General features: G+C 31.9%; 4 protein-coding genes and 1 long non-coding RNA gene across 5 annotated transcripts; 3 read left to right on the plus strand and 2 right to left on the minus strand.

The window, feature by feature from the left end:
• Positions 1 to 7,207: 7,207 nt before the first annotated feature.
• Positions 7,208 to 12,153, minus strand: LOC143047279 (uncharacterized). The gene is made up of 3 exons (XR_012969480.1): positions 11,737 to 12,153; positions 9,091 to 9,303; positions 7,208 to 7,344 (listed from the first exon to the last, which is right to left on the minus strand). It is a non-coding gene; the product is annotated as an uncharacterized LOC143047279 (long non-coding RNA).
• Positions 12,154 to 20,144: 7,991 nt separating this feature from the next.
• Positions 20,145 to 23,086, plus strand: LOC143047280 (uncharacterized). The gene has a single exon (XM_076220319.1). The coding sequence runs from the start codon at positions 20,151 to 20,153 to the stop codon at positions 22,092 to 22,094; it is 1,944 nt and encodes a 647-aa protein (XP_076076434.1). The 5' UTR covers positions 20,145 to 20,150; the 3' UTR covers positions 22,095 to 23,086.
• A 10,137-nt stretch (positions 23,087 to 33,223) lies between these two features.
• LOC143047281 (E3 ubiquitin-protein ligase TRIM45-like) lies at positions 33,224 to 35,534 on the plus strand. Its single transcript, XM_076220320.1, has one exon. The coding sequence runs from the start codon at positions 33,232 to 33,234 to the stop codon at positions 35,167 to 35,169; it is 1,938 nt and encodes a 645-aa protein (XP_076076435.1). The 5' UTR covers positions 33,224 to 33,231; the 3' UTR covers positions 35,170 to 35,534.
• A 25,538-nt stretch (positions 35,535 to 61,072) lies between these two features.
• Positions 61,073 to 86,071, minus strand: LOC143047282 (uncharacterized). Its single transcript, XM_076220321.1, has 7 exons — positions 85,979 to 86,071; positions 67,525 to 67,805; positions 66,650 to 66,803; positions 65,232 to 65,355; positions 63,955 to 64,200; positions 62,214 to 62,994; positions 61,073 to 61,414 (listed from the first exon to the last, which is right to left on the minus strand). The coding sequence occupies exons 2-7, from the start codon at positions 67,790 to 67,792 to the stop codon at positions 61,218 to 61,220; spliced, it is 1,770 nt and encodes a 589-aa protein (XP_076076436.1). The 5' UTR covers positions 67,793 to 67,805; positions 85,979 to 86,071; the 3' UTR covers positions 61,073 to 61,217.
• Positions 86,072 to 86,272: 201 nt separating this feature from the next.
• Positions 86,273 to 104,601, plus strand: LOC143047283 (pre-mRNA-processing factor 17-like). Its single transcript, XM_076220322.1, has 14 exons — positions 86,273 to 86,527; positions 92,272 to 92,358; positions 92,968 to 93,097; positions 93,415 to 93,498; positions 94,068 to 94,210; positions 94,500 to 94,596; positions 95,329 to 95,543; positions 96,499 to 96,646; positions 97,353 to 97,468; positions 98,090 to 98,223; positions 99,701 to 99,777; positions 100,563 to 100,663; positions 102,921 to 102,964; positions 104,135 to 104,601. The coding sequence occupies exons 1-14, from the start codon at positions 86,369 to 86,371 to the stop codon at positions 104,310 to 104,312; spliced, it is 1,713 nt and encodes a 570-aa protein (XP_076076437.1). The 5' UTR covers positions 86,273 to 86,368; the 3' UTR covers positions 104,313 to 104,601.
• The last annotated feature ends 26,159 nt before the right edge of the window (positions 104,602 to 130,760 follow it).

Genomic DNA, 130,760 nt, shown 5'->3' on the forward strand with positions numbered 1-130,760 from the left:
TTAACTGATTTTGATATGGAATGAGTGATTAGGTCAAGTGCAAAAAGGTGATATTTACAGTTTTCGGAACATCTCTTGACTTGTCAATAGGGGTATGGATGTGTATTGGCTAAATTTGTAAAAGTGATTGCTTCAATCTTTCTGAATTTTGAATATATATTTGGACTAGGACAATACATTACACACACAAAAAATTGGACAAAAGTGCATGGTGCAATTTTTTTAATGATGCAAAAGGTTATAAAGAACTGATAGAGGAATTAATTGTGGTCTGTGGCCTAAGAGGTGCATTTCAGCAAATTTAGAATTTTTACTTTGGCATCTTTTCTGAATGATCTATTGGTATTGATTTGTCAAACTATATGAGAAGAAATGATTTTCACTTTCATTTGATAGAAATTTTGTGAAAAAGTCACTTTTCAGGTTAAATGCCTAAAATGTAGCTTTTTCACTTTTTTCACTATTTTTTCAAAAACAGCATGCTTAATTTCTCTCTGACAGTTTTTTTCTGATATCTATTTGTGTTTGTGGTATTTATTTCAGTTGTTTAACTTATTTGTGAACTCTGAACACAAAAAAAAGTAGATAAAAACATAAAAAGAGTGCAAAATGTGCTGTTTTAATAGTCTAAGTCTAACGGTCAGTATACGCAGCAGGTGAAATGTGAAGTTCTATGCACTTAAAAGTTGTATTCCAAAACAGATTGCACTGAACCTACATCAAAAACACTTATTACTGGTTGCTTAACCATTTCTGTTTCACAGACTACCTTTACTTTCTTCTGTTGGATAGCTAGTGGTTTAAATATTGGCATTTTGAGGCTGACATTTCATTCAGTTTTTAAACAGTAAAGTTAATAAACTTTGCATCAGACCATACTGTCTGCATATATAGTTGAAAGTGACAGTCTTGTTACATACAGGCTCCATGTTTTATCATATCTGAGCACAGATTTTAGCAAAAAGAAGTATATCTCCATCTCCCATATCATTTATATGCTTTTAAATATGCAAATGTTGGGAACGGCCTAAACTGGCAATCTGTTTTTTTAAGCATAACATTGCTAAAGACCATTTTATCCACATGCGTTATGCTATTTGAAACTTATATTTCCATCAAAAGTACATTTATAACCTGTTAAAGTTTGTTTGATAACTTAACAACTTCAGAAAATTGTGGTAAGTGAAAAATATTACATTTGATATAAGGCCTCACCCTAATTGAAAACCTCTATTTTTTGGCACAGGCTCATATAAAATTAACTTCTGGCCATTTTGCATAAGTCTGATACATGAAATATGCTTTCTGTTGCTTTAAATAGATGTTAACTTATACATAGAGACATTAAAAAGTGTTAGTTTTGGTATCTTTTGGTGTTTAGAAGCTCAAATTTGATAGTTTTAATTGTTCTAATTCAACGCCACAATTCAGCACCCAAAATTCAGATATAAAAAATGCCACATTTTTTTTATTTGGTATCATATGGCTTTGAAACTTTGTAACCTGTTTTATAATATACTAAGCTTAAATCATGCCAAGTTTTATTAGAATTGGTCAAGTTTTAGGCCCCTAATAGGCCCAAGACCACAATTAATGACCCCGCTTTTCGTTGTCCACGAATATAGTTCCTTTTAATTAGAGTGTATTTTTCCTTAATTTTCTTTCTTTCCTTTCCTCACTCATTCCTTAAATCTTTTTGGGTGGAAATGAAAGAAGAGAGGTCAAATAAATTTTTGGAGGTTGTATTTTAACTGATTTTGATATGGAATGAGTGATTAGGTCAAGTGCAAAAAGGTGATATTTACAGTTTTCGGAACATCTCTTGACTTGTCAATAGGGGTATGGATGTGTATTGGCTAAATTTGTAAAAGTGATTGCTTCAATCTTTCTGAATTTTGAATATATATTTGGACTAGGACAATACATTACACACACAAAAAATTGGACAAAAGTGCATGGTGCAATTTTTTTAATGATGCAAAAGGTTATAAAGAACTGATAGAGGAATTAATTGTGGTCTGTGGCCATCTAATGTCTATCATCAAAATGAGCTGGCGAAATTGCCTATAAACGTCTCACAAATGTTTTTCTCAATTTTGGATAGATATCATTGTCTTGCATGCTGAAAATGAATTTCTGGGAGTTTCAAAACTTATAAACAACAATTTCCCAGCTTCAATTCACATCACTAAGGAGTATGCACCTTTGATGTGCCTTATATCCCTTAATCCTTAATTAAGTAAGCCCTAAAATCCCTACCCTTTTACTTTCTTAGTTAGTATCTTGAACTATATCTTTAATTTTAGAACAAAAATATTATAAGTTAGTAAATAGCTGTAAAAATGACAAAAAATATCAGTGATTACTGGTAATCACTGAAACAACTAGTAAATACATGTAATTACTTAATTGGCTAGTAATTACAGGTATTTACTGAAATGTTTAGTAATTACGTGTAATTCCTAATTTCACCTATTTACTGTAACATATACACATCACATTATCTTTATTACACAGTAAATTCTGAAAAGTTTGGTTACATACATACATACAATAATTCGAATAATTTATCATTTGCATAATTATCATAGCAAAGGTTTATTTCCTTTACAAAATAATTTAAAGATTTCTTCTTGTTCAAGTACGTGCTAAAATGAATTGCATGCATATCTAAAATACGAAAAAAGTTTTTTTTGAAATTTATTTTGTGCATATATTCTGCTTTTTAATTAATATTTTTACATAATTCATTTTGAATTATAACAACACAATATTTTAAAATAAGTTATAATCTCCAAACATTCTTGAGTGTACTGTATAGTTGTTACATGTTTGAAAATGTTTTTCAAAACTTCATGCAGGTATTTATTGAGGGGACGAATTTCATATATTTACACGTCTATGAAGAATCAATACTTACAACAAATGTCTTTGAAAACTTTTCTTTTAATTTCCAACCTAAAATACTCCCTGAATACTAATACATTGTATGATAACGTGACTCAAACACCTTCAACATTTTCAAATTTCAAATCTGTATCTTCCAGGATGTTACCAATGGGCATGCTCATTCGTTTTATGTAATTCTTGCAATGCTCTTGCAAACATATAGAATTGCCAAAGATTCCTGCAATCTAGCTGCGAACATCCCTTAAATTCTAGAGTTTCCTGCAATCTTACTGCAAACATAAAAGTTTCTGCAAACTTGCCGCAAGCTTGCAACAAAAAGCTGCAATGTTTGCAGGAGGTTCGCAGCTAGCTGCAAACTTCTGCAAACATTATTCAAAGGGTTCCTGCAAGCTTTTTGTTTGCAGCAGACCTGCAGCAAGTATGCTGCAGACCTGCTGCAAACATTTCAGTTCTGTAAGGGTATTAGGATCAGGATGGGTACGCTAACATGCTAGAGAATAACCTACCAATACTTCGAAGAAAATTTGCCCACAAGTTAAGTATAGAGACAACTAGGCCAAAATAATACAAAATAGAGAATAATGGGGTGCTAAAATATAGTGAATAGACTTTTATCAAATGGAAGAAGAAAAAAGAAGAGACAAATAGATTTAAAAATTCAAGAATGCAGAATTGAATGACCCCCATCCAGACCCTCTACTATAAACCATATCAACAGAGAGATTATGCATTGTAATGCTACTGTCAATGTATCCTACTTTTTATTGAGCAATAGCACACAGTTCAACTGCTTTGGTCGAATAGGATGTTTGGACTCTTTCCCTGAGTAAAATTACTTTTCCATATCTACTTTCTTTCAGGACGTCCACAGTTCAATTTCAGGATGTCCTTAAAAATTTAAGAATGAGCACAATTATTTCAGGATCTCCACAATTCGAAACCAGGATATCCTTAAATACAATAATTTTGTCTAAATCCGCGCTTCATTCATAATCGAGTACAAATGTAATACTTATAGCGAACTGATAATTTCAAAGCTTAGGGGTGGGACAGCCGTATATTGACCTTAAGTTTATGTTAGAAGTTTTAAAACCTTTTTCATTGGTAGCCAAAAATAACACTTCAAGAGAGAAACTTAACAAGAGGCTCCTAGGAGCCTGGGCTGATATGCATAAAACCGCTTCAGTTAAGATATCCAATCGTAGTACTTGAATGTTAGATCAGTCCGTTCACAGTACTTATTTATTGTAGGACATGTAGAAAAATCCGTCCGTTCGGAGCAAATCTTAACTTAAGAAGCTTTATGCATACGGGCCCTGAATCTCTGTTGGGTGTACTTTTCTGAAAAGCAAAAACAAACTAGGCCTTTCATACGAACCAAAGTTCTAACAATTTTGTAATAACTTCTACAGAGCATTTCTGCATTGGCTGTTTTGGTCTGTTTTGGTCTATTCTTAAATACTAGTAGACTGAAATCAAAACGTAATTTTATTGTGTTTCAATGTAAACGTTTGACCTGAAATTATGACCTTTGAAACAGCACTCAGTCTTGTTACAAATGTTCACGGGAACATCCCTGTGTCCAATTGGCCGTTTCAGAATCTAAAGAATCATGGGTAATTTCATTGTTCGTACCCCAAAATGAAAATAACGTCACGTCATTGTTTGAATTTACATTGTTTATGACATTTTTAACAAATCACGACGTTTTGGTGTACTTTTGAAAATACTACCTAGGATGCATTAGATTCTGAAACGGTTTAATTGGTTCTTGCTAAGAAGAGCCCTGGGAAACTGAATTAAAAGACGCTATTGTTGGCCCTTCGAAGCCATATTTAACTATTCACCATAACCAAAGTAACCACACTTGGTAAAACATTCTTAAGACCATATCTGCATAAAGTTAATCTCTTGCCAATAGTATCTGAGGAACAGACCTAACCGAAGAAAATTATGCGTTAACCAATGAATAATAAAAATTATATGTTAACCAATGAACCATGAAAATTATTTGTTAACCAATGAACCATGAGGTCATGGACAGATGGACCCTCGGACAGATGAATATGTACACCATACAATCATGCAATTCAAAAAAATATAGTTAACCTTCTGCTTATAATATCTGAGAAACTAACTCAACCATGAAAACTTAACAATGACCAGACAGACATGTTCATTTTACAATCCTTCCATTTATTAAAAATTGTTGACATATTGACCATAGTATCTTAGAAAAAGACCTAACTAGAATAACTGAACATTGACCAATGAACCATGCAAATGATACAAAGTTTAATACATATGTTTAATGTGTTGTTGCCTCTGCAGCCAGATCAGCATCCCTGTCTTGCATTCTGTGACTTTGGTAACAGGTGAGACAAAACTCCTAATTCATGAACAACTACTTAAGGAGTCATTGAATGGTTTTTCTACACATTTATCAATTTTTTTTAGATAATAGGCAAACATTTTTAAAATAGTCAAAAGTAATAGTAAAGGGCAATAACTCATGTAAGTATTCAATCAATGGATTTGATATAACAAAATGTATTAAGATTTTGTTTACATCATGTATTGATGATAACTTTCGTTTTTAGTTCTACACAATAGTTTTCGAGATACATGTAATGGACACAAGCATTAAAATTAGTCAAAATTTGTGATTTAATGGCAATAACTCCTGGAATATGAAAATTTTGGTGTGACAGCACGTAGGTCATGAGATTTTGACCATTTTTACCCAATATCAAATTCTTTCTCTATCTATTATGATTTTAAAGATGTTAGACAATTAATGCATTTTACTCCTATGTACTGTTTTAGCCATGACAGCATTGTGGGATGATTGGCAGAAAAAAACAGACATGTTTTTATGTTAGTTATTACCCAAGTAACAATACTTGGTAAGTCCCTTCTAGGGAATCTATACGCTAAGTTTGATTTCATTATGTTCATTGGATATCACAATCAAATTAAATGTAAAAAAAATTAAAGAAAGGCTGGATAATGGGCGACATACATCAACTGATGACGAAAGCTAACTACTTGGCCACTGGAGCTATACACTGTACATGTATGTATGTGTTTTTGTTTTTATTTGTTTTCCCTTACCAAAAAAGAATAATTGTGTACTTACTATTTGCAATAAAATAAGTATTTGTGATCCATTACACTTAAGGGAGCTACCATTTGATTTTTATTGGGGGGCTAGGATGAAATATTTTGTCCTGCATTTTTTTTTTAGCTGTAATCTCTGTCCTGCCTTTTTATTTTTCAGTCTGTTCGGTCCTGCCTTTTTTTTTTAGTTTATCCTGACTTTTTTTTTACCTAAATTGTCGTCTTTACTTTTTTTGCAAGTGTCTCAAATTACTCAATTTCAATAACATTAATTGTATGTTCATTTATCTAATTCAATTGGAGATAATGCCAAGCTTTACAGCTAGACTAAAATTGAACACTATCACCCCTCTGCATCAATCATTAATGTGCACATATATGCACAAATATGCGATGAACAGTTAATGCTATTTGTCATCAGAATGCAACGACTGGTACAGACTGGATGATTAATAACTTCACAGTTTTGTTACTTTTTACTTAAATCTAGATAATGTGCCTTTTTAAGTTGTAGCTTATTGTATAAAGTGCCCTTGATTTGAAAAAAAAGTATCATTCTGTGTTGAAACTGTATCTTCACAGAGCATTGATGTAAAATTGCAATTAATGATATTGATATTTTGTTCGACTTCTATTGATGATGCATACATAATACATTTATATTTCAGGGTGTAAGAGTTTGGAAATGCACCTCAAATTCTTTTTTAACTGGTGGATAAAACCATTTTGTCATTCGCAATGTTGCTTCAATGTCCTCCAATTTGTCCGTTGTCATTTTTGAGAGGAAGCCACAACTTCCAGACAAAATCTCAGTGTCCTCTTTTCTAAGCTGTGGTTGCATCGATAAATAATTAATAGTCATCCAAAGTTGAAGTACAGATGAAAGGTTTAATTTTGCAGGATTTTTTCTTATTGTGTCATCTTCCCATAATGGAATAGGTGGTCCTTTATTACACAAAAGAATATCGTTCTTAGAATCGTACAAATAAATATCAAATTGCCTTGCATTGGCAGCAATAATTGGAACCATCGATGCTGACTGAGTCTGTTCAAGTTTTAATGTTGGTTTTGATACTTTTTGATACATAGAAAATGTTATTGCCATAGATATTATCCTTTGTACAGTACTTTCTCCACGAAGAGATGATGTATCTCTGTTCCCTATAAATGTTTTAAGATTTGATTCAAGATTGGAGCCTTCCACCATAAATTCATTGTCCTCGCTACTTGCATCTTCTGGTACTACAATACCACAGACTCCTCCATAGGGAAGCATCATTATATCTGGACATCCATACCATAGAGACTCACTTCCTGAAAGTAAAATAAATTATTCTTCCTAAAGGATCTTGTCTGGTGAAATTTAAAACAAAATTGAATTTAAAATTGATAAGTTGAATCAGAAGAGCATTAGTTAAAAAAGAAAATAAGCTAACATTATTGATAGATCAGAACTCCCTTTTGAGGTATTTAGTTTTTGAAAAACGGCAGGACTCAGACTTTGAACTAATATTTAACATTGATATTACAATGTAATTGGGTCTAACTTCTAGGCCATTAAGTCTCCAGTGGAGAGGTTTTCCCATTGGAAAATATACCTCATCTTATTTTTATTAACTGTTAAATGCTATTTGACAGGAGTCTAAATTCCAAGGCAGTAACATAAGTATGTGCAGACATAGGATTTTTTTTTAAAGGGGGGAGGCCCTAATGGCAAAATAACATCATGAGGGGCACATTTAAATATGTGACTCTATAAGAGACTCCAGGTCCCAACACACTTCCAAATAGAAATATAGTTAAAAAATTTCAGCAAAAAATTGAACATTTGTTTTTTCATTACAAATTTTATTAATTACACTATTTGTTATTACTTTATGATAAGGTACAAAAATCAACCCAAAAAGTAGATTTGGTTTGGCCCCAGATGACTTTTAAAATGTGTATATCATTGAAAAAGCTCCAAATTATCTCCCTTTGGTGCAAAAATGCAATTTTTTGGCATTAATTTTTTTTTAACACATCGGTGACCTATATATTTTATTAATGTTTTCAAATAAGCTGTACATAAACTAAATAATTGTAAAATTTAAGCGATTACTGTAATTAGGTTATTTTTTTATTTCGATATTACCTCTCTTTCTCCTATTAGTTCAACAGAAAAAAAGGACATTAACAAAAATGTGTGCTTCTTTTGGAGACAGATTATGATCTTAAACGATTGGTGACCCCATTTTTTCATTTCATTTTCATTTTTCTATTAGGTATATGATAAAGTTCATTTATCAAAATATATAGCTAAATCCTATATTAAAAACAAAAATTGATTTATACCGGTGAGCCCCCTTAACATGTTTAAAGTCATATGAACCTTCAAATTAAAAAAATGTTTTTTATAACTAAATGGCTTGTTTTTATTATAAAACTTATGTACATATTCTAGTTTCTCAACACATTTAATAATTTGTTCAAATTTAGGAGATATTTTTTTTTTTAATTGTTTGCTTTCAGTAAACAATTTGCCGAAATATTTTCTGTATACAGTGAACTTAGCATGACCTTTCTTGTAAAAATCCAATGATCGCAAAACACATGGATCTGTCATTGAAATAAACTTTTACTTTATTGTACATGTTATAGTTATCAAAAGTACCAGGATTATAATTTTATACGCCAGACGCGCGTTTCGTCTACATAACACTCATCAGTGACGCTCAGATCAAAATAGTTCAAAAAGCCAAATAAATACAAAGTTGAAGAGCATTGAGGACCCAAAATTATACACTTGCTCAAAATCGATAATGCTTCTTTGTTGATTGTTCACATAAGGTGACAATCAGTAAACTATGACTCCAAAACACAACAATTAATTAGCTGCCATATTTCACATCGTAACAGACCGAGAGAAATATTTTTTTGACGATTGTAAGATATGCATTTGTAAAAGATGATAAAATCCTGCACAGATGACTAAGTTTATGATATATACATGCATTGGTTCAAGAATTGGATAAACATTATTTTTTACCAGTCACTACTTTAAGAAAATAAACAAATTACCTATTCCAATATTATCGTAAATGATTTCCTCTCCACAGTTCCTGGAACAAGGACAAGTTACAAGATCCAATTTGCAAGGTTTTTTATTGGTCACAAAATGATTTCTTCCAAAGTTTGCTGTCAATCTTGAGAACAAGTGATTTGCCATAATAACACTAATATGACCTTCATTCTGTAATCGTAAAACAGCTTGAAGACAGCTTTCATGATAATCTGAAATAGAAATAATTTGGTTATTTCCTACATACAAGTTTTAGTTTATTCTGTCTGTAATATTTTTTCTGTCTATGAAGACATTACATCAAGAATGTGTTGTAACCTGAAGAACCTGCATAGCATGTTATTTTAAAGTGTGTACTCTTTTTTATGTTATTTCAAATAGACAGAAAAATCTAAATTCCATTTTAAACTGGAGAAAACAATGAAAAAACATTGATGGGTCACATGACAAAATTATGTCTATGAGCTGATTAACATAACAACGTCAGCCAATCAGAAGAAGCATTACTTCAAAAACTAAATTATTAGACAATGTAAAGGATTATAATCATGATGACATTCTGCAGTGTTTTTATTTTTTTACTGGTAAAGTATATTATTTTGGAGGTAAGTATTATTCCCAAACGATAGTCATGATAGTTAAAAAAATTCTTCTTTTCTTCTTTTTTGGATATTTTCTGAACTACATTGGTCAATTGGGTGTTTGTTTTTTGTCTGTCATTAATAGCTTTTAACATGTTGAAATATAGGTAAATGGCCCAGCACTCAAGGAAAACAGGCATCATAGACTATTTTTTACTTGTAAATCCCATCTGAAGTCCATCTTTTGAAAAGCTCTAAAGAGCCTGTGTTGCTCACCTTGGTCTATGTGAATATTAAACAAAGGAAGCAGATGGATTCATGACAAAATTGTGGTTTGGTGATGGTGATGTGTTTGTACATCTTACTTCACTGAACATTCTTGCTGCTTACAATTATCTCTATCTATAATGAACTTGGCCCAGTAGTTTCAGAGGAAAATGTTAGTAAAAATTTACAAATTTTATGAAAATTGTTGAAAATTGACTATAAAGGACAATAACTCCTTAGGGGGTCAATTGACCATTTCGGTCAGGTGGACTTATTTGTAAATCTTACTTTTCTGAACATTATTTCTGTTTACATTTTATCTTTATCTATAAAAATATTCAAGATAATAACCAAAAACAGTAAAATTTCCTCATTGTTCCTTAAAATTACCAATTCAGGGGCAGCAACCCAACAAAGGGTTGTCCGATTCATCTGAAAATTTCAGGGCAGACAGATCTTGACCTGATAAACAATTTTATCCCTGTCATATTTGCTCTAAATGCTTTGGTTTTTGAGTTATAAGCCAAAAACTGCATTTTACCCCTATGTTCTATTTTTAGCCGTGGCGGCCATCTTGGTTAGATGGCCGGGTCACCGGACACATTTTTTTAAACAAGATACCCTAATGATGATTGTGGCCCAGTTTGGATTAATTTGGCCCATTAGTTTCAGAGAAGAAGATTTTTGTAAAAGTTAAAGATGCTGGCCGATGGACGACGATGGACGCCGTACGCAAAGTGATGGGAAAAGCTCATTTGGCCCTTCGGGCCAGGTGAGCTCAAAATTATAAACATACAGCAGTTATAACTCGCATAATGTTTATGAAACTTATAATTTCAACTTACAATACAAATAGAATTGTAATATTATCATGACTGTTTTAAGCATTTTTAATTATGCATGATATGCAGCTTCTTAAATCCTTTATCTTCTTGATCTTTATTTTAATGTTATGTATTTTGATTCAGTATGTTTGTGTTGTTATAAATATATATGATATGTAAACCAAATCAATTTTATCATGATCATGATGATTATTTTTAATGAATTATCAGACTAAACAGATATATATGGTTTGGCCAGTGGTCCTGGCTCACAGGTATCATGTTGGATGTACAATCTTTGTTTATGAACTTACCTGCTTTCTACATGTATGTATCATTTTTAAGTTATAAAAGTACATTTATAATATATACTATTATTTAGAAGTCACCAATATGTGCTATTTTCAAAATTTTCAGTGTTATTTGGTCATTACAAGAGTAATTCAGATACACAGTGTAATAACATGGTTATTTGGTCAAAGGAGGTACCGCTGGCTGACTGCTCAGTGGCGGATCCAGAGGGGGGGTTCCAGGGGTCCGCACCCCCCTTTATTTTGGCCGATCAATGCATTTGAATCGGGACATATGTTTGCACCCCCCCCTGCACCCCCCCTTTGCCCTGGGCTAGCACCCCCCCTTTCGAAAATTCCTGCATCCGCCACTGCTGCTTAATTGACAGTAGAGCTAGGCAGAATACAAGACAAGTATTTGTGTATTCAATGTTAGAATGATGCATTGTGGATAGCACTATTTCTTGTCATATCACGCATATAGTAGGAAATATGTATATTGCCATAAATATTGAAAATAATTTTTTCATTCATAAAAAAGAAAATTTCAGAAAAACATCAGAACATAGCAATTAAAATTCAAACATTATCAATTAGCATTGTGAATCACTAGTACTGGCTGTATTGATAGACGGTTTTGGCCTGGTTGAATGAAAGTACAAGGTGGTACATTTTGTACTAACCTTTTTTATATAAAAACCCAGAAACAAGTGTTTCGGTTGCATAAGAGAGCATAAAATTTGAGGATGAATCAATGGGACTTTTATCAATTTTCTTTTGTAAAGCATCAAATCCGCTATGAAACAATGATTTGAATGGAATAAGATATGGTTTCACACTTCCTGGACATGTGTCATTGTTTGTTATTGTTTGTGGATTTCGAAAATACTGAACATCCAAAGATGCATGTGAAAAATCCGTCCCTAACATGAAATCCTTCAGTCGAAGAGGCATAAACCAAACATCTCTGTATCCATCCAAAGAATTCTTCATAATTTTCCATATTTGTTTATCTTGACATCTCGAATATTTTCTATGATATCCTAAAAAGACTTGACGAGGTAGAAAACTTCTCATTCTTCAAAAGATATGTTTTGTGAGAGGGAAAGAAACGAGTATGTTATTCTTCTTATTTGTGTAAAGTATTTCCACCGAATCGAACTGGTGCACCTCCAATATCTATATGATATCGGACCGGTTCGCCCTTATTACAGGTTCACCCTGGGTCCATACGCCCTGAGTTCGTTCGACTATAGAGCCAATTTGCCCTGGATTAGTTCTGTCTACTCTTATTACAAAATATTAATATTACGGGTATAAAAGTTTAACAAACTTATATTCAGATTTTTATATGGCATAAGTGAGGGTCTGAATGGGGGGGTCTGTTATTCTGTAAACATTTAATTTTCACCCCTTTTTTCTCTAATCTTAAAAAAATAAGTCTATTCTTTAAAAGTGATTTTTTACGCATTATTCTCTAATTTTTTCCCCAATTTTCTTTAATCTTTAAAAAAAAGTAAAAAAACATTCTTTTAAATAAATGAGAACGGTGATTTCCAAACAACAGCAAGGCTTTCATTTGTTTCTCAACAATGACGTGTTGATGTGTATTGTTCTGCATGATTAAAGTGCTTGTTCCTTGAAGTAACAAGTCAAAATTCTCATCAGTTCTTTCCAGTGATTCTGACTACATATAAGAAGATGTGGTGTAATTGCCAATGAGACAACTCTTCAAAGAGACCAAATGACACATAAATTAACAACTATAGGTCACTTTACGGCATTTAGCAATGAATAAAAGCCAACCGCATAGTCAGCTATAAACAGGGCCGGATTCAGGTTTTTTGAAAAAAAAATTTGGGCCCCTTTTTAGGACTAAAAACATTAAATAAGTGAAATATGCACTTTTTAAACGGTTCCTGGCGTGGGGCATGCATATTTTGTAGTTGCTGGTAAGGTGTAAGAGTTGGACATTTTAGATGCTGTATCTCCCTTTGGATCCAAGAGCTATGTACTGATACATTTAATGTGTGATTTGTCAGTAAAACATAGGCATGGAAAATCCTGCACGTTTGTTGTAAGTTAAGTTAGAATAACCTCACAGAGTTCTTGTTGTTAACAAGATATACGCTGGGCTATTCAATTGAATTTGAAATACGACCGACACGAGTTAAGAAAGACAAACAAGCAATTTTTATCCAAATGTTTGGTTGATATGTTTCACCCAACAACATTAAGGGAAATAAAGGGTTCCAAATCAATCTAATGGCTAAGAATGAGTCTGAAATGACAACGAATTTATAAATGCCGGCCGTCAAATGAAGACATAAAGGCCACACCCAGCAGGCAGGTTGCAGTCTGGTCTTGAAAAAAGTATTCCATATATCAGTTCGGCGAAACAGACATTCCGGTCAGACACGAAAACCCCTGCCACAAAAAAATATGCCCGCTTTTATTCATCATGTTCATTTAATGCTAAATAATTCTGTTGGGAATTTTCGTTTCTAATAGCAAAAAAGTGGACAAGATTTTTGTTTTGCGTCTAGAATTTTTGTTTAAGGCAAAAATCAGAGTTAATTTTTTTTTCTCTCAAATATCCAAGACTGTCTCCTCAAATCAAATGGTTCGTACTTACGACTTTAAATCTATATAGAGCTTATGCTGACTGGGGATCATTATTCAGCTATATTATTTCAAAATAGGCTGGGGCGTTTGGGGTTAAACATGTTTCCGTAGTTAGATACTATTGCTGTGGAACTTTTTTTTCATGAGAGTGTAATAGTCTATAGAGCATTACTTTCTGTTTGGTGGAATAGTGAAATAGAAGTCAATATGTTCTTGCTAAATCCTGTGTCGCTTTGAAGGTGTCACGATTGTCATCCTCAGCCTACGCAATGTATTACTGTAATTTGAATTTCAAAATGACTGAGAGATGTTTTATTCGCCCTCTACGCCCCCCTCTGGATCCGCCACTGAATTAAAAGTCCGAGTTGAAGTATCGGAAACCAGTTCACATTGACTGAATCCTATAGTCTGTTATCACGAAACCAAAAAAGGTTTACCAAGTTTGTTTTCACTTTAATCATATTTTTACAATGCTAATTTTGATAATTTTCTTTAAATTTTAAGAAGGGAAAATTCTGTTAACAGTTTATTTTTAGCGTTTTCTTTTATTAATCATTCAATATTCATTATATTTTTAGACCACGCATTTCTCTAATCTTTATTTTTTTTGCCCGTTATTCTCTAATCTTCATTTTTTAAGGGCATTATTCTCTAATCATTTAACCCCATCCAAACCCTCATAAGTTCTAGAAATTCACGAAAATTTACATGGAAAGATTTTCAAGTTGAGGGCTTGTTTTGGAGTTCATAATAATAAATCTTACTGATTTTTGTAATAATCTTTACTTTAATGAAATGATAAAATATAACACAGACTGGCTTGCATATGAATTTAAAGCCTCTCTAGGTGACTATTTTAAGCATGACAAGAAAATTTCTCCGTTGAAATTTTGCAAACAACCCCGTTAAGGTAATTACATTGGTGTTTGGTATATGGCCGTATTCTAAGCGACACGTACATGCAGGTCATAAAGTAATTGTTTTTTGTTGTAGTTGTAGACCTAGCCTGGGATCCGGCCCAATCTAGCTGCGCGTCGTAAGGGCCAGGTGGGGAACAAATACCCAGTTGACTTTGAATATAAAGTGAGGCTGAATAAGTATTTGCATAAATTTTGATGTTTGATGTAAACCAGCACAATTGGAATCCAATTGACACCTTGGACATGTGAAATCTTAAACTTTTAACTTTCTCACCAGGCGATTGCTGATAAGAATTAACCCTTTTCTCCTTACTAATTATCATCATACTACTAATTAGATATGATAACACTATACATCAATTCATAAAGAAAAATAATTACAGTCTAATTTTTACTAATTGATGTTACACAAGAATTGATTGGATACAGATGTAAAACAAACATTGAGGACAAAATTAGTATTAACCAATCATTGACAGGCAGTACATTGATACACGCCTGGCTATACTGACAAGATTAGCCAGGACCCCAGGCTATTGTAGACCATATTATTTGTTCAAAAGAATTTGTTTACATAACACAACTTCATTTGGCAACTTTTGCCGTATGATATTGTATCCATTGCCATAAGAAGAGTATCTACATTCTGGGTAAAATATTATATAATGAGTGTTCTTATTGAAATTTATTTTATTTCACCTCAATAAAGTTTAAAAAAAAATTGAACACATAGGAACTTTCATATTACAATATTTACCAATATGTACAAGTGGTTACACTTTTTACTGCACTTAACACTAAACAAGCACATGATATACACGTACTTTTGTAATGACCTTTAAACATTAGCTATATTGTATTATGTCTAGTCATTCTAGTCATTTTTTTATAAGGTTTTATGCTCCGAAACGAATTTACTTCATGAAGAAGGAATAAAAATCATATGGTATTAGATCCCCGGAACTTATGTTATATACTACTGTGTTGCATGTGGAATCTACATTAAGTGAAACAAACAAACAGTCACAACACCATTCATCATCGCCGCTGAAAACTGCATTCAAATGTTGCTCTTTAGCTTTGTTTGGTGTTTGTGCTTTTTCAAATTGTTTATTTGCTCATCGGGGTATATTAACTCGAGTCCCTTCTTTATTCCGGCGTACCGTGATATTAAGAATAAAAGATAAAGAAATTCACGATTTGACTAGTCTATGTTTTTCCATATCCCAACTAAATCATTCACTGTAAAGGAAAATAAAATGAAGGGGAATAAAGGTTCTCATATAGAGTTCAGCAATTATATTACAACGAGACAAATAAAAGGACAATAGTTTAAGACTTGTATTTTACAAGAGTTATGTACAGTTTAAAAATAAAAGTTTTGCTATCACACATTTACATTTTAACTTTATATACATAAATAGTTAGTTCTTGGTTGTTTTTATTCTTTATTCTTTTTTAGTTTTATGTTGTTTCTTGTAAGGACTGATTTAGCACGTTTCATTGAAAGTGTGTTAGATAGTACGACAATTTTTTGTTAAGATTATTGTTGGAAACTTTAATTCATTAATTCACAAAGTTTTGAAATCTAGATTTCCTTGTAGAAAAGGATAAATTTTGAACTAATGAAAAGATGTATTCATTTCAAATACTTTTTTGTTTGATCTAAACATTATCGGGTTTTCTCTCTTCATTTGAAAGTCTATTTTTCAATCGGAAGTTGATTATCATGTCTCTAAATTCGTTATAAACTTTGAATGTCATTACGTGTAACTGTTTGAAGCATGTACCAAATTTCAAGGACGGTGTTGTTCGCTTTCATTACTTTTACAAGATCTCCTCATAAACAAGTCTAGATTCTACGGAAAATCTGGACATTTACTTGGTAAAAAATCATTTTCATGCAGGACCTAATACCTACAGTGGCGTAGCTAGGTCATTTTTACGTGTACGCCCAAACTTTGGTGAGGTGCCTGAAGGCCCAAGCGGATCCAGGCCAAATAACCTGTTCGTAGTAGATTAGCGGGGGTGACGCCTCCCGAAGTTTTAGAGTTATCGAGAATGACCCATACCATTCCTGTCATTCAAAACTCAAATCAATAACAACATTCTTTAGATTCAAAATTGTTTATTTTTTATGTTTAACTATTCATTTAACTCGAATAATTCAGCGCCCTCTATCCACTACTTTTCTCGAGGTTAATGGAGTGATCGAAGTGATCGTAATATTACGACTGGATTATTCGGGTTACTATTCATTCTGTTCTATTTAGAATGTAATGACGGTCATTGGCTTCGGAGAAAACGTCCATACCAGTTACTTTCAAATATGGTTAAAGCCTTGGGGAACTGTGGGATAAAGCACCCAATCAACAAAAACACATTTTCATGTGCAAATTGTTCAGGTGAAATATTAAAATTTGTAAAAGGTTCTCTATGGAACCCTGGTTCTCGTCTGGTATTTCTCCCCGCAAAAAGTATATTCATTTATCAGTCCATTACAGCATTTAAACAAAACAAATATTTTCATTATATATTTTTTCTTTGTCTGGAATATTGATTTCTGCACAAGTTTCATGACAAACTGGAGGTTTATAAATTGAACACCTAAGTTAACTCATTATAGATACCAGCTTTGAATTTTTGTACTTGCGCCAGACGCTCACATCGTCTATAAAGGACACATCAATGTCGCTCGAAACAAACGTGATCAAAATTCCTGATCGCTTGATTTAAATTGCATAAAGATAAGTCCGTCTGTCAGTATAACACTGACAAATGCATGAACGAAAATAGTTGGCTTCTGAAATTAACCATGAAAAAAAACTTCAGGAAAGTTTCATTAAATTCGACGAATTAATTAACATGTAACAAATTTTAACCTCAGACTGTAAATGCAAAAAGATATTCCTTTTATCCATAAATTACGGAAAAAACTCATCATAGATAATTTCGTAATTATACTTTGGATACTCTTTTGTCCATCAACAGTTTTTGTCCAGCTACCGTAAAATTTTACGAAGGTTTGACGATTAAAGTTATTGATATCTTAAAAAACTTTTACAAAATACTGAACCTGTACATAGTTATAATATTGGCACCGCCTGCCGACGAAATTTAGGATCGAAATGTCTCGCTTTCGCGACAGAAATGTCAATGGCTCGACAAAACAAGAGGCTCTCAAGAGCCTGAATCGCTCAGCTTAAATTTTTTGCTTAAATCTTCCATCAATAATTATTTTGGGTTTTCAATTTATATAAATGGTTCTTCGATTTTGTCATATCTTCTTCAAAAGCAAAAACAAGAGTGGACACACTCAAATGTCTCGTTTGTCTCGTGTTCATAATATAATTTATGATGAAAGTATAAAAAAGACCATTGTATACCCCAAGCATTACATTAAATTAACTGTACTTGAGATGAAGGCGAGATAAACCCTTTCAGACATAAATCATGTAAATGTAGTTCATACACTCATTCCATACAACAAATCGAGTTTACCTATTGCTAAAAGTATCTCAGAAATAACCTCATAAAAAATAGCTTTGACCAATGAACCATGAAAATTAGGTCAAGATCAACTTACACCTACTAAACAGACATACACACCTTACAATTATTCCCTACACCAAATATAGTTCTACTATCGCTATAGTATCTGATAAAACACAAGCCTTTAGTTTGTTTGGCTCAAATTGGTTTATAAGTTTCAGAGGAGAATATTTTAAAAGTTAAACAACATGATGAACTAATTGTGTAAAGTTGAGTTAAAAGGCCAATATTCTAAGGGGTCAAAAGCCAAATTGGTTATTATGCTTTGCTAATTGTTGAAGGCTGTACAGTAACCTATAGTTGTTAATTTCTGTGTCAGCTGATGGATCTTGACATAATAAACATTTTCACACCTGTCAAATTTGCTATAAAAGCTTTAGTTTTTGAGATATAAGCCCAAAACTGCATTTTACCCCTATGCTCTATTTTTAGCTATGGCAACCATATTTTTTGACAAAACAGAAAATAAAACACAAACTTTATTCTAGACACCTTAATGATAATTCAGCTTAAGTTTGGTGGAAATTGGTTCAGTAGTTTCAGAGGAGAAGATTCTTTAAAGTTAGAAAATATGATGAACAAATTGTGTAAAATTGTCATTAAAGGACAATAACTCCTTAAAGGGTCAATTGACAATTTTGGTCATATGAACTTATTTGTAGATCTTACTTTGCTGAACATTTTTGCTGTTTACAGAATCTCTTTATCTATAATAATATTCAAGATAATGACCAAAAACTGCAAAATTTCCTTAAAATTACCAATTAAGTGGTAGCAACCCAACAATGGGTTGTTTGATTCTTCTGAAAATTTCAGGGATGATAGATTTTGACCTATTGAACATTTTTACCCCCATGTCAGATTTGCTCTAAATGCTTTAGTTTTTGAGATATAAGCCAAAAACTGCATTTTACACCTATGTTATATTTTTAGCCATGGCAGCCATGTTTTTTTTTTTTGATGAAATGGGAATTAAAACACAAACTTTATTCTAGATACCCTAGGAATCAATCAGATGACGTTTGGTTCGAATTGGTTCAGTAGTTTCAGAGAAGAAGATCTTTGAAATAGTTTACGACGACGACGACGACGGACGGACGACGACGACGGACGACGACGGACGCCAAGTGATGGCAAAAGCTCACATTTCCCTTTAGGAAAGGTGACCTAAAAATGAAAACCACATATCGAATCTTAGCACATAATGAATTGCACAAAAAAGAAAAGGGAAGTAAGTATAGAATTCACGGTACATTTATACTTTGATCGAAAATGAACAAATATATCATATGATAGAATTTTTTGTCTCTTTTGACGCAATTACAAGCCATTGAAGGAAGACTTAGAAGGTTGATGTTCTTTTAATTTAATTTAGATGATTCATTTTTGGCCAAATTCAAGTGTACGCCCGGGCGTTCAAGTTTGACGTAAACGTAGCTACGCGCATGACCTACAGTAGATATGAACGACTTTTATTATCGACTCCTAGGAGTCGAGATTAAGAATTGAACGATGGACAGTTAGTGCGTGAAATTTTCTTGCTACCTGATTGGAAGATATAACGAGACGTGAATAATCAAAGTTTATTGATTGGTTAGGACAATCCAAACCTAGTAAATGTCCTTCAATCCCGTAGAGTATCGGATTTGTCCTCTCTATTTTAGCAATTAGATTTTGCCTGGTCATTAATCATGCATATTCATGATATTGGTACACAGGTAACTTTTATCTATAACTAGTCGAATCTTCTGGAGTTTCGTAAACAACAACGTTAAACGATATATACTACTACATAACGTGTGACCTCACGTGTGTGGTAAAATTTGTTGATTGATGCACGTGGCTATTCTAGTAAATGAATTAATCTACAAAGCGAGAGCACTTTCCATTTTCATCAGCTAAGAGTCGACTAGCCCTTTTTGAAAGGCTAACGCTTGTATCAGATAAAAATTGATATTTAGAATACAGGTAACCAGGAAGGAGAATGTCCAATTTTGAAAATGGCGACACCCACAAAGGACATGAATCATTTTGACGATTTACTAACGTGTACAATTTGTCTGGAAACTTTTAAAGTTCCGAAGTATTTACCATGTCTCCATACTTTCTGTGAATCGTGTATACAAACTTACATTGTATCATCTATGCAAAAGGAAGAGAAGTCAGAGGGATTCAAATGTCCGGTTTGTCGCACATTTATATCATACGACAAAAGACCAGATAAACCAGAAGCATGGGCTTCCTCGTTACCCATGAATCATTTTGTGATGTCAATGCTGGATAAGCGATCAATTCAAAGGTCTGAAAAATTGTGCAATTCGTGCCAATTTAATGATAAGACCAAAAAGGCGATATCTTGGTGTACGTCTTGTGAAGAGGCATTTTGTGAACAGTGCAATGAATGTCACAAATCTTTCAAAGTTACAGCAAAACACAAGCTTATTTCAATCAATGAAATTCAGGCAGGAAATTCCGATTTGAAAATATCTGAAGTCCTGAGTTGCGAAGAACATCCCGAGAAGATTGTGGAGGTTTATTGTGCGGACCATTCGAAGCCATGTTGTACCCTTTGTGCAACACTATCACATCGCAAATGTGAAAATGTGATCTCAATCGAAAATGCCGCGAAAGGTATAAAGCAATCAAACCTTACAACTACTTTGGTTAAAAAACTTGACGAAAGGAATAAGAAACTTAATGAGATAATTGAAAATCGGAAAGATAGCATGACTAAGTTTGAAAAAACCACTGAAAACATTATGCAAGAAGTGTCAACACTAAAAAGGATAGTAAATGACCATTTAGACAAATTAGAAGAGAAAATAAAGTTCGATCTGGCCTCTTCAAAGAAGCATGTGGTTATGAAATTTACAGATGAAGTCAATACTTTTTCGAGTTATAAAAGTACCTCGGCTAACTGGCAGTCCGCTCTTAATATGTCTGTAGAACACGGGTCCGACCAACAATGTTTAATGGAAGTCAACAAGATTTGTCCGAAAATGACTATACTGGAAAAGGAAATGGAAGAAGATATGAAAAAGATGAAGAACATAACTATTGATTTTGTTCCTTCTGATCTCATTGGGAAGTTTAAAACGAGCGCAGACTCGTTTGGTTGCCTAAATATAGTAGAAAAAGAGTTTCCAAGTGCGCTGTATATGGGGGGTTTTAGGGAAAAGGTTAATTTTCGAAGTGGTGGCATTAAAATTTTACAAAGGATTAATGCTGCTGATAAAAGTCAAACTAGTGCAATATTCATTGCCGATTACCTAGTTATAACTAACTGTCACAATAGTAGTGTTGTAAAATACAGACTCGATGGACATTTTGTGGACAGTTTGGCTGTAGAACGTTCTCCAACAGATATAACACAAGTTGATCAGACTCAAGTCGCTATTTCGATATATGGGAAGAACAAAATTTTGTTTGTTGACATTGCGGAAATGAAGTTAATACGAACATTAGATGTAGAAGGATTAGGCGTATATGGATTATGCTGTACCGAAGGAAACACATTTATTATATCTACTGGTTCGACACTGACATGGGTGAACTCATCAGGGAAGAATCTGAAACAGAAATCAATAGGTGGCCATTCGTTTTATGTTTCGAAATCCGACCTGAATGATTGTGTGTCTGGAGATGGGAACAGTTCCGTGTCACGTTTAGATTGGGACACAACGGTTACCATGTTTACCTATACAAATGCAAAGTTGAAAGGCCCTCGTGGAATTGGAATAGACTTTGACGGCAATATATACATTGCTGGATATTTGTCTAAGAACATTCACCAAATTACGAATGATGGAAAATTAATACGAGTAATTCCGATCGAAACATTTGGACTTCAATATCCATGGACAATACGTTTTGCTCCTAACAGTAATAAATTTGTAGTAACATGTGGGGGCTCAGGACAAGTTGTAATGTGCGAGATCGATTGAAGCAAGTTCAGTATTATTATATCTGTGGATAAAAATCTAATTAGTTAATAATTGATTGAATTACTTACCTGCTGCTTGCAACTTAAATTACACATTTTTTTGTGTAAATAAGCCCAAGTATATTTTGAATAACCCGTACTATATTTTTGATTTGATGAATACGCACAATCGAAACTTGTCTTTCATAATATGAAGAGAAAAAGAAAAGTGTTTGATATTTCTTGTGATATTCAATCGTAGGACAATTTTTTTCCTATCATCGTTTATTGACAGACAATCGTTTAATCGTATGTTCATACTGCTCGTAACTCCTTAGAATTGGAAGATTTCGGAATAAATATATAAAGCTATTAGAATAGTAATTATTTCTTTGTTTGCAAATATAATTTCATGTTGTCATGTTCTTTGTACTTAAAAAAACCTTATAGGTTTTAAAATGAATGTCAACATCTGTTTATTATCAAAACTCTTTTAGCACAACCGGTATGTATTTCAATGAGTTTATATTTGATTGATATATCTATATCATGTATATGAAGAGTAAAATGTAGATAAATGATTATTGATTCACATGTACGTGAGGAATGTTATGAAAGATAAATGTTGTCAAATTTAAGGTACTATTAAATCCATCACACAAACAACGTTCGAATTTACAACGGATTACAAAAATATCTAATACAATTTTACTATCTTATGTTTTCATTACTTGTTTTGTTCCAAATTATCTATAGTACCAATTCTAATGCACACAAAAATGTCTCTTTAGAGGCCAAAATATATGAACAACCGAACCTTAACAAACGTTGAAGATCTGTTCAAACAATAAAAGTGTCCTAAAGTGTAATGAAATCCACACAATACAACAGTGCGTTGCATGAGCATATTTCTTTAAATTCAAATCATTTTCAAAATCATCGTATAATCTGTAGCTGAAGTTGCATGACTCTTCATATATTTTTTCAAAAAATCATATATAATTTTGTTTTATAATAAATTCATAACATAGATCATTGTTTAGTTTTGCCATAAATATGAATTTAAAAGAAACGTGCGAAGAATACATGTACCAAAGGGACATTCAAATTCATGATACTTAGCTTTTTTTATTTGTGCTGCTCTCGTGTGATTACGTTTTATCAAAAATTATTGTGAAACTGCCTATTCTAGAGGTGGCATGAATTAGATGTGGATACTAAAAAGTTCTAAAGATCTGTTAGAGAACATACAATCTAACTTTGTAGCAAATTTACCTTACGATATCGGGATATGGGTATTTAGTCGGATCTTAACACGTACTTGTGATTTGTTTAAAACCGTTTTAACGAAGAAATGTCGAAATGTTCAGAACTTAATTAAATCTGTTTTGGGGTAAGATGGTGCAAGCATACGATTTTTATTGCGTCTTACACTTTGAGAAGCGAATAATCTTTAGCTACTTTATTTATATATTGTGTAAAAACGTTAATTATGAGCTATGAAAGTCAAGGGGCTCAAGCATTTTACTGATGAAGTTTTAAAAAAATGCAAAAAAATATTTTAACAGTGGGTTAGATTTCATTAGTCTTTACTATCTATAGATTAACAACTTTTGGTTATATTTATAATTTAGAATCATCATTGAAGGTGGAGCGCGATTGCACAGTTAATTAATCATATTGATGTGCCATTTGTATACAAGAGTGACATTCCGTTGTATTATGTGCCAATTCGAAAGAGTTATGCGAGTATTGTCTCCCTTTAACAGGTTCATTATTTTATAATTAAATTTAGGTTTCTGATATAAATTTGAATAGTTGCAAAATGTATCAATTCAATATATTTCAGTTTTTGTTATTGGTATATCAAAAACATTGATGTACGAATATAATTTCATAAATTTGAAACGTTTAAAATGATTACATACCAATATAAAGAACCGTCCATCATTTTTGAAAAAGACTATGATTGAAATTCGTATTATTTATCTTCCCTTCATGATAGATTGATTGGGAAATGAACCAGAGTTATCTAAATGTAATCACAGAGAGGGACTAGCAAGCAATTTTTAATTGTAGCTTATTTAACGTTAAAACAACTTTCCACTATAAACAAATGTTACTTTATACAAATATAAGGACCTTGTTAGCTAAATCTACAAATTTTATTAGATATCATGAATTTTTATTACAATAGATTAATATGCTAATCTAAGACTCTTTCATCGTGCAATAGTATTAAAACATTTGATGTTTCTACACTTTACACAAGTATTCCCCATTCCAAACTAAAAAACAAATTAAAAGAGTTGGTATTACTTATAATTAGGGAGGGATAAATCCTACTTTGTAAAGGATCACTCTGATTCAAATAAAACATTCTCTGAAACTTACTTTCGCAAGATGCTTGATTTGTTCATTCACAACAAATTTGTTACGTTTGGAGGACGTGTTTTTCAACAGACTGTCGGCATTCCAATGGGAACCAATTGTGCCCCTCTCCTTGCCGACTTGTTTCTTTGTTATTATGAGGAAGACTTCATACAGGAACCTCTTAGGACAGATGAGAAGTCAGCAATATCCTTTAACTTTACTTTCCGCTATAAAGATAATGTTCTCTCACTAAATAATGCAAAATTTGGTGACTATGATGAACGCATCTATCCCATCGAACTAGAAATAAAGGATACAAGAGATACAGTTAAGTCTACATCATATTTGGAATTACATCTATAAATTTACAATGAGGGTCGGTTGAAAACAACACTTTACGACAAAAGAGATGATTTCAGATTCCCAATTGTAGCAACATTCCAGCAGCGCCTGCATACGGAGTATATCTTTCCAAATTGATACGATATTACCGGGCTTGTATTTCCTATCATGATGTCTTTGATAGAGGGTTGCTGCTTACAAGGAAGCTATGAAAACAAAGGTTTTAAATGGTGAAGTTGAAATCATCCCTTCGTAAATTTTACGGACGCCATCACAAGTTGGTTGACCGTTATGAGTTAACCGTTTCACAGATGATATCGGATATGTTCCTTACGTCGTAACTACAATCCCCTTCCCTTTCATGAATGTGACCTACCGAAGTAGACTATTTACTGGGTTTGTAATAACATGAGCAACACGACGGGGGCCATGGGCACATGTGGAGCAGGATCTGCTTACCCGTCCAGAGCACCTGAGATCACCCCCAGTTTTGGTGGGGTTCGTGTTACTTAGTCTTAAGTTTTCTATGTTGTTTCTTGTATACTATTATTTGTCTGTTTGTCTTTTCTTTTTTTAGCCATGGTGTTGTCAGCTTATTTTCGATCAATGAGTTAGCTTGTCCCTTTGGTATCTTTCGCCTCTCTTTTACTGTTGTTAAATTGGTTTCAAAGTGAATAGTGAAAACATCATCAGTGAGTTGAAGACGCAAATATTGCTTCCGATAAACGCTCATTTTCTAATAGTTTGTCTAGGAAATTTTGAAAATGCCTTACACGACAAGTAACTTCGCCTTTACTGTTCACTGTTTGTAAAAGTATAAATTATTAAAAATACTAAGGTTTTTCTTATTCCAGGCATTGATTACCTTAGCTGCATTCTGCACAAGTTTTTTGAAATTTTGGATTCTCAATGCTCTTCAACTTATTCATGTTTGGCTTTCTAACTTTTTTTTTATCTCAGCCTCACTGATGAGTCTTATGTAGACGAAACGCGCGTCTGCTGTATCAAATTATAAGCCTGGTACCGTTGATAACTATTTACACCACTGGGTCGATGACACTGCTGGTGGACGTTTCATCCCCGAGGGTATCACCAGCCAAGTAGTCAGCACTTCGGTGTTGACATGAATATCAGTTATATGGTCATTTTAATAAATTTACTCTTTGCAAAAGTATAAATTATTCGAAATACTAAGGATTTTCTTATCCTAGGCATAGATTACCTTAGCCGTATTTGGCACAATTTTTTTATGAATTTTGGGTCCTCAATGCTCTTCAACTTTATACATGTTTGGCTTTCTACAATTTTTAATCTGAGCGTCACTGGTGAGTCTTATGTGGACGAAACGCGCGTCTGGCGTAACAAATTGTAAGCCAGGTACCCTTGACAACTATTTCTTCGCTTTACATTTTTTAAAGACCCCTTTGAAGAAACATCGTGGCATCGCAAATAAGAATCAAGTCATTTCATCTGGAAAAAAATCCTTTTCACACAGCACACAATGTCTACAGTGGTTATAAACGGTTTGAACATGTTTTAAGTTATAAATGTTATCTATTACTAGATACGACAATGAAGGATAGAGTTCAGTATCTATAATGTCTACAGTGGTTATAAACGGTTTGAACATGTTTTAAGTGATAAATGTTATCTATTACTAGATACGACAATGAAGGATAGAGTTCAGTATCTATAATGGGGAAACCCACAATACATATATAGCTAATCTCGACGATTTATTGAAAATACAGTTTGTCTGGAAACTTTTAAGGTTTCGAAATACTGTAATTCGCATTATTTTCGTGAGTAGAAAAAATATCGCGAAATTATAAATCGTCGCAAATATGTAAAACTTGGATATTTCCTTACTTAACTACATCAAGTAAAGGAGTAGGTTCGATAAAATCCTAACACGGACCCTTTTTCTAGCTACTAGACAAACTTGAGGATGCCTGCTACGAATGATTCCAGTGGTAATCGTGTTATATACCAATGTGTAGAAAAATCAATTCAGCTTTAAACGACATAACAATTTTTAGTGTGGTAGACAACCAAGGAATCAAAATATAATGGAGGTTTACGATCGGGTGACATTTTTCAAAAATACGATTTCATTATCTTGTGTAATAGTAAGGTATATAAGAAAAAAATCAGAGACAAGTGTATGTGGTATAGTCGTTTAGAGGCGTACTTACAAAAATACTAGTAGAAGAGGACGAGTTTTCCGGTTCATCGGTTCTTTTAGGGGTCTTAAAGAAAAGATGAATTTTCGAAGTAGTGACATTAACATTTTTCAAAGAATTAATGCTGCTGATATGAGCCCAACCAGTTCATTATGAATGCTGATTGCCTTGTCATAACGAGCTAAAACAAAAGTAATGTTGCAAAAAACAGCCTCGCTGGCAACTTTTAAAAAGATTTAGCTGTCAAAAAGTTGATCAGACTCAAGTAACTATTGCAATTTATTGTAAAACAATATTTGATTTGTTGAAATTGCGAAAATGAAGATATTATGAACATTGGATTTATGGGGTAAACCAGTAACTATATGGATTCTTTAAACTCATCAGGGAAATAACTGAAACAAAACTTAACACATGGCGAATCGTGTGATGTTTCAAAAGCGGACCTGAAAGGTTATATATATGGAGATGGATATAATTCCGTATGACGTGTTGTACGGAACACAACTTTGTTAACTTATTCAAAGGCAGAGCTGTATTACCCTCGATGCATCAAAATAGACGACGAAGGCAAAATATGCATTGCTGGGTCTTGTTATATAAACATACATCAACCTACATGATGAGTTTATTTACAACCACTGGGTCGATGCCACTGCTGGTGGAGATTTATTTCCCCGAGGGTATCACCAGCCCAGTAGTCAGCACTTTTGTGTTGACTTGAGTTATCATTGATATGTTCATATTTATAAATTAACTGTTAACAAAATTTAGAATGTTTGAAATACTAAGACTTTTCTACCTCAGGAATAGATTACCTTAGCTGTATTTGGCAAAACTTTTAGGAATTTTTGGTCCTCAATGCTCTTCAACTTCGTACTTTTTTTATTCGAGCGTCACTGATGAGTCTTTTGAAGACAAAACGCGCGTCTGGCGTTAATATAAAATTTTAATCCTGGTATCTTGATGAGTTTATCTACAAATGTAGCAAAATAAATACGAAAAATTCCGATTGGAACATATGGACTTCAATCTCCATGGACAATACAATTTTACCACGATCACAACATGGTGGAGGTAGAAATAGTTTAAATCATTTTCTGCAAATTTGTCCGCGTAAACGCGCTCTTTTCAAGAATACTCAAGCCGCTGGGTTTATTTGTATAGTTTTGTTGTGTATGTGTTTTCTTAATATCACATATGGGCTCGTTACAAAAATAAAAGCCAATAAAAAATTTACGTAATATAATATCAAATCTTTAGAATTTATTTGATATGCTAATAGTAATTGGACTGTCAAATAGTCGTACTCCTGATAAGATTATAGTCACTTATTGGTGATAATTTTAACTTAATCTGTGACGATAGCTATAATATCTATATCTTTTTAAAAAGTTTGGAAAAAAATGATAGAGTGACCAGAATTAATGAATAATTAGTTTTCTAGGCCACACCAATTTGATTAATAGTTCTTTGGATTTTCCCGCTCCAGATTTGGAAAAATTGACTTTTCAATAAACGTTTTTATTGTGCATATATTGGTCTGAACGATTCAAACGCACGTGTGATAAATCGAGTTGTAAATAAAAGGTCAAAAATCGGGATGCAAATATGAAGTTGTGTCAGATCATTGCCGAGGACAAGTAGTTAATAAACAAACATTTATTTGAAATGCATTTCGTTTAACTTTTGAAGACCTGATCTAGGAGACAAACGAACATCTTTCGTTACATGACCATGATCACAACAGTACTTGTTAGAACCATTGTCATCCCCGATCATTGTTTCAACAGACATAGTCCGAGATTTCTCTGACGTCTAACGGCTGTTTTACCAGATAAGATGGAGCGCTGTTGTCCTACGACCCCAGCTTGTCTGGCAAAACAGCCGTTGGGAGTCAGAGTAATCTGGGACTACACCAGACATAGATAGAACTATCTGTCTTGGATGAAATTAATATTAAATTCATATGATTTTTTTTGTAATGAAAGATTTATCTTATTTTCATGAAACAGAACTCTTTTGTAAGGAAAATTGTAAGAGTTTCAACGTTCGAGACCAAAGTGGTTGTATTGGAGTTGGGATGCTAATGATAATTAGACATGATGATGTGTTATTGCTGCAACCACTTCTAGTTTGAAATGCATTGCAGGTTTCAAGGGCAAAAGAAAAAAGTAATTTATAATAATGCATGTGAATGTGGTTCAAGGTATTTTAAGGACATATTTTAATATATTGCGATCTACATGCAAATCAATATAACTATCTTACTCAGGATGTTGTTGAAATATTCACCTCACTCATTATATTAATCCTATTATGGATAAATAGTTCACGCAGTCAAAGCGTATTTGACGAAAATAATCAAAATTATTCTAAACCAAAGCAAACCAGAAAGTACAGACTGTAATAAAGGCACAAATACATCAACGTATATGCATGAGAACATGTTTCTCCTCCATTTTCTTTTAAATAACCCAGTTTTAACATGTACAGAATCGCACAATGTAAAAAACAATTATACCGCTCGCTCCACTTGTAGAGAACCCGCCTCAACAAAACTCATTTGCAAGAAATAAATATTCGCTCGCTCACCCCATATTTTATGGAGCTTTTGTCCGAGGAACTAAAAATCAAATTGGTGTGGCCCTAAATTAATCTAATTTTTACCTTGTTCATCTATTTGGAATATACAATAAACCATCAAGAAGGCAGATGCTTATTTACTGTTGCATGCCTGACCTATTTACAAAAAAATAATCAATGAAATAAATAATGAAAGTCAGTGATCAGTGATGATCGAGGGAATGTTAAAGAAAACTCTCGTCCTTTTTCTAAAAAAGTTCACCGGAAGGTACCAAGACCTTGTTGATAAATATTCCGTATCAACTTCACAAATAATACATGATCGTCTTGATGTATAGATTCTGCGTACTGACGTTGTTTATCATCTGAACTACGTGTTATGTTCTTTTATTTGTCTTTGTTCATTTATTGATATTACTTTTACTGTTTGGTCTGTTTTATGTGATATTTATTTGACGTGGCTCGTTATTTATACATCCCGTCAATGTGTTTGTATAATCTTTCATTTTTGCTGTTGTATTTTGTATATGCGACTTTTTGTTTTTCTTTGGTTCTTATAACGTGACGCGGTACTTTTAAAGATCTCGTCATTATGTTATTGTTCTTTTATATATATGTCATTATGTTATTGCTCTATTATAAATTTGATAATACTTTGAACGACAAACGACAAAATTATTTTACTCACGTAGTGGTATTAACCATATATGGATTCTTAAAAATTCTAAAGAACTTCTGAATAATTTTAAATCTCGGTCTGTTTCTGAAATTAATTCGAACATAACTTTTGATTTTTTAACCCTGCATACCACCATTTCCCATGTGAAATTATAATTGTTTTGAATATACATTGAACAACAAAATTTCTTCCTATATAACGTTTACATTTTCTGACGCCTAACACGCGAAACAATGAATGCGTTTTTTATTTTGATAGATGCTTTTTGTGCTTTTTTGTAAAATTTTGTTTGTTTTGAGATAGTGACACAGTGATGACTGTTGTAACCATATTTTGACCATTTTACCTATTATGTCTGTTTTGTTCACGCATCGTTGTAAATATAACGGAATTTGATGTGACTGTCATACAAGTGGAAGGTTTAGCGCTATAAAACCAGGTTCAATCCACCATTTTCTACATAAGAAAATGCCTGTACCAAGTCAGGAATGTAACCGTTGTTATCCATTTATTTGATGTGTTTGAGCTTTTTATTTTGACATTTGATTAAAACTTATATCTAGAAATTGACTATGAGGGTCGGTTGAAAACAAAACTTTACGACACAAGAGATGATTTCAGCTTCCTAATTGTGACTTTTTCATTTTAAAACCTAGAGATCCAAATAGTGAAGTTGGAATCACCAATTCGTAAATATTACGGACGCCATCACGAGTTAGCTGACCGTTATGGAATATTCGTTATACAGATGATATCGGATATTTTTCCGATGTCGTAACTCAATCCCCTTCCTTTTTCACGAATGTGACCTACCGAATTAGACTATTTACCGGCTTTGTGACAACATGAGCAACATGACGGGGGCCACATGTGGAGCAGGTTCTGCCTCCCCTTTCGGAGCACCTGAAATCATTCCTAGTTTTTGGTAGGGTCTGTGTTTTGTTTTGTACCTCTATTTGTGACATTTTTTTCACGCATCATTGTTAATATAATGAAAATTGCTGCAACTGTCGTACAAGTGAGAGGTTTAGCGCTATAAAACCAGGTTCAATCCACCGTTTTCTACATTTGAAAATACCTGTACCAAGTCAGGAATATGACAGTTGTTGTCCATTCGTTTGATGTGATTTATTGTTTGATTTTGCCATTTGTTTAGAGACTTTCTGTTTTGAATTTTCCTCGGAGTTCAGTATTTTAGTGATTTCACTTTTTGTTCAAATTGTTTGGAAGTTTACACGAAAGAAGTGAAGTGGTTTAACTTATGCACAAAAGGTTTAATATTTAATGAGAGTATAGAAAACAACAACAGAGATGTTCTCTTATAAAGGCAGTGGTAAACCGCTGTTTAAAAGTCATAAAGTCATAAATCGATTGAAAGAAAACAAATCCAGGTTACAAACTAAACCCGAGGGATACACATCAACTATAACAGGAAAACAACGGAACAACAGAAAACGCTGACGTGCAACAAAAACAAACGCCAACACACATAAAGACGGCTCTAATGTTGTCTACTGACATATTGAGCAGCACAAAGGGTGCCATATGTGGAGGAGCAAGATATGCATGGCCTTCCGGAGCACCAGAGATCACCCCCAGTTTTTGGCCGGGTTCGTGTTGCTTAGTCTTTAGTTTTCGATGTTGTGATTTGTGTACAATTCTTTATAGATACCAGAAGATGTGGTATGAGTGTCAGAGACAACTCTCCATCCAAGTAACAATTTATGAAAGTAAACCATTATAGGTCAAAGTACGTAAAAGCCTGTATCATTTAGCTTAAACCCGACTACAATGACCATGCATCACTGTATACCTGACGAATGCGACAAGAATTAACCATGTATTTCATCTAATTCTTATTTTTTTATAATCAATAGTCATGATAGTTGTGTTTTACTTTCTTTTAGGTCAAATGGGCAGATGTGTCAGATCAATGTCATTTCATACTAATCTTGTTTGTGATCTGTTAGATGCCATGATGTTTTGAACATAATAATAAGTTGAATGTTTTCAATAAACATGATCATATTCGTCCGTTCTATTTTAAATGTATACGAAACCTTAGGAGACACCATAATGCATTGTGCTAAATTTTATTCTTGCAAATTGCGCATATAATCTTTTGGTTGTATTTCATAATTATGTTTCGATTAATTGTTATATCAAAACGTCATTAAGTATCAAAACGAATTAATAAACCGCTGTTTGTTCAAAATCAAAATCAAACGTTTAAAACACAAGAAAATATACCTTATGATTAATAATTCTATGCACTGAACTGATATACCAGCATTTTTCATTCAAGAAGTGAAACATACAAAAAAATAAAATAAAAAATAGCTTTCCGAATTCTACATAACAACAGACGTGCATGATCGTATCTGAAGGTTTCAAACCGAAAGATCAGATGCAGGTGTACATAGTAATAAAAACAATCTAACAGAACTATATATTTTTATCCATCTCTTTCATCGCTTATAAGGCGCATATAATTCTAGGACAGTACTATAATTTCTGCCTGTTTGTCTACGTTTTTTGTTTTCTTTAACCATGATCAGATTTCTTAATTGATATTAAGGATCATTATAATGAGGTCAATTTCAGGATGATGAAAATTAATTAAAATTCATCAACAGGTAAATAACCTCGAATTCATGACTTTAATTGATTGTAACCATTTAATAAAAATAGATTTAAGATAACGAATTCCTGATAAATATGAACGAGTCCCTTAATTTGACATTGTAGTAAACATGGGTAAACAATTTTCGTTACCACTTATGCATTCTAGTTTAAACTGTAAATACTAATCCGAAAGCCTGAATTATGGCGTTTGCTATGTTTTTTGTATTTGAATTAAATTGAACGATCCTTTACGTAATCTTCGTTTGACAAGTTTTAACTACTATTTAATTTATTGACACAATCTATAACCTATTTATAACTGTAATAAAATAAAAATAGGTAACCAGGAAGGAGAAAGTCCAACGTTTAAAATGGCGACACCCAAAAAAGATATGGACTGTTTCGACGATTTATTAACGTGTACAATTTGTCTTGAAACTTTCAAAGTTCCGAAGTATTTGCCATGTCTCCATACTTTCTGTGAATCGTGTATTAAAACTTACATTGTGTCATCTACGAAAAAGGAAAATGAGGCCGAGGGATTCAATTGTCCGGTTTGTCGAACATTTGTATCGTACGACAAAAGACCAGATAAACCAGAAGCATGGGCTTCCTCGTTACCGATGAACCATTTTGTGATGTCGATGTTGGATAAGCGAGCAATTCAGAGGTCAGAAAAAGTGTGCAACTCGTGTCAGATAAACAATGATATGAAAATGGCTATTTCTTGGTGTACTATTTGTGAAGATGCATTTTGTGAACAGTGTGCTAAATGTCATAAATCGTTCAAAGTCTCAGCAAAGCACAAACTTATTTCGATCAATGAAATTCAGTCGGGAAATTCCAATTTGAAAATATCTGAAGTCCTGAGTTGCGAAGAACATCCAGAGAAGATAGTTGAGGTTTATTGTGAGGATCATTCGAGGCCATGCTGTACTTTATGTGCGACACTTTCTCATCGCAAATGTGAACATGTTATCTCTATTGTAAAAGCCGCGACAGGTATAAAACAGTCCGAACTCACCACAAGTCTGATAAAAACTCTTGACGAAAGGAATACGGAAATTAGTGAATTAGTAGAAAATCAAAAAGAAAATTTGGCTAAAGTTGAAACTACCACCGAAAAGCTGATTAAAGAAGTCTCAACACTGAAAATTGCAGTCATTGATCACTTAGACGTGTTAGAAGAGAAAATTAAGACCGAAATGGTCTCGTCAAAGAAGCATGTCGTCATGAACTTAACTGATGTCGTAAACACATTTTCGAGTTATAAAAGTACCTTGAATAATTGGAAGTCAGTCCTTGCTGGATCCATAGAACATGGATCTGACCAACAGTGTTTAATGGAAGTCAACAAGATTGGTCCAAAAATGACAATACTTGAAAATGAATTGAAAGCAGATATGGACAAAATTAAGAATTCGACTATTAATTTTGTCCCGTCTGAACATATTGCGAAATTCAAAACGAGCGTAGATTCATTCGGTTGCGTAAATATAGTAGAAGACAAGATTCATGGTACGCTGTTTGTTGGTGGACTTAGAAAAAAGGTTAATTTTCACAATGGTGAAATTAACATTTTGCATAAAATTAATGCTGCTGATAGTGGACAGATGAGTGCAATTTTCATAGCTGATTGCCTATTTATAACGAGCTATAGCAAAAGTAATGTTTCAAAATATAGCCTCGATGGAAAATTTCTGCAAGCTTTAGCTGTAGAAATGTATCCACAGGATATAACACAAGTTGACGGGACTCAAGTCGCTATTTCTATTTCTGGTAGAAACAAAATTTTGTTTGTTGACACTGTGGAGATGAAGTTATTACGAACATTGGATTTGTCAGGTATATCAGTATATGGATTATGCTGTGTGGAAGGGAGCACATTTGTTGTAACCTGTGGATCCACAATGACATGGGTTAACTCATCTGTGAAGAAATTGAAACAGAACACAACAGCTGGTAGTTCGTTTTACGTTTCGACATCGGATATGAAAGATTTTATATATGGAGATGGGGATAATTCCGTGTCACGTGTAGTAGGGGACACAACCAAGTTTACGTATACAAATGAACAGTTGTCCTCCCCGCGTGGAATTGGAATAGACTTTGATGGCAATATATACATTGCTGGGTATAGTTCTCAGAACATTCACCAAATTACAAACGATGGGAAATTAATACGAATAATTCCAGTTGCAACATTTGAACTTAATTCTGCATGGACAATACGTTTTGCTCCTAACAGTAATAAATTTGTCGTCACATGTGGTTTTTCGGGAAAAGTTGTACTATGCGAGATCGATTGAAGTAGTAGGAGTAAAATTATATCGTGTGGATAAAAATCTAATTAGTTAATAATTGATTAAATTACTTACCTGCTGCTTGCAACTTCATGTATGTATACACATTGTTTTTGGAAATAAGCATAAATATATTTGGTATAACCTCGTACTTTATTTTTTTTGATTTGATGAATACGCACAATCGAAAGTTGTCTTTCATAATATGAAGATTAGTTGAAAAAAAGTTTACACTATTTCTTGAAATATTCAATGTTAGGACGACCCCCCCCCCTAATCATCGTTTATTGACAAACTATCGCTTAATCGTATATTCATACTGCCTGTAACTTTTTAGAATTGAAAGATTTCGGAATAAATATGTAAAGCTATTATTATAGTCAAAAAATCTTTGTTTGCAATTATAGATTGATGTTGCCATTTTCTTTGTACTTAAACAAAAACCCATAGGTTTTAAAATGAAAGTCTACATGTGTTTATTATTTAGACTCTTTTAGCAAAACAGGTGTGTTTTTTTAGTGAGTTTCTATTTCATTAATTTATCTATATGAAGACTAAAATATAGATTATGTATTATTGATTCACCTGTACGTGAGGTATGCTATCAAAGATAAATGAAAGCAAATTTAAGTAACTTTTAAAACCATACCACAAACATCGTTCGAATTTACTACGGAATACAAAAATATCTAATACAGTTTAACTATGATCTTATATTTTCACTACTTGCTTTGTTCCAAATTATCTATAGTACTATTGCACACAAAAATATTTCTTCAGGGGCCAAAATATATACCGAAACTTAAACAAGCGTTGAAGAGAAAAAAAGTGACTTAAAGTGTAAAGAAATCAGCGCAATGAAAAAGAGCTTTGCATGAGCATAACTCAAATTATTTTCAAAATCATCGTATAATCTATAGCTGATGTTGTATGACTCTTCATATTTTTTTTCAAAAATGTATATATAGTTCGTTTTTATAATAAATTCAAAACATAGATCATGGTTTAGTTTTGTCATAAATATGAATTTAAAAGAAACGTGCAAAGGATGCCAAAGGGATATTCAAATTGTTTTTTCATAATATTCAGTTTTCAATTTGTGTTGCTCGCATGTGACTACATTTTGCTGTTGTTAAATTTCAATGTATAAAGTGAAGACATCATCAGTGATTTGAAGACTCAAATATTTATTGTCCGATATAAACACATATTATAATAATTTGTCTATGAAATTTCGAAAATGCCTCTCACAGCAGTTAACGTCGCATGACACTTTATTAAGATCCCGTTGAAGAACATCGTGGTATCGCAGAAAAGAATCTTGGCATTTCAACGAGAGACAAAAATCATCTTTACACAGCACACAATGTCTACAGTGGTTATAAACGGGTTCACCATGTGTAAATTGATTTTTTTAAATCTATTACTAGATACGACAATAAAGGATAGAGTTCAGTATCTTTAATGGGGAACCACACAATACATATATATAGTTAATATTGACGATTTATTAAAAAAACAATTTGTCTGGAAACTTTGAAAGTTTCGAAATACTGTAATTCGCATTAATTTCGCGAGTAGAAAAAAAATCGTCGCGAATATGTACTTGGATCTTTCCTTATTTTACTTATTCCTTACTAAAATACATCAGGTAAATTTGAAACTCTAGTTAAAATATCCGCGAAATTAGTTGGTTTACAGTTTTGCCATGTACCAATGCTTTTTGTGATTCTTGTATACAAACTTACATTGCAAAATCTATAGAAAAGTTCGAGGCATTCAAATGCCAAGTATTTCAAAACCTTTTTTTATATCCAATCGGATGTAGGATTAAGATATAATTTCGGATGACAAACTTGGGGAGGCCTGTACGAATGATTCCGATAAGAGATGTAGACCTGTTATACACCAATGTGAAGATAAAGCAATTTAAATTTACGACATAACCAGTTTTAGTGTGGTAGGCAACCAAGGAATTAAAATATAATTTTTCAAGTAATCAGTGTAATCATTAATCAGCCTCTGATTACATGTAATTCAATTTAATCAATTACTTTTCAAAATAGCCTGTAATACTTTTTGATTACATTCTGATTACAATGCTAATTGATTTGCATACATCAGTAAACTACAATTATATGTCTCTGGCCTTTGAATGATATTGTACATATATTAAAAATTTACAGATGTACATATATATTTGATAATAACTGTCATGACTGTTACATTCAATTAATACTTTTTCTTTATAAACCCTGAATTATATTCTTTTGTCAAAATTGTGATTTTTGTCAACTTTGAATTGACAGGTAGGAGATCAATTAAGGTTTATTTTTATTGCAGTTTCCAATTGAGCATAGCTGTAGGGCAATACATATGATAAAAGATAAACCAGACATGTGATCATTTATCTAATTAGCACAAACTAAAACTAAATTAAAAGTTGGACAAATATGTTGTTTAAAATAAACAAATTTTGGTATGGATTTGTTTACAATTTGATTAACAATTCTATTAAAATTTCACATAGTTTTTAACTGGTTACTTTATGTCATTCATATTTTAACTTCCATAAACTGCACATATAGCGTCTGGAAGAGATCAGAAGACAAATTACAGCAAATTTTTCATAAAACTTTATTCAATTGAAGTCAAAACAATTCAGAGATCAATGATGATAAAAGTGTGATGGGTCATAACCAGTGACACAATGTGCATGTATATATATACATTTAACTTTTGTGGTTTATTACATGGATGAAGTTTGAAGTTATCATTTTATAATAATTTTTAAAACAAATCTTTTTTTCAAAAATGCTATGAATGGTTTTACACTAGTAATGTTGGGGCCCTTTATAGCTTTTTGTTCCGTGTGAGCCAAGGCTCCGTGTTGAAAGCCGTACATTGACCTATAATGGTTTACTTTTATAAATTGTTATTTGGATGGAGAGTTGTCTCATTGGCACTCACACCACATCTTCATATATCTATATTAAACGTTTATTCATTTACATCATTCAAAATGGTTTTTTTTCTAATTCATTGTAATCAGATGTAATCATGATTACTTTGCCAATGTAATTATTAATTTAATCAGATACTTTCAGAAATGATGTAATCGTTAATTTAATTTAATCGTACAAATGACAAAGTAATTATAATTTAATCAATTACATTGAAAGTAATCAGACCCATCTCTGGTTATGTTTCAAAATCGAATCTGAAAGGTTATTATATGGAAATGGATATAAATCCGTATGACGTGTTTACTTATTCAAAGGCAGATCTGAACTACCCTCGATGCATCGGAATAGACGACTGCATCGGAATAGACGACGAAGTCAACATATTCATTGCTGGGTCTTGTGATAATAACATACACCAACCTACGAATGAAGCAAAATTAATACAAATAATTCCGATTGATACATTTGGACTTCAATCTCCATGGACAATACGATTTAACCACGATCTCAACATGGTGTAGGTAGAAATAGTTAAAATGATTTTCTACTAGTTTCTCCGTGTAAACACGTTATTTTCAAGAATTCCCCAACCACCGCGTTGATTTGTACATTTTGTTGTGTTTTTGTGTTCTTAATATCAAAAATGGCCTCTTTACCAAAAACATAGCCATCGAAAATTTAAGAAATACTAGAACACACCCGTGATATCGTGGGTCCGTGACTGAATTAAAGTATATAACTTTGCGCAAGCCTTATTTTAGTATTAGTATTGTCATCTGATAAAGTCATGCCGATTATAAGGTACACAGTTTTCTCTGTTTTCAATTCTTTCTGTTTGAACCCGTCGAACTGGAACTTATCAATTATTGGTAATATTAATTATTTGGAAAACAAAAGGTCCTGGAATGGAGTATTTTTTAATCAACAGCATTGTCCTATATAAGTTATAAATAAAGTTGAATTCTTTGATTCGCTGTTTTACGTCATGCCCGCTAACAAATGGAAAACTGTACACCTATACGCCTTATTTTTAGTTCAGATGTTTAGTATTCGTATTGTTATCTTAGAAAGTCTTACTGATTAAAATACTACAATTTAGTAGTGTCAATCCTGTGTATATAGCATATTAATCCTGAATACACCGTTTGGTGGTGCACCTGTCAGATGCGGAACGTACAGATAAGGTAATAGGTAACAGGTGAATATACTATTGGTATCGGTATCGGACTCGATCCGGAACTTCTTAATTATTGGCAATATTAATTACGTGGAAAACATAAGGGCCTGGAGTGGTGTAATTTTTAATCTACACCTTTGTACTATATTAGTTATATATAAAGTTGAATTCTTTGATTCATCGTTTTTACGTGATGACGGCTGACAAATTGGACCTCGTAATTTTAGTATTATAGATAATCTTAACTCTTTAGAATTTATTTGATATGATAATCATAACTGGACTGTCACATAGTCGTACTTTGGACATGATTATAGTCACTTATCAGTGATAATCAATTTTATATGTGGTGGGGACGGCGACAATAATATCTATATCTTTTTTAAAAGTTTGGGAAAAAAATGACAGTGTGACCAGAATTCATGAATAATTGGTTTTCTAAATTAATTTACTTTTTGCCTTCTTCTTTTTTGAATATACGGTAAACCAGCAAGCAGGCAGATGATTGTTTACTGTTGCATGCCTGACCTTTTTACAAAAATTAATCTATAAAATAAAGAAAGAAATTCGATGAAATATTGTTCAAATTGTTTGGTAGTGCACACGAAAGAAGTTAAATGGTTGGAAATAATGCACAAAAGGTTTATTTAAATGAGAGTATAAAGAATAGAAGCAGAGATTTTTTCTAATAAAGGCTACAGTAGTATACCGCTGGTTTAATGTCATAAAGTCATAATTCGATTGAATGAAAACAAATCCAGGTTACAATCTAAAACCGAGGCGAACTATAGAAGGAAAACCACCGAACAACAGAACACTGAAGTGCAACAAAAAAAAATGTCAACACACATAAAGATGGTCTCTGAAGTTGTCTACTGACGTATTGGTATTGGTAAATATCCAACATAAAAGCAAAGATTATAAAACTTCCCCTAATTTAATTTCACTCCCAGGGTAAAACACGAAAATGATTAAATAAAATAATTAGAAAACGTAGTATGAATGTTAATGAGACTCTCATATAGAGACCAAGTGACATAGATATTAACATCTTTAGGTCACCGTTTGACCTTCAAAATACATAGTGCATAGTCAGCGATAAAAGGCCCAGAAAAGACATGTAGATAACTATTCAAACGAAAAAATAACGGCTTGGTTAATGTTCAAAGAGATAAACATATATGATAAACGACAATACATGACAGCCACTGAATTACAAGCTTCTGAATTGGATCAGGCACATATATATCAAGACGGGGTTAAACATGTTTGGTGGTGCCATACCCTCCTCTAACCTTGACAAAAAAGGAAAAGAAAATACAAAAAATCAGATGAAAAAACCTTAACTCGTCAGATCAATTACATAAAAATCTAGCAAAAAACCCAAAGACTCAAAGTAAAGATTTGAGAGTACTTGCAGTTGATGACAGAAGGTTTAAGGCTAATTAATACTAATCAAAGAATTGTGTATCTAAGAATAAAAAATCAATAAGTTCCCATCCAACATCCAATATATAGTCAGTAAAAAACAGGACCTTGTGCATTACAAAAAAAAAACAAGTATCGACTGATTCTCAAATATTAAGTGACAACACCATGGCTAAAAAAGGGAAAGACTACGTGTATTAGAAAAACAAAACACTATACAAAACAAATAAACCACGAAATAGAAAACTAAAGACCAAGCTACAAAAACCCCATCAAATACTGGGGATTACCACATGTGGGCCGAAAGAGTAAATAGATCCATCTCCACATATGAATCCCGTCGTGTTGCACTTAAAAGTACAAACCTATGATGAGTATATTTCTCATTAGGGTAAAAGGACCCTGGATTGTAGTTTCGATAAATGAAACATGCATGTCTTCGTCTTTGAAACAGATATTCCAAAACAGTCAACCGACTCGTGATGGCATCAGTAAAATTTACGAAAAAATTATTTTAACTTCATGACTTGAAATGAGATATTAAACACAATAGTTAATTTTACAAATCAGAAAACTTGTCTGATATCTAGTCAGTTAGTTAGAATGCAGAAGAATCGTATCGATCAAACAATTCATGATGGTGGTTGTAAATCTTATGCAGTGTCGATCTCATTTAACAAGTGTAATTACACGTAAATTGCTGGTAAAAGTCTGATTCTGTTTTGATGATTACCATTTAAATGATTTTTATCCCCCTCCACCACCCACCACCATACGCAACGGGAGCTTAATTATTACCCTTGGCCGTTCGTCCGTCCGTTTCCGCAATCTAACTTGAGTTTTCCTCAAACATATTTTCTGAACATGATTCTTTGAGCCAAAGCTAGCAGACAGAGTTCGAATTAGGGCAGTGAGTCATTAATGATTCTAGATGTATGCCCCTTTTTAACATATTAAAAATTGCGAAGCTTGAGCGGGGCATTTTTCTTGTATTTTGATTTGTTTTTTATGTATATTTCCTTCTTTTTTTTTAAATTTTTGCTGATAAAATAATAATTGCAAGGTTTGAGATATCAAAAAAAGTTCTTTACATCTGTTAAAAGCGGGCGATTGATACCAGAGGGACATTCAAACTCGAAAATAAACTGAAAACGCCATGGTTTTTAAGGAAAAGATAAACATACAAATAATTTTACACAAAACACAACAAAGAAGACTAAAGTCTTAGCAACACAAACACTGTTCTATAACTTAGGGAGGGGGTATTCTGGTGCTCCGGAAGGTCAAGTAAATCCCGCTCCATATATGTTACCCTGTCGTGTTGCTCATGTGAGTACAAACTCGATAAAAAGTTTGATTCGGTTGTTCACATTCGTGAAAAGGGGTCGGGATTTTGAACATACCTGCTTTCATCGATTGTAACATCGCTCTAGTTTAACTACCATCCTTGTAGTAATTTGGTGGCTTTAAATGTTTTGTAATCTTGGGAAGTTTGTGTCGATGGAAAATCTTTGATTGTCAAAATATTTTTTTAGATTTTGACATCTTTCAATTCCAGAGGACATTAAATTCACCTCTAGATGTTTTGTGATTAAGGTCTGCTCTCTTGATAACATACTCCTGGAATCTCTTTTCTCTCATTTTCTCTCACAGTTAAAAGTTAATTCCACAATCTAATATTCAGCAAACAACCTTCGTAAATCCTATTTCAACTCTACATTGAAACGACCTATACAGCCATCAGACTAATGCTAATATGTGGAAAGCTGATCTCTTGCATTGTGTTAAAGCCTGTATCATCCAACTTAAACCAGACTAAAATTACCACGCATCACTGCATACCCGAAGAATGCAACAAGAATTAAGTATTTCACCTAATTTCCCGATTGTTTTTATAAACAACTGGAGTGTTTTACTTTCTTTTAGGCCAAATGGACAGATGTGTCAGTTCAATGTCATTTCATACTTGTATGTAGTCTGTTAGATGACATGATGTTTTGAAAATAATGATAAGTTGATTGTTTTCAATAAACATGAGCATACTTTTTTTTTTAAATATATACGAAACTTTGAAGACACCACAATTCATTGTGCTAAATGTTAGTCTTGCAAATTAGCTTCATTTTTTAATATTAAAATGTCATTGCGTATCGAAACGAAGATATAAACAGTCATTTGTTCAAAATCAAAATCAATAGTTTAAAACACAAGGAAATATGCCCTATGATTAATAATTAAATACACTTAACCATATACATGAAGCAGTATTTTTCATTCAAGAGGTAAAAAAATGTAAAAAATCAAAATGGCTTTCTGAATACTAAATAATGATGTGCATGATCGTATCTGAGGTTTCAAACCAAAAGATCAGATGTAAGTGTATGTAGTTATAAAATAAAATCAAACAGAACTTCATATTTATCCATCTCTTTCCTCGTTTAGAACACGCACATATAATTCTAGGACAGTACAATAATCTCTGCCTGTTTGACTACGTTTTTCGTTTTCCTTGACCATGATCAGGTTTCTAAATTGATATGCAGGCTCATTATAATGAGGTCAATATAAACATTTAATAAAAATAGATTTAAGATTAAGAATTCCGGATAAACATGAACAGGTCCCATAATTTTACATTGCAGTAAACATGGGTAAACAATTTTCGTTAACGCTTATGCATTCTAGTATAAACTGTAAATGCTAATTCGAAAGCCTGAACTATGGCGTTTGCTATGATATTTTTGTATTTGAATTTAATTTACGTAAGCTTCGATTGCCAATTTATAAATACTATTTATTAAAGTCCTTGACACAATCTATAACCTATTCATACCTGCAACTTATACAAAGGTAACCAGGGAGGAGTAAGTCCAAAGTTTTAAATTGGCGACATCTACGAATGATTTGGAACTATTTATTTGGGTCGATGCCACTGCTGGTGGACGTTTCGTCCCCGAGGGTATCACCAGCCCAGTAGTCAACACTTCGGTGTTGACATGAATATCAATAATGTGGTCATTTTTATAAATTTCCTGTTCACAAAACTATGAATTTTTCGAAAAACTAAGGATTTTCTTATCCCAGGCATAGATTACTTTAGCTGTATTTGGCACAACTTTTTGGAATTTTGGATCCCCAATGCTCTTCAACTTTTTACTTGTTTGGCTTTATACATATTTTGATTTGAGCGTCACTGATGAGTCTTATGTAGACGAAACGCGCGTCTGGCGTACTAAATTATAATCCTGGTAACTTTGATAACTATTTGAACATTTTGACGATTTATTAACGTGTACAATTTGTCTGGAAACTTTTAAAGTTCCGAAATACTTGCCATGTCTCCATACTTTCTGTGAATCGTGTATTAAAACGTACATTGTATCATCTATGAAAAAGGAAAATGAGTCCGAGGGATTCAAGTGTCCGGTTTGTCGAACATTTGTATCGTACGACAAAAGACCAGATAAACCAGAAGCATGGGCTTCCTCGTTACCCGTGAACCATTTTGTGATGTCGATGTTGGATAAGCGAGCTATTCAGAGGTCAGAAAAAATGTGCAATTCGTGTCAGATCAACAATGATATGAAAATGGCTATATCTTGGTGTACTATATACGAAGAGGCATTTTGTGAACAATGTGCTAAATGTCACAAATCTTTCAAAGTTTCAGCAAAACACAAACTTATTTCATTCAATGAAATTCAGTTGGGAAATTCCGACTTGAAAATATCTGAAGTCCTGAGTTGCGAAGAACACCCAGAGAAGATTGTGGAGGTTTACTGCGAGGACCATTTTAAGCCATGCTGTACCTTATGTGCCACACTCTCACATTGTAAATGTGAAAACGTTATCTCAATTGTAAAAGCCACAACAGGTATAAAACAGTCTGAACAAACCACATGTCTGATAAAAACTCTTAACGAAAGGAATACGGAAATTTGTGAAATAGTAGAAAATCAAAAAGAAAGTTTGGCAAGAGCTGAAAATAATACTGAAAAATAATAAAAGAAATGACAACACTGAAAAAGGGAATAATAGATCATTTAGACCAGTTAGAAGAGAAAATGAAGATCGAACTAGCTTCATCAAAAAAGCATGCCGTGTTGAAAATTACCCGATAACGTAAACACATTTACAAGTTTAAAAAGTACCATCACTAATTGGCATTCAGTCCTATCAAGGTCTGTAGAACATGGATCTGACCAACAGTGTTTAATGGAAGCCAACAAGATTGGTCTAAAAATAACTATACTGGAAAAGGAATTGAAAGAAGATATGAAAAAGATGGATAATTTGACAATTAATTTTGTCCCGTCTAAACTCATTGAGAAATTTCAAACGAGTGTTGAGTCGATTGGTTGCTTAACAATAGAATACGTGTCTCTATATACACAGCATGTTGTCGGTCGTAGAGAAAGGTTTAATTTTCGAAGTGGCGACATTAAAGTTTTGCATACCATTAATGCTGCTGAGAAAAATGACACAAGTGCAGTATTCATTGCTGGTTACTTGGTTATAACAAGCGTTCATAAAAGGAACGTTGCAAAATACAGTCTCGATGGACAATTTGTAGACAGTTTGACTGTAGAACAGTCCCCAAAGGATATAGCACAAGTTGACCAGACTCAAGTCGCTATTTCGATTTATAATGAAAAAAATAATTGTTTGTTGACATTGAAGAAATGAAGTTATTACGAGCATTGAATTTATCAGGTATTGCAGTATATGGATTATGCTGTGTAGAAGGAAACTCACTCATTATATCCGATGGATCCACACTGACATGGATACTAAGTTCAAAAGGGGAGCTAGTAAAACAGAATCCAACACGTGGCAATTCGTTTTATGTTTCAACATCGGATATGAAAGATTGTATATATGGAGATAGAAGTAACTCCGTATCGTGTGTTGTTGGGGACACTATCAAATTTACATATACCAGTCAGCACTTGTCCTATCCGCGAGGAATCGGAATAGACTTTGATGGCAATATATACATTGCTGGTTATAGTTCGAAAAACATTCACCAAATTACGGATAATGGAACATTATTAAGAATTATTCCTGTTGCAACTTTTGGAATTCAATCTCCATGGTCAATACGTTTTGCTCCTAACAGTAATACATTTGTTATTACATGTAGTTCGTCGGGACAAGTTGTACTGTGCGAAATCAACTGAAGGAAATTCAATATAACATGAACAGGAAATAATAACTATTTACCATAATGACCTTTAATCATACATAATTAAAAAGACTCGCCCCTCATTGCTTTCAGTGTTTTTGATTTTAAATAAATAAATAAACTTTATTTAGAGCCAGCATAGTATAAAAACAAGGACATAACATAAGCTCTGAGCTTTTAACCGAGATATTTGTTCGCTCATGAAAATGTTATGATGTCGTCCGAAGACATTTTGTTTCCAGACAATAAATTGAGCATAATTGCATGGATCTCTCTAAAATTGTACCACCAGTTTCAATACAGCAAAAGAAAACTTGGGATTGCTTTGGGGGTTATTGTTCAATCTATTAATATTTAATTAGAAATTAGGCGCCAAAATTTGACCTTACTATAACATGTCACAATTAACCGGTTTTTTACGGGCTAGTCCACAAGTTCCAAATAATCTTTTACCTTTCCCGAACACATTATGCCGACTCCAAGTCAATTATCTTTCTTTTTTTCACTACTCACTAATATTACAAACATATTTTCAAGTATTTGTTAATGAGTCATTTATAGTATCGTACAATAGACATATAAGTCAAATTATATTTCTGTGATTCCATAAATATCAATATAATAATTGTGTAATTCAAAATTATTTTCAATGAAAAAAAATTATTTTGCTTGAAAATCTTCATAATGGCTTCTCTAATTATCGAACTCTGATATGTTCTATAAGAATGTCCTTTTTGTCCAAGATATGTAAAGCTCATATATACTTAATGTGAAGTATCAAAAATCAAGCGTTTAGTATTTGACTTGCTGATAAAACAGTTTGCCATCCTACATCATAACAGACATGTACATCAACAAGAGATCCAAAAGAAACTTTATTAACGGTTCAGAAAACACGTTATTATGCAATGCAAAGAATACACCAACAGATTTCTATAGCAGAAAAAAGAAGTATTACTTCAAAAATAAAGTCGAAAGATACCAAAGGGTTAATCAATAACTCATAGAGTCGAGAGAAAATGGGAAAACGCCATGGCAAAATGCGAACAGCAATAATAATAATAATAAAAAAAGAATACAAATCACAACATAGAAAACTAGACTGAGTAACTCGAACCACACCTAAAACCGGCGTAGTTATCATGTGCTCCGGAAAGGTAAGCATATTCTGTTCCACTTGTGGTATCTGGGGTGTTGATATATGTTTCAAAATTTAATACAAACCGGTGATAGGTCGGATACGCTAGGTCACATAAGAGAAAAAAGGTATGGGATAAGGGTGACATTATGGACAAAACCGTTGTCATCTGTGAAACAGATATTCCATTACGGTCAACCAACATGTTTGATTGATTGGTGCTTACATTTTCATCGTTATTGGCAATTTCGTGTCGATTATTTTTTTATTGGTCAAGAAAGCCAGAGTGTCAACCAGCTCGTGATATCATCCCTTAAATGTTGGAAGGTGTGATTTCAACTTCACCACCTGGAACACTTAGTTGAATAGCAAATTTCCATAAGGGAAATTATGATAGGATATGTAAAAAATAAACAGTATAATCCTTGTGTGAAAATTGTGGATTAAACCTGGTTTTGTAGCTAGCATGACCTTTCACATATATGAAAGTCGCATATAATTCCACTATACTGACAACAATGTGTGAGCAAAACAAAAAAATAATACGTAAAAAAAGAAAATTGGGGTTCAGCAGTCAATATCGTGTCACACAATCCTAATCCTTATTAAAAATAATGAATTTTTTTTAGAAAATATGCTTTCATTGATTTATTTGACAAATAAGTGGAGATTGTGTCAATGGGACACAGATGATGCCCCCGCTTGCATACTATTTAAAGTCATAAAGGGACAAAACTGAAGAACATTAATTAAAGTGCTTGTAAGCATCGAAGGATAAAGATCGTTTTATCTTCCCAGTGAACATTGCAATGTATAAAGCATTGGTTGTAGTTGATTCAACTACAATTATAAACAAATGAAGATAACTCCAATTTTTAAAAATACTTAAAACAATTACATCATTGATATTTTTAGAACAAATATTAAATTCCTTTTTTCCACTTGTAAAGGGACATAACTCTGGAACGGTTGAAGTGACGCCACCAAAATTCAAACTTGATCTGTGTTTTGTGGTAATTAGCATTTTGTATAAGTTGTATAAGTTTCATAACATTTGGTTGAAGCAAACTAAAGTAAGAGAACGGAAACCAACTTTTTGGATGTACGTTCGTACAGACGGACAAGGGTAAAACTTAATGCCCCCCTCCCCTACGGCGGCGGCATTAAAAAGTTTGTCAACAACAACAAGAGTGCACACGCTGAAATGTCTCGCCTTCTTTTCTAATCATTGATATTATGTTGATAGTCCTAAATATAAAGCTTTGTTACAACTGTCACATAAACTTAACATTAACCAAAAACTAAACATTGACCAATGAACCATGAAAATGAGGTCATGGTCAGATGAACCATGCCTGGCAAACAATTCTTCTATACAACAAATATAGTTAATCTATTGCCTATATTTTAAGAAAAACAACCCAAAACACAAAAACTTAAAACTGATCAATGAACCATGAAAATAAGGTCAAGGTCAAATACAACCTGCAGAACTGACATATAGATCATAAAATATGTCCATACACCAAATATAGTTGACCTATTGCATATAGTATTGGAAAAAGATCAAAACTGAAAATCTTAACTTTGACCACAGAACCATGAAAATGAGGTCAAGGTCAGATGACACCTGCCAGCAAGACATGTACACCGTACAATCATTCCAAACACTTGCAAGTGAATAAATCGACCTCATCGAATCCATATTCATGTGAACTTCAATTTAGCCCCTTAGCTAGAGATGGATAACGCATGAAGTGTGCATGTAAAGTTATTGAAAGGAAAAGAATGTCAACATTGAAAATGAAGCAAAGGTAAATCAATTGATTGACTGATTCGATCCACAAAAAAATCATTCGCATATAGATAACCAGGTGCTTCGCAGGGTGCAGCTTTATACGATCGCAAAAGTCGAAGCCTAAACAGTTGGGGCAAGTATGGACGCAACATTCATGCTTGATACAGCTCTGAATTTGGATTGTGATTAAATAGTTGACACAACATAGGTTTCTGACACAGAATGAATGTGGTCTAAGAACTTAAACTTAAAAACTTTTAAATTGGACATTTACCTATTATGGTCCAATATCCAAAATCAATATACATGGTAAGATTCAGCATATCAAAAACCCCAAGAATTCAATGTACATGTATGTTAAAATCAAACTAAATTAAATTTTGAACCCTTTGGACCTTAATGTAGACCAATTTGAAAACAGGACCAAACATTAAGATTCTAAATACACGGTTAGATTCGGCATATCAAGGAGCCCCAATAATTCAATTTTTGATGAAATCAAACAAAGTTAAATTTAGGACCCTTTTGGCCCCTAATTCCTAAAATGTTTGGACCAAAACTCAAAAAATCAATCCAAACCTTCCTTTTGTGGTTAGTAACCTTGTGTTAAAATGATATAGATTTCTATTCACTCATAATAAAGCTAATGTGTGAAAACCAAGAAAAATGCTTATTTGGACCCATTTAGAGCCCCTTTTTCCTTTACAGTTCGGACCAAAACTCCAAAAAATTGTAAGGGTTCCGCGGAACCCAGTGTCTCGCCTACTTTTGCTGTTAATCACACATTCATCAAAAATGATGAAAAAAATCCATAAAATTATTCCTCTCTATACTATCTTTTGATTGTGAGAAGCTTCTGTCCAAGTTTGGTAAAAATCCAGGCTAGTTTAAGAATCTTAAAAATGTTTTAAATACTCTAACTGCAGACTGTATGTAATGTTAACTGGAAGAAAAACTAAGTCCATTTATAAGTAAAATACGGGAAAAATGGAATTTTATTTTTACAAAATTTACTTCTGGATACTATCTCCTGATCATAAACAAGCTTCTGGCCAAGTTTCTTACAATTCCAGGATAGTTTAAGAAAGTTATTAAAATTTAAAAACTTTAACCACAGAGTGAATGTAATGTTTCCTGGCAGAAAAAAACTAAGTTCATTTATAAGTAAAATACGGAAAAATGGAATTTTATTTTTACAAAATTTACTTCTGGATACTATCTCCTGATCATAAACAAGCTTCTGGCCAAGTTTTGTACATTTCCAGGATAGTTTAAGAAAGTTATTAAAATTTTAAAAACTTTAACCACAGAGTGAATGTAATGTTTCCTGGCAGAAAAAACTAAGTCCATTTATAAGTAAAATACGGAAAAAATGGAATTTTATTTTTACAAAATTTACTTCTGGATACTATCTTATGAACATAAACAAGCTTCTGTCCAAGTTTCGTACAATTCAAGGATAGTTTAAGAAAGTTATTAAAATTTCAAAAACTTAAACCACAGAGTGAATATTTGTGGACGCCGCCGACGACGCCGACGCCGACGGAATGTAGGATCGCTATGTCTCGCTTTTTCGACTAAAGTCGAAGGCTCGACAAAAATCAAACCTAACCTTCCTATTGTGGTCTTAACATTATGTTTAAATTTTATAGATTTCTATTTACTTATACTTCAGTTATTGTATAAAAACCAAGACAAATGCTTATTTGGGCCCTTTTTTGGCCCCCAATTCTTAAACTATTTGGACCACAACCCCCAAAATTCATCCCAATCTTCCTTTTGTGGTATTGAACCTTCTTTTAAAATTTATAGAGATCCATTCACTAAAACTAAATTTATTGTCCGTAAACTAAATGTGTCTTTGGAAGACGACGACGACATCATACCATTATACAACGCATTTTTTTTTTTGGTCGTATAAAAACGATGATTAACATAAATTTTTAATTTATAAAACGAAATTAAACAGATGTAGAACAAGAGTGGACACCCTGAAATGTCTCACCTCCTTTACTAATCATTGATATTATGTTGATAGTCCCAAATATAAAGCTTAATTTATTACAACTGTCACATAAATTTAACATTGATTGATTGATTGTTGGTTGCTTAACGTCCGGTGGCAAATATTTCATGCATATTCAAGACGAGAACAAGTTCACAATAAATACAATAGGTAGGTCTTGACACAATAGAGGCCATCTGGTATGATGGTCGGGGAAATTTGGACTGCCACTGGAAAATGAGGGTTTATTGGATAGGGACAGAAATTTTGCCTTGCAACAGGCCACCTACGGACCCCTCAAAGAGTTGTTGTAAGGGTTCTTAGCGTGCAAAGAGCGTGGCACTCTCTCTACACGAGACATCGGATTTAACGTCCCAATTCTGACCGGACGTGACTGCGAACTTAATACATCCCGCTCAGTCAAACGGACACCCACTTCAGCAAGCATTTTACTGCCGGTCGGGAGAAGACCAAGTGACCATATTTCTATTCCCTAGTCACCCTTGGGGGTTAAATTTAACATTAACCAAGATAACTAAACATTGACCAATGAACCATGAAAGTGAGGTCAAGGTCAGATGAACCATGCCAGGTAGACATGTACAGCTGACAATACTTCCATGCAACAAATATAGTTGACCTATAAGAGCCTGTGTCGCTCACCTTGGTGTATGTGCATATTAAACAAAGGAAACAGATGGATTCATCACAAAATTGTGTTTTGGTGATGGTGATGTGTTTGTAGATCATACTTTACGGTGCATTACGTTTGCGCGCATTACCATTACATTTGCGCGAATTTTTTTGGCAGGTAAACTCAGGTAAAATACAAGTAATAATGCTTATTTATTTATTAATTTGTTCAATTATTTATAAGTATCAGTACCCCTTCCGTTAGTCTTAGTATGTTGTCTCCTTGACACATTCCCCATTTCTATTCTTAATGTTATCATAAGGCACATATTTTAAAAGTATTCAATCAGTAATGTTTTAGGGAAAATACAGGTAATAATGCTTATTTATCTATTAATTTGTTCAATTATTTACAAGTATCAGTACCCCTTCCTTTAGTATAAGTCTCATAAGGCAGGGAAAAAAGAGATAAAACCGCAGATTTTTTTTCGATTTTCAGACACAATTCAGTAAGTCAAAGGTGTTTGCAAAATTTTAAGAAAATCCGTGACATAGCCCATTCATATATTGTAACTTGACCTTAAGCTATAACGGAGTTTTTACTTTCTTTTAGAATTCACTATAAACAGTATATAATTTGACTGATAAACAAACTATTTTTAAAATTAATAATTTATTAAAATGAAAATACAAAAAAAAATATAGTTATTTATAACTTAATATAATTTTTATTTATATTTTTACCCGAGATTACCTGTAAAATAAATGCGCGCAAATGTAATCAAAAGCTGCGCACAAACGTAAAATATTTTAATCCCCAAATGCGCGCAAACGTAGTGCGCCCATACTTTACTGATAATTTTTGTTACTTACAATTTCTCTATCTGAAATGAACTTGGCCCTTTAGTTACAGAGGAAAAAACTTTGTAAAAACTTACCAAAATTTACCAAATTAATGAAAAATGTTAAAAAATGACTATAAAGGGCAATAACTCCTAAAAAGGTCAACTGATCATTTTGATCATGTTGACTTATTTGTAGATCTTACTTTGCTGAACATAATAGCTGTTTAAAGTTTATCTCTGTCTATAACAATTTTCAAGATAATAACCGAAAACGGACAAAATTTCCTTAAAATTACCAATTCAGGGCAGCAACCCAACAACCCATTGTCTGATTCATCTGAAAATTTTAGGGCAGATAGATCTTGACATAATAAACAATTTAACCCTGACAGATTTGCTCTAAATGCTTTGGTTTCAGAGTTATAAGCCAAAATCTACATTTTACCCCCATGTTCTATTTTTAGCCATGGTGGCCATCTTGGTTGGTTGGCTGGGTCATCGCACACATTTTTAAACTAGATACCCTAATTATGATTTTGGTTAAGTTTCGTTAAATTTCGTCCAGTAGTTTCAGAGGAGAAGATTTTTGTAAAAGTTTACGGACGACAGACCCCGGACACATAAAAATCAGACCAAAACACAAATACTTAACACTGAGAAACGAACTGTGAAAAGGAGGTCAAGGTCAAATAAAACCTGCGTGACTGACAAACAGATAATAAAATATTTCCATACATCAAACTTAGTTGAGCTATGGCATATAGTAATAGTTAAAAAGACCAAAACTCAAAAACTTAACTTTGATCACTGAACAATGAAAATGAGGTCTGATGACATCTGCCCGCTAGACATGTACAACTTACAATCATTCCATAAAACAAATATAGAAGACTTATTGCATAAAGTATGAGAAAAAGACTGAAACATAAAAACTTCAATATAACCACTGAACCATGAAAATGAGGTCGAGGTCAGATGACACCTACCAGTTGGACATGTACACTCTACCGTCCTTACACGGATATGGACTTGATCACCAAAACTTAACCTTCTTCACTGATCCATAAAATGAGGTCAAGGTTAAGTGAAAACTGTCTGACGGGCATAAGGACCTTGCAAGGTACGCACATACAGAATATAGTTGTCCTATTACTTATAATAAAAGAGAATTGAAATTAAAAAAAAATCTGAACTTTTTATTCAAGTGGTCACTGAACCATGTTAATGAGGTCAAGGACATTGGACATGTGACTGACAGAAACTTTGTAACATAAGGCATCTATAAACAAAGTATGAAGCATCCAGGTCTTCCACCTTCTAAAATATAAAGCTTCAAAGAAGTTAGCTAACACCGCCACTGTAGCCGCTATATCACTATCCCTATGTCAAGCTTTCTGCAACAAAAGTTGCAGGCTCGACAAAAATCAATTGCACTTTTTCAATATCTATTTATATCTATATTTATGTTTAAATCGCTTATATGGTCATCGGAGGTCAACTCAATAGTTAATAAGATGGCGTCTAGACTAAAATACACTTGAAATGAAGCTACAAATAATTGAGACATACTCGGTTAATTATTTATTGTATACTTTTTATAATTTAAATAAAGGTTTAACATTGTTATTAATCAAATAGAATTTGAGTCAAATCGGTAAACACGATTTTTGACAGCTATTGCCCCTTTAAGCAAAGATGTCAATGCACATCAGTGGCAGTGTTTGTTTGCTTTTATAAATGATTTGTTGGTCATGATTTGAAACAGTATTATTATTAATGACTTTGACATTATATAAACTCATCATAGATACCAGGATTGTGACCCCTTATCCAAAAAGAAATGAAATCCATAGACCTAGTGAGGTATATATTAATCAGGATCTTCGTCTCAATATATTTCAAGATAATCGAATTTATGCTTCTTGATATAAAATATTTGATTTAGCACAAGAAACAAAGGTGCTTGACGGACTGATGAGTCAAAAACTACATACATATAATATATCGGTTTCATTTATAACTGTCATAAATAAAATCTTAGCCAAAGATGATTTTATTGATTATTTTCATACTGGTTAACTTTTGAACAGTATTTAAATTGCTTTGCCAAGTGCAGCTGGATACGACAGCAGATATTCAACCCTGAACTGTTGTTACAAAAATGGACACAATATTCCCACTTGATACTACAGGTCTAAATTTGGATTGTAATTAAATATTTAACACATAATAGGTTTCTGACACAGAATAACTGTAGTGAAAGAACTTAGAATTGGTTATATGATTTGAATTTATACTCAATTTGTTGCTTTTGTGCAATACACTATGCTGTTGCAAATTGCCCTCCCCACTCCCAAAAAATAAAAAAATATCTCCTTTTTTTGATTTTGTGCAATACACTATGCTGTTGCATATTGACCCCCCCCCCCCAAAAAAAAAAAAAAATTGTCGCCCCCCCCCTTTTTTTTGGGGTAAAATGAAGACATTTTTTTTTTAATTTCTGAATCAATTTGCTTTAGTCTAGAATTTTAGTATATTGAAGGACTTTTGTCTTATTCTAAAAATCAACTAATTTCTGAAATCTGAAATGAGAAAAAAATTCCCACCCAACCCCCAATTCTTTTTACCCCCCCTTTTTTTCAAAAAAAAAAAAAGTTTCCCTCAAGAATAGTCATTTACTTTTCTGCATTGGCTAGAGATATAGGGGGAGGGTTGAGATCTCAAAAACATGTTTAACCCCCGCCGCATTTTTGCGTCTGTCCCAAGTCAGGAGCCTCTGGCCTTTGTTAGTCTTGTATTATTTTTAATGTTAGTTTCTTGTGTACAATTTGGAGTTTAGTGTGGTGTTCATTATCACTGAACTAGTATATATATTTGTTTAGGGGCCAGCTGTAGGAAGCCTCCGGGTGCCAGAATTTCTCTCTGCACCTGTTGGTGACCTTCTGCTGTTGTCTTCTCTATGGTCAACTTGTCTCTTTGACACATTCCCCATTTCCATTCTCAATTTTATAATCTATGGAGTAGTTTTCTTTCTGGCAGTTATATCTAATTTTTATTTATTTCTACATTTTCAAGTCCTTAACTCCTGCCAAGGGTGAGTGAAAAGAGAATTCTACAATTCCTTTCCAAAAGACTGAAACCTGAATTATAGGGGCATAAATAAATATGTATATTGATGAAAGATGAATACTTGTCAATAATTGAAATAAATTCCTTGTAAGCAGCATTTATTATTACAGCACAAGTCTATACAAAATGTACAAATTTAATGTACAATAACATTTATATATAACTTTAATGTTATGGCCACATATAGCAACTAATTACTTATTCAATGATAATGATAACTAATCTTGACATTTTGAAATAGATTACATGAAATGAACAACTGAAATCCTAAGACTGAAATGGTTCTCAATTTCAACCTTTTTGGGCTTCCAGCAAGAAAAAGGTTTAAGTGTTCTTACAAGCGCATAACAGAATGTCAAAATTTGTCTAATAAAAGTGTAAGCAAGGCAGCTGTTCTATCCATATTTTCAAAACGTGCACCTAAGATATTGATACTTGTGAAAGCTTGTTGAATTTTTGCTTCATACTTAATGTGAATTTGATAAGTATTTTTTAGTTTCTTGGTTTCTGTGAAGTTTAAAAACCACAGAAAATAATATTCTATATATAATACTCAATATATAATATTACTTTAATATGCTTATTCATTGTAAAATATAATGGAATATTACAAATACATACAAGTCTGATTATGGACATGCATATGTCATTTTAACAGCTTTTATCAAAATCATATAGAATTCTTGAAGTATGAAGAAAATACTGTGCAAGAATTTTTTCACTAAGGTGTTCCTGATTATTTGCTTTAATTGTTCACCCCAATTTTAGGTTTATATTTTAGAATATTGAAAATTACTGTAAATTATCGAATAAAGCAAGACATGACAAGAAATATGTATACTTTTTTTTTCTGTTTTTGTATTGCAGAGTAGCAATCAATGAGATCTGAATTCCAGAATTTAAAAAACAAAACAAATTTACACTTGTAAATTGAAAATTGCAAAGAAATACAGCAGAAAACCTGATAGTTTGTGTAAATACACATATGAATTAATATAATACTATTATAAAGGTGAGCAAATATGCAAAATGAAAAGAAAAAGATACACCATGTACATGGTAGATCAAATTGTGTTATTATTAATGCTACACTAATATCACAATAAATTTTCACAAAATTCACAGGGAATGATTTGCAAAATTAATGATTAGATGATATGAACGATACAAATGATTTCTTAGAAGATATGACTTTGTAATGATGGGATATTAAACCACATGGACAAGGTACCTCTGATATAGATATGTGCAGGCTAAAATATAATATATTTTATAATATCAGAAAAATTTTATTTCAAATCTACACTGGAAAATTACAGTAAATTCATATCCAGTTTATGTTGGTTTGCATGTGTATTTTTTCAATTTGTATTTTTTTTATTTATTCAAAATGAGATTTCAACTTGGTATAGACTTTTTCAAATCTCTTACAGAAATGTGTTTGTAACTATCAAAATAAATGCTTCAAATACAGAGCCTGCAAATATTAAATAATCAGAAAAGTCAGAGATGATGTCAGAGTCCCTATAAAACTTGTTGTAAGCCAATTCTATGTCCTTTAAAAATAAATTGAGCTTATGTCTAACTTTCTATTTTTTTTTTATTTTTTATCGTAGCACACAACTATCTATTTACTTATATGGGAAGGGGTGATACGAGATAGGGGAAAGAAGCTGGTATTAAGCTTTAACCTACAATACAAAGACAAAATTCTGCTATTCATAGATTGTTTTTTTTTATCTTTGCATTAACCAACTGAAGAGGTCCCTGTTTGGTTTTGTGTTAGTTTCTTGGTTTAGACTTAAATAATGTGATTAAAAAATCCTGTGAAAGTGTGTAGTTATTTGATAAAGTCATAAAACAACACCACCATGGCTATAATTTATGAAGCAAACACCTACAACTGTTTATTGAAAATTAAAAAATCCTGAATACACATAATGACTCTTTTATAATATTTTCAATTGACATCAATGTTTTAAGGAATCTTTCTCCTTTAATTGTTATGTTTAATCTTTGATATTATAGTACAAAAAATATGTAGGTCTCAAATTTATTGAAACAAATTTTGGATTTATAAAGTCTGTGCTTTTCAACTATATTTTAATTAAAAACTCCACAATAAAGATACATTCCTTGTAAGAAAAGTAAAGAAAATGTAAAAACAAAAACTATAGCATGAATGTATGGAAAGGACTGACTGATGGAAACATTATTGAAATACAAAAAAAAGTGCTGGAAATTGAATGGAACAAATAAATGTATATTATTGCAAAAGTACATTTATAATCTTTTAAACATCAAATTAACTATCAAATTAAAGTTTTCTTAGATTGAGAAAAAAATCAGATGTTATATAAAGACAAAATTTTCTATCAGTATTTTTCTATCTGTATCTTATTTCATTTGGATTATGTTTCTTACCAAATTTATTAATTTATACCTTCATTTTTTATGTAAGGGAAAATCAACCTAGTTTACATTTTACACAGATTTGACCTTTAAACTATGAAAGTTAGACTTCTACAATTTCAAATCTAACTATTTCTTTAATGTACACATCAATAAGACAAAATATTGCACATGACTTGTTAAATAAGATGTTTTATATATATATCTATATCTATACTTCTCTATATATACAACTTTGTACAATGAAGGAAGACTCTAGTGTACACTTGATAAGCAGCAGTAAACAAAACAATGAAAACAAACAAACAAAACAATTGAAACGGAACAAAAATCAAAACAAGGGACATGGTATTACCCAGATAGCTGCTAAGTTCTACTGAAAATTACAATATTTTGAGATTCTGATAGTAATTTGTTCAGAAAAAAAAACAAACTAAAAAACCTAGGAATAATGTAAGTAGGTCTAAAGTTATGGAAAGAAATAGCCCTACAAGAGAAATCAATTGGTATAAACTATAGCACAAAGAATGGAAATTCAGACTTTTAGAGGGAAGAAATATAGCTAGATTATAATACAGTTATCTCTTGTTTTTTTAATTGCACAATGCCAGAGATCTTTAATGAAATTCTATAAATAGAATTTTAGCATCTTTAAAAAGTTATATAATAGATTTGTTGTTGTACATTAAAAACCAATTGTCTTCTTCATTTCTCCGTTTTCTCACTTAACAACATTAATTGCTGATCAGTCCCTTTTATCAAATTATTATCTTAATGTTATACATTATAAAGATTATTGGAAATGTTCCATTTTGAAATTCTCCACCAGAAAATATTTCCATAGAAAAAAGAACCCTTGGAGCCCTATTGAGGAAAACTTGCTCTCAAATTGAAATCATTTTTAATGAAAGGAAATGAAATCAAACAGTATTTAAAAATAGAGAAATAAGCACCAATGTATAAAAAAACAAATAAAGGAAAAACAAACCAATTAGGTAGAAATAATTAGTGTATTTACTAAGTCAGTAATAATTGTTAAGAGTTTTCTTTATCTTTCAAAGTATTAATTCAAAATTTGGACTTTATAGTCAAAAATATTTAAATCGTTTACCTAAATCAATAAACTATATAGTTCTATTTAGTACCATTACATAATAACTGTAGCACTTTGCATATATAAATCACACAATTTTCACACATTACACACATATATCACTCAATTTTATGAAAAAGATGAGCATGCACATTTAACTCAACAAACATACAAATTTGGAGAGACAAAAATGACAATCAGCCCTACTTTCTGGCCAGTGAAATATAAGAACATTCCATGAGACTAACAGTCTTAATAGACATAGAACCATGACTTAAGACACTTATTCTATCCACTAATCTATAGTATTTTTCCTTTATTGTAAGTGCTTTTCCTAAAGACAAAAAGATATCCCCTGAGTTTTTTCATTAATACTTTCCAACTGAAATCACAATTTTTATGAGATATAACAACAGACATTTGTAGTATGATGAAAATATGACAGTAATACATGTACATTTAACAGATCATCCTATACTGTAGGGTTACTGCACTAAAATCAAGAAATTACAGTACTGTATTTGAAGATTCGCAATCATCACTGGACGACCCAAGTGGAGTTTAATTATCATTTTCAAACGATATTGCACCCTTACTGTCGTTTATGTTTTACAGAGAATGAAAGTTATTCTGCACTTACTGTTTACACATTTACTGATGTGTTTGAAAGATTTTAAACATCTAAGAACAAAATATGTGTAAACCGAGGTCTACATAAACCAGATTTTCATGAATTTTTGTACCAAAACTTAAAACAAATATATTTAAGTACTTCAACATCACTTGTATAATCATGATAATTTGAACTAGTCATATACTTTATAGTATACAAAGTCAATATTTTGGCTACATATGATAATTATAAAAGTACCCTTGCAACATTCAGCTTCTACTGGCAGGAGCATTTCATGCATTTATATAGTTTTATTTATATATCAAAAAAGGCAAACAAAAAATAACAAAAAGCTTTATGGCAATGTTTAAAATTTATATAACTTGTATAAATAATTTAACTGTATACATCTAGTTGGGTTTAGTTATAAATGTACAGAGTAGGTCTATATAAAACTACATTGTAGTTGTAATACATGAACTTAATACCTATATATCATGATGCCCTGTTTACACAATTTTATATTAAATCCACTTTAAATATCTCCTGTAACAGAAATATAATAACATATCTTAAACAATTCTTTAGTTAAAGGTTGAAGAACAGAAATCTGGACTTCTGAGCTTCAAAAATTACATGTATTCATCAATTTATTACCTCTGCCATTCATAATTATTAAGAAGTATTATCTGTTTAAAAAAATCAAGTGTACATAAGTACCATTAAATAGAGGTCTACTATTTAGTAACTGGGAGGGACTTTTCAAAATGTCTTTTGTCTTTCTTCTTAAGTTTAATACAAATGAGAGCATAAATTCACATTCAAACTACAAGTGGGGGAAAAACTATCACATAGACAAGGCTTATCAAATAGAATGACCATAAAAGCCAACTACTTTAATAATTCTTTACAACTAACTGTATTTGAGCAAACTCTAAGGGTTAAATAAATGATCATTAACCTGAACTTGTGAAATATTGACACTTAACCAATATTTTCAAAGAAAGTCAACCATAGTATAATAATTCTATCATAAAGTTAATTTCCCTATTCAGGTTTAATTTTGAAAAAAAAGTAATTTCTAAATTTTCCTTGTCAACAGAAAGGGACTCTTCATATTATTCTGATACATATTTCAATAAAGAGAAAATAATCAGATAATCATGACTTTTAACTTTTCTCTGAACATTCAAGGTAATTTGTCAAAAAATATGCTTTCAAATTCACAATATAGGAAAGACATATTTCAAATTAATAGCTACCAGCTAGACAGGATGAATATCATTGTGTTTGCAGAAAATCACATCCCTTAACAATTAATGCTTATCATATGCAAGTCAATTAATCTGACAGCTCTTCTAAGACTTCTTTCATACATGCGTTAGAATTCAGAGCTAGCCCTAAACTAAGAATTTACAAATTCAGGCAGAGCTTCTCATGCATCTTTTGTAGCTATGTAGTAAAGTTATTCAAGTATCTCAGCAAGACAGGCTTTGTAGTTGACATGTATACACTTCTCATTTATACTTCCTACCAGCTGCATCTAAAGTATATTGTTTAAAATAATTCCATGACAATTTCAAAGAATTTTCACAAATTTCATTAAAAATTTCTAATTTCACATCATTTTTATCAATCTTCGTCCCATTCATCTTCACCGTTTTCATCTGAGTCCTCTTCCCCACCCTCACTATCACTCGCTTCCATTGCCTTCCGTCTCATTTCAAATGCCCGGTTCATAATTGAATGCACATCAAATCGTCCTGATGGTGTTTTCTTTTGTTCTTCTTTTCTCTTCCTCTCTTCTGTTTTTCTTAACTTTGACATCCCTGAATGAGAAAATATATGTTTAATTCTTTTCTCAAGCACGATCAAACTTTAATCCCCATTTTGTACAAATCAATTACAAAACACCACAATAAATTGTTTTGATTTCACTAAATTCTCCCATAATTCTCGTGATTATAGTTAAGACAATTTTTTACATTTAATGTTTAGCTAAAACATAAACCAAAAATACATAGTACACAATGATACACATGATGCAGTTACTAATACAAATAACTAGAAAATATTTTTTTTTTTAAGAATGTTCTTTTTCATGGGAGACACTGTTTGTTTTTTGCAGTTTTCTTGTATGTATTTGAAATTTGGTAATTTTAAGTTAGTTCTGTTACAATGTAAACAGTGGCATAAAGACTACAGCTTTGTATGGTATGGCAAATGGCGCCTTCCACCAGTTGCAAGTAAAAAATGCTAGGAGTATTCCAAGATGTTTCTCCTTAAAATTGCTCTCAAATTAAGTACAGACTACAATTTGAAACAATCAAAGTTATCTTTCTTTGCTCTTGATTAAGTTGCTAATGTAAAAATTACTTTAAAAAAAAATATCAATAGTCACTGATAACTCATAGTAATGACTTTAAAACATGTTACTTCAATATTTTGTTTTCTGCATATTTTGGTTGCTGTCTCATTGAACAATACCTCATCAATCAATGCTGTATAATTGCAGTAACTGAATCAGTCTTTTATCCTTGATGTCTCAAATTAAAAATTAAAAAAAATGTTTAAATGGCAGGCTTTCCAAAAAAAAAAATCTTTACTGCAACATTTAGAAATACTTACAATCCCCAATTCTAATTTCTGATAATAAAGCACTTCTTTCTGTTTCCACTGGTGCAGGGGGTTGCTCAACTTCTGTCCTTCCTATCGTTGACGAACTATTAGTTGATGATATGGACACCCCATCAGAAGGTGCTCTCACATGTCCATTAGGCATTGACATTGCTGGGGGTGGTGGCGGAGGAGGGGGAGGAGGAGGAGGGGGTGGTGGAGCACCTCCATCCATTGGTGGCGGAGATATTGGAGGTGGCGGCATAATTTCTATTGGTGTCTCTGGCATGAATTGAGGAGGAGGGGGTGGCGGAGGTAGATGATCTGGTGTTCGCCTCGAGGGACTAGAAGAATAACTACTAGGCTGTCGTACTGGTGAGCCTGCTTGCGGTGATTCCCCTCTTGCGTCATAATTCATTTGTTGGTTTCTCGTCATCTGCGGACTTGGCGTGTATGACTTATGATTATAACTGTCAGAATCCAATGGGGGCGGGGGAGGAGGAGGTGGCAAACTGTCTCTTTGCCCTCTCATCCTGTCACTGTTTGGATCAAAAGGCGGAGGGGGAGGAGGAGCTTGCTGCGGTCTAGCAGGACTGATCATTGACGGTGCTCGTGATCCTCTTTGATGTTGCTGCTGAAGGTGTAGATGACTGGGATGTTGTTGAGGATGATCTGGTATGTTTGGATCGTAATATTGTTGATGCTGCTGTGACATCTGACTAATTCGTGGGTCCTGAGTTGATGGTAATTCGTTTGGACCATTCATATACTGTGACTTTTTGTTCGCATGTGCCTGAAAAAAAAAATGTAAAAAGTTAGCACGTTTTCAAGTGAAGGAAGACCTAATAAAGATGTTCAGAGTTGTTACATATTAAATATCTAAGTAATGTTGGTATGTCTTTATTTTTAATGTTTTTCATCTTTGTTCTTTATTACTGTCAATCAAAAAAACCATTGCGTGCATTTATCATGTTTATTATTGCAATTTTTGAAGAATTAACAAATGAGTTTAATCTAGATTTTTGGTTGACTTGAATGGAGAGTTGTCTCATTGGCACTCATAACACATCTTCTTATATGTTATATATATTTGATATCAGAATGTGAGTTTTTATTATTGTGATACTCAAGAAGATACCTTAAATTCATATTGAGAAAACTTCACAATAATTTAAAGGTATTGATATTTTTTAGTGATAGATGGGAGATAATTCAAAACGAATTATGTTCTGTATTCAATTACAATGCATTGCAAGTCAGGAGTTTTTTTTCTTAATGACAAAAGTTAAAATCATAAACATGATATATCTAGAACTAATATTATGTAAAAATTAAAGATATGAGTTGAAAATTTGACAAGTAATAGGTCATAACCTTAGTGAGGGTTTTGTGGAAACATTTTCTGATAATTAAAATACATTCCACTTATACAATTTAAGAAAAGAATAAATTTTGCTTTATCCATGTTTACCTATTAAAATGTTAAACCAGCTGCATTTGTTTGCACCTGTCCTATGTCACAAACCTGATGTTCAGTAGTTGTCATTTGTTAAAAGAGGTTCATGAGTGTTTCTCATATATTTTTTTTACAGATTAGACCGCTCATTTTTCTGTTTGAAGGGTTTGACACTTACTGTTCGGTGTGAGCCAAGGCTCCGTTTGAGACCATACTTTGACCTATAATGGTTTACTTTTGGATGGAGAGTTGTCTCATTGGCCTTCATACCATATCTTCTTATATATATTTACTTACTTGTGAATATCTAGGATCTATATCATTCTGTTGCTGTGGCGATGAAACATGGTTTTGAGAAGGTTTATTTTGAATGTCAGCACTAGATAAAGAAGTCGCATTAGAAGAAGGTAATCCTTTCAAAATTTGTTGGGGATTCTGATATTCAGAACTAAATTCTATTCCTTGTGCTCTGTCTTTATATTTTTCTTTGATTAATTTAATTTCTTTAGGTTTTGCTCTTGTTTTCGTTTCTTTAGGCCTTTGCTAAAATATAGAAATAGTACTATGAAGATGAAATTTGTATGATCAACAACAAAACCAAGAAATAACTATAAAATAAATAAACATTGTTTTTTTAAATACACATTTGATGTTCTGTTGACATAAGACAGTCAAGGATACTTGTAGTTACTTGAACAAGTTATTTTCATCTATATGAAGAAGAAGATAATAATATATTTACATAAGTAAATTTGTTAAATTCATATTTTCTTATCAGGTTTAAATAATCTCCCCTTATTTTTTTCCAAAAAAATTAAAGAGGTTTCTTAGTTTGTGATAAGGTCCCTACAATTAATTTGATTGAACATCACAGTGTATACCAAAAGGAAGTAAATTCCAGGACTGATCAAGTAAAATAAATAAACTATTTTTTCTGATTGATGAAGGTAGGTTGCTTTTAATTGCTTACATCCACTTTATTTGAACTTTATTGGATAGTAGTTTCAATAGCAGTCATTTTCATTTTTTTACATAAATAAGGCCGTTAGTTTTCTCGTTTGAATTGTTTTACATTGTCTTATCGGGGCCTTTTATAGGTGACTATGCAGTATGGGCTTTGCTCATTGTTGAAGGCCGTACTGTGACCTATAGTTGTTAATGTCTGTGTCATTTTGGTCTTTTGTGGATAGTTGTCTCATTGGCAATCATACCACATCTTCTTGTTTATATACCACATTACCTTATTTTTAAATTAATTTAGACTTTAGTGTTTGTATTTGTGATATGAGACAACATCTTTTCTCTTTGTAGGTGCAAAGAGAGGTAAATTATGATGATGCGGATGTTTAATCAACGCATAAATATATTGTTAATGCAGTAAACATGCCTTCATGTAATCTTCAACATATTGAAGTTAAGAAGTATTATGTAGATATAGATGTAAAATTTACTGAACACTTGTGACAGTTTTGCATTGTTCAATTGGATGGTCATTAATGAAATTCCCAATCCAATAAGTTAAAGCAAATAATGACATATTAGTGGGACACAGAATAAACATAACAGATGATAACCTTCTTTCGTTTTGCTTTGTATTCTGTTTTCTTTTGTTCGATATCTTTCTGTATATCTGAGAACCATAACTCAAAGAAGTACCCAGGATCTGTGTAAAACTTCATACTGTCCTTGCCGTCCTCTCTGAAAAGAGAAAATAACCAATTATATTTAATGTAAATGATCTTGTGAACCTATATATTGACCCCAAATTTTTTCTGTGATTACCATGATTACTGTAAACAATGGGCTCAAATATGAGATTTATTATTGCGATTTCAGGAAATTCTCAATCCATTTCATAAAGCAAACAAAATTCAAAATGCTAATGATTAATAAAATGGGCTATTTCAAATAAGCTTTTTCTTTTCAATTTTCTTGGCCTGAATCTTTAATATGTTAACTAATTTGAAAGACCATAAAATTAAATAATGTCAGTATGTAAATTTTAATTGCAATGCACATCAAGTATGATGTTACCATCAAGGAAGTCCTCAAAATATAAATATTTGTATAGAAATATGTGAAAAACTAATTGACAAAAAGCATGTTTCGATAGACTCTCTTGACAATGTGATTATGTCATCTAGGTAAACAAATAGATAACTGACAAAGCATGAACACTCAGATTGAAAGGAATTTTCTTCCTTATTGGTAAAGCATCTGCTTCTATATCTATAACAATCTATCTTTACTTAAGGTGATAAAAAGATCCAAAAATACATTAGGCCTAAATTAAAATATTGTTTGTTTCCCCAATCCTGACCCTGCCAAGCCAGGTGTGGGTAGGTAGGTAGGGAAATAATTTTATTTTTTCAAAAAAGCTTGACATTATCGGACGATCCGGCAAGCCTGAAAATCCAAAATGAATAAAATAATATTTCACTTAGTTTTGACAATAAAATTTTATGAGTAGCACCAATTTTGCAGGGTCAGTCGGGATTGGGGAAACAAACAATATTTCATTTTAGGCCTTATTTCCTGTTCTACTGTGTACATGTTCATGTCTAGTTGACTGAAGAATACAAAGATTTCTCAATTTCTTTGTTAATCAACCAATATAACAGCACTTTCAAATTTACCAAGTGTAGATTCAAAATTCTTTGTGAAATAATTCTCATTTTACCAGATTTTAGAGGGATTTAAGAGCTTTTTATATTCATCTTGTTCATAGACACATGCATGACATGGTCTATTTTTGAAGCTGTAAGCTTTTGTTTTGTGTGCGTAATTGGGTAGCTGTTTATATCTTTCTATTCATATCTAGTTAGTTAAACTGTTACACTAAACATGCTTTGACATGGTAAATCAGTGTGTAAGGTTTGAAACAAGATGCTGTTCATGCTGTTGATGATCACTGTTCCAAACTCAAAACCTCTACCTTAAAAAACCTGCATTAATGTTGAACTAATTTAATCCATATGAAATTTCTAAATACCTGAACTCATTAAGTTTCTCCAACGCAGGAGGTCTTGTACATTCAATATATGCCTGTTGTATAGATTTTGGTATCGTTGCTCTGGAAACAACCTGTTGATCGTGCTGATTTGAACTTTTATATGGTTTTCTTAAATGAATGTCTTGTAAGGAAACTAAAAATAGAAATGCACTCATAACAGATTTTTATTAAATAAGTATACATCTATCGTTATCAATAACATAAATTAATAAACTAAAGTTTATGCCATACAGGTATAAATATCAAAATAGTGAATTTTGTCACTTCCACCTGTCATACCTTTCATTGTGGGCACCCAACTACTTTTTTTCTCAAATTCAACATTAAATTTAAACAATTTTCCACAAATACTATATTTAGCGCTTATCTACATGATCTAATGACATGAATGAAGAAATAAATAGGTGTCTTATCAGCTTTATAATGTATAAAAAGGGGCAGCCAATATTTTCCCCATGATGTGTCCAAACTCACCAGGTACATGTGTGTGGTCAAAAAAGACTTTTCTTTATGAGTAAAGTGTGAAAATACTTAAAAAGGAATATTAGCAATTAAGTAAAATAAACTTTTTTTTCATGTAATTATGGCACGTAAACAACAAGACTAAAACTTGTTAAATCTAAAATCACCAATTCAACACTTCATCCATTTGTCTTGTTTGCCCTGAGAAACAAAATAAAAAAATTGAAATAGAGAAATTGAGCAGTTCTCAAGTTTAATCGTCAAAATAATCTCAAATTTGCATAAAATTATGTGTCGAAAAAAAACAGCCCAAAAATTAAACTGCATTTAAGTGATCTACATATATAGTAGCTGACTAGCTGTATATTCTAAACCATTTAGTTCTAAATTACCTTGCTCTCTTTCTGCATCTAGCTGTTTCACTTTATCTCTTAGATGATCAATTCGGTTTTGTAACTGGTTGGCTCTTCCTAAGAAATTAGAGGCCTCCTTCGAAAGGTCTTCAAACATGTCCTCAGCATGGTGACTGAGACTGCTGAGCTGCTGAATGACAGAACTCAAAGTGTGGTTGGTCACACATTCTAATTCGTTAGCGACCGATTTATCAACCTCAACATGGCTGACATTAACTGGTTCTATACCTCGCTGAATGAAAGGCATGTTGTACAATCATCTGAAAATAGACAATTATAATACATTTTTACATTAAGTCATCAAAAAATTAATGTTAAAATAAATCCAACTTCTGATATTGCTTAACAGGACTAAATAGAATTTTTGCATCTACTTATAAAAAATGACACATTCTTTCTGTAAGTTTTTAATTATCTTTTATCACTGTTTTTTCTTACTGTTCTTACTGTAACTTATATTCATGAATATCAGGACTTGTATGGTGTTTTTTTTTTTAAATGTACAGCACTGTTTCAATGTTTCAATTCAATTCAATCAGACAGATTTGTAGTTGATGGAGGTAAGCGAGATGGTGATATACAATGAATATAGAATGATTTCTCAATATTATGCGAGTCAGTACTACCTGAATCTACATACTGACTTAAATAACGGGACTAAATTTGGAAGCAATTTAACATTTTGTATCAATACTTTTGTTTTCTTCATTGAAAACGGAAAAAAAAATAAAGAAAACATAGTACAAACATATGTTTGTTTAAACTATCAAATCTTTTCCTTATATTTCTTTGTTCTTTTTGCACTATAGTTTCATAAAACAATTAAAACACTGTTTATAGAGTGTAAAATATCTTTTATGTCTTTATAACAAAAAAAAACTAAGAAGCTTACAACCATATTCAGAAGTAAAAACTTTTAATTCCTCGTTCCTTAAAAGTACATACACATCATGCACATGTACAATTAAACATATTTTAATTTTAATTCCTCGTTTCTTAAAAGTACATATTTTATTTAATTCCTCATGTATTATCATGATTATCGTCTGGGTAAAGTCATCATAGTATTCCAAACATCACGAACAGCTTTTTTTAAGACTAAGAAAAACAGCATTTTAATCTTACAGTTAGGTTGATATACTATCCAAACACAAAATGCTCACAAATGAAAATAATTTATATAAATTGCAGTTTCTCTTAAGTTCCTAAATCTAACATTGGTATGTATTGGAAAATGCAGACTTTTAGCTAAATTGATGAGAATACCAACAAACTTTTTACTGATTTAGGCTACCTCTTAATGCTTAGTTTTAAAATCACGGTATATATACCGGTATATATGCTTATACAATTAACAAATGACCATTTACAAGCTTAAGGACCATTACAAGGATTAAGGGTTGAACGTTTACAAATGTATCTTATATTAAATCTCATAGATACGATATTCAATATTTCCTGATGTACAACATATAACTTCTTCATACGTTAAGTGATTTCAATAGAATATTTCCTGTTTATAAGCCTAGATATACACTGAGGAATGTCCCTACACAATTACCACTGAAGTTTTAACGGGACACAAGTGCAATATTGGAAAATACATAATAGTCTGTCTGTAAAGATAAAATCTCATGTATTGTCCCAGTTATCTTTAAATCTAATTTATAAATCTTTACACAATCCAGAATGAGATTAATATCGTCTATTTTTACAAGAGTAGATTATTGTTACATGAACAAATGCAAGTACATAAATATAAAATAACAAAACATAAACACCATAAATGTTGTCAACTTAAATTCACATTTCACAGTGAAATTTCATTCATAAAAGATTTTACATTTTTTAGAAACTTAAAACCCTTTAGCTAACTAACGAACAAGAAAATGATTCAATCTTCTTTTAATTATACCATTTATAAATAAATTAAAAATCACTTAACATTTGCTTAACAGCTTTTTTCTCGTTCCTAATCTAATAGCCTTTAACTCCATATATGTAAAAATACCCATTTAAGATTTATTATTGATAATCTCTCTTATAATACATTGTATTATGCTTAAGGGGATGTGTTAATCTTACAATATCAAATGAACTTGACATTTGTACATTTAAATAGAAACTTGATGTAGTGCCTTTACAGTCTTTGGGTTAATCATCATGATCATGTTAAAAAAAAATATCACATTTTTTCACAGAGATTTGAAAAGCTGTAGTGTTCATCATTTTCATGCACAGAGAATAATTTGTGTCTGACTGTCCTATTCATTTAATTCATGCAAGTTAATTGTCAACTTCAAATTTTTCTCTGATAAGATACTTTTGAGTCCTAGTAATTACATGAATTATATATCAGAGATGGGTCCGATTACTTTCAATGTAATTGATTAAATTACAATTACTTTGTCATTTGTACGATTAAATTAAATTAATGATTACATCATTTTTGAAAGTATCTGATTAAATTAATGATTACATTGGCAAAGTAATCATGATTACATCTGATTACAATGAATTTAAAAACAAAACATTTTGAATGATGTGGATGAATAAACGTTTAATATAACTATAGCATTTTTGAGAACATATTTTGTTTGGTTCAATTATAAAATGATAACTTCAAATTAAACGCAATCTATTTAAATAAACACCAAATTTCACTACATATATATACATTACACTTTATCACCAATGTTCTCTAAATTATTTTGAATTAAATTTAATAAAGATATATCATAATCAAGAGTTTTTTTGTTTGTCTTCTGACCTTTCATAATTTATATGTATTCCAAGTTGCAGTTTATGGAAGTTTAAATATGGATGAAATAAAGTTACATTTGTACCAGTTAAAACTATGTTAAATTTTAATAGAAATGTTTAATCAAATTGTAAACAATATGTATTAAAGTACTAAAAACCATTGCATTTTACACATCCATTCCAAATACAAAAAAAAGTTTAAACAACATATTTGTCCAACTTTTAATCTAGTTTGTGCTAATTAGATAAATTTTCATGTCTGATTTATCTTTTATCATATATATTTCCCTACAGCTATACTCAATTGGTAATTGCAATAAAAACAAACCTTAATTAGTCTCCTACCTGTCAATTCAAAGTTGACAAAAATCACAAAAATTAACAAAAGATTATAATTCAGGGTTAAAGAAAAGTATTACTTGAATATATAACAGTTATAATCAAATATTAATATGAAGATCATTATAAAACGATGAATATACATGTATGTACAATATCTTTTAAAAGGTATATAATTGTATTATATGTCTCTGCTTAGGCTAATGATGACTTTTCAATACTGTAACAGTTTATTTTTTACTGAAGTAGACAAGCTTAAAGTAACCAAACCATTTTAGTATGTTAAAAATTTATCAAATATGAACAAAGAGGTTCATTTAATGACAAAAAACACAATTTTAGATTTTTTTCATTGTAATCAGAATGTAATCAAAAAGTAATCATGATTACAGGGTATTTTGAAAAGTAATTGATTAAATTAAATTACATGTAATCAGATTTTTGGCTGATTAATGATTACACTGATTACTTGAAAAATTGTAATCAATAACAGCTGATTAACGATTACAATTACAATTACCCCAAGTCTGTTATATATCTACATGATATATCATGGTCGTGTATTTTCAGGCAACATTTTGTGTATCAGAGATGGTATTTCCAGAAATACTGTTTTACTTCTGGAATGAAGAAGCTCAAACAGTGTACATGCCCCACGACTACTAAATGATTTTTTAACAAAAAAACCAAGGATTTAAAAAACAATACCTTAAATTTAAAATAATTGTATTACAAAAACTGCAACTTGATAAATATCAGAAGATATGAATTATTAATTTCACTTATTAAGAACAGACTTATACAAGTTCACTAGTTAATTCACAGATGGATGTATTTCAGATAAGAGTATCCTATGCCTAATATTGAAAGCTACTTTGCAATAACCCTTTCAAATATATACAACAATGAATAATGTCAATTCAATATTTAACTAAAACCACACCCAAAATGACCTTCACTTAGGATGATTTACCTGTGCTCATGTAGGGGAACATGCATGTTTTGAAAACACAACAAACAAAAGTTTACATTATATTCTTAAGTAGTAAAATTTCTTTTTTAAAAGTTCACAACTTTGAAATTTCATAGCGGTTTAATAATATATACATGTACATATGCAGCTTTTTATGAGCACGATGAGACATCTGACTATATTTGTTCGTATAGGTTTTAACCGCACCTACTGTTTAAGTACCATGACATCATGATGACATCATGATGTGACTGCAAATTTTACTAAAACTTACACATACATGTAGCAGTACCAACTTACAAACTTGGTACAACAAACTCTTATACAATTACTTAACTATTAAGAATAGAGCATGGAATCAGGGAATGTATCAAAGTGGCAATAACCCAAAAAGTTCTGCCAAAGGCCACCAATGACCAATGAGTCTTTTAACACATACAAAAAAATCTGGCACTTAGATGCAGGCTTCTAAACGATAAGGTATACTACATGTAGATCAGGACAATGGATGCCACACTGAGAAACATACCAATGAATTGGATGGAGGACATTTTTCTCCCTTTCTTTTTCTTAATTATCATGATTATTGATAAGGAAATTTACAAAAAAAACACAACCTTGGAAGGTCACTGAATGTAGCTTGTTATATCAGATGTTGCAGAAGGAAATTTGTTATGATTTTCTTTACTCTGTTTACAAGGATCTTATATTACATTCATAACATTTAAAAAGTCCCAACAAGAAGTTTCCACTTACAGTTTTACTGGTGACCAAATCAACATGCATATACATGTACATATATATATATAAAGTAACACTGTCTTTTTTTAAACTTTAGTCTAGACAGTTTGGTACAGACCCATTACCAGTATATATTTAGATACATGTATGAAGTATATTTTATTAACTTCAGTATGTTCATGATGTTTTGTGTCATCTCACCACTTTGATGATGGTCATTGAAATATAATACAATGCAGCTGTGTCATTGTACATGTGCTACACGTGCACTTAACCTTCAGCAAACTTATTTTTGTAACTTCAGGCCAAATTAAAAAGAATATGTTCAGGTTAAACCTCTTTGTACACACAATGACATAGCCTTCCATCTTTTGATCCTTGCAAAACTCCTACCAAAAAGTATTCATTGGGACTTCTTGTAATGAATCTTGAAAAAATTATATTTGGCCTTCTAACAAACTTGAGGTGAAAAAATTGAGCAAATTAAAAACAAGTCCTAACTATTTTCGTAAAGACTGGAAAACACCCTATAAAACTCTTTATATTTCATTGGGCTTCATGCCTTTAAAAAACATTACCATTTCAGTCTGCACAGTTAGCCACTACTGGAAAACATGACTGGCACTAGTCCGATGCCCCAAACTAGTAAAATTTCATTGGACTAGTTATAGTTTTTTGCAAAAATTTGTTTGGTCCAATTAGCAGATTAGAAAAATGTCAGAATATTGGTCGTGGGACTATTAGTTGAAAAAGTTTTTGGTGCAGACTATATTTTATGTTTACAATTTAATGTAATCATGTTTTTTTTTATTTCTTTTCATTTCTAAGTTATCATGGTTATTACTTCAAGTTACTATACATGTTCAATGTATGTTCACAAATTTATTGCTACAAATGTAGTTCTAAATAACATCCACCAGGAAAAATCTGTCAACACTTCAGTCAAACTTGTACTAATTTTCACTTAATCAATATTCATATGTCTAATTTAATCACCATCCAATCTTCTATTGTGTGCAATAAAACGTAAATATAACTCTTACAATAAAGTATAGGACAACAGCCTTGTAAATAAAATACATGTGACCCTTGAGTAATCTTCACAAAAGAAGAGACAAATAAAGATGTAATTACAATCCGCCTTCAAATATATCTCAACTCATTTCCATTTTCTCATGATTACGATTGTATTATAAGTATTACATAGATGGCACTTAAAAATGAATGAAGAACGTGAATACCTCTCTGAGAATTAGTCTAATATAATGGATTATGTTTTTGTGTACAAAATATATTAGTTTTTGATATTTATTTAAGGAATGACTGTAATATTTTTTCTGTCTATGAAGAAATAACATTTTTTATGTTATTTCATATAGACAGAAAAAATAGTACAGTAATTTCTTATAATTTAATTCTAAATTCCATTTTAAACCGTAGAAAACCATGAAAAAACGTTGATGACGTCACGGTCACATGACTAAATTATGTCTATGGGCTAATAACAAAAAAACGTCAGCCAACCAGAAGACGCATTACATCCAAAATTAAATTACAAGATAATACATAATAATGATTGTTTGTGTTTTACGTCACTTTCAGAACTGATTGCTATATCATATGGCAACCCTTTTAAATGGTGGTGTCCCCTTAGAAAATAACAACTGACAATCCTAGTCAATCCAGATTGGAATTGAACAAACCTACCAGGAGATAAATGAATTATCATTTGATTATAGGTACAGCAACCCAAAGGCAATACAAAAAGCAAGATATCAATAGGTCAACATTCAGTCTTCCAAAACATTTTTAATAATCTTTGATAAGTATTTGTCTTTGAAAGACCACCATACACTGTACATGTGCATGTAGTTTATTTTAATATATATGTAGACAGTAGGAGTAACTAATAAGTTGCAAAATGCCAAATAAAACTAAAATTCAAGTTAAAAACTCACAAAATACATGTACTTAATGTAGTCATGGTAATAGTACTCTATACATGTCCATTTGTAATTCAGATGTTTACTAGTGGAAATTTTCTTGATATTGTCTCTCGATATCTCTCTAGCTTTGTTATAGAGAATTTGATATGATCAAGTTATTTAGTTTTAAATATGTTCAAAATATTATCTGATTATGTTCATAACATTGATGAAAAAATCCAATTTCCTATTGTGATAAAGTTTCGAAGTTTATATTCAAGTTTTTGAAGTTGCATTTGAATATATACTTGATATACAAATGATGTATATATATCATTTGTATATCAGGTATATTTTCAACGAGACAGCAATCCAATAGGCAATAAAACACATTTTTTCACATTTCCTCATTTTGAGTATTTTGTAGAGTAAAAATTCTATCAACTTCCCTTTAAAACTATAGAATGTATAGTTAATAGCCCTAATTACTGGTCTTCAATTATATATACATTGTTCGTTACATAACTTCCTAATTCACAGGGGCTTTTGTCATGTGTGTGGATGAGTGTTTTAAGTACATGTAGTTAATATATTTTTTAGCTTGTCTGTCAACACTGAGGTTGTTTAATAGTTCGAACCCTGCACCTACAAATGTAGCATTCAATTCCAATCTAAATTGACTATGCTAGGATTTCAAGTTTTCCTGCACATCATTGAGATTCAAGGACAATAACTCTCCACAAAACCAACAGATCATAATAAAATTCAAACTTGACTTAATGACTTAGCAAATGCTTAGGGACGACATCAAAAGTTCAATGAAGATAAAAAACTTAATTCACATAGTTTTTTCTCTGACCCCCCCCCCCCCCCCCCTTCTTAACTTAATTTGGGAAAAATTGATTGACCCATATAGATATAAGTAAAAAATCAATGTCGGATAACCACCCCCAAACTATTTGAATTAAGTTTTTTATCTTACATTGATCTTTTCATGTCGTCCCTTATACAACATTGTAACTTGTCATGATTAAAAAATACCAGTCAGAGTTCAGACATAAACAAGTAGTTATTTGTTTTCGACTTACACAAGTCATGCAAGTCAAAAATGTGTTTTCATTTTCAGAATACACCAAATATCAAATCAATATCTTTAAGTACAAAATCAATATCTTTAAGTACAGAAAAAAATTGAAAACTGATTTTCCAGACTGACCATCTGACAGAATGCAAATATATAAGTCCTCTTTACTTTGTCCATGTTGTCTGAAGGGTACTTATTATTTCAGATAAAATCACATCCAAGCCATAAAGCATCACATTACAATGATGCAGCACAGCTTTAGGGAAATACTGAATTGTATCAATAATTTAATGATAATTACATACTTAAAGGCACAAGTTATCCTTGCTGGTTCATTGACCTTACTATAAATGTACATGTAAGTCTGACAGATGACCATGCTGTTTTGAATTAGATTAGAATTTACATTTTTTTGTACATACATTTGTACACACAACGTTAGCCTTGTAAATCATTAATTGTAAAACCATTACCATTAATTTAACTTTAGAAAAGGTTGTGAAATTTCTAAAGTCAATCCTGTGAATTTAAAAAAATAACATGAACAATCTGTTAATGGTAGCCAAATATGGAAGTAAAACAAGGCCTACTTTAAATAACTGCTGATCATTCCAAAAAGAAATTAAATAAATTAATATCAGAGAGCAGTCCCTTTGAACATGTTGAATATTGTGTTTTCAAAAATTTTCGATTGTCAACTTACTAATTTTCATGGATTTGAGGAAAACTTGCATTTTCGTGGATATTTAATTTTGTGGTTTTGCTTAAGGTTGCATACATTACAATAAAAAATATGTAATTCATTTCACATTTCAAGTTGTGGTTTCTCCAGAGTCATGAGATTCAAAGTGATACTTGATCTGGTATTTTGATCGCAAGCAGCAACCCCAATGACTTATTCAAAAATGGCTGTTGCAGTGCCTATGATAACATGGTTTATTTTACATCCTTCATCAAATGTACCCACAGCCAATTTCTAGTACGTTTTTTCTGGTACTGGTTTCTGAAATTTATTATAAACAATTCTAATATGACGTGCTTCTTTCGCTTTGTAAACAACACCGTGATAAAATTCTCGATATATCTATACTTAGCGCAGACTCCAAGATGTACACAAGTGGCTGTTTAAATATGCCTCCCACGTAAATCCACATGTATCGTAACCTATGTGTAAACGGTTGTGGATTTCGCTGTGTTAACAATTACAATTGAATAAAACCCTACAGAACATTTATTCTGATTCTGATGCATAACAAAAAGAATTTACACATTAGAGAACGGAAAAATGGACAAAAACAAAATAAATTAAAATTTCGCGAAATTCCAGTAATGATTTTTGCGCATTAACGTCATTTCAAAACATGACGTCATACGAATGAAAACGTCAAAGCTGAAGGTTTTTCTATTGCGTTTACCTTCTAAACTCGGATACAATTGCATTAAAATAAAGTATTGAGGTAGGTGTTGCTTGTTTTCTGTTCTATTGCATTATTCGCACATTTACTGATTTCAGCAAGTCAACATGGCGGCTCCTTGGTTACAACATGTCAACAGTGAATTTGACGGTAGCTTACGATAAAAAATGTAAATTTAAAATTGCAAATATTGGGTTTACTGAGAAGTAAAAAAAGTTATCACATTTTTTTTCGAGCCGTCAGTTAAGAAATCATTCATACCATACAGGTTTATTAGATTTGTTTTACATTTATCGAACAGTGGGTAAAATAGAACAGCCACACACACGGTATTCCCATCATCGCTTCAATTTTTTAATGATCGTATTTGTCCTATTAGAATCGAAATAATTCATGGAAGCCATAGATTTGTTGTAAATTTACACATGGCCTGGGCCGTGATATTCGTTAATTTTATCCCTCGCTAACGCTCAGGATAAAATTCGAATATCACGGCCCAGGCCATGTGTAAATTTCCAACAAATCTATGGCTTCCATGAATTATTTCTTAAACCAAAGGGGCAAGCTACAATTTGTTATATTTCAGGGAAAATTTACTGTAGGACTCAGGGATCTCCATGGATGAAAATTGAACGATGGAGGAACTTTCACCATTACAAACAGTGTCTACACTGTACAGTGTAGCGCAATCGGAAGTATTGTATACCTCCATACAGGGAATGGTGAACATGCTAATTCATTGCTTATTTAAATTATATTTATTTGAATTTTCATTATAGAATTAGAAGTATCAATATTTTCATTTATTGCCGTTTTTAACCATTCAAATGCCAAGTCTTCGTGGTCCCCTTAGTCGAAAATGACCAAAAGCTGTCATGAAGGTCCCCATGTAGATTTCTTGTATTTTTGGTAATTGTTATGGGGGTTAAAAATCATATGATGTGGAGCTTATTTTTCATGGACACTGTTACGGCCAGAAATCGCCTTTAAATTGTAGCCAACAAAAGACACAAATCAATAGTAAAATTTAACAATATTTAATATACAAAAGTTTACAAAAGGTATTACACAAATATTACTGTTAACTTAACTGTCAAAATATGAGTCCAATCTGTTATCTTTATCTGTATCCGGAAATCTTTCGGAATCCAATTTGAATATTACGTTCACTACTAATGTCACAATCCAGTATGATGTTGTTTGTAGAATAAAAGTGTCAATCCAAATGCTGTGAATACTAATGTCTATCAATGTCTATGTCCAAGTTTAATTATGAGAGTTTAACTTTAGTGTCTGTATATATAGTGTTGTCATGGAAAATTCTAGAACACTCTATAATGGAACATTGTGGAAAATCCTGGAAAGTTACAACGGAAGTTTCTGAAATAACGTAGAAGTTTAAATTACGCATCTTTTATAAGGATCATTCTAGAAAATTCCAATCATTCTGTGATTGTTCCAGTGATTTCTAAACTGCACAGTTATAAGATTATTTGGTAAACAACTATCAGGCCATACAACACAAATTAGGCCAACATAAATAAACATAATAATTACAATATCATAACACCTCCCCCCTTAAAAGAAGTTTTAGTGTAACAAAAACTTATCATAAATGATATGAACAAAAATACATAATATATACAAAGTGATTTAATAAGCTCTAGATAAAGCATCAGCTATTACATTATCTTTACCCTTAATATGTTTTACAATTACATCATATTCCTGTAACAATAAACTCCACCTAGTCAACCTCTGATTCTTGTTTCTCATTTTATGCACGAAGGTCAGAGGATTATGATCAGTATAAACAAGAATAGGATATACAGTGGGATTCAAATATACATCAAAATGTTGAAGTGCTGACAACATTGCAAAACACTCTTTTTCAATAGTTGAATAATTTTTCTGATGTTTATCTAATTTCTTAGAAAAATATGATATAGGTTTTTCAACATTATCATCTGTCTCTTGATATAAAACAGCTCCAATTCCTACATCGCTTGCATCAACGGCAAGTTTAAATTGTTTTTCAAAGTCTGGAGTAATCAGAACTGGACTATTAATTAAAAGTGATTTGCTATTTTCAAAAGCTTTTTGACAATTTTCACTCCAGATAAATTTAGAATCTTTTCGTAAAAGATGAGTCAATGGTTGAACAACAGTAGCAAAATTTGAACAGAATTTCCTGTAAAATCCTATCATGCCTAAATATCTCATAAGTTGTTTTCTATTTGTAGGAGGTGGAAATTTGGAAATAGCTTCCACTTTAGCCATAATAGGTTTTACTTGACCTTGGCCAACTGTATGCCCTAAATAATCAACAGTGGCCTGACAAAATTCACTTTTACCAAGATTAACAGTCAAATTTGAATGTGACAATCTATCAAAAGTATCATACAAATGTGTTAAATGCTGTTCCCAGCTATCACTACATACAATAAGATCATCAATATAAGCATAACAACAGTCTAAATCTTTTATAACATTATTGATCATTCTTTGAAATGTAGCTGGAGCACTTTTCATGCCAAATGGCATTACAGTATATTGAAATAAGCCATCTGGTGTAACAAAAGCTGATATTTCACGAGCTCTCTGTGTCAATGGAACTTGCCAATAACCTTTCAATAAATCAAATTTGCTCACAAATTTTGCTTGACCAATATTGTCAATACAATCGTCTATCCTTGGAATCGGATAGGAATCAGATTTTGAGACTGAATTTACTTTTCTGAAATCAGTCACGAAACGAAAAGTTTTATCTGGTTTTGGCACAAGGAGACAAGGAGAGCTCCATTCACTGTTACTCGGCTCAATAATATCATTGTCAAGCATATATTTAATTTCTTTTCTCATAACTTCAAGTTTGAGTGGATTGAGCCTGTAAGGATGTTGCTTAATTGGAGAAGCATCTCCTACATCAACATCATGACAAACAGCAGTGGTTTTGTTTGGCACATCTGGAAAAAGATTTTTAAAAGAAAATACCAAAGTTTTTATTTCTTCTCTATGATCAAAAGACAGATGTGCAAGTTTTGAGTCTAAATTTGACAAAATTTCTGAATTTTTCAATCTAACTGTCTCTTCCAAAGTTTTAGAACTAAAAGGTGGTTCAATTACATCTGGTTTGTCATGATTGTTCTCAAATTTAACCATGCCTAAAGTGGCAACTGGTTTACTATCACATTCATTAGTACGCTCAAAATATGGTTTTAACATATTAATATGACACACTCTGTTTTGTTTACGCCGACCTGGAGTTTTTACAATATAATTCAAATCATTGATTTTACTCTCTATTGTATAAGGACCACAATATTTAGCCTGTAAAGGATGTCCAGGGACTGGCAAAAATACAAGTACCTTATCACCAGGCTCAAAAACTCTATCCCTGGCATCTTTATCATACCAAATTTTCATCTTGTTCTGTACATTTTTTAAGTTTTTCTGAGCAATTTGACAAGCAGTATACAATTTTTCTTTAAATCTAGATACATAGTCTAAAAGATTCAAGTCAGTATGTTCAGTAAGCCACTTTTCCTTAATCAATTTTAACGGTCCCCTTACAGTATGACCAAATACCAACTCAAAGGGACTAAATCCAAGGGATTCTTGAACAGCCTCTCGAACCGCAAAAAGTAGAAAGTGAACTCCATCATCCCAGTCTCTGTCAAATTGAAGACAAAAAGTTCTAATCATGTTCTTCAATGTTTGATGAAAACGTTCTAAGGCACCTTGAGATTCTGGATGATAAGCACTTGATCTGTACTGAGCAATCCCTAACTGGTATACGACTTGCTGAAATAAACCTGACATGAAATTTGATCCCTGGTCGGACTGTATAGACTTAGGAAGTCCTACTAATGTGAAAAATTTGATCAAAGCTTTGACGATAGTAGGTGTCTTGATATTTCTGAGCGGAATAGCTTCAGGAAAGCGGGTAGATGTACACATGATTGTCAATAAATATGCATTTCCAGTCTTGGTCTTTGGTAAAGGTCCAACACAGTCAATTAGAACTCTGCTGAAAGGTTCGTCAAAGGCTGGAATAGGCAGAAGTGGTGCTGGTGGTATTTTCTGGTTAGGCTTACCAACAACCTGGCATATATGACAGGATTTGCAGTATTCTGCAACATCATTTCTAAGTCTTGGCCAGTAGAAATGCTGCAAGATCTTAAGGCAAGTCTTTCTTATACCTAAGTGTCCAGCCAAGGGGGTGTCATGGGCAAGACCAATAATTTCTTGCCTATAAACTTTAGGCACCACCACTTGGTATACCACTCTCCATTCCTCCTCTGGGGTAGCATCAGGAGGCCTCCACTTCCTCATTAAAACGCCGTCTTGATGGTAATAGCATTCGGCCACTTTGTCTGCTTCCTCCTGTGGTTGAGCCCTCTGGCTGAGCTGAAGAACCTCAGGGTCGTTATGTTGTTCTTCGAATAAATTCTTTCGGTCTAATGAATGGCTGTTTACGTCTGGCCATGGCATAATAACATTCTTGTTAACACTAGGTGGTCTTAATATGGCCTTTTCTGAGCTACCAGGACCTTCAATGTCGGCTAGGAAAGTGTCAGAAAGGTCCATGTAATCAAACTTGTCTTCTTGCAAATTCTCATCTTGTTGTTTTCTAGCCATCGCCCTAGTAACAACACAAGCTGGATACAATTCAGCATCATCTTCAGGTGATTTAACATCCACCACTGGTTCACTGGTAACAATTAGTTCAGCAACCACTTTGTTCCTAGCTAGATCATTTCCTAGCAATAATGTAACACCCTCAACAGGGAGATTAGGACGAACACCCACAATAACTGGTCCAGTTATCAAATCTGACTTCAGATAAATACGATGAAGAGGAACATCTATACAACCCAACTCTACACCTTGTAACAAAACGGAGGCACCAACAGAAGTCTTCTCGGACAAAGGCAACACACCTTCTAACAATAAAGACTGAGAAGCTCCAGTGTCCCGTAAAATCTTAATAGGCTGAAGAGTGGTATCATCAACAATAGAAATAAACCCATCAGACATAAAGGGTTTATATTCCTCCATGTAATCACAAAAACTGGACTTAAAAGCCTGACTCGCAGGACATTCCAACGTACTGGTAATATAAGGTGTCGTACACGCACTGGACTTCGGCTTATTATCTCGTTCATTCTTCTTCTGGAGTCTAAAACAATCAGCCATCAGATGACCATTCTTCTTACAATAAGCACAAATCAGTGACTTCTTCTCAAAAGTATCAAATTTTGGACTAGACATATTATAACTGGACTGACTCTTATTCTGTGCAACAGGCTTACTATCAGTACGCTCAGTGCTTTGATTTTTGTAATTTCCACTTGAAGTATTAACATTTTGACCCTTGAAACTTCTTTTATGTGAAAGGGTATAATTATCTGAAATTACAGCTGCATCATGTATTGTCCCAACAGTTTTGTCGTCTAAATGTGTTTTTAAGTCTAAATGAACACATTGTTTGAACTCTTCTAATAACATCAATTGTCTTAGGTTATCAAAATTGTTATCTGTTTTCTTTGAAGTAAGCCATTTATCAAATAGATCTTCTTTTTCCCGAGCAAATTCCACATAGGTTTGCGAATCAAACTTTTTATAAGATCTAAATTTCTGTCTATATGCTTCTGGTACTAGCTCGTAAGCTTTCAAAACTTCCTGTTTCACCGTGTCATAATCGGAACTTTTTTCTGATGGAAGTGCGGAGTATATTTCAGCGGCCTTTCCCTCAAAAACACTTTGTAGCATTGTAGTCCAATATGGCTTTGGCCAATTCAAATTACGAGCAATTTTCTCAAACTGTGGAAAATATTTATCGACTGTCTTTTCACAAAATCTGGGAACTAAACGTATATTTTTTGCTGCATCAAAATAATCTGATTTCGACTGGACTTTAGAGTTGCTTTCTTCTTTGACCATTTCAATTTTCAGTTTTTCCATCTCTAACCTTTCTCTCATTTCAAGTTCTTTTAATTTTAATTCATCTTCTTTTATTTTCTCCCTCTCCTTCATTTCAAGTTCTTTTAATTTGAATTCATCTTCTTTTTCTTTTCTCTCTATTTCCAACCTTTCCTTCATTTCCAGTTCTGCTTGTTTTAATTTAAATTCATGTTGTTTTAATTTAAGTTCATCTTCTTTTCTTATCTCCAGTTCTTTTAATTTGAGTTCATGTTCTAATTCAAGCTGTTTTAATTTAAAGGCATCAATATTGTCTACCTTAAGTTCAAGAGCCTCTTCACCTAAGATTTCTGTGTCAACTAATTTGTCTATAACCAAATTTTTTATAATTTGTTTTCTCATAGATACTTTAAAATCTAATTTCAGATGTTTAGCAAGCAACACTAATTCCTCTTTCTTTAAATTATCAAACCCCTCCAGGTCTGGCGTTTTCAAAAATTTACCGGCATCAAATGCCATTTTGTAGAATTTTGTTGGCTAGTTATAATAAAAATTACTAAACAAATTTTGAATAAGATATTTTCGTTATCCCGGACGAGCCCCCAATTTCTGTTACGGCCAGAAATCGCCTTTAAATTGTAGCCAACAAAAGACACAAATCAATAGTAAAATTTAACAATATTTAATATACAAAAGTTTACAAAAGGTATTACACAAATATTACTGTTAACTTAACTGTCAAAATATGAGTCCAATCTGTTATCTTTATCTGTATCCGGAAATCTTTCGGAATCCAATTTGAATATTACGTTCACTACTAATGTCACAATCCAGTATGATGTTGTTTGTAGAATAAAAGTGTCAATCCAAATGCTGTGAATACTAATGTCTATCAATGTCTATGTCCAAGTTTAATTATGAGAGTTTAACTTTAGTGTCTGTATATATAGTGTTGTCATGGAAAATTCTAGAACACTCTATAATGGAACATTGTGGAAAATCCTGGAAAGTTACAACGGAAGTTTCTGAAATAACGTAGAAGTTTAAATTACGCATCTTTTATAAGGATCATTCTAGAAAATTCCAATCATTCTGTGATTGTTCCAGTGATTTCTAAACTGCACAGTTATAAGATTATTTGGTAAACAACTATCAGGCCATACAACACAAATTAGGCCAACATAAATAAACATAATAATTACAATATCATAACAACACCGTCAAATTCAGAACCCATTACCGGTATGGCTGATTTGCAGCAACAACAAAACGATTCATACGGGTTATGTAAAAGGTTTAAGAGATTTGTAAAGCAAACGTTGACAAATGAAAAGGTTTTTAATGACTGTATCTGGCAAATTGATGCTGTGCAACATGCATTTTTCGAGTCTGAATAGAAACCAGAACCACGGATGTATCAATATTGATTGTAATATACGAAATGAATTCGGAATTACGATACGATTTTTCTTTAAAGGAAATATTTAAGTTTTTACTTTTAAACTTTTAAAGTAATTCTAAATTATCGTTACAGCAGTACTTGAGTTAGTTGCGATGAAATAATATTTACTGTTTTGCGTCTTATTTTGTATTTCTTAAAAAAAAGGGGGATGCTAATTGCATAAGTCAAGATAAAGCATGTGTTTCGACATTTTTAACTGTTTTCTTTGTAACTTTATTATTATTTTATTTATTTAATCTAAATTATCATAATCATTTGCTGAAACTTAGTTGATTAATTCGACAAGTGGATCGTCTATCCTCAGATAGTATTCTCCTGTCTGATTTGTTGATCTACCTGTACAAGCTGATCAGGTACAAGTGATTAGCGATCTTAATCCGGATATCCCTCAGGCGTTAGAACTGTATTGGATTATAACATAAAAAGCCTAAGGGTTATGCAATTACATGCATTTGATTATAATTGATAAAAAAAAATGGTGTCGGCTACAAAAAACGATGAAGTTTTGAACGATGGCGGAAGACAATTTAACGATGGCGCGAGTCATTTGACGATGGCGCAAGACATTTGAACGATGGCGGGGCGCCAACGTTAAACATTTTTCAGGTCATGGAAATCCCTGGGACTGACATGTCATTCATGACAGTCTGTTACTGTCAACGGTCAAAATAAATTTTAGCAAACTCTGGTTCCTTTAATTTGATACCACTATAACCATGAAAATTTGTAATCAAAGTCATACATGTCATAACAATGAATTCAGTGTACTGTTTATGTATATATTATAATAAAATTTGTTGCAAGTATATAATGCATCTCAGCTGCATCTGCCTCATTTTATTTTTAAAAACCGCCATACATGATATTATTGTTCATGTTGTTAGGGAGCTACCATTTGATTTTTATGGGGGGGCTAGGATGAAATTTGAAAAAAATAAGCAGGACAGGAATTTTGAGTAAAAAAAAAGGCAGGATGAGACACTTGCAAAAAAAAAAGTCAGGATGACAATTTAGGTAAAAAAAAGTCAGGATAAACTAAAAAAAAAAAGGCAGGACCGAATAGAGTGAAAAATAAAAAGGCAGGACAGAGATTACACGTAAAAAAAAATGCAGGACAAATTTTTTCATCCTAGCCCCCCCATAAAAATCAAATGGTAGCTCCCTTAGTTCTGTCTGTACTTAATCTAATTCCCTAGTGAAATTGGATTTAGCTATGTAAGTATACTCGCTGCATTGTTTCACAGAGGTTCAGGTTAAGACAAAGTGATTAAGAATAATGAACAACATTACAATTGATTGCCCAGCGACAGCATGGGACAGGTGACTGGCCCAAGTGACATGAGTGATGATGCCCTAAAAACGCAAAAATGATGTTCAATATGACAATAAGACCAAAGTTTTGACAGAAATGCAAACAACTTAAGAATGGTCTTTCACCTCACTGATAACCAAATTCAGGACTACACCATCATTTGTGGTTTACTCTTTACAAAAATTTATCTGGATAATTTAACATTCCGACCCTAAGCTGCATTGAATGATTGATTACGAATTGAGCTGTGTATTGAGATATGATGATGCTTTAAGGGATCAGTATGAAAAGATTGAATGTGTAACTATGAAGATATTCTTGAAATCTGTCTACATTTTTTAGATTCGACCTGAAAGATGACAGCAGAAAAACAAAAACAGGTCACTGGCACACCCAAGTTTTATAATAAATTTTGAGTAGTTAAGAAAAATGGCATGATTTTTCACGTGGTTATTCGAACAAATGATTCTTTTGTGATATAGAAACATGCTCACCAGTTGCATTCAAACTTCATGATTGGAAAAATGTAAATATTTACGATACAGCATCATCAATCCGGGAAGTCAAGAAAATGGCGATGAAATCTCGTTAATTATCATGCATTCTCATTATCAACGAGACTTGACATAAATTTGATTGAAGTCCTCATTAAGAAAATATTCCTTTCGTTCAATTAATTTCTATAATCAACAAAAACTTTAACAAAACCAGACAATAAATGAAAAAATAAAATTTAATATAAAACTCAATTTCATTTACTGCAGTAAACTTTTTGTTCGATACTGTTGTTTACGCATTTTGTTTCCGAGTTCCGGTTAATGCTTTTTGAAACGTTTTTTGCTTAGTCTTACTCTTTCAACGCCAATTATTGAAAATGTCCTAAAATGTTGGCACTCCAACAATATAGCAGTGATGAAGACAATTCAGACCATGAAAACAAAGATCATTTAGAGGATCTCACAGCCCATCTCAGACCAATAAATCAGCAAAATGCTATTTCTTCAACGATTCAGTTGAAAGCAGCACCAGAAATATTTACAAAAGTATGACACAATATTTTGAAAAGTTTTCAAGATAATCTGTTTCCCAAAATTCTAATTTGTATCCTCTTTTATGTTTGAATGAGGTGCTACCTGATGTCAGTGACGAGTACCCGTGAGATTGCTTTCAAGACATGACCGCCATATTTCCATGATTTTACCCTCCCACACAATCTCTGGTATGCAAACCTGAGTTAAAACTAAATTGGATACTTCGAGGGCATTAGTAGGTATCAGGTCCGTTCGCACTCAATACACTTTCGTATTCGCAGTCTACACAGGGATCTCCATGGATGAAAATTGAACGATGGAGGAACTTTCACATTACAAACCGTGTCTACGCTGTACAGTGTAGCGCGATCGGAAGTATTTTATCCCTCTATACAAGGAATGGTGAACATAATATGAGGCAGGCATTACCTATAAATGGGGACGAAGTCTGTATGAATTATTTTTTTGTAACTTCAATATTTGTTTAAAAAAAAAGAAACGGAAATACCGTAACGTTTCCGATTTTGGTTCTGTTGTTAGGGATTTAGTTGTGACGTTATTTAAATTATGACGTCATATGCAATGTAAACAAAGAAACGCTATCATCAGGTAACATTTTTTCATATCAAGGAATTATTAAAAATGAAATTGGTATTGCGCGTTCCTTCCTATTTTATACTAGACTGATAAATATATATTTTACTCAAAGTTTCATACAAACGAGACCGGAAAAAGAAAGTACATTGTACATTTCTGCGCCGGTCCGGGATTTCAAAACACGACAAAAAAAATTTGAACGATTTTGAGTTCATTAGTACAATGAAAAATTCGGGAAATTTTCCCGTATTTTTTTTTTATTGAATTTTCTTCTGTTATCTGGTTATTGGGGACTCCGTCCCCATACTAAGTCTTGCTTATTTAAATTATATTTATTTGAATTTTCATTATAGAATTAGAAGTATCAATATTTTCATTTATTGCCGTTTTTAACCATTCAAATGCCAAGTCTTCATGGTCCCCTTAGTCGAGAATGACCAAAAGCTGTCATGAAGGTCCCCATGTAGATTTCTTGTATTTTTGGTAATTGTTATGGGGGTTAAAAATCATATGAATTGAAGCTTATTTTTCATGGAACCCATTACCGGTATGGCTGATTTGCAGCAAAAACAAAACGATTCGTACGGGTTATGTAAAAGGTTAAAGAGATTTGTAAAGCAAACATTGACAAATGAAAAACGTTTTTAATGACTTTATCTGTCAAATTGATGCTGTGCAACATGCATCTTTCGAGTCTGAATAGAAACGGGAAACGCAGATGTATCAATTTGATTGTAATATACGAAATGAATTCGGAATTACGATACGATAATTCTTTACAGGAAACATTTAAGTTTTTACATTTAAACTTTTAAAGTAATTCTAAATTATCGTTACAGCAGTATTCAAGTTATTTGCAATGAAATAATATTTACTGTTTTGCATCTTATTTTGTACTTCTTAAAAAAGGGGGATGCTGATTGCGTAAGTCAAAATAAAGCATGTGTTCTACTTGTTAAACTGTTTTCTTTGTATCTGGATTATTAATTTTTTTATTTAATCTAAATTATCATAATCATTTGCTAAAACTTAGTTGATTAATTCGACAAATGGATCGTCTATCCTCAGATAGTATTCTCCTGTGTGGTTTGTTGATCTACCTGTACAAGCTCAGGTACAAGTGATTAGCGATCTTAATCCGGATATCCCTCAGGCGTTAGAACTGTATTGGATTATAACATAAAAAGCCTAAGGGTTATGCAATTACATGCATTTGATTATAATTGATAAAAAAATGGCGTCGGGCTGCAAAAAACGATGAAGTTTTGAACGATGGCGGAAGACAATTTAACGATGGCGCAAGTCATTTGACGATGGCGCAAGACATTTGAACGATGGTGGGGCGCCATCGTTAAACAGGCCATGGAGATCCCTGCTACACATTCGCACCGGAAGTACGTTCGCTTTAGTCTTTAGAAGTGTCAACTTGACATTATAATCTCTCTGTAATTTCGATCATCCTGGTAATTTTATGTCGCTACTGTATAAAACTCATTAGTATATTTGTATTTATGATGTGGCACTGCACAGAAAAACAAATAAAAAAATAAATAATTAATTAACTATAAAAAAGTAAACAAAAAAATGAATAAATAATTAACCCTTATAAAACCTTAACAATCTATTTTGTGAACTTTCCAGTATCTTTAATAAAGACCCCTAACAAATGTTGAATATCTTCTATGTGATGTTTGTAATTATCATTTTCTGTTGTTGCTAATAATACTGTAATTATCATTTTCTGTTGTTGCTAATAATACTTCTGATTCAAGTGTAAGTTTTGATGTTATGAAGTAGAGTGCAGAGGGGAGTTTTTCTTTAGCCTTCTCATAATTTTCACAAGCCAGTAGATAATGGTCAACTATACGTTCGCACCCATTTTATACCAAATAGTTCTATTTTCTAGGATAATTTTTTTTTTTTCTTATTTATTTGATGATTTATTATTAAATGTTAATTATGTACAATGATGTATGATTACTGCTAATAAATTGGTAAATTATACACAGCTAAATTTGGTGTTATCGTTGAGTGTTTAATAATCATGATTGTTGTTTTAACTTGCAAATTGCTTTGATGTAAATGTTCAAGACCGTTTGAGTATTTGGACAGTACGCAAACCGTCTGGACCGTATTCATACTTTTTTCAAAATACGCATATGGTCGGACCGTACGTGTACGGTCTGACTTATATTAAAAAGTTAGTCAAGTTTATTAGATACAAATGTATATAACAGATCAACATAACTTATATCTCAAATTAATATAAAAAGTTCAATAATAAATGAAATAAAAACTTTTAATATTTTAACTATTTAAAAAAATCACGCTTATTTAATCTGTTAATCTCCTGTATTTAGCATGTCAGTAATTCATTAATTGCAGCCCAGTATGCTCAGTAATTGGAGTTATCGGAAGTAAACATAATGTGGGAGGACAATTGTTTTAGACTATTTAGAAACTTTTAAAAAAAAATGCATAAACCAAGGAACATGCATGAATTAAACATGTTAATGTAAAAAAAAATATGACATTTCTTGCATGTGTTACTGAGCAAGTGTCGCCTTGGGCCAGAGTAACAAAATAGGATTCAGATAAACAATTAAACAAACATTTAATTTCAATTGTTCGCTTATTAAATTTATCCATCTTATTGTAATAATAACAATTTGTGTAACCAAAAATAAAGATAATTGTTTTTAACAGCTTGTCTCCTTTGAACTCATGTAAAAAAAATATTCATAGCAATACACTAACCAAAACATGATTAAGATTTTATCAACACATGTATAAAAAAAAAACGTTGTCAGAATCTCACTTTACTTAGAAACAATGAAAAAAATATATTTATATAGAGCAGTACACTTGCAGTCTCACTAATTAGCGACAAGAAGAATTTTACAGACAATAAGCAACAAGAAGCTATTTAACGACACAAAAACATTTTTTTATTAAAATTATTTATTCCAAATAAATATTAAAAGAATATGCAAAAGAAAAAATTATTTAGCGACAAGAAAGTTAATATTGATAGAAAATAAATTGAAACATAGATCTAATTGCTACATTTATTTATATGATTTTTATTATCTATTATGTACAACAGCAAGTATTACGTATTATGATATTACTTTTACTTGTGTTTTAGAACAATAATATACAGATATATTTATCTTATAATTTGTTTTTTAAAACTTTCTTTGTATAATATATAATAAACTTGCGAAATGCATTATTTGTACATCATTGTCCAGAAAGTACAGGCACAAATTGTGAAATACAAAGAACTGAAATCAAACAAGAGGGAAACAAAAATAAAAATGTGAATATTTTTCACATCATTTTAGTTTGTGTATTTCCTCATTTAACGATATCTTTTATTAAATAGGTCATCAATTTATATCTGCCCGTATATTAAAAAAAATTAAATGCATATTTCTTAATATTTAATAAAAAAAAAAATGCTTTCTTGTCGCTAAATAGTCTTCTTGTCGCTTCTTGTCGCTAAAATTATTCTTCTTGTCGCTTATTAGTGAGACCCGTACACTTGCCCAAACATGATTAAGACTTATTCAACACTTTAAAAAATGTTGTCAGAATCTCACTATATGTAGAAACAATGAACAAAAAATATTTATAGCAATACACTTAAAAAACTTGATTCCAAATTATACAAAAATACCAATAAAAATTGTGCGCAAACGTGTAGGGTGCGAACGTGTAGGGTGCAAAAGTGAAAGGGCGCGAACATGAATAGGCGCAAATATGATTGGGCGCGAACAGACCCGGATGCGCCTCGGTAGGTCAAAGTTGTTCCCAGCTTGACCTGGAGATCAATCTTCTGAAATCTCTTTGTGTTGTCTGTTCCTTCCGAGAAGCCTGGTGGTTCTCTCCGAGTACTTCGGCTTCCTCCACCATAATAACAGACTTCCCATTGTCCTAAACACTCCCTTGAGCGGTGTTGGGTGGGGATTGTTCTTGTGATGGGATAATATTGTAAACGACACATCTCCATTAATCCTTAGGGAGTGTACATGCATGGATCCGCTGTACCCTTGCAGTCAATCAAGGGGTGAGTCTCAACTGGCGGAATCTCGAAGTACATACCACCACATCTTCCATGGGACATATCGTCCATACTTTTTAAAGACGTATTGTCCTGGGCCATACTATAAGTTTTACACCTGTTGAGGTTATAATAGCAGTTCTGTGTACATCAATGTCCACAAAACAGAAAAGGTTGATAATTTAAAACCATGATTAATTGGAGAAGACTGAATCAATCAGTAATATAGCATCTTTAGCTAGATTCGAATTTCTATTGTACAATTTTATTTTGACAGAACAGGATAAAGCATGATAAAGAGTTCTATTTATCTTACCATCAACTATTGTATTTGTATTTTTATTGCACTTTCTATTTTTTTTTCTCAAATCAGCTATTGTATTTGTATTGTTATTGCACTTTCTCTGTAAACTTGTATTTAGTTTCTATAATATTAATTAAAGAAGGGGTTCAGACAAATGTTAGATAATGAAACATTTTTCAAACCAAAATCATTTATTTCCCCTCTTTATATAATTAATTTCTTCCAAGATAGCATCATAAAATGTTTGATCAAGAGTTAAAACTTGAGTGATAATTTAACTATCATCAATTTTGATATAAAAAAAGTATGTGGTATGATTGCCAATGAGATAACTCTCCACAAGAGACCATAATGACACAGAAATTAACCACTCTAGGCCTTCAACAATGAGCAAAGCCTATACCGCATAGCCAGCTATAAAAGGCCCCGAAATGACAATGTAAAACAGTTCAAACGAGAAAACATACCGCCTTATTTATATAAAAAAATGAACGAAAAAAATAATTATGTAAAACGTAAACAAACGACAACCACTGAATTACAGGCTCCTGACTTGGGACAGGCACATACATACATACATAATGTGGTGGGGTTAAACATGTTAGCAGGATATGACTGTGCCACTATATTGTTAGTAGCTCTTTTTAAAGTCAGAATATATTTCATGTATTCAATTTGGACTCACGAACTCAACTTTAACAGTCATTGACAGTCACAATTCAAACAGAATGTTGACTTTAACAGTGATTACGGGTATGTTTTGTCATGTTTTGTTGTTCTTTTTTTCAGGATGATATCCAAGTTAACAGACATTTAGATTCAACAACTAAGGAAGTCAAGTATAACCCTAAATATGAAGAACTTTTTGCACCAGAGGTATGTGAATGAAGAATCACTTTTTAAGTATTTTCTATAGAATTAAATTTGATGATTTGTATTATTTGGCAAGGCATTATTTAGTATTATTTTGCTTGTTACCATGGTTATTGAAACTGTCTTTTTTTCTTCTGTAATCTAGATATCTTTGAATCAATTGCAAATTTTCTGAATTGTAGTGTGAGTTCTTCTCTGTATATTTTGTTTATCCTCTGGTCAAGAAAAAGGGGATATAGATATAAGAAGATGTGGTATGAGTGCCAATGAGACAACCGTCTAAGTCACAGTTTGTGAAAGTTAACCATTATAGGTCACCTGTTGTTGCAAGTGGCATTAGGTATTACCCTTTTCCATCCAAAATTCTGTCTGTACGACTGTATGTCCAAACCGCAACAACTACAATATTTAATTAAAACCAATCAAATCAAATCAGAGAATGACATACAAACAAAATATACAAAGTTTGAAATAATACATAGTTGGTAGAGGTGAGTCTAAAGTTACAATTACATTGAACATGTTGTCTTATTACATACATGTATTCCACTCTTACTACAAATATCAAATCTCAGAGTATTATATATTTTTATTTAAATGTTCTTTTTTCAGATTGGTCCTGGTAACCCCTTCAAAACACAACAGATGTTGGCCCCTAGAAACATGATGTCAGGGTTTGCAGAGCCTGCACATATCAGTGACTTCCAGTTTGACAACCAGAGAAAGACATTCACTAGTTATGGTATGGTGAATTAGAAATATTTGCTTATACATCATGTACATGCAGACAATTTGCACATCAAGAGATTTATTTTGGATCTAACTAAGTACCAACTGAAAATATGAATAATATGTTTCAAGCTCTTTCCCCTGTGACATTAAAAATGAAGGGCAAATTTTTCTGATGATTTTCATAATTTCCTCCAATGGCTGAATTAGAAAATAAATACAGAGCCTTGATTAAAGATAAAAAAAAAATGGAACTTTGTCAGTGCATGGTTCATGTCTTTTCTTCATGTTAAATCTATGGTGACTTTAACTTTTTATATTATATTGCAGGATATGCCATTGATCCATCTGTAGATAATGTTGTAGCAGAAGCAAAACTTGTTGGTGATTCTTCTAAATCAGATGACAACAAAGGTATGATTGAAGGAAAATAAGTAGTATTGTTGTACTATTGTTTTTCTGTTTGTCTTTTTTCATTTTTAGCCATGGCGTTGTCAGTTTGTTGTAGATTTATGAGTTTGACTGTCCCTTTGGTATCTTTCGTCCCTCTTTTGTAATACTAAATATTTGCTATTTAACAAATTTTAAAAAAGCCCATCCAAAAAACCTCCTACATGTACCTGTAAGATGTCATTGAATTGTTTCTGTACAATCAATAAAAGAAGTGAAAATAAGTTCAGTGTTCCTCCCCACCAGCATATTAATTTTCAACAGATTACACATTGTGTCTAGGTTTATTATAGAGAGGACACTGAGCATTACAGAAAACAAGAATTGTTAAGAAGACATACAACAAAACACCTACAATTGCTTAATCAAATGTTCGGATGGTATTAGAATCATCTAATTGTCTTATTTATATGAAAGTTATGAGAAATAGAAAGACTACAGATCTATAGTAATCCTTACCGCAGTATTGCTTGTATATCCGTGCATGTTTTTAAATTTAACACAATTCAAATGTATGTCTTTACATTTGACAGGTAAAACCGTTTTTGAACTGACACAAAAGAGGCCTGAGGACAAGAGGAAGAGGCAGAGAAATGATGATTCTTCTGACATAGAGGGGTATTTAGGTCCATGGGGCAAGTTTGTAGACGAGAAAACTATTATGAAACCAAATGAGGTACAAACAAAACATACTTAATATGTGATGATAATTTTCCAGTTAATTTTTTAAATGCCTTCTTAAATAGATATAAAGAAAGATCATGAAATTTATTGATCTTTCTGAGACACCAACAAAGGTCAAGGATCAAATGACTCAAAAGAAAATTTGACATATTGTTAATAAATTCTTGGCTTAATTTTAATGCATAAAGCATGCTTGTTTCATGTATGTGTTATTGTTAATCTAGCACTTTTAGTTCGTTTGTTTTATATATGTGATAATCCAAGTGTCATTTATTTTATAGGAAGAGAAGAAAGAACTTGATGAAATACTTGCAAAGAGAAGTAAAACAGGAAAACAGACTGAAGAAAAAGTATCTGAAGAGAAGACAACTCTTCATGGTATGGTGACATGTTTATCTTGAAGGAGTAAAAAATTATAGATATTGATTTTGTGCAAAAAAAACACATGTTTGTGGAATAGTTTTTATCTGTACGTCCTTGGAAAGCAAAATTATGAAATCTAAAAAAACTGAACAGAACATGTAAAGTAGTTAAAAATTTGCCAAAATGTTATGAATTTAAAAAAAGAAATATTTCAATATTCATTACTTCAATTTACACCTTTTTCAATGATGTAAGATAATTATATATGAATGAATACAAAAAAACAAGTCTGAGACAACAAAAAACTTCACAAAATATAAGTTAGTAAAACAAATGGCTGTTCAAACTCTTATATAGGAATTTTCTTTACAGAACAAGCAATGGAATGAAAATAACATTTGGCCCGTCTACAAGATATTTACTTTAATAATACAAACTGAACAAAATGAATTTGGTGAAAAACAGGCACTTCTAAAATAAGGAAACTATTAAAGAAAATAAGTTTGCCAAATAAAAACACTATACAAAACATTAGTTTTAGCAAAACAACTAAAAAACCATCCACAAAATGGCAGCTTTTGCAAAACAAATCACAAACAACCTTTGACAATATAAATGAAAATAACAATAGGTTTGAAACAATCTCTCTCCTCAAAATATTAGTAACAGCAATACAAACTTCTTTGTTCTTTTCCTATAAATTCAATTTTTTTGGGCTTAATCTAGTTGCATAATTTTTATTTATAGTTAAAGATGCTTACGACTACCAAGGGAGATCATTCTTATGCCCACCACAGGATGTTGGTATCAATCTTAAATCAGATGAACCACCAGAAAAATGTTTCTTGCCAAAGAAATTAATCCACACTTGGACAGGCCATACCAAGGGTGTGGCTACTATAAAATGGTTCCCAAAATCTGGTCATTTAATCTTATCGTGTGGTATGGATTCAAAATTAAAGGTAAGTGATTTTAGTGTTTCTCATTTGGGGCTGAACGACTGTGGATTTGCATATTATATTAGCTATGGTAGAAAATATTCATTTTTGGTGTTTTTAAAAAAAACAAACATTATTTATAAGTTCACTAAAAATTTGTGTATTTTGTTTTTTTCAGCAAATTCTGCTAATATGTTTATAAGAAATTGGTATTTTGGTGGTTTTAGCAATTATTATATATACCAACAAAATCCATTTTAAAAGCTGAATTTGAAATGTTAATGTAGACACAAAATATTTATTATCAACCTAGCAAAAATTTCAAATTAACTTAATAGATCTTTTTTTTAAATGGATTACAGCACACACACACTTCCCCCATCTAAAGGAGTAGGTCCGGTAAGGGCTGATTTTGGCATCAAATTTCAGGTTCATCTAACGAAAGATTTTGGACACTTTTTAAACACTTTAATGTCTATTTCAATTGATTTGATTAGTTTTTGTGAAAGATTTTAACTGGTTTTGTCATTAAAAAGGCTCCGATTCAAGCTTAAATATGAAAAATCTATCAAATATGCCCAAAAAACGTCACTTTTGAGATGGTTTTGGTCAAAAATGAAAGTGGCCGCATCCGTGTTCATCCTCAACCTTTATATATGTTATGTATTATCTAAAAGATTACATTTTCACAACTTTGTAAAACTGCTATATTATGGGGCCAAAAAGGGGTCTTACTGAACCTTCTCCTTTACTCATATTGATTGAATATGAAACAAGGAGATGTATTATGATTGCCATTGATTAAGTTATTTAATTATGATAAATATAAAGTACATTTGGATTTCTTGGGTTATTTTAAAGTGGAGATAACTCTTTTGCTTAATTCTTCAGTTTTAGAGTGCACCTTTCTTACACTCTGAGGTTTCAGGTAGCCAAAAACACATCTTGTATTCTTTATTTAAAAATTAATATTTTTTAGATTTGGGAAGTATATAATGACCGTAGATTAGTCAGAACTTACAGTGGACATAAGCAGGCTGTTCGTGATGCATGTTTTAATAACTCAGGGACAGAATTCCTTAGCTGTGCTTATGATAGATTCTGTAAACTTTGGGATACTGAAACAGGTATTGTGATTTATAAGTAAAATGTAAGCACTGATTGATCTCAATATTGTATTTGAAAATGTTGAAAATGTTTAAAATGTTGAGATTGTTGAAATACTGTATTATATGAGTCACAGTTCTCAAGTTTCACGTAAAAAGACTTTAAAAAATACGCCTTGGTGGTGCTCCTCTGGAGTAGAACAATTGACATAAGGTGTGTTTAAGCTCCACTGAGCATGTGAATTTTTTAAATAAGAGGAAAGTTCATTTATATCTCACAGAAGCAAAAGGAGTTTCAGGCAAAGTGACATGTCATCATTTGAGAAATCACCTTGTAAGCTACTGCATCAAAGGTCTGTAATATCATCTCGGACATTCTAGTACAAATCTGTATACAAACTGATACCACACCATATTTCTGTCCTCAATAATCATGAAATACATTGCAGCTGGACATTAAGTAAGCTAGAATCAATCAATCACTATGTCTCAAAGTTTAACTGTCTACCTTAATGATAGTGAAAACATATTTTATTAGTTAAATTGATATTAGATATCATACACAATTTGGCATTAACAAATTGAAATACATTGAATAAGTTAAAAAAAGGGTTCTGAAAGCTATCAACTTATATTGAATAATTTATTATTTATTGTTGTTTTATAGAAATGATAATACCTAGGTATAATATATATATGACTTTTTAGTTTATTAATGACTTTACAGGGGAGTGTAAGGCCAGATTTACCAGTAAGAAAGTGCCTTATTGTATAAGGTTCAATCCAGATGAAGATAAACAACATTTGTTTGTGGCTGGTACTTCAGACAAGAAAATTATCTGTGTAAGTTTTATCAAATTATAAACAACATATGTTACAAAAAAGATAGGAATAGAAGTTGGTGGTATATTACCTTCCATTTACCTTGTTGTTATGTAACTAATTTTTGTTGATAGAGGAAGTTTTTATTGTTTGTACTTGATTTCATGACAATTCTTCATACAAAGCCTATAGAAATTTCAATTTTTTTTTTATGACCTCAATCCATTGTTCACCTTGACCCCACAATATCTATGAACATTTGTACCACAAATAATAATTACTCCAATACACACTATGAAATTTGCTTATTTTAGTGTAGACAAATTTTAATACTGCATGCCCTTCGCAGCAGGACACACACATCTACTTAATTTGGGCCCATCTTTAATTTTTTTTTTCACACTATTTCCAATACTATGGTTAACACAATGATTTGTCAATGTGTATAAAATTGAGAATGGAAATGGGGAATGTGTCAAAGAGACAACAACCCGACAAAAAAACAGACAACAGTAGAAGGTCACCATTATGTCTTCAATGCAGCGAGAAATTCAATACTTGTTACATTTGCAAATTAATCGATAGATATATTTTTTAAGGGTCTTTCAATATTTCCAATGTCAAATTTGTATTTATTTTTAGTGGGATATAAGGTCAGGTGAAATAGTTCAGGAATATGACAGACATTTAGGTGCAGTCAACGCTTTAGAATTTGTAGATCAGAACAGAAGATTTGTGTCAACATCAGACGACAAAAGTATGAGAATATGGGAATGGTATGTAGAATTGTATTCTTATCTTAAGGTGAGGCATATCACTACAGGGAGATAACTCTGTAAAAATCAGGTGAACGTTTTAATCACATTCTATCTAAAAAAAAATATATAAAGCTTCTCAATGATCAAAATAAGTGTTTGTCAAACTGCTATATATCCAATGATATTTTTCCGATAGAGTGTGGGGTTCAAGTATTTTTGAAATTTTCCTAATTTTGTCAAAGGGTCAAAGTAAATATGTTGTCAAAATTTTATGAAAATTAAACTAGCCAAATTATTCTAGTCAAGGTGTTTGGTACCACCTTAATAGCAAAGGTGTATATTTTGTCTGAAAACAGCTTTCACTTTAGCTATATCATTATTTATGTGAAGATATTTCTTAAATTTTATAAAAAAAAATGAAGATGGGAATATATCAAACAGAGAGTAAATCAGCGACTCAAAAAATCAAGGCATCTGGTCCGTGTACACCGTTATTTTCCCCTATCTGTCTTAGAACATAATGGTAAATTAAAATAATTCTAACAAGATTTGGTGTACATAAAGTTTGGCATTAACCACAAAACATATCAAAAATAAGAAAACTTCATCAGCTGATTTTCTCTTGGCAACACAAAACACAAGGAAACCAGTATGGGTTAAGCCAGAGAGCTTCTGAAAAGAGGAAATTACACCTATGTTTACCTAACTTAATTCATTTCTACTCAAAAAATCAAAAAAGAAATTTTACAGGAATCATCTCAGATGACTTTACATTCACATAAAACTTAAAAGCAAAAAAAGGGGGGGAAAATAAGAAAATATATACTGAAATTAAAGGGAAATATATTTGTGGACAACGAAATTGAGGGAAGATAACTGTGTACCTGGACCATCTAGATCATAACATATGCAATTAAGTGTTAGTTGCTTATCTTCTAAGCAAGCAGCATTTTAGAGTAAGAGGTTGACAAGCCTTCCTGTGAACTGTTGCCTTGCGAACCAGCACTTTGAAAATCTTGCTTAGCTTGTTGCTCTACTACAAACTTTGGGTTATGTCTGAATTGCATTAACATGTTGTTATCCTGATTTGCCAGCAATAGTTGACACTAGACTTTAAACATCAAAACATATTCATTATCATCTTGTACATTAAAAAGCTCTATTTCTAATTATCAAATTTTTTTGGACCAAGAATATTTTATAACAAATTAAATTAACAGTAGATTCAGTATTTTTCGTTTGGTACCAATTTTCTTGGGTTTCATGGGTACAGGTGGACAAAGAATTCAAATGTTCAACGAATTACAAATTTTCTATAGGCTTTGTAAGTTTCTATACAGAATTAGGCAAAACCATGAAAACAATAAATATATCCATGAAGTCTTCCTCAATCCATGAAAAATTGATACCCAGGAAAATAAATGAATGCACAATATATTGAAACATAAACATCATGTACATTCACTATATTTAACAAGATTTATTTCTATTTCAGGGGAATTCCTGTGGATTTTAAATACATTGCTGATCCTTCTATGCATTCTATGCCTGCTATTAAACTGTCACCAAATGGTAAGATGAAAACAAAAAGCAGTATGCCAAATTTTATCTGTAAAAGGCTTCTAGTTCATGTAAAATTGCTTTGATACTATTTAATAGTTAATGAAATTTCAAGCATAAGATTTTCTTGAATTTATTCATTTAAGGTTCCATGGAGTCGTTTCGTTTAAGCATTCAATTATTTAAAAATACATCATTTTCTTTCTAATTTTTTAGTGTGATAGTTTGTTATGAAGGTAATCCAGAAAAAATACTTCATTTGCATCAAAGTCCTTAAATGCTATTTACCCGATGCTGTTTTATATTATATAACATGTATATACTGTAAATTCAGAGATGTTTGCTAGTTTTTTTATTATTGCAAAAAGTTTAGATGGGGTAAATTTGAGAAAATAAAAACTTTCAATTAAAATTTTGATAGCATCATATGTTTTAATAGAGCATTTCTTGAAATTGCACTATTTTGTCAGTCGATTAACAATCATCATAAAACATGCACACAAAAAAATCAAATTTTCTGTATGTGGTAAAAATAATTCAGTAATATTTTAGCTCTATGAATGTATAAGAAATATGTAAATTAGAAATAAATCATTAATCTTTTAAATTTTTTATGCTTTCAAAAGTTGTACATACTTATGTAACCTACACATGATTTTTTTTGTTATGAAAGACAAATGACAGGAATCTTCACAAATTTAGACTTCATTTATCATTTATCAGTATCTTAACCTTTTAACGTTTATGAATAAATAAAATTTGCATAATCTAATATTCTCATTGGCTTTTTTTCATAGGAAAATGGTTAGCATGCCAATCTATGGATAATAAGATCTGTATATTTAATGTACTAAACAGATTTAAATACATGAGAAAGAAACTTTTTACCGGTCATATGGTAAGTTTTTGTTGTTAAATAATTTATATCATTTGTTTGTTTTTTACAGTAAAATAATAATAATGATAATAAATTCTTTATTTAAAGAGTAAGTTACAATTACTAATTTTCCCTGAGGTCCTCATATACAATACAAGTAAAATAATAATAATAATAAGAGAAAGAAAAAAAAAACCAAACAGACAAAAGCAAACATATACCATATTTACACAATCCTATATTCATAATAGTTCAATGTACATTAGAACATATAAAACAGTTATAGATTGCATGTAGTTAACCCTTAGACTGCTACGCGCGACTATTGTCGTTCCGATAAAGCAGTCCGCTACTGCTACGCGCGACTATAGTCGTTTTCCGTAACTCGTTTGTTTACACAGTTACCATGGAATGGGCGGAGTCAATATTCATGAGATTGCGGCAGTTTCGACTTGTATGGATTCTGATTGGTTAAAAATTCTTTCGAGTGTCTCTTGACTTTAAATCAGGTATAAGCGATAAAACCGAAAGTGAAAATTTTTGATGAAAAAAGTGACAAAATGGCGGATATTATTTGGAGAAATGGCCAACACGTTCAGAAGTATTTCAATGATAACAATTTAACAGCGGCAGCCGATAAAAAGGATTTGGACGAGAACAGAAGATATAATAGATGGAAATAGAAATATTCTATCAAAACTGCGAACAGAAGACTTTTAAAGCGAGAACCACCGGAATTCCAAGACCTTGTCCAAAATGGATGACATGAAACATGATTTTCGATGTTTATCATTTCGCCTTTGAAATGTGAATCAATATTGACTGACATCGATAGATCCGAACTTTAAGTTTGTCAAGATTATTTATTGATGAAAGCTATAACAATGAACTTGTCGTATAAATATATTTGTACATGGAAGTAAAAGTCGGCGCAGTGAAAGTCGGAGGAAAATACCGGAAAATATTTGCATCAAAAAGGCTGTTGATTCTAGAAAAAACTTTTTTTTTGATAATCACAATGGACTAGTTCTTAAACGAGATTTTTATATATTGGTTCAATTCTGAAGTCATGGATACTTTTACATTGATGGATTCATTAATAAAACATGAAAAAAATAAGTTACCTTTGTTTACCTCTATTTGCACCTGTACAGGTAAAAAATGACCAGAGACTCACACAAAAATAAAATAAATAAAAAAATACAGAATCTAACAATACTTTTTTATATAACTGTTATTGATGAATATTCAATATTTACAAAGATACAGCAATTGTAAGTGAACATGTTTATTTCATCAGTGATTAAAATTTTATTCAGCAATACACAAAAGTACAATAGAAATGAATGCAGCAGTCTAAGGGTTAAAAGATATTATATAAAAATCAAAATCACACACTCTTGAAAAAAAACAATCATTTCAAGACTGAATATTGTGACTGCCTCAAGTATGTCAAACACAAAATCTATTTGTCATTCAGTTAATTTTATTTGACCATTCCAGTACAAGTAACTCAACCACACACATTTTTCAAATGAAGTTCCCTGAAAAAATCATTTGGTGTAGCATGTGTGTATGTTTTGGTTAAAAAATGTTTTAATATGAATAAAGCTAAAAGTAATGAATTGTAAAAAAAATTGTAAAATTAGTTGAATTGCCAATTATCTGGCCCTGCCCTAGGTCCTGGTTCATTGACTTTATGTCTTTTTAAATGTTGACTTATTGAAATTTGTGATGAGGACAGTTTAAGGGTTACCTTTTATGATAAGGTAATGGTATTTGTTATGCAGTTGTATAAGCATTGGCATATCTCATTTCCACAAAGATTGTTTGCTCCTGCGCTTTTACTCATTGGTCATTGACTTGACATGTTTGCAAAGTACACATGTTTAAACATTGCAATTTTAATTTTAAGATTTGCATTTTTATGCCCCACCTACGATATGCATTATGTTTTCTGGTCTGTGCGTCCGTTCGTCCGTCCGTCCGTCTGTCCCGCTTCAGGTTAAAGTTTTTGGTCAAGGTAGTTTTTGATGAAGTTGAAGTCCAATGGCCTTCAAACTTAGTATACATGTTCCCTATGATATGATCTTTTAAATTTTAATGCCAAATTAGAGGGTTTACCCCAATTTCACGGTCCACTGAACATAGAAAATAATAGTGCGAGTGGGGCATTCGTGTACTGGGGACACATTCTTGTTATTTTTTAAAATTACATTCAGGTCAAACATATCTCTGTCAAAAGTTTATGAATTAATTATGTTATGTGTCTTTACAGGTAGCAGGTTATGCTTGTCAACCAGATTTTTCACCAGATATGAGGTATGACTTAGTAAATTATTATCACAGCTCATGGGTTTTCATTGTTTTTTTCATCTGTAGATAAATAGTTTTTCCTGAGTTGCATGTAACAAAGGAAGGGTAAAATTTAAGCAAATAAATGGCCTACCTATATCAAAAACTATGGACTGCTATCTTTTATTTTTCCTATGTGTACATGTTGAAAAATTGGCAGAAAGTCTGCTGACATTTGAATATGCCTTTACAAAAAATGTTACAAAAAAACAATTATTTGGTATTTTTAACAAGAGGAAAACAGATTATAATTTTACATATAAATAAAAAAAAGCAAATTTAGCACATAAGTCAACATGATATCAACTCAACAAAACATGAAAATAGAAAGAAAAATGTAAGGGTCATCATATTAAAGATCTCCAACAATAGGCAAAAATTGATACCATATGCTCAACTTCAAATATCCCAGATCTGAGCAAGATGTGAATAAATTGTACATTATTTTTCTTGTATAATTCTGGCATTTTGTTGCTAAAGAGGCTGTACATGTACTCTCTAACCATTATGAAATTATCAATGCATACATTTTAACAAAATCAAAGGAAAGGAACAGCATTTGTCCTGCTGATGCGGCCGTCTACATGTGAAAAAGACCCCATCCATCTTACTGCATATTCAGGTGTAATACCACAAAATTAAAGATCTCCAACAATAGGCAAAAATTGATACCATATGCTCAACTTCAAATATCCCAGATCTGAGCAAGATGTGAATAAATTGTACATTATTTTTCTTGTATAATTCTGGCATTTTGTTGCTAAAGAGGCTGTACATGTACTCTCTAACCATTATGAAATTATCAATGCATACATTTTAACAAAATCAAAGGAAAGGAACAGCATTTGTCCTGCTGATGCGGCCGTCTACATGTGAAAAAGACCCCATCCATCTTACTGCATATTCAGGTGTAATACCACAAAATCATAGTACGTCACATCTGGTTATATATGAAAAAAGGGTAGAAAAATAGATATTCCCTTGAATTTGACATTGCATTTAAAAATTTATGGGTCATCAACAAATATCTTTGCTGTTTAAAGCACCATTACTTTTTTATTACACCTTCAAGACAGCCAATTACACCTGTTTGAGTTGAATGCTACAAATGTACTAATTATTTTATCTTTATTTCAGTTATGTGATATCAGGAGATGCTGATGGAAAACTTTATGTATGGGACTGGAAAACAACAAAACTTTATACAAAATTCAAAGCTCATGATGATGTGTGTTCCACTGTGTTGTGGCATCCTCATGAAACCTCAAAAGTGGCATCATGTGGATGGGATGGTGTGATAAAATACTGGGACTGAGATGAATGAAATACTGTTATGTCAAATCAGGAAAATCAATGCCTTATAACATTTGAGAGGAAGAAAAAATTGTATCTTAGATGGACCTCCAAAACATTAAGAGAACAATGATCAGATCCACAAAGTGTTCTGGTTTAGTAGTAGCTGAATGTATTACAAAATCAATTTTGATGCTAAAATGTTATATCATTTGTATTGCAATCATCACATGTACAGATCATGTTTCAAAAGTCATTCATTTTAATGTGCTATCATTGCTGCAATTTTAAATAAAATACATCTTTACATGTTTCTTATTGATATACATTTTTGTTGTTTAAATGGGAAAGAGGAATATTTACAAATGGATGTCAAGCAAACAGAAGTCTAACATAAAACTTGAATTTAGCTATCCCATAACCTTACTAAATTCTCTTTAACCCAATACATGTTTTTCATCAACTGAGTTGGGTTTATGTCAAAGTATATATCTGAAAGTATCTGTATAATTAATTTTGCCTCTAACCATTATGGTTGTTTGGTGTATTCAAAAAAAATAATTAAGGTATACTTGATCTGTATGTATGTATCAGCTTCACCATGGTGGAGGAATTTTGACAAGGTTAAACTGATGTCCAAGAATTAATGATAGGTTCTAAGCAATGGCATGAGTACACAGGTTCTAAGCAATGGCATGAGTACACAGGTTCTAAGCAATGGCATGAGTGCACCAACTACTGGTTTTCAACTATAGTTTGAATTTATAAAAAATATTACATTTTTCTAGAATTGCAAGATGGCAAATAAACATTAGAAAGTTCTTTTGTGTTCACCACTGTATCTACATGGAAGAGACATAAATATGATACGAAATTTTGTGCACTTCTCTATCAATCTTTACACTAGTGATTTTAATCACTTTGATTCTTGTGTTGGTTATTGCCATGTTTTCATGAATTAATTTAATTATAATACATATATACAAAATTACAAAACTATACAATACTGATATTTAAATTCAAGTTCAGTATTGATAGTAAGTAAATTTATTTAGTAAGTTTGTGAATTTTATTTTGAGTCAGTATACAATAACAATCAAAACATGAGGTCTAATGAGCTCTTTAAACGACAGCTCATTTGTACTAGGACTTTCACTGTTATATAAATTCTGTAAGTTTGTTTTCAGTTGTTGGGGTACTGTAATTGTTTAAACCTTCAATTTCACTCCATATTAAAGGCATGTATTGGTTTGGCTGTTTGTGTGATTTAAAATTTGACATTTCTATCAAAGTATTCTCGTTAATCGTTTCATAGTGTGGTGAATCACGATCATATTTTCCAAGAACAGCTTCATTTGCCATAACGTTATTTGCACCATTTCCATTCAGCGCACCCACCTGATCCTCATTGTCATCTGAACTTGGATTGTTTTTCTTTGAAGTTGTTTTTCTACATTTATTAATGAAATAAATGCAACCAATAGACAGACATATAACAGCAACTCCTGTTGCAGAAATACTGTAGTAGAAACTTTGACCAAAATGGATTCCTGTATTCAAATAAAAATGATTATTTACCCACTTATTTAGGCTGTACCGTAAATCTCAAAACAAAATGAAAACAAAAGTCAACTAAATAAGTTCCTCATCTACACCAATCTTAAAATAAATTAATCTTAAAGACAACTTGCACTGAAATTAGTGTTGAGGTCAAGTGAAAGTTTTCGAACAAAATAGTATAATAAAATTGAGAAAGGAAATGGTGAATATGTCAAAGCGACAACCACCCGACCATAGAGCAAACAACAGACGAAGGCAACCAATGGGTCTTCAATGTAGCGAGAATTCCCGCACCCGTAGGTGTCCTTGTACACATTGTCTTTTTACAATTGTTTTCAACCTATCATCTATATAATATTAGTTTAAGGCCATATGTATCAAGTCTGAATAAACAAATACTATTACATAAAAGAAGGTCAAAGACATACGGACACACTCCTGAAAACCAAACAAACGAACATAATCTATTTGTCGATTATGATAATAACAATGATTGTAATTAAACATAATGAAATAGTTTGTGGTTAAAAAGAGGAACAGTGTTATTTTTTTTATAAAACAAGAATGTGTCCAAAGTACACGGATGCCCCACTCGCACTATCCTTTTCCATGTTCCATGGACCGTGAAATTGGGTAATATTCTAATTTGGCATTAAAATTAGAAAGATTATACTATAGAGAACATAAGTTTCAAGTTGATTGGACTTCAATTTCATCAAAAACTACCTTGACCAAAAACTTTAATTTGAAACTCCCACTTTCATTTTTTATGTTAAGTGGACTGTGAAATTGGGGTTAAAAGTCTAATTTGGCTTAAAAATTAGAAAGATCATATCATAAGCAACAAGTGTACTAAGATTCAAGTTGATTGGACTTCACCTTCATCAAAAACTACCTTGACCAAAAACTTTAACCTGAAACTCCCACTTTCATTTTCTATGTTCAGTGTTCCGTGAAATTGGGGTCAACGGTCTAATTTGGCTTTAAATTTAGAAAGATAATATCATAAGCAACAAGTGTACTGAGTTTCAAGTTGATTGGACTTCAGCTTCATCAAAAACTACCTTGACCAAAAACTTTAATTTGAAACTCCCACTTTCATTTTTTATGTTAAGTGGACTGTGAAATTGGGGTTAAAAGTCTAATTTGGCTTAAAAATTAGAAAGATCATATCATAAGCAACAAGTGTACTAAGATTCAAGTTGATTGGACTTCACCTTCATCAAAAACTACCTTGACCAAAAACTTTAAACTGAAACTCCCACTTTCATTTTCTATGTTCAGTGTTCCGTGAAATTGGGGTCAACGGTCTAATTTGGCTTTAAATTTAGAAAGATAATATCATAAGCAACAAGTGTACTGAGTTTCAAGTTGATTGGACTTCAGCTTCATCAAAAACTACCTTGACCAAAAACTTTAACCTGAAATTCCCACTTTCATTTTCTTTGTTCAGTGGACCGTGAAATTGGGGCCAAAAGTCTAATTTGGCTTTAAAATTAGAAAGATCATATCATAAGCAATAAGTGTTTTAAGTTTCAAGTTGATTGGACTTCAGTTTCATCAAAAACTACCTTGACCAAATATTTTTACCTGAAAATCCCACTTTCATTTTTATGTTCAGTGGACCGTGAAATTGGGGTAAAATGTCTAATTTGGCTTTAAAATTAGAAAGATCATATCATAAGCAACAAGTGTACTAAGTTTCAAGTTGATTGGACTTCACCTTCATCAAAAACTACCTTGACCAAAAACTTTAACCTGAACAGACGAACGGACGGACGAACGAACGAAGCACATACCAGAAAACATAATGCCCCTCTACTATCGTAGGTGGGGCATAAAAATAAATACATTTACCAAATACGGTACTATTGACATCTTCAACATGTATGTTACTGAAGAAAAGACATATATGCTAAACACTCACCAAGTCCATTGTAGTATTTAAATTAGGTCATGTAAGTATGACATATGCCAATTTTGCATTACCAAAGATCAATGAATTTTCGTGGATAGTTATCAAAGAACAATTGAATAATGAAAACTTGAAAACTCAATTCTTAAAACAATCAAGTGAGGATATCGTTTTGTGATATGTGCAATTATTTGTTAAACTCTGTTAAAAAGGGAATAGAATATTGTTTAATTTGCAAATTGTTTACACGGCTAATATTAATTTTTAAATATACGAACCTGATGTTCGATAGTTGTGTTTTGTTGATGTGGTTGATCAGTGTTTCTTGTTTACATTTTTTTATATAGTTTTGACCGTTGATTTTTGTTTGAATGGTTATACGCTAATCATGTTGGGGGCATTTTATTGCTTGTTGTTCGGCATGAGCCAAGGTTCCGTGTTGAAGACCGTACTGTGGCCTATCATGGTTTACTTGTATACATTAAGACTTGGATGGAGGCTTGTCTCATTTGACGCTCATACTACATCTGCTTATATCTATACATGTATGTAGACAATATTCTTTACATACCTGTACTTTCAGACGGAGAGGACTCACTTACAGCACTAATAGTATGCTTGTCTGAAAAAATTCAATAATTAAATATAATTCGCAATAGGAACACAAAAGCTACATGTTAGCAATACATGCAGTATTCACTTTATAGATAAAAAACAAATGATATGAATAAAAGAAAATTCTTGCATATTACTTAAATAATGTAGAACAGAATATATATTATTTGATTATTCACTAATAAGGTTCGTTTATCAGATACGACAATCAGTAGGTCAACAATATGTAGTGTAAGGAATTATTGCAAGGTGTACCTGTCAGTCTTACAGATTTCTGCTGATCTTCACACCTTTTTCATGGTTCGTTGATCAATTTTAAGTTTTCTAGTTTTGGTCTGCTTTTTCAAATACTTCCGGATCATAGGTCAACTTTCTTAGTGAATGGAATGATAGGAAGATGTAACATATTAAAAAGGTCAAATACAGAACTAAGTCGAAGTGCATTCATAACGAAACATTCCTGAAGGTTTTGCCAAATACAGCTAAGGTTATATATTCCTGAGGTAGAAAAACCTTAGTAATTTCAAAATTCAAAGTTTTTTAAACAGTTAAATGATAATGATGGGACAACTCTCCACCTCTGTCCTTTCAAGTTCATTTGTTAACCGGATTTTTGAGACACAAATGTCGATAATTAATTTTGGGTTGTACGGTGGGTGGCCAGGCGGGCGGCAGCCAAATGTTATCCGTGCATTTACTCATGAGCCGTTCAACCAAAGCTTTTAAAATTTTAATATGTTGTTACTGAATACACCATGAAGGTCAAGTTCAATAATGACGATTTGTACTTTTACCGTTTAGGAGTTATGGTTCATGAAAGATTGAAAAATGGTGTTTTCAGTCGTGTCCGTGCATTACACATGAACCATTCAACCAAAGCTTTTCAAATTTTAATATGTTGTTACTGATGAAAATTGAGGTCAAATTTGGTATTGACGATTTTCACTTTCACCGTTCATCAGTTATAGTTCTTGAGATATTGAAAAATGCAAGGACACAAATAAATGTCAATAAATCCGGTTTGCTGTCGCTCTGACAGCCTCTTGTTAATACCATAGCGAGTGTAATTTTGTTTTTCTTATACGTATGCTGTTAAATGTTTGATTGTCTTTATGTTTAGATGTTTTAAATTTGTGTTTTGTTTTGTTTGGACTACTCGTTTTTCAAAGAACCCTGTGCCCTATATCGGAAACTTCTGTTCCAATATTGGACATTAAAATGTAAAAGACACACAAATAAATTTTCTAATAAATTACTTTTTGAAGGTATCTCCTTTTATAGCTATTGTTTTATATAAATTTAAGGAGATGTGGTATGATTGTCATTGAGACAACTATCCAAAGTACAGAGTCTCTACCCAAAGTTCAAATGAAATGTCCAAATGGAAGTTTTTAACGACCTTGGGTGGCTATACTGAAAATGAAATGGATTAATATTTACTCGTGTTTTTAGAACAGTTACTAATTTTTCTTTCAATTAATTAATTACTTTATAATTTTGGTTCTTTTGTTGCACAGTTTGATCGAAGATACATCTTATATTTCATTGCACACTATCAATGGTTATTATTTTCTATTTTACAATCAATGAGTATGTTTGCTTATCAAGTTATCTTTACTGATCTTTATTCTAGCAATATATTATTTTATTTGCTCATTCATAAGTCTTATTTAAGATAATTTTATTTCAATCGAAGTTTAGAGGCATTAGTCACACAAACTAATTTATTAGTTTTTGGTGGGGCTCATGTTGTTTATCCTTAACATTTTCTATGTTGTGTCATGTGTACTATTGTTTGTCAGTTTGTCTGTTTTTCCTTTTCATTTTTAGCCATGGCGTTGTCAATTTATTTTCGAGTTTGACTGTCCCTCTGGTATCTTTCGTCCCTCTTTTATTATACATGCAAATAAGTTGTGAAACTCTAAAGATGTTTTGTGTAATTGTTTTTGCTTAAGTTCCATTGGCATACATAGTTCGAATTCAGTTCAAATTGAAACAAAATATCAATAATAGGCAAATAAACGGGAGTACTAGCGGGTAATTGGACTAGAACTGAAACACAAGGACATATTTTGCCTTGTCATGGACCAACGGAACCCTGTTATATATGAGAAGAGGATCTTAAACGAATATAAAGCATGACACTTTCTCTACACGTGGCACACGCACCAAAGTAACTGTCACAAGAACGACCATTCGTGTATTTTTACATCTGACTCAAACAAACGCCGCATCATCACAAAAAAGCTATATTGCAGCGAAGGGATTGATGAAATATACATTTGGCATAAGGGGGTCTTTCATAACAGTCTATGGAAGACCCTCTTATACCAAATGTAAATTATACAAAAACAAGGGCTTTGATAATAGGAACTTAAAAATAATTTCCCCAAATCAAGTCTAATAAATCATGTTCAATTTATGTTAATACCTAAATTGATTATTTTTGTCCTTTCAGCTCTTATCGAGTTGTCTTGTTGTGTCTCGCACCAGTAAGTGTCAAAATCATGATCAGTGATGTTGTATATTTTAAGATTATAAAACTTGCCGTCGATGAAAGCTTTAAGTCTTCCGTGTCCGCGCACATTTCTGTTTATTTCACCTCCTTGAGTTAAAACTATTAAACCTTTCCTCCAACTCGGTATTGAGGCACCTTTTGAGATCTCACACGACAGGGTAACAGTACTTCCAACACGAGCATACATGTCCTCGTGAAATATTTTGTCTCCGTGTGAAACTGAAGGAAAAACAATATTTTGAGTATTTTTTGCAACTTGAGGAACAATCACATGAAGTGTTAAACAAAGATTTACTATCCATAAAAAGAAAAATCACAAAATTACCGAACAACGAGGAAAATTCAAAAAGTCCCTATTCAGATGGCAAAATCAAAACCCCAAACACATCAAACGAATGGATGAGAACTGTTATATATCTGAGTTGGTACAGGCATTTTCTTTCTTATATGTACAAAATGGTGGATTAAACCTAGTTAAACCTCTCTCTTGTATGACAGTCCCATACAATTCCATTAAGAATTCGTAAGATGCTTTTAGACTCTTGCTAAACGCAACTAAATGTATTTTAAGAACAACAAAACTTAATATAACAAATATATCGATATAAGAATAACTGTAAGTTAGATACGTTTACAAAGTTAGCTTTGATCGAGTAGGGTTTCTCCTTTTATTCTGTCCCAATTACAACTTTGAAATGTACACGATCAGTATACAAACATAGTTGGATTGTATCATGATTGCCTTGCAGAAACTCGTGCACCCAAGATAGTTATTCATGTGGGAAAAAAGAAACTTGTGTTCGTTAGACAAGTTTGCTCACAATTCAATTTTTGCATGGTACTCAGAGATAAGTAATCGTAAGGCCTTCATCAAAGAACAAAGAGTAACCTCCACTAGGCTTCAGGTAACCCAAATACCAACAATACAACGAGAAAACTGTAAAAACAAAAATAAAGAGCAAATATTGCAAATTATCACCAACAACGACTTCTGAATTACATTATGTAACGTTTACAGAATGCCACGAGGTTAAACATATTTGATTTGATTACATGTTCGGAATAAAGCCAAACTTTTATCAAAACCTTAAAGTACTCATTAACATATCTCAATCAACAGTGACTGATTTAGTGGGATATAGAGGGTTTCCATCCTCTTTGATGGACATCTCTCAAATGATATCAGTATTATATTCAGTATGAAGCAAAGGTAAAAATTCACATACCTGCAAGTTGATACACAATGAAATAGATCAATATAGTTTGCATGTTATTTAGCATAAACATTATTCTGTATTTCCTATTTCGTTTCATATATTTTGTGTCACCACGTAATTAGCAACAACAGGAAACGACTCTTGAAAAAACAAGGAAATAAATTGGTATTTATACTTGAAATATAATGGAGTCGAAAAGGCATAATTATATTCAAATTAATGAAAAAAAAATATTTAAGGTTTCCCCACTAAATATCAGTATTGTCCTATTTGTTTGATCTCTACAGAAAGACCAGGAACAACTTTTCGATTCTGTAATCGCACCTATTTTATTATATTCATCAAAAAGTTTGGAGGGGAAAAAGGGGGGGGGGGGTGGAGTGAACGTGGCTGAATTTAAACAAAAGGATGAGAAAAGGCCTCTACAGTTCTGAATAATATTCTCGGTCTTTGGAATAGTACACCAAATATTATGGTTTACGGAAAACATGGTCGAGTTCCTTTGGATATCTCTAAAATAAAATAGGATGGCATCATCCTGTTGCTGAACCTTTAAGACATAGATCAAACTGTAATATATCTTTCTTAGGCATATGATTAAATTACATTGAAATAATCCTACCAACTTCAAATAAACTCAATATGCAAAATCTTTTTTTATTATATAGGACTTAGTTAGAAATGGAACGAACAATTAGCTTTAAATAACGATTGGTTAAAGAGTATGATTAAACAGTGATTTACATCTCAGTACTATCAGCATTGGTTCGCACATATACATAATGTATCCAGGGGAAATACTATTCTTTATCTAAAATTTTGTTTAGTTTGGCACCATGATATTAATATCTTAGAACATATAAACTTCGATGTACGAACTTGAGGTAGCACTACACGGTTTACATCTCAGTACTATCAGCATTGGTTCGCACATATACATAATGTATCCAGGGGAAATACTATTCTTTATCTAAAATTGCGTTTAGTTTGCCACCATGATATTAATATCTTGGAATATATAAACTTCGATGTTCGAACTTGAGGTAGCAATACACGGTTTGGAAACAAATCTTAAAATCTACACGCTGGTATTATTTTAAACAACCATCTTTCTCTTGCTTTCTTACAAATAAAACTTATTGTTTGTGTCATGTATGTGTATATGTAAGGAAACAACATCTTCCATAACTTGGATTTCCAATAGATAACATGTTGAATTCTAATCTCTTCTCGATGTAGCCATTAATCTGCAATTATTTGAAACAATGTATGGCAAAAGGGATATAAAAAATTCAGGAACTAGGATTTTCCCTTTCTCTTAAACCTATATTTGTGTGCTTTGTATAGAATATTAAAATAAAAGATTAGATGTGAAATACCGGAACGTATAAGATTTCTGCATGTTGATTTATATTTACGAATGGTGTCCTTACACCGATGATAAATTTTAGTAAAGGTTTTGACTAGTTTGTGATATCGAAAACCCTGAGGTTATCATTTGTTTCAGTAATAGCGAGAGATCTTTCTTTAAAATCGAATACGTTGTTACATACATGAGCGAATCAAAAAAGTCGGGACATAAACAACATTAGATGGTGACAAGGAAACGTCACCATCCAAAAATGGATAATCAACTATAGGAAATGAAAAATCATCTCTTTTATTAAGCATCCTGTTAAAAATATAGATATCAAGATCCGGGAAAAGGCAGTGTTTGTTGTTAGTATAATCTTTATTTAAAATAATTTCTTAACCATTGAGAGCCAACATATCATCCAAATATCTATAAGTGTTTTTAAATATTTGTATCAGTTGTTGTTTCGGTGGGTCTATACTGATTATAGTCATACAGTGTAACTTATAAAATTATAGAAAAAGGCCCGTAATAAGTCGTGCACAGTTAGTCCCCATTGGAATTCCGATAACTCCAATTGACAAAGTCCTTTACTAAAAATTGACCTAAAAGAGTTTGCACATATATGTTCACATTATGCCTAATGCCCATTTGATTAGGGGTGTGGATTTGTTCTTAATAAGATTATGAGGCAAAGTTGTATAAAGGATAGAAAAAAACTTTGATCTTTGAACAGATTCAAAATCACCAGGGTATAAGCATGCAATTTATTCTGTTAAATAATGTAAATGGAACAAAAAGTCGCAATTTATAACAGTAAACAATCTTTAAATATATAAAAGAAATCCTAGAAATTAGGAAACATAAATTTCTTTTTAGATAAGTTCATACACAGTTCTTTTGGAAAATATTATCTATATACATTTAACAAAAAGTTAAATCACAAAAATACTGAACTCAGAGGAAAATTAATTAGGAAAGTCCATAATCACATGGCAAAATCAAATAACAAAACGCATCAAAAACAAATGGACAAGAACTGTCATATTCCTGACTTGGTACAGGCATTTTCAAATGTAGAAAATGGTGGATTGAACCTGGTTTTATAGCTAGCCAAACCTCTCACTTGTATGACAGTCGAGTTACATTCCATTATATTGTCACCGATGCTTGAACAAAACAAACAGACACAACAGTCAAAAGTGAGCAATGCAAAGAAACGTATATTACTTTGTTTATGACACCACGATGTCAGTCAATTCACCAAATACTATGATAGATTGTTATTCTATAACTTAAATTAAACTTGTAAAAGAGGGATGAAATACCAGAGGGACAGTCAAACTAATAAAATCGAAAATAAACTGACAACGCCATGGCTAAGAATGAAAAAGACAAAAAGACAAAATTAATACACATGACACAACATAGATCACTAAAGAATAAGCAACACGAACCCCACCAAAAACTAGAGATGATGATTTCAGGTGCTACGGAAGGGTAAGCAGATCTTGCTCAACATGTGGCACCCGTCGTGTTGCTAATGTGATGACAAATCCGATAAGTATTCTATTCGGTAGTTCACGATCATGAAAGGGAAGGGGATTGTAATTACGACGTAAGGAACATATCCGATATCATCTGTGAAACGGTTATTCCAAAACGTTGAACCAATTCGTGATGGCGTCCGTAAAATTTACGAAGGGATATTTTCAACGTCACCATTTGGAACTCTTGGTTAAATAGCTTCCTTGTATGCAGCAACCCTCTATCAAGAAAATAATGATAGGAAATACAAGCACGGGAATATTTTATCAAATGGGAGATACCCCGTAAGCAGGTGCTGCTGGAATGTTGCTACTTAGAAATGGAAAGTTCACAATTGGAAAGTTGAAATCATCCCTTTTGCCTTGCAGTTTTGTTTTCAACCGACCCTCATTGTCAATTTCTAGATGTAAGTCAAGATATGAGGCCGACTTAACTGTATTTGTTGTATTCTTTATCTCTAGTTCGATTGGATAGATGCGTTCAACATAGTCACCAAATTTTGAAGTATTTAGTGAGAGAACATCATCTATATAGCGGAAAGTTCAGTTAAAGGATATTGCTCACTTCTCATCTTTCTTCCTTTGAAGTTCCTGTATGAAGGCAGCCTCATGATAATAAAGAAACAAGACGAGGTGCACAATTGGTTCCCATTTGAATGTCGACAGTCTGTTGAAAAACACGTCCCCAGAACCTTTAAAAATATGTTATCAATCAAGAAATCAAGCATCTTGATAATGTCGTTTCAAAGAATTTTTTGTTTGAATCACCCTCCCTATTACAAGATAGTTGTATCGACGTTGGCTATTCTTTTCTATAAAACAAAGCAATACCAACTTCAATTTGTCTTTTAGTTTGGAATATGGTGTTTAATACTAACTTTTGTTTATAATAGATTTGAGTTTTTTAATAGTGATTACAATTATGACACAATTTTTACTACTGTGCCCCTTTTTTGACATTTGTACATACTATATAAAAAAAAGAAGATGTGGTATGATTGCCAATGAGACAACTCTCCACAAGAGACCAAAATGACACAGAAATAAACAACTACAGGTCACCGTATTATGTCTGTTTGTTTTGTCCACACATCGTTGTCAATAAAATGATGCTACTGTTATACAAGTAAGGGCTTAACTAACTATGAAACCAGGTGTAATATTTTCAACATAAGTAAATACCTGTACAAAGTCAGGACTATGTCAGTTGATATCCATTCGTTTATATAAAAAAGAAAATGTAGTATGATTGCCAATGAGACAACTGTCCACAAGAGACCAAAATGACACAGACCTTAACAACTATAGGTCACCGTACGGCCTTCAACAATGAGCAAACTCATACCGCATAGTCAACTTTAAAAGGCCCCTATATGCCAATGTAAAACAATTCAAACCAGAAAAATAACGGCCTTATTTATATATAAAAAAATAAAAATGAACGAAAAACAAATATGTGGCCGTTTTAGCTCTTTCAATAATTGACATCGTATCTCTTCTTACAAAAGCACTATCTGCATCAAACAGTGTGCAAAACATGATTAAGAATTACATTTGATGAGCTTTTATACACTGCAATACATCGTGTTGACTGTTTGTACACGTTTAAATCGAAGTCATTGCCAAGAATCTGTCCGGTTTAAGGGAGATAACTCAATTTGATAACAATTATTTGTATCGACAAGGACGATAATACATCCTCGCTCTACATGGGGTTACTAGATAATTTGACAATTGCGATAAGACGCACATTTAAGAGGTTGAACACCCGCTGGTCTGTAAGATAACTTCAGTGAAAACCAATACCAGATGTTATCGCTAAAATAATTTTGATTCATGTTTTCTAATTTTTGGTTCAATTTGTAAAATTAGTTGAAGGCCGGAGTTCCGATCTTTGTTGACACCGGGGACTACTGAATTAGTTTCTTAGTTCTAGTTGAAACATTAAAATGGCGCAAGATGTTTGACCCAAATTGGTAAATGAAAAATGCATATAAATAAATTATATATTCTTATTCAAAATGGATTGATCATCAAACTGACTGAAATGTATTTGAAATTTTAGTTCAAGTAACACAATTGGCCGAAATGTCGTTGTCTTACGAGTCTTTATTTTTTTTTTATGTGTATATATATAACAGCTACCTTGAGAATTCGGAATGTCTGTCGTTTAATTCAATTTTAAAATTCATTGACAGTTAATAATTATTAAATGTACACTCACTTTGAGCATGGAAGTAATATTACTTCTATGCTTTGAGTGAGGATAACAGCACAATTCCGCAAGTTCTGATTTGTTTTTCGTAAATTCTTTTGTTATAAATGAGGCCGTTAGTTTTCTTAATTAAATAATTCCATATTTTTTTAATGTTGGGGCCTTTTATATCAGACTATACGTACGGTATGTTTTTTCCTCAATGTTGAAGACTGTACGGTTGTCTATAGTTGGATACGACCACCTATACCAAGTCAGGAATATGACAGTTGTTACATGTATCCATTCGTTTGATGTGTTTTATCATTTGATATTGCCATTTGATTACGGACTTTTCGTTTTGAATTTTCCTCGGAGTTCAGTATTTTTGTGATTTTACTTTTTTTGTTTGAACTTTGGTGGACAGTTGTCTTATTGGCAATCGTATCACATTTTTTTTGTTTTCATATGTATGTTCGATGTGTACTGGTAGATAACTTATCTTCAAATCGGTACTTTAGATCTTTTGTATTCTGTAGATAAGTTAAATGCCCAATGTACAGGGAAGCATTTTCCTACTAATTTTAAGAGTTTGGTCTTGTGTTTTTATACCACAGATAAATTTGAGCACTCACAAACATTTTTAACCCTGCCGAATGCCACGGTTTCTAGTTTTGTTTTATAAAGTCAGGAACAAATTATTTGTTATTATGAGGTTGTCGTTTCTTGTTATCCACAAGAGAAAATATGACACAGAAATTTTGTTAGTCTTATGTGTGTGTGTGTTTTTTTTTCAATTTTTTTTTATATGTTACGGAGTTTTGTGTGACGTTCTTTTCGCTAAATTATGTATAGTTATAACATTATTGTATTGAATACCCCCCCCCCCCCCTTTTTGCGTTAAAGACCCATTGGTGACTATGGGTTGTTTTCTGCTCTTTTGTCGGGTTGTTGCCTCTTTTTATAACTAATTTCCGGTTTCCATTCTCAATTCTATTGAAGTTATAAAGCTACTATACGATATGGGTTAAGATAATTGATAAAAGCCATACAGTAACTTATACGGTTGCACGAAGATAGTGAGAAAGCGTCATTTCAAAAGCAGATTCTACATTTTGTTTGTATCTACGTTATGACATTTAAAATTGAGAATGGAAATGGGGAATGTGTCAAAGAGACAACAACCCGACCAAACAAAAAACAACAGCAGAGGGTCACCAACAGGTCATCAATGTAGCGAGAAATTCCCGCAACCGGAGGCGTCCCTCAGCTGGCCCCTAAACAAATATATACTAGTCCAGTGATAATGAACGCCATACTAATTTCCAAATTGTACACAAGAAACTAAAATTAAAATAATACAAGACTAACAAAGGCCAGAGGCTCCTGACTTGGGACAGGCGCAAAAATGCGGCGGGGTTAAACATGTTTGTGAGATCTCAACCCTCCCCCTATACCTCTAACCAATGTAGAAAAGTAAACGCATAACAATACGCACATTAAAATTTAACACACTTAAATCATGTCTGAAAATAAAATCTCGGAAATGTCATGTTTGTTGACCCTTTCCTGTTTTTAATAAAATAATACAAGATTCCAGCATCGTTTCCACCATATATCCACCTCGAGTATCCACAGGTATATAGCCTGAAGCTGACATGTTAATTGTCATACAAGTACCTGTTCAAAGCTAACAATCTTTATCGTTTTGTGAAGAAATTATTGACTTTTTATTTAATATTGTTTCGGTTCAATGAATTTTAATTCAGTTGAAGAGCTTGGGATAACATAAAATGACAAGGCAATTCTATAAACAGCAGTTTCTTTTCATTTTATACAAGAATACTGTTGTATTTAGATATATATGTTAGTTTCGATTAGTTTAGTCATCAACAAGTTTCTTTTTGACGGCGAATGTAAATTTATATCATCATATGGTAAAACGTCCTAGCTAACACATAATATTTTCATGATATTATTGACTGGTTATATATATGTTTTTCAAAAATATTTACCAAAAAATATTTTAAAGACATTTTTTTTACATCAGAAATTATGCATTAATGATATTTTAACAATAATATTTCGTCCCAATGTTTGATTGCTAATATAAACACATTTTTTGTAAATATTTTTTTATAATGAATAATAAATATTCTTTGGTGATGTTTTTTTTAAAAAGTTAAATAGACAGTTTTATAAATGAGAACAGTTGTATGTCGAGGAGATATTTCTTTGCAATATTCAATCAATATCTGATGGACATTTTTATATAACATTTAATATATATATTTTTTAGATGTGTAAAAGAAATATTTATAAAACATTTTTGATTTACATCTATGTAAAGTATAGGTTTGATGTATAATAAAATATCTTTTTGATGTAACATCAATATACTTTTCTTGTCCTAATCAAAAATATAAAAATGGTAATATGTAATGAATATTTCAATAACATCATAACAATATATTTTTTCGATTTTATTTAGAAAATATTAGTTAAAGACTGTTTCATAATAGTTTTAAGATAATATGTTTAATAGATATTTGTAAGATGTATGCTAGAAATGTTCTCCAAATGTTTGTCAGTGATATTTGAGTGAAGCACATGTTTGATATGAAAAAAGAAATATTGTATACACATTTTTACATAATATTTTAATTGATATTTGTAAGATGTACGACTAAGTTTTTCTTCTGTTTGTTAGTGATATTTGTGTGAAGTCGATGATTTTTGATATGAAAAAGAAAATATTTTTTTTTAAATTTTTTAATCAGATTAACATGAATTTCTCCTCATTTTTGATAAAAAAAAGTCTTAATAATTCTAATCTTACTTAAATGAAAATTCAAATCAAGTCAAAAGAAAAATTATCTAGCGAATAACGATTGTGTTCCAAGAGCATTGAGGACCCAGTAAAAAATCAAAATGATAAAGTCATACCAAATAGGACTACGATAATCTGTGCCTAGAACTAGAAAATTCTTTGTATTTTGCCTAATTCAAAGTTTTTTAAACAGTGTTTAAAACTAAGGAGTTTCTTATCCCAGGCATAGATTACCTTAGCCGTATTTGTCACAACTTTTTGGAATTTTGGATCCTCAATGCTCTTCAACTTTTTACTTGTTTGGGTTTATAAATATTTTAGATTTGAGCGTCACTGATGAGTCTTATGTAGACGAAACGCGCGTCTGGCGTACTTAATTATAATCCTGGTACCTTTGATAACTATTTATAAAAAAATATCATTGATATTTCATGCCAATAAAGAAATATAAGCCAACATTGTGCCAACAATATGCCAACGTATTAGGTACTTATCTCCCCCCTTTTTACCACATACTTGAAAATTATATTATTCCAATGTTCTAACAAAAATGTGCTCTTCCTTCTCTTTATCTAACATTTTCAAATCTGTGTTGTCATTTAAATGTATTTACCTAAATGATTGAATAATTTTATGCACAAACAAAAAATATTTTAAACCAGCCCAAAACAACAAATACAATTTGAATAATATACTTTCATTTTTTTCACTTTCTTGTATATCAACACATCATTGACACGAGTGAATTTTCTTACTCTCCAATTGATAGTTGTTAATCGACTGAATATATATATTATAATATCAACCAGTAGAATTTATGAATTGACATATAATCATTCAATTCAATGCCTCAACTTTTATTAAAATGAGAATAAGGTTGACAGACTGTATTAAAAAAAAACACTAGGTAAACATCAATAAAACATACCCTAGACATTAGAAGAATATTTTGTCCAGATGTTTGAAAGATGTTGTCTGGATATTATTTTCAATTGAAACTGAATTATATCAAAATTATGTTATTTCAATATAAAATCAAGATATTTAAAAATAATGCTCTTTAAACATTCAGAACAAATATTTCCAGAACATATGCTATTTGCATGAGTACAGCCAGACATATCACGTCAAAAACATGTTTTTGAATGATATTTTGGTGATATTTTGCAATATATTTTAAAAATATCAATAAAATGTTTTTGTGCTAACTTTGGGGTTAACTTTCTAATGTACTGTGCGCACACATTATTCGTATATTTAGTTTTAAGAAATTAATAACAGAAACTTGGTTTTGAAGAAAAATCTATTATCTGATTTTAACTTGCCGTATCAAGTGGTCGAATTCAGTGGTGTATTATATATGCTGTTTTATGCATGCACTGTTAAAGTGCGACGAAATGGAATTGTTCTCCTTTATTATTGTGTATTCAAATCGTGAGAAAATAGCCTTAAAAAGGTTATACAAGTATTGTTACGAAAAAGAGTCAAAAAGACCAGTTAAAATGCAACTAGTCACTGGGGGAGTTGTCTCATTGACAATCTGCCATCATACAGCTACTGCTGAACTCTTTTTTTTTTTACCAAATATGAATAGAAACTATTTAATCCCATTAATTACAAAAAAAATGTGATTGTGTATTGATAAAACACTCAGTTGAACGTGCATCTATTTAATACAATGCGTTAACTTTTAGATTACGATTGCATATTCTCATACTTTATTTAATATCGGTTATAAGCACGTAATAACAAACACAAACAAAAACTTTGAATATATAATTAACTTCAATAATAAAAACGTGAATTTCATATTATTTATAATTCCTTCAGCCCTAAACCAAGTTAATACAAAACATCGTTTACACTATATCACATGACTTAATTATTATGTCTCAGCATGACTGTATAAACAAGATTGTGTAACAGGTTACTTACTATCTGTTTACACAAACAATGTATCCTGTTGTCAAATAGAAATTGATAGAGTAAACACTTAAAATCGCCTACTTTTAAATCAAATTTGGTGCAAGGAGACAATAACCAATTTAAAAATAAACTACACCACATTAAACTATAACTTTTCATCTTTCTCTTGGTCACAACAGCTAAGGAATGTCATCAGTAAAAGTATTTTATTTATTTTTTCAAAGCTGACCACATTCCCTAAAAATGGCATTTTCTGTAAGAATAACGGCAAATGTAAGCCATTTGACATCACTGTATGAAAAATCTAAATTTGTTGCATGAAGTTTAAACATTATTTTTTAAATAATTTACATCATTAAAAGAAGACACATTTAGGATTCTGGTGATCACAACAGCTAAGAAAACAACCGGGAAGAAAATTGAATATCGTCTTATACAGATTATTTTCCATATAACTTCTATATAACGATTGTCTCCATATAGGGTATCTGAATTCACGCATGCGCAATGTCGACCGGACTGATTCTTGACAATGGATATTTATAGATTTGGTTCTATATTTAATTCCTTAGTTACCCAATATACCCGTAATATCTGCCAGGTAATCAATATCAATCCTTTTATCGATGCTATTAAAAAGACAACGTAGATCTTTGAAGACTAGAAGGAAGATTATTAGAATAATATCAGAATGACAGACACATTTTGTGTTATTTGGTTAACGTTAAACCTTCATAGTAAGTATAACTAGAAAAATGAAGATTAATTGTAAAACATGGTTATCACAACCTATCAAATTGGGAAACATAACCGTTGATAATTCTGTGGTATATTATCTTATAGGATGATTTGAAACCCACCAAACGAGGGTGTATTCAATTTGTTTATAGAGATTTTTTTACGCTTAAAACCATTTATACAAAGAATGGAATGTGTTTTTTACTTTCAGTTTCGTTTCCAGGTTTCGAAAATATTAGCTTCAACATCGATGATGCTTAAGTTACAGTATTTTTATATTGCATAACTCATTGTTTTGATTGCATATTCACATTCTTTTTTAATGTCACACACCAAACAGTCATTCGCTTTCTTACCTTAATTTTAGTACACTATCTAATACCCTCCCTTAATTAATTTGAAATACATAATACTAAACCAGGCAGTGTGAGGAAGCTTGGATATTTATCTATAGACAAGCTATGATGTTTAAACATCAACGTTCAACGTTCTACCGTCATATATTAATTTGCTACCTTTGAATAGGTTATACATAACAATATGTTTGCCAACTTGTGATATGGTACTCTAATGTATATGATCTCCTTCTCAAAAGAGAATAAACAAGACGACGAATTTTAATTTAATTTTACTCAAGATATCCTGCAATTACTAAATTTATAGGCATCACGAATTCTTACAATGCAGTTTTTTGGTGTGTTATATGTTGCTCAATTTCTTTTCTTCAGTTTGGGTATTTTAATTCCTTTCTGTTTTTTTTAACCTTAAAGTTTTCTTCTTTTTCAATTGTTTATTTAATTGGCTACTTTTAAATAGAAAAGTAATACACAACAATAGTTTTGCCTTGTCTATCCCAAATTCTTGTATTTGGTTTTTATGTTACATTTGTTATTCTCGTGGGATTTTGTCTGATGCTTGGTCCGTTTCTCTGTGTGTTACATTGTAGTGTTGTGTCGTTGTTCTCCTCTTATATTTATGCGTTTTCCTCAGTTTTAGTTTGTTACCCCGATTTTGTTTTTTGTCCATGGATTTATGAGTTTGAACAGCGGTATACTACTGTTGCCTTTATTTGACACCTTGGAATAAAGGAGTCTAATTTATTTGATATTTTCGTAAAGGAAAATAATTAAAAGGACGAATTAGTAATTTTATTGTACTTGAGAGATCCTACAATTACTAAATAAAGTGAAATATATATTCTTGCAATTCAAGTTTATTCTGTGGTGTTATATTGCTCAATCACTTTTATGTACATCAGGTATATTTTAATTTTGTTTTTTTACCTTAAAAGTTTCTGTTTTTTTTCTACCTTCCTATGTTAATTTAATTTGCTACTTTATATGTGGAGCAGGATCTGCTTACCCTCCCGGAGCAACTGAGATCACCCCTAGTTTTTGTGGGGTTCGTGTTGTTTATTGTTTAGTTTTCTATGTTGTGTCATGTGTACTACTGTTTGTCTGTTTGTCTTTTTCATTTTTAGCCATGGCGTTGTCAGTTTATTTTCGATTTATGAGTTTGAATGTCCCTCTGGTATCTTTCGTTCCTCTTTTAGATAGAAAAGTATTACATAATAATATCTATTGCTTTTCTTTATGTTGTTAGTTAGCCCTTCTACAACTTATGAATGTGTGGCTTTTCCTAATCATTCCTGTTTATTCTTATCTTAAATCTAGCTCTTTGTAATAAAAATTTCAAAGATATTTAGAATATGTATACAAATATGTGATGTATTTAAATGTTTCGCGTGTTCAGTTAACCCATAAAGTATCACATACCATATAACAATGGAAATTTGAAGAATTTTTTTTTTATTTGAATTAAAATGTTTTTAGAAAACCGCATAAAGCATATATAGGGAAGTACAAGAAATTGCATAACGTAGTGCAAAGCTAACGTGTTAAAATGAAGGTATATACATGTATACTCAAAAAAGTCCAAAGAGTTGCCCTTGACTAATTTATTTTCTTCCCTGCGTTTTTTGTTTCGGAACTATTATGGATAGAGAAAAATTACTGAAAGCTAAATTTTTCAACTAAAAAGAGAGTTACAAACTAGTCAACATAACACAAATTTCAATTGCAAGCATTCAGCACTTCTCGCAACGATGATTTGTAAAAGTTTACACTAATGAGTACTATGTAGACCTTTGATAACTATTTACACCAGTGGGTCGATGCCAATGCTGAAAGACGTTTCGTCCCCGAGGGTTTCACCAGTGTAGTACTAAGCACTTCGGTGTTGACATAAATAACAAGTATGTGGTCATTTTTATAAATTTACTGTTTGCAAAATAATGAAGTATTTAAAAAAAAAACCTAAGGATTTTCTTACCCCAGGCATAGATTAACTTAGCCGTATTTGTCACAGCCTTTTGGAATTTTGGGTCATCAGTGCTCTTCATCTTTGTACTTGTTTGGCTTTCTAACTATTATGATCTCAACGTCACTGATGAGTCTTACATAGACGAAACGAGCGTCTGACGTATTAAATTGTAAGCCTGGTAACTTTGATAAGTTTTATTATTTTTTGGGAAGAAATCATTATTAAAGAATCAAACTGTCAATAGCAAAGATGTTTAACACAATGCAATCAGCTTATCAGTAAACAAGCAAAACTGTTCCCAACAATTAGAACAATAAGAACTGCTAATCAGTCGTCATGGACGAAATGACTTACAGAAGGTATTTCCCCAGAAGGAGGACTTTAATCCTTTTTGTCCATTATTGGAGTTAGGGAGTGAAATTATAATCCTGGTACCTTTGATAACTACAAAACCACGCCAAAATAAGGAAGACAACAATTGCTTAATTGTCACACTAGTAGTATGATCTATTGCTTTTAAACTTATTGCAGTAAAAAGACAATTATACATATAAAATGACACATATTTACTAGTTGAGCTATTCAAGCACTGAGAGGCTTCTTGTATAAGATTTCATAAAATTCCCATCCTAACTGTTTAAGTTAAACAATATGTTAAAAATGTATGGCGGAAAATATTTTACTAATTTTTCATTGTAATTTTCCATCATTCCATCAGAGCCACCAAGGAAAATTCATCCCCACTATGAAAATGTCAGATTGGTCAATTTACCATAAAGTATTTTGACAAAAAATAGAAAGTGAAGTTTCAGCCCTAAACGCCTTGAGCACAAGCAATTTATTAAATGTATTTCATGGATAGGAAGAATAGATTGAAGGTCTATAATCAAAATAATCATGATTTTCCTTTGATTGTCCGAAAAAAACATGGATTCGAAAACCTAATGTTTATTCTGATCGTGTGCTGGTTATCAAAGTTTCAACACATACTATTCCCTGCAGATTGTACATGCACAAATGTTTTGAATTTAAGGTTATTTGAAGTAGTCTAATAACTATTCTTATATCACGTGACTCCGTGATAAAACTCTCGATATATCTATACTTAGACTCCGAAATCTACATGATAATGTCTGTTAAAATATACCTCCCACGTAAATCCACATGTATCGTAACCTATGTGTAAAGGCTATGTCCATTTCGCTGTGTTAAAAAATACAATAAAAAATGTCAACAGTGAATTTGACGGTAGCTTACTAGAGAAAAAAATGTAAATTAAAAAAAAGCAAATGTTGGGTTTGAGAATTAAAAGAATCAATTACATTTTGTCAAGCGGTTTTTAAGAATTAATCATCAAAAAGCCTATATAACCTTTATTCTAATTAAGACGCATGACAAAAAGAATTAATGCATTAGAGATAAAAAAAAAAAAAAAAAAAAAAAAACATGTACAAAATCAAAATGAATTAAAATTCGGCGAAATTCCAATAATGTTTTTGGTGCATAAACGTCATTTCAATACATGCATCATAGGAATAGAACGACATAGCTGAAGGTTTTCCCACTGCATTAACCATCTAAACTTGGTTAATATTGCATTAAAAATAAAATTTTGAGGTGGGTGTTACCTTGTTTCTATTTGATTGAATTATTCACATGTTACTGATTTCTGCAAGTCAACAAAGTGGTTCCTTCGTTACAAAATGTCAACAGTGAATTTGACGGTAGCTTACGAGAGAAAAAAATGTAAATTGAAAAATAGCAAATGTTGGGTTTGAGAATTAAAAGAATCAATTACATTTTGTCCAGCTTGTAAGAAATCAATCATGCAAGATACATATTTATTACATTTTTTGTACATTTATCTAACAGTGGGTAAAATAGAACAGCCACACACATGCCATACCCAACCTCGTTTAAGTTTTATAATGGTAGTATGAGTCCTATTAGAATAGAAATAACTCATGGAAGCCATCGATTTGTTGTAAATTTACACATGGCGTTGGCTGTGAAATTCGAAATTTTATCTTTCGCTAACGCTCAGGATGAAATTCAAATATCACGGCCAAGGCCATGTGTAAATTTCCGATAAATCGATGGCTTCCATGAATTATTTCAGTCTTAAATCTTATTAGATGTTGAATGAATCATAAAAAGGCAACTTTGATTGCATATACATATTGTTTCGGCTAAAATCTTAAAGAAAATCACATTTTTAGTTTTCGTCTGAATCAGTAAAAAGGTTGGCCAATTGGAACCAGGAAGAAATAATTGATTTAAGGTTCTCTCCAAAGATGTCCTCATTAAGCATTTAATTGGAACCGAAGCAATCTTTGACTCATGTGGGGCAATATATAAACGAGTTTGCATCCTCTGACATATTTCAGTTGAACAGTGGCATTTTTTTGTATTTTGAACTTTTCTTTAATCCTCTAATTATCATTAAATACAAATACCCATACATGTTTACTAAAAACCTCTGAGATCTGCCAGTTGATTACAAGTACTATTTTTTTTTTAATTTTTAATTTGCAGTTATACATGGAGAACTAGACTGGCTGGTTAATAAAAGAGTATCAGGATATGGAGACAATGTGATTTTATTCTGTGTTGTTGATGATTGCTGCAAGAAAGCAGCAGGATGGATTAAATTTGATCCTGATTACACAACAATCTTTTTAGATGTGCGGGACTTTAAATATAAAACGTCTACTAAAAAGGACAAGTATACTGCAACAACTAATAGCACAGGATTCGGTTTAGTTATAAGGAATGTTCGAGAAGATGACTTCAATATAAAGTATTCATGTTCGTACGGTTTCGAAAAAAGCAGTCAAAAAGTTCTTTCCCAGTCCGATGCTTTCATAGGTAAATCCATTTAATCAAAATAACATTTTAAAGATTTGGTTCGACTTAAGCCCTATTTTAGATTTTCTTAATAACGTGTGTACCTAGAGCCCTAAATAATAGATGTTTTAGTTATACATGTTATATTTGGAAAAATTTCGGAAATTCCATTTTTTGTTTTGAATTTTCCCAGTTAGATGTACAGAGGTTTTCCTTAATAAAGATTTTTTCATGTGGATTGACACTTCATAGCTTTAAAGTTCCAATAAGTTGATTAACGTATTGTTCATGTATGTTACTAATGATAAAATGTCTCAAAAACATCATTTGAATACCAACCCCAAATTCCCTTTCAATAAATCTTACTCACTTATTTACTACTTACAGTTTGTTTGATATTAAAGTTTTAACAAATGTGTTTTATTTACCTTGATTGTGGCATGTTGGCATGACTGTGAATTCGCATGTCTGTGATGAATGTGAAGAAAGTAACACTTACCTTGTCGACAGTGCAGTCTCGCTCCTTTTGGAGTACTTGCAATTCGCCACGTTTATGTTTGTATCTGTTTTAAATTATTGACTGAATAATCATGTAGGATCCGAACCTACCTTTGACTGACTACTGAGCTGACGATATTTATTTTAGTTTTAACCAAAAATATGTCTGTAGTCTGTTATCCGGCGCTTTAAATTGCCCGTTAACTTCTACATAAAAAAGATCTTTTGATACGGTCTGGCCATTTCCATTTAAATTTTGTCACAACTTCCCATTGAGTATATAGAAAATAAAATTTTGTCTGATAAAGCAACCAACCAACACGGTCATATAGCTTAAAATATGAAAATTGGTAAAACATAGTCTCTGTACTGTCATTTCTTATGAGAAAAAACATTGAATTACAATGTGCCTCAGTTGTAGAAAATTGCAAGATGAGCAATACAACCTTCTCCGAGCCTCTGGTTAAAATGTATAATTTAACTTTTAATGTTGATTTTGTTTCTGACTACATCACAACCCAATTACTATGAATAGAAGTCGGAAAGTAATGATATATCGTTTGTGCATTATGGTTTATCATTTAGTTTTTGCCTTTGCGTGTATTTTCGGTTCGTTTCCGATTCATGATTTGAATGTCGTTTTTGGTATCTTTTTCCTCTTATTTACAATTTAGGTCTTATATATTTGTTTTCGATTTCAGTTGAATCTGAATTACCGTTAGCTGGAATAATGTAAGTATGAAATTAATAAGTCACACGCACGGGCACTTGTCTCAGAAAAAAAATCCTATATACCTTAATATAACACGTGTTATGTTATATTAAGGTATATATGGAAAAAAAATTCTGAGACAAGTGCCTGTGGTCACACGTATTAAATGAATTATGAATGGAGTAGTGGAAATCAACAATTTAACACGCACACAAACAGCACATTGGTATTAGATATTCGTAAAATAGGAAGGCTTGAAAATGCACATCATTTACATAAAAGAAAATAAAAGCTCTAGTTATGCGAAACAACCACCAGGAAAATAGCTACGTATTCAAAAACACAATTTCTCTTACAAATAACTTTTTCATGTTCTTCTATTGGAGAAATGTTCAGCAAACAGCAGATACATAACTGTATAAATAAAATCATATATATAAAATCCAATGCTTATCGAAAAGCATTTGATAAAAAGCTTGTACTGTAGACCGTCCAATGCCTTTCCAATTTAGACATATTTTGTATATTGTGAATGATTTGTACCTTGATTTGGGTTCGAAAGCATTGCGTATCGTTTTGCTACTTAGAAATTATTTAATATGTAAAAATGTAGAAATAAGGATTAAACAGAAAATATATAATTATATGTCAATGAAGTAGTGTCCCTTTGCAATTTATTTTAATATTTCTCTATTATTTAAACAAATAATATTAAGTGGAAATTTCTTGTGGACGAAATGCGCGTCTTGCGTACCAAATTTTAATCCTGGAATCGATCTATGATGAGTTTATTTGCAACAACTTGGCCAATGCCACTGCTGGTGAAACAACTGGGTTCCTTTTGTGTTGACATGACTATCATTGATATGGTCATAAATATAAACTATCTGTTTACAAATCTTAAAATTGTTCAAAAACTAAAGATTTTCTACCTAAGGAATAGAACTTCCCGAACTATATTCGCAAAACCTTTCTGATTTTAGGACCATCAATACTCCTGGTATCTATGACGATTTTTTTTTAAATGAAAAAACGCTCATATTAGAAATGAACACATCTTTTATTGCACTTTACCTTTGCTTCACTCTGCATAACATAACCATATAGTATAGATTAATTCATTTGTTTTCCATATGTATGACGTACATGGTATTTAATTGATTTTCATTACATATAATATACGAAAAAGTCTGTTCAATGCGTTTTCTCGATGTTGACATAAATTTAATCATTAGATATTTGTTTGTTAAAAGTAACTTTTTAAAGCTTTCACATAATCAATCTAGAAAGGACGGGTCTCTATAGCACTTTGTAAAAGAAGAAACAAAACAAATATTGTGTCAGCATTGTAGGTGTAACCCTAAATGTAAAGTTTCAATTAATGGGATGCTCCCACTGTGTACTCTTTGTGACGACGAGCTCAAGAGAATCATTTTACTTGTACCTGACAGAAATAATCTAATTTATAAAGTACAGAGTAAAACATTCAGTCATCATTAATGGTATCGATTGCCAGTCAAAAAAAAGTTCTATCATTAAGTCAAATTATTTTATTATTTTTGCTTTTCGTTTAAATGGGAGAGGAATTTGTTAATAATATTCAATTCTTCAACTAGTTGACATGTCACATTTGTAACAAATATCCACCCGAAAAAATATCCAACTTTAATTTTATTA

This window comes from Mytilus galloprovincialis, chromosome 10 (assembly GCF_965363235.1).
Source record: "Mytilus galloprovincialis chromosome 10, xbMytGall1.hap1.1, whole genome shotgun sequence".
NCBI lineage: Eukaryota > Metazoa > Mollusca > Bivalvia > Mytilida > Mytilidae > Mytilus > Mytilus galloprovincialis.

Bases quoted from the DNA above. Each gene is read 5' to 3' on its own strand.
- LOC143047283 (XM_076220322.1), top strand. From the start codon at position 86,369: ATGTTGGCACTCCAACAATATAGCAGTGATGAAGACAATTCAGACCAT. The intron at 92,359-92,967 runs GTATGTGAATGA...TTCTTTTTTCAG, and splicing joins AAGAACTTTTTGCACCAGAG to ATTGGTCCTGGTAACCCCTT. The intron at 100,664-102,920 runs GTAAGTTTTTGT...GTGTCTTTACAG, and splicing joins AACTTTTTACCGGTCATATG to GTAGCAGGTTATGCTTGTCA.
- LOC143047281 (XM_076220320.1), top strand. From the start codon at position 33,232: ATGGCGACACCCAAAAAAGATATGGACTGTTTCGACGATTTATTAACG.
- LOC143047280 (XM_076220319.1), top strand. From the start codon at position 20,151: ATGGCGACACCCACAAAGGACATGAATCATTTTGACGATTTACTAACG.
- LOC143047282 (XM_076220321.1), bottom strand. From the start codon at position 67,792: ATGCCTTTCATTCAGCGAGGTATAGAACCAGTTAATGTCAGCCATGTT. The intron at 66,804-67,524 runs GTAATTTAGAAC...TTCTATTTTTAG, and splicing joins AGATGCAGAAAGAGAGCAAG to TTTCCTTACAAGACATTCAT. The intron at 65,356-66,649 runs GTATTTAGAAAT...TTCTCTTTTCAG, and splicing joins GAGAAACTTAATGAGTTCAG to AGAGGACGGCAAGGACAGTA.